The sequence below is a fragment of the Rana temporaria genome, chromosome 7, assembly GCF_905171775.1.
Source record: "Rana temporaria chromosome 7, aRanTem1.1, whole genome shotgun sequence".
NCBI classification, from domain to species: Eukaryota; Metazoa; Chordata; class Amphibia; order Anura; family Ranidae; genus Rana; species Rana temporaria.
The window spans coordinates 148,073,834-148,218,012 of record NC_053495.1 but is presented as its reverse complement, the minus strand read 5'-3'; the positions used below and the strand labels follow the sequence as shown (position 1 = coordinate 148,218,012).

The window sequence follows — 144,179 nt, the reverse complement described above, 5'->3', positions numbered from 1 at the left end:
GCTGCATTCACCAGGTGAGAATGGAAGAATGAAAGGTTCACACTGCTGCAAATTCTATTGCGAATTTGAGCCGTTGCGATTTCTCAAATTCGCAAGTCATTTAAATTACATAGTTTAACATTAGTGCCGTTCACATCAATGCGTTGCGAATATAAGCTGCAGGGAAAAAAGGTCCTGTGCGCTTTGATCCGTGTGCGATGCAAATTCAGCTCTATAGACCGGCATTCCTTGAAATCGCGGCCGCGAATCGTGGCAAAAACGCAGCCGTAAAGTCGCGATTTTTATCACGATTTTGAATTCGAACCACTGTGAACCTAGCCTAAAAGAAAATGAATGCAGCCATCACATCTAAGAAATGGTAAGCTGCAATATAATGTTTGGTTTATTACCACTTTAAAATTACAGAATATCTTATTGCTTTGGGTGTTTGCCCCTATTTACTAATTTTCATAAATCGGCCTCACCATGAGTCTGATTTGAAACTCCTAAACCATTTAAAGTGGATAATTAAATGTTAACATAAAGCTTTGTTAACAGTCTTGCCATGATGGATAAATTGAGAATTTCAGGACTGAAATGCCTGCACCAGGTTCCTTATTACTGGTCTCATGTCTAAAGGCCTAGGTTTTTGTCACATCATCCCTGTTAAAGCGGTTGTAAACCGCATATATAATTTTTTTTTTTTTTTTTTAAACCTGCAAGGCAAAAGGCATAATCAGCTAGTATGCACAGCATAATAGCTGATTATGAAATACTTACCTCGGAACGAGGTGAAGAGAACTTACCTGGTCCACGCCGAGTGAGATGTCATCTTGCTCTGGCGTGTCTTCCGGGTATCGCCGCTCCAGCGCTGTGATTGGCTGGAGCGGCGATGACGTCACTCCCGCGCGCGTGCAGGAGATTTAAAATCGGCAAGGTCCGGCGGCTGCCGGCCCTTTCGCCGTGGATTCCCTCCTGCGCATGCGCCGCTGCAATCAGCGGCGCTTTGCGAGGGGAATATCTCCTAAACCGTACAGGTTTAGGAGATATTCTTTATACCTACAGGTAAGCCTTATTATAGGCTTACCTGTAGGTTAAAGTGAAAAATAAGGGTTTACAACCACTTTAAATAGGAGGATCAACAAGTCTGTACCCTGGTCCGTCATTTCAGCATAGTTCACATGTGCAAGTGGCTCATCCTTAATAGCCTGCTATCATACAATATCTTTATGTTAACATTTGAGTTTTCAGAAAAAGTCCCTAATGATGGTAGAATAATTATTGAGAATAGTTGGTAGGATTTGGCATTTTAAGAATTTTTTGTCCGTACAGCATAGACTGCCATGTGACAACTTTTATCATTCATAACCACTGCTAATCATATGCTGCAGTAGTTGGGGATCATTTGTATACACTACATATGCTATCATAGCTGTTCAGATGAAGGAAACCCAAGGATTACTGTAGGAAACGATAGCGCTGCTAAGTAATAGAGCTTGTCTCAACGTCTGAGACAAATTCATCAGTTCTAAACCTCAGACAGTCAAACCCACCACACACCCACACACCACCTCCAATAACTATTATTTAGAAAGAATTCCTTCCAGTTTGCTAACCCAAACTTGCGTGCATAATCTTTAAGGAATATGATTACTTTAAATTATTTGCAATTTTGATGACCTACTAAAAAAAAAGAAATTATACTTGCCTACAGAGCAGCCCCTGATCCTCCTTCTCGGGTACCCCATTGGCGCTCCTTGCTTCTCATCCTTGCTGAGTGCCCCCATAGCAAACCGCTATGTGCACCCTTGCATGCTTGCTCCTGAGCCCCACTCTGCGCGTTCATAAGACAAACAGAATGGGGCTCTGCTCCCTCCTCACTGGCTGTGATTGACAGCAGCAGGAGCCAATGGCTCCCGCTGCTGTCTCTGAGGGAGTGAGCTGGGAGAGCAGCTGCTTTTGTGCACATTACTGGATCAAGATCAAGCTCAGGTAAGTATTAGGGGGGCGGGGGTAATGTATACTGAAGGTTTTTTACCTTTTTTATGCGTGGAATGCATGAAGGTGAAAAACCTTCAGCCTTTAGAATTACTTAAGTCTAAATATTTTGAGAACATATAAATTTACCAATTTCATGTAAAGATCTAGGGCCATATTCACATTTTTTGTGAGCATTTTCATGCATTTTGAGGCGTTCTGCATTTATGTTGTCATCAACAGGCCTTTTATTGCACATCAAAGCTTTAACATATGCTGAGCTGTAAGCCAGCACTATATAAAACAATGACCAACAATGGTCCTTGTGCATTAAAAGGCATGCATTAAAACACATAGGTGTGAATAGGTCCGCTTGAACAGTTAAGTATAAAACTTCAAGCTGAGTTCCACCCAAAAGTGGAACTTCCGCTTTAAGCACTCCTCGCCCCCTAACATGCCACATTTGGCATGTCATTTTTTTGGGGGGGTGAGTGGGTACCTTGTTTTGCGAGGGACTTACTGTCCCACTTCCTGCTTCCATCTCTTAGCCGCCTAGGCAGCAACTCCTCTCCTAGGTGGCCCCTCTTTCTCTGCCATCTTCTGGGACACGTCACAAGTCCCAGAAGATTGCCTGGCCAATAGCAGGGCGCAGTGCGACTGGCCGCGAAGCCGCAAGCTATCACAGCCGAGTGCTCACAGTTATGACGGCGCCACGGAGAGAAGGGGGAGAGGAGCAAGGCTCTGTGTGGCTGGATCATGTGGCAGGTGAGTGTATGTCTATTAAAAGTCAGCAGCTATACTTTTTGTAGCTGCTGACTTTTAATAAACTAAAAAACAATTGGAACTCTGCTTTAACCTAAACATTTTAAGTGCATCTTATTGCTATTTTGATTTGTCTGAGTATGGTTCATTCTACACTTTCAACCTACATTTTACAGGTATGTACTAGATATTTTCTGTATATGGTATTCTTTCCAGCTGCATTGGCAGCCAGTCCAGACTCAGGATTTTAGTTCTTTGGCTCTGTTGAACATACGTTATTGCCTTGTTGTTGTCTAGTTACTCTGCATATAATATGTTCAGCTATTTCCATATTCAATAATCTTTTAATTAAGGTACCTTGACTTCCACCAGTGGTCATTGTGTTCAGAGACTAAACTTAGCCAGGAAGACTCTGTTGCGGTCCATGAATCGTGTTGTAACAACTCGTCAACTATATTTAATGTTTACAAAACCTTTTTGGCAATACATTTGTCAAAGATGTTCCTGTTAACCAGTTACCTATATTAAACCATATAGTGCCATCAAGTTAATGGCTCTACCGGCAACTGCATGAGATTAAAAGACTTCACTAATCAATCCACCTCAACCTCCATCTAATTCACAAGTTTCATGTTACTGGCTTGCATCCCACTGACCTTTTTTAAAAACTGCACGAACCGATCAGAATACAAGTGAAGAGCATGTGCACAAAAGGTGAAGAAGACAGATCATTTGCACCTTTTTATAAAGTGTTGTGTAAATAAAATGTTTACTTTTGTCATCTATGCTTTTTTAGCATGTGTAAAGTGTAAAATATGTTAGCTTATAATAAATGTTATTGCTTTTTTAATAACTTTGCTTTTACATTTTTTGTAAATGTGTTTAAACTTACTCTTGGTGTTCCAAGAAATTGTGGCATTTATTATCTTGCAATTTATGCAAGTCCCTGATTTTGACTTTGGGATATTGGCATCATGCACTCACTCCCCTGTACAGCAGAGCACAGACTACAGTGCAACCAGAAAGTATTCACAGTGCTTCACTTTTTCCATTTTGTTATGTTGCAGCCTTATTCCACAATGGATTAAATTCTGCAAACAATACCCCATAATGACAATGTGAAAGAAGTACGTTTGAAATCTTTGCAAACTTATTAAAAATAAAAAATGAAAAAATCGCATGTACAGCTCCGGTGCATCCTGTTTCCACTGATTATCCTTGAGATGTTTCTACAACTTGATTGCAGTCCACCTGTGGTAAATTCAGTTGCTTGGACATGATTAGAAAAGGCACACAACTGTCTATATAAGGTCCCACAGTTAACAGTGCATGTCAGAGCACAAACCAAGCCATGAAGTCCAAGGAATTGTGTGTAGACCGGGGAGTCAGGGTTGTATCGAGGCACAGACTGGGGGATAGGTACAGAAATATGTCTGCAGCATTGAAGGTCCCAGTGAGCACAGTGATCTCCATCATCCGTAAATAAAAAGTTTGGAAGCAGGCCGCTCGGCTAAATTGAGCGATCGGGGGGAGAAGGGCCTTAGTCAGGGAGGTGACCAAGAACTTAATGGTCACTCTGATGGAGCTCCAGTGTTTCTCTGTGGCGAGAGAGAACCTCCCAGAAAATGACCATCTCTGCAGCACTCCACCAATCAGGCCTGTATGGTAGAGTGGCCAGACGGCAGCCATTTCTCAGTAAAAGGCACATGATGGCCTACCTGGAGTTTGCCAAAAGGCACCTGAGGGACTCTGACCATGCGCGGATGAGGGCACTTACATTTTATTTTTTGTTTTTACTTTATTTTTATTAAATTTTTTTTACACTTTACCTTTTAAATTCATTTTTTTTTATGAATGAATGAATGAAAAACTTATAAAGCGCGGCGCATGCGAACTGAATCGCTTCTGGGCGCTAGTTGTTCGTGTCTCATGACATCAAAAGAGCAGAGTTTTGATCTGTCTTCTGAAAGTCAGGTGGTTTTCCTCCAACCGAATGCTGGTTGGTAAAGCGTTCCATAGTCTAGGACCCTGAAAAGCAAACCACCTTTCTCCTTTGGACTTGGACTTGTATTTGGTTTTTGGTACCCTGACCAGATTTTGGTCGGTGGATCGCAGAACGCGATTCGAATTGTGAGGTTCTATCTTGTCGCAAAGATATTGCGGAGCCTTCCCATGGATGCACTTATGTGTCAGGCAGAGTGCTTTAAATGCAATTCTGTCTTTTACTGGCAGCCAGTGAAGGGTTCTCAACGAAGGTGAGATTGATTCCCATTTTTTTTTTCCCAGTCACCAGTCTAGCGGCCGTATTCTGAACGACTTGCAGACGGGAGATTTGGTACTTTGGGAGTCCGAGGTACAGGGCGTTAGCATAGTCCAGTCTGGAATTCACGATTGTTCCCACCACGACTGCTACGTCTTCTTTGGGGATAAATGGAATAAGTCTGCGTAGTAGGCGCAACAGATGGTGCGCTCCGCTGACTACTGACCCTATTTGTGCGTCCATTGTTATGAAGGTGTCAAAGATGACCCCGAGACTTTTGACTTTGGAGCTAGGGGTGATGATTTGGCCCAGAATGGGCGGGGGTGTCCAGGTTGTTGCCAGTTGACTCTTTCGGCTGGCGTGAAACATAAGGAGTTCTGTTTTTGAACTGTTGAGTTTAAGATAACTCTTAGTCATCCAGTTTTCTATCAAAGAGAGACATTTCTCTAAACTGAGATGATGATCCTTTTTGTTGCAGATGCGAAAATACAGTTGCGTATCGTCTGCATAAGAGTGATAGAGTAGTTCTTGGCTACTGATAATATCAAAGAGAGGGCGAAGATAGATGTTGAAAAGCACCGGTGACAGGGGGGATCCTTGGGGGACTCCACATGACACCGTGCGCTTTTCCGACGTTTATTCCTATATACAAGGAATATTAACATTGTTACATTGTAATAGGAATAGGGCATGACATGTCCTCTTTATGGACCTCTTATTGACCCCACATCACTTCTCCAGGCTGGAAAGCCTGAGTTTAAAAAACAAACAAACGATCTCGGCTTTCCAGACACTGCAGTATTTACAACTGCCAGGCCATAATGTCATAACGTCGCGCCTGGGCCTCCGAGAGTCAGAGACTGCTGGGGACCATCTGGTCTACAGTATTCTCTATGGTGAACTTCCCCCGGTGGCGGATTCTTACTCTGGCTTGTCAATCGCACGGGCGAGCTGGTAGAAGCATCGGAGGCGCTATGATTGTTCTTGCGGTGCTGGCTGTAAACATCAATACTGGGATAATTCCTGTAGGTGCAGGCATCATCCTGATATAACCACTGAAACGAGAGGACATCGATGTACGCCCTCCTAGCGGGAAGTGGGATAATATGCAAAAGTTAGACAGACTAAATAGTGTAGGTGTTGTCTAACCGAGATGTTTTTGTAATCTGAACAACTTTGAGAGGATTAGTCCTGTTCCAATATGTATGATCGGTTGGCTCCTCTTAAAGCTTAGCTCCTGCATCTAAGTGAGACAAAAATTAGACGTATTAACTTTAACCACCTTCTGCCCAGCTCCTGCATATAAACAGCTGGGTGGTGAACCGTACGTCGTCATGCTTGCGCGCCCCATGCCCGCTCACTGGGCTGCGTGTTCTTTGGACGTAACAGGTAAAAATTCAGGACCAATGTACCCTGTGATTATTGTGACCAATCACAATGAACCTATTTGTAAACCAAGGCAGCAAGATTGCAGCCTTTGAAAAGTTACCTCTCTCAGCAATCGTCTGTGAGAGGGAATGAACTTCTTACTACAGTTATCCCTGAGCAGTAAAGTACAGTGTCAATATGGTGACATTGTACTCTTCTGCCATCTGGTGATCAAAGATGCGGCTACATTGATGACATTGTATGCCAGTGCAGCAGCTAGTGTCTTTGATTAATAGCCATAGCAGTGCAATGTCACCATAGTGACAATTTTTTTTTTTTTTTTTTAGGGTAACATTGTACTGCTGTGGCAGTCGTTGTGTACAATGGCTGACTGCTCTGATATCTCTGTATATCAGTTCTTCCAGCCATTATCTTTGATCTTCATCACAACAGTACAGTGTCCCAATCACCACCACTATCAATCCCAGTGTCACCATAAGACCCTGTTCACATCTGCAGTGCTCTCTGAAGAGTGGTCCATGTTCGAATCGATCTGCAGGAAGCATTTGACAGGAATGATAAAGCGGTGTATTCCCTTCCCACTGCCTGTTTTTAGGCCCTTGGGCCCCACTGAAACTCAACTTGAATGGGTTGTGATTGGAAAGCGACAGGGGGCATAATTCCTGCAGGGCTTTGAAGCAGAGCAACCCATCCATGGCATGTGTACATCCCCAGCTGCTATCCCTGGACCTAAAGACGGTAGAGGTTTTGTGGGGTTGGGTAGTCGGTAAAACCAAAGTTCAACCACAAGGCTTTATCCCTCCCCCACCTCACGTGTGAACTAGCCCTAAAGGTACAGCCAATCACAGTGTCTTTGGTCACCAGCACACCCTTCAGTGTCACCAGACCAGTGCAGCAAGCAACAGTTTTCCTGATTAGTGTCACCAGAGTAAGCCAGCTACAATGTTCCTGATCACCGCCACACCAGTCCCAGTGTCACCAGATCAGTGTAAACCAGCTACAATGTTCATGACCACCACCAGACCAGTTTAAGTCGGCAATAGTGCTCCTGGTCACTAGCCTCACTGGTCCCAGTGTTATCCAGCAGCAGTGTTTGATCACCACCCCACCAGTGCCAGTGTTACCAGACCAGTGTATGCTAGCAACGGTGTTCCTGATCCAGGCCAGTGCAGCCAGCAACAGTATTTCTAAACACCACCACACCAGAGCCAGTGTTAGACAAGTGTAAGCCAGCTACAATGTTCCTGACCGACACCAGACCAGTGTATCTTAACAGTGTTCCTCATCACATCGACTTGAAAGAGGAGCTCCCCTGCCTCGTGGTCTCTCCCCCTTGCTCCCAGGGCATGCAGGGGTATGTAGCCTGCCCCCAGGGAATTTTCATGGGGCTATCTGTCTTCTGGACAACATGTCCCAGGATCCTGTTGTCCTCTGGTCCTTTTCTCCCTGCCAATGAGGAAACGGGTGGGGCCATTCGAGTGTCGCTCTCCTGTAGCAAGCAGCGTGCTCTCCTGCAGCTGTGACAGTCTTACTTTGTCAATGGCAGCCTCCCACATTGAGGGCATGTGGCCTGATATGTTGCGGGTGCCCCCCCCCCCTTTCCTGACCTGCCAGGCTGCATGCTTGGATAAGAGTTTTTGTGAACAAGCAAAAGTTGTCTGTGTGAAACCGGTCTACCAATGTTTCTGTGGGATTTTATAGGCACTACCACAAGAAAAAAAAAAGTAAGACATATATAATTGTAATTTGTTATGGAAAAATACATGAAATATTGAACATGGTCATGAATACTGAAGAATCAAGATATGCAAAATGAAGATACAGAATCCTATACCCAACACTTTTCGGAGATGAGTGTTGTCTCCTTCATCAGGGATTAACAGGATGTATACAATCCTATAAAATTCAAATACAAATGGTCAACAATAAGTTAGTATATTCATCCAATAATGAACAGCCATGGAAACATCTTGTTCAATTGCATATACGTGAGACGATCCACATTCATTTTAAAAGAAAGACACTGTCGCATGGAGTCTCCGACATCCTGCCCGCATTATAGCTGCTTGCAGTAAACTTCTTTAATAGAGGTATGTCCAGCCCAAGACATATAACAGTAGAAAAATATAAGGACTGAACCCCAGATCAATAAGAAGGGGTTTTGTCCCTAATTGAGGCAAAGCCACATGTACTGGGGCCTACAAAGCGGGAATCCTGAGAAGAAAGCACACATAATGTGATGACAATTTTAAAATAAAAAGTATGAACATACAACCATGATCACCAAAAGGCTGTACTATGGTCAGACATACCTAAAATGTAAGGTCACATCAAACACCGGCAGCCAGGCTCAGGAGGGCAACAAGGTCAGGAGATGCAGCAGAGTGATCCAATAATAATAATCACTGTTGTAATCCGGACTAGATAAAGTCCCAAATTAGAGGAAAGAAAAAAGGGAAAATACTGAGCATCAATAACCACCCCTAAAGAGATCAACAAGATCCCCATGGAACTCACTGTGAATATATTCAATCTCTCGTCAGAATCTGCGAATGATTGTCTGTTTGTGAGACCTGAGTATTTATAGATGTAATGAAGTCGGCTGGAAATCATCCAGGGCTCCAAAAGGCGCCCTGAGTCATACTTGCGCCGTGCCTCCCCACCGTGCATGGGCGACGTGGCGTCATACGCATTGCACTGCGGAGTAACGCTGCGCATATTTCTCCAGGAAGACACAGAACGGTCACCCTGGAGACAGGTGGGAGTGGCAAGTATAGATGACAAAGCCTGTCACTCCTAAAGGCCACTCTTTAGGGAGCATCCCTGCCGTGTCGGGCACACATGGTTATGCCATGTTGGATAATAAAAAAATAACTAAGGGCACATTTTACAAAAAATGAGGGCCTCTGTATCTGCAGTGGTACTGCGCCGCCTAATTTGGCTGAAATGCTGGTCCGCTGACCAAGTATCCAAAAAAGCTCTGGCAGATTTGCCCTTCAAAGGTGGGAGACTTTTTGGTACCTCGCTGGACGACATAATTAAGGATGTCACTGGAGGTAAGAGCACGCGTCTCCTGCAGTCCTCTAAGGGGAAGGAGCCGCGCCGTAAGCCGGGGGCCCTCCTATTCCGCGCAGAAGCGGTATTTTCGTCAGTCAGGTTCAGCTGGCAGATCTTCCCGGACTGACAATGCTCCAGTTGGGGGACAGAAGCGCCCCTGGGTGCGTAAGCCGAACAAGTCGGCTAATAAACTTGCTACCGCATGAAGTTCTGCCCCCGCCTGACTCAAGGGTGGGGGGATTGCTTCGCGAGTTTGCAGCTCGGTGGACCTCCCTGCTCCCCCCGACCAGTGGGTCTGCGAGGTGGTCACTTCGGCGTACAAGATCGAGTTTCTTTCTTGTCCGCCAAACCGATTCTTTCCCTGAAATCTTCCTCTCCTTATGGCTCGTCGGTCTGCTTTGATGGGAGCAGTACAAGACTTGCTCAGATGCGGAGTAATTTTACCTGTGCCCCTGGAGGAAAGGTTTCAGGGATTCTATTTGAATCTGTTTGTAGTCCCAAAGGACGGTGTCCATCCAATCTTGGACCTCAAGGCCCGCAATACCTTTATGAGGGTGCGGAAGTTCAGGATGAAATCCATTTGTTCAATGGTTGCAACGCTCCATCCGGGGGATTTTCTGGCGTCCCTGGACATCAAGGACGCATACTTGCATGTCCCCATCTGCACCAGCCATCAGAGGTTTCTGCGCTTTGCGATCGGTGAAGACCACTATCAATTTGTGGCTCTTTCCTTTTGGCCTAGCATCAGCAAGGGTTTTCACCAAGGTGCTCGCTCCGATTCTGGCTTTGCTGAGACAGCAAGGCATTGCCATCGTGGGCTACCTAGACGATCTTCTTCTGAGAGCTGCTTCTGTCTCAGGATTAAAGGAGGACGTGTCTATAGCTAGTCAGACCCTCCGGGAATTTGGTTGGGTACTGAACATTCAGAAGTCGGTCTTGGTACCGACTCAGCGTCTGGAGTACCTAGGATTAATTCTGGACTCCTCGGAAGCAAAGGTCTTCCTTCCTTTGGAGAAGTTGCAGACACTCCAGTCGGTGGTGGAATTGTTAGCATCCCGCAAATGGTCGTCTCTCCGTTTTTGCATGCGAGTTCTGGGCCTCATGGTGGCCTCCTTTGAGGCAGTACTGTATGCCCAATTCCACACTTGAGTCTTGCAGACGGAGATCTAGTTCAAATGGAACAAATCTCCGTTGTCTCTGGATTGTCAGATTCAGGTGAGTCAACTGGTCAGTGCTTCCCTGAGTCGGTGGCTGAGATCCCCTGGCTCTTCTGTCCGGGAGGTCGTTCCTTCCTTTCAATTGGACTGTGATCACGATGGACGGCAGCCTCACAGGTTGGGGGGGGAGTCTGGGGGGTCCAGTCGGCCCAGGGTCATTGGCTTCCGGATGAATCCCGCCTGCCGATCAATGTACTTGAACTTTGAGCGATCAGGCTATGCCTCTCCTCATGGTCGCAGAGGCTACAGGGTCATCCGATCAGGATCCAGTCGGATAACGCCACGGCGGTGGCTTATGTCAACCATCAGGGGGGAACAAGGAGCTCGGCTGCGGCATCGGTGGTCGCTCACATCCTGCGGTGGGCGGAAAGGAGCGTGCCGGCTCTGTCAGCCGTTTATATTCCGGGCGTAGAAAACTGGCAGGCAGACTACCCAAGTCGCCAGATGCTGGATCAGGGGGAATGGTCGTTACATCCGGAGGTGTTTCAACTCCTTTGCCGGAGGTGGGGCACTCCGGACGTGGATCTCTTGGCTTGACTCAATCGCAAGGTGTCGAGGTTCGTGGCCAGGTCCAGAGATCCCTGGGCAGACGCGTCAGATGCGTTGGTGGCCCCATGGGGTCAGTATCAGCTAATTTCTGCCTTTCCCCCACTAAAGTTGCATCCTCGTCTGCTCCGCAGAGTAGAGGCCGAGGGGATCTCAGTAATTCTAATCGCTTCAGATTGGCCCGACGTCCCTGGTACGCCAACCTCGTGCGCCTGGTGGCGGATGCACCCTGGCGGCTGCCAATGACAGAGGTTGTCTGTCTCAAGGTCCCATACTTCATCCTGCTTTACAATCGCTGGCTTTAACGGCTTGGCTATTGAAAGCTAGGTACTAAGGGACCAAGGTCTGTCAGATTCGGTCATTTCAACCATGCTGAGGGCATGGAAGTATTCTTCTACACTCACTACTTTACATTGTAGCAAAGTGTAATTTCTTCAGTGTTGTCACATGAAAAGATTAAATAAAATATTTACAAAAATGTGAGGGATATACTCACTTTTGTGAGATACTGCATATACCATAGTTTGTAGCCTCTATAACTTTCACACAGACTAAATAATAAACACCTATTTGTTTTATTGTGCTCAATGTGTTCAGCGGAAAAAGAGGTTAAGGGTTCCAATACTACTTTATTTATAATTCCCAGCATTCTGGGAATTGAAAAAAAAACTATCTAGGACATCTTTCCCAATATAGCATCTACTACAGCAAAATTTCTTGCTGGAAAAAACTGACTACTTGACCACCAGATTCAGAGATTCATTGCTGTCTTGAGCATTTAACAGAAGTGACTTTTACATGCGATAATGTGAGAATCAATTATATAGGAGAAGTAATCCCTTCATGAAAAACCTACAGCTAAACATGAATAAGCAACGAAATGAAAATTAGGAAATGAGGAGCGTCTGGCAAATAACAACTCCTAAACCTGTCTCTGAGACAGGCACACCCTGATTTACACAATACATCCATGAGACAGTATTATTTAAAGCAGAACAGTATGAAGGATTCCTGTGAAGATGGATGTAGGATTTTATCTTCTAAGTTTGTCTTTAATGCAATGCTTCTATTTCAACATGCAGGCAACAGTAAATGTCCAACTTAGAGATCATGGCTATGAAAACATACTTATAGCTATTAATGCACATGTTCCAGAGGATCCGCAGATCATCACTAATCTCAAGGTAAGACACATTGCTAATGGTATGCAAGGAGAAATCTGAATGTATCTACCAAATTATTATGTCTAACTAGTAAAGTGAAGTTAGGTGGTTTCTATAACCATGAGAGACAGACCAAGTTTAAGATATATTTATCCAACATTTTGGGGTTAATTTACTAAAAGCAAATGGGCTGTTCACTTTGAAACGGAAGTTGCTCCGTGCAAGGGAATTTGCTCCAAAAAATGCATCCCGTTAAAAGCTTTTCGCCATTCATGGTGCCCAGGAGTGCTTGTATGAAAAAATGGAGGTTCATGTACTACCTCTCTACCCCTATGGCAGACAAGTAGGCTGCAGCCCCATACCCTGTGTTTTGAAAAAAATGTCAGCAAAGTCTATACCAAATGACAATCTGTATTTGAAGCAAAAATATTTAAACTTGAACTGGATAGTGACAAAGGGTGAATTAGGCTTTCATTCTCATTGGCTATTGATCCACACAGACAGTTACTATCTTTGCTATTTTGATAAATAAAAACCAACATGATTGATAACCTGATCTGATTTCTGCCTTCCACTACTAATTGTAGACATTTATTTGGGTTATAGGACCTGTCACCCTAGGACTTCAATGGAAGTCCTTGAAAGCCAGGGGTAGATAAAGAACGTAAATTCAGCAATTCACCAGGCCAGTCAACCAAACAGTGGATAGTCAAGTGTTAGGACAAGTGTTGCAAATTGTTATGCTACTGCATGTTAAACTTTTACTGAGAATGACTTTTTTTATGGAAGAATGGCTTTACAGCTTTGCTGTGGTATGAACAGAATGTACATAGCGGATGACTTAGAAGAGGTACAACCCCCCTTCCCCTTTACTGTACATACTACCCTGGCTGGACTGTCAGCAGAGGCGTATCTAGTGAAAATAGCGCCTATGGCAAGCACTGAAACTGCGCCCCTGTAGAAACATTTTTAACCCATATTTCAGATAACCTTAACAAAAAAAACAGCTGACAAAAATAGTGATATTTATCATCCCTTGTGATACCTTGGGTAGTGACATATTCTCTTTATGGAGAAATCTGGGGTTTATTAGACCCATGATCCCTCCTCTGCCCTCCAAGGCCAGGTAAATGCAGAACCAATACTGGAAGTGATGAAATCTTCATCACTTAAGGCCTCAGTTTTCACAGAGGAGAGGGAGAAACTGATGTTCCTCCTTCTTCTTTGTGCGCTGCCAATCCGACCAGATGGAATGGGAGAGCTGGGAGAACAGGGGAGGGCTGTGGCTGAACGCAGCTGGGATAGCGCTGCCATTTTCCATTAGCAAAGGTGCTGAAAAGAAGATCCTGCCTATGCTCGGGAGGAAGGAAGAAGAGACCCTCAGACCCTGGTAAGTGCCTTGCTGCCCAGGCACTCAGCAGGGCCCCCTTTATATGGCGCCCATGGCACTTGCCATGGCTGCCATACCCTGGATACGCCACTGACTGTCAGTTATATTAAGATCATTAAAAAGCAAGCAGATCGTGCTGGGCACTCTCTTTGAAAAGCCCTAAATACTTGCTAAAATCAAATATATACTGTATATTCCCTCAATTATGGTGTGTAACAGAAATAATTTGTGCTAATGATTTGTTGCTGCTCTAATAAAGTGCTGTGCCTTTAAATCACAAAAAAAAATGATTTATAGAGCGCTACCTAAAGTGAAATGTCTTCCCCTAGTAAACCTCATGATACGACAATTCCTAATTATTTGCAATAACATAAAAAATACATAAATACATCAACATAATCTCCATTTAAAAGTCTGTGATCTTATATTTTCATGATTTTGGAACAAATCAACCTGTCATGGAAAGAAAGTGCCAAAGTGCTGTAGATTCAAATAAAGTGCAAATCATGCTCCACTTCCGTATGCCCAATCACTCAGCAGCTGATATGGACTCCCACTGATGGTAGTCATAAGCATATAATAGATATCCTGGGTTTGCTGGGCTTTGCTTTCATGCTCGTTGGTTCTGATCATCAGTGTTAGGGCAATATGGTATTCATGCACATGTTTAGAAAAGATGACGAGAAATCCACATAGTGTAATTCCATTTATTGGTAAAATAGGAGGTTTAAAACTTATACGCTCACTTTTACTTAGACGTGTAGAAGCATAGAACATGCTGAAACTGAAAGTCCACAATGGCATGCTTCTCACCGGCCCGAAAATACATCATCACCCATGGTCAGCTGACACATTTCGCCCCTCCCACAGGGCGTTATCAAAGGCTGCGTCGGATGACCGCGGGTGGTGACATCAATTGCGATTGGTGAGACGCATGCCATTGTGGACTTCTTGTTCTCTGTTTGTACACTTTGATGTACAAGTGAGTGTATATGTATATGTTTCTACCCTGAGCATATCCTCCCTATCTAAGCAACCCATGTGACTATAGAGTCACACGTGGGCATATACACAGTGGTAAATGACAGCTCACTCTCTCCCTCCTCCTCAATTTCTACTAACCGGTTAAAAACACAATGAAGTGATATATTATTACTCATTGATGGAGGTTTCACCTCCCTGTTATTCTAATACACAGACTGGAGAGTCATGATCACAGCCTGTGACTGACAGAAATTAACCCACACCATGTTATAAACAAAAAATAATAAAGATTTGATTTCAAATATAAATTTGTATATCGATTTAAAACAGTTTATTGATGTTAATTATTTATTTTTACTTTGTATTCCAAAGGCTATTTTTTTCCTATTTTGAACATGTGACCAGCAGCAGAGGACTAGAAGCTCCTCTTGCCACTGGTTTCCTGCAGACAGGCTGGAAAAGAGCTGGGTCATGTGACAGCTGTATATTGATGTGGAAAAGGTACTTCAGTGTGTTTTTTTTTTTTATTAAAATAATTACATTGCCATCATCCATACTGTATACGGAAAGACAATGGATACTGTAAATGAAAAGTGAAAAATGAAAAGTGTGTGTATCACTTTAAATATTTTTATGCAAAACAAACCTCCATCACAGCACCCCCACAATCACTATACAAATCCTCATGGCTATATGTAGATTCATGAGTAGCTTCCACATTGATACTTCTGCATAAGATCTGTATTGTTTTGTTAACCTTCCCTATGGTCTTTCATATATCGTGCCATGGTGGTTTGCATTTTTCCTCTCATTGTAAAATTTCATAAAATCTATTGTTTAAAAAATTGTAAAATAAATATTTTATAAACATAACAAACATTCAGACAATGACATCAGTAAAATTGACTAAAACCCATTATTGCGTCCCTTTCTCGAGTTCCAACATTTAAAATATATATTTTACCTATTCAATTTATTACTAAGATTGTTTTTATATCTCTTCTTTTAGAATATGGTAACAGAGGCATCATATCACCTATTTAATGCAACAAAAAGAAGATTCTTTTACAGAGAAGTGAAGATTCTTATACCAGCCAGCTGGAAATCATACAGCTTAAAAAAGCCAAGACATGAAGCATATCAGATGGTATTTATGTTCAGATTTTAGCTTTTTGAGACAATGCAAACTGTTTTGCTTGTTGCCTTCTAAGTTAGGAAATACAAAAAATAACACAAAAAAATACACACAGAAAATACTTTTATTGGAAAATCTAATAAAGGTCAAGTATTAACTCTGATGATGATTGGCATGCATAAGAATATTGTATGTCACACCCATTTCACCAAATAAATGAAACCCCAGGTATAGGGTGGGAATTGTATGTAAAGTAAAATCTAAAAGAAAATCAGTTTAAGTACTTTAAAACCCTGCTACAGGTTTAAGAAGAACAGCCAAAATTACATTCAGAGCCTACAGTGATAAATGCATGCCTAAATATACACTAAAGCCTCGTACACGCGATCAGTCCATCCTATGAGAAAGGTCTGATGGACCGTTGTCATAGGTTAACCGATGAAGCTGACTGATGGTCCGTCGTGCCTACACACCATCGGTTAAAAAAAACGATTGTGTCAGAACGTGGTGACGTAAAACACGACGTGCTGAAAAAAACGAAGTTCAATGCTTCCAAGCATGCGTCGACTTGATTCTGAGCATGCATGGATTTTTAACCGATGGTTGTGCCTACTAACGATCGTTTTTTTTACCATTTTTACCATTGGTTAGCAATCCATAGGTTAAATATAAAGCAAGTTGGCTTTTTTAACCTATGGTTAATCAACCTATGGGGCCCACACACGATCGGTTTGGACCGGTTAAAACGGTCCATCAGACCACTGTCCTCTGGTTAACCTATCGTGTGTACGAGGCCTAACAAGTTTCTTAGCACTGGAAATGAAGACGTGTTTGTTGAGGCATGTCATTTTTCCCTTATGCATAAACATAACGCTAATTTAGACCTGTGCTGCCAAAAGTGGAGTTTATTACACATACGTTGTTTCCCTGTAAGTCACATTTTATCTGTAGTGTCTCTACAAGGTAAACCAGTTATTGCAGTCTATGAATTTGACACTCTACAAATGGTATTATTTCTGGTAGTCTAGTTTCCTATAAAATCTGAATATGTTCAACATGTACCATGCAAATAATACACTTGGCGTACTTTTACTGAACACTACCATTGTTACCCAAGTATTCGGACATCTGGTATCTATGTCAGCCTTTCTTAACCAGGGTTCTGTAGAACCCTGATGACCTGTACACACGATCGGTCAATCCGATGAGAATGGCCTGATGGATTTTTCCATCAGTTAACCGATGAAGCTGACTGATGATCAGTCGTGCCTACACACCATCAGTTAAAAAAACGATCGTGTCAGAACACGGTGACGTAAAACACAACGACATGCTGAAAAAAATGAAGTTCAATACTTCCAAGCATGCGTCCACTGGATTCTGAGCAAACGTAGATTTTTAACCGATGGACGTGCCTACAAACTATCGTTGTTTTCTATCGGTTAGGTGTCAATCGCTTAATTTTAAAACAAGTTTCACATTTTTTAACTGATGGATAAATAACTGATGGGGTCTACACACGATCGGTTTGGTTTGATGAAAACGGTCCATCAGACCGTTCTCATCGGATTGACCGATCGTGTATACGCGGCATTAGGTTTCGTCAGTGGTTGCTAGGGCTTTCTTAAACAATTTCTACACCAACCATATTTTCAGCTTTCAGTAAGGGGTACACTCTTTCAACTCACCATCGATGTAAGGGATGTAAGGGACATGATTCCCACTGACCACATAGGATCATTTTCCCCACTGACCATAAATGCAAGGGTCAGTCTTCCCACTGTCCACTGTACCATTGAAATAGGATGAAATCTACACTGGCTTTCAATGTAAGATGGTCCCTTTCCAACTGACTGCCGAACTAAGTTCCTTCTTCCCTGACCACTAATGTAGGGAATCATTTTACCCACCATCAATGTAAGGGGGCACAACACAGAACAACAGGCCAATGCACCATGAGTTGTAGATATAATAATTATTAGCAGGGATTCCTTGAGACCATATTACTGTATTTCAAGGATTTTTCAATGTTAAAATTATTGAGAGGCTTGTCTAATGTGTCTAGACAATTTAAAAATGTTCATGGTGGGAATATGAAATATTTTAGTTCTATGCTTTTGAAATGGTTAGTTGTTTGTGGTCAGACTTAACATTCAGACTTCCTTGGGTTCCAAGCATAGATGGAACATTGGCTTGTACATATAGGCCCGAATTCACGTAACACTTACGCCAACGTATCTACATATACGCCGCGTAAGTGTCAATGTGTGCCGTTGTATCTATGCGCCGTGCCCATAGAACTAGATAAGCCTGAAAATAGGCTTCCTCCGACCGACGTAACTTTCCTACGCCGGCGTATCTTGGGTGCATATTTACGCTGGCCGCCTTATTAAAAATATGCAAATGAGGGAGATACAACGATTCACGAACGTAGTTGCGCCCGGTAAGGCTTACGTCCGGCGTGAAGTTATTCCACCTAAAGGAGGCGCATCCCATGCAAAGGTATGGACTACGGAACAGCCGTCGTATTTTACGTCATTTACGTAGGACTACGTGAATAGGGCTGGGCGTAGGTTACGTCACGTCGTAGGCAGTAATTTGACGTATCTTGTGGAGTATTTTAGACGTGATTCTGAGCATGCGCACTGGGATGCTTTCACGGTACGGTGCATGCGCCGTTCGTTCGGCCCATCATTTGCATGGGGTCACGGTTCATTTAAATGGATCACGCCCACCGTCCACCTTCTTTGAATTAGGCGGGCTTACGCTGAATAATTTACGTTACCCTGGCGCAATGTTGGGAGCGAGTGCTTTGTGAATACTGTGCTCGCCGCTCTGCTATACGTCGGCGTATCGTATATTCGATACGCTACGCCGGCATAACTATGCACCGCTCTATGTGAATCCAGGCCATAGTACTTTAAAGTACTCCTATTTTTCAGGTGTGTATTGCAGGCTGTCATTTTGATTTCATTGAGTGTGAGAATAAAAACACAGATACTTTATGATTCCTTATTATTTTTGGACTACTCATTAGTAGTATCTATATATGTATTTCATGTTTTTAATTGCTATTTTGTGTGTTTGATTCTTCTATCAGACTTTCTATTCTTTCCTTTGAATACCCCTGTCCATTTGAGTAAGGGAGGTTATTAAAAAGGCAGTTTATTCACCTATATTAGGTTATGATTAAGACCTGAATTGGCTGATACATATAAGTGTGGAGTACAGTTTTATTCTGTTATGTAACTATTGCATGGCTTCCATGGATTTAGACAGTGTACTGGTATTTAGACTTTATATTTCTTATATCCTGACTATATTTGAATTAGAAGTTTTAACAGCTCACTGATTTAGGTTTAAAGGATAACTAAATCCAAGAGCAAAAATGTAATATATGACAGCTTATTTGTCCTTACATATACCACTTGTTATGTGATAGACCAACATAAAGTGGCACATAATTGGGAAGTGGAAGAAAAATTATAAATGGTTTTCACAATATTATGCAAATAAACATCTGAAAAGTGTGGCATGCATTTGTATTCAGCCCCGAGTGAATACTTTGTAGAACCATCTTTTGCTGCAATTACAGCTGCAAGTCTTTTTGGGGATATCTCTACCAGCTTTACACATGTAGAGAGTGAAATTTTTGACCATTCTTCTTCGCAATATAGCTCAAGCTCTGTCAGATTGGATGGAGAGCGTCTGTGAACAGCAATTTTCAAGTCTTGCCACAGATTTTCAATTGGATTTAGGTCGGGACTTTGACTGGGTCATTCTAACACATGAATATGCTGTGATCTAAACCATTCCATTGTAGCTCTGGCTGTATTTTTAGGGTCGTTGTCCCGCTGGAAGATGAACTTCCGCCCCAGTCTCAAGTCTTTTGCAAACTCTAACAGGTTTTGTTCTAAGATTGCCCTGTATTTGGCTCCATCCATCTTCCCATCAACTCTGACCAGCTTCCCTGTCCCTGCTGAAGAAAAGCCTGTCAGTTTAGGTGGATGGCCATGTCTTGGTAGGTTTGCAGTTCTGTCATTCTCTTTCCATTTTCAGATGATGAATTGAACAGTGCTCCATAAGATGTTCAATGCTTGGAATATTTTTTTATAACCTAACCCTGCTTTAAACTTCTCCACAACTTTATCCCTGACCTGTCTGGTGTGGTGTGTTCCTTGTCCTTCATAATGCTGTTTGTTCTCTAAGGTACTCTAACAAACCTCTGATGGCTTCAGAGAACGGCTGTATTTATACTTATACAAAACCGTGGATTTTTTTCTGATGGAATGTTGGCTCAAACTTGTGTTGCATACACACGGTCAAACAAATGTTGTCCGAAATTCTGAACGTCAAGAATGCGGTCACGTACAACACTACGATGAGCCGAGAAAAATTAAGTTCAATGATTCTGAGTATGCATCGAATTGATTCTGAGTATATGTAGGATTTTTGTGTGTCGGAATTGCATATAGACGATCGGAAAATTCCGACAAAAACGTTTGTTGTCGGAAAAATTGAAAACCAGCTTTCAAACATTTGTTGTCGGAAATTCCGACAGCAAATATCCGATGGAGCATACACACGGTCGAATATCCGACCAAAAGCTCACATTGAACATTTGTTGGAAATTCCGACCGTGTGTACGTGGCAGTAGACTCTATTTACTAATAAGGTCACTTCTGAAGGCAATTGGTTCCGCTAAATTTTAGTTAGGGGTATCGGAGTAAAGGGGGCTAAATACAAATGCACGCCACACTTTTCACATATTTGTAAAACATTTGGAAAACCATTTAACATTTTCCTTCCACTTCACAATTATGTACCACTTTGTGTTGGTCTATCACATAAAATCCCCCCCCAAAAAATGTACGTTTTTGGTTGTAACATTTCATTAAGTATGATTACTTTTTCAAGACACTGTAGATGTAGGTAGCTGCATTGGTTTTAATTTTTCAGACGAAGGCCGCGTACACACGATCGGTTAAACCGATGAGAACGGTCTGATGGACCGTTTTCATCAGTACAAACCGATCGTGTGTGGGCGCCGTCGGTTATTTATCCAACGGTTAAAAAAAAGCCAACTTGTTTTAAATTTAAAAATACACGCATACTCAGAATCAAGTCGATGCATGCTTGGAAGCATTGAACTTCGTTTTTTTCAGAACGTCGTTGTGTTTTACGTCACCGCGTTCTGACACGATCGTTTTTTTTAACCAATGGTGTGTAGGCACGACTGACCATCAGTCAGCTTCGTTGGTTAACCGGAACGGTCCATCAGACTGTTCTCATCGGATAGACCGATCGTGTGTACAGGACTTAAGAATACTTTTAGCAAGTACAGAAAGTGTCTGTTGATTTTCCGAGAAATACAGTGTCCTTGTACATGTAATTTTGAGCTCAACTGCAAGCAAAAACAATATTATCTTTCCTCTGTAACCTACTAATCCCTCAACCTCCTATTTAATGAAAACAAAGGCAGACATATTTGAAGTCCAGGGTGGGTGGAAATTATGGCTCCCTCTATAGATTTGGGGTATAGATATACTTTAAGACAATGTAATGTAAATATTATTGTTCTTAGGTAAGTTATTCTTATTCTCTGTATTTTATTTATTTCAGGCAAGTGTGATAGTCAGCAACCCAAATACATATTATGGAAATGATCCATATACATTACATTATGAAGGATGTGAAAAAGAAGGAAGATACATACATTTTACTCCTGAATTCTTAAGTGATGATAATCTTATTTTGATTTATGGTCTGCGTGGTAAGAACCTGCAGATACTGTTAAAACTTGCAGGCTATCTTCATAATGTACAGTGTTAAGACCAAATGTCATGGGGCCACTTAGGTGCATTTTACATTCTACTGGTCATCTGTAATCTGCAGTCTTTTAAAACACTATAAAACAATATTGACCTAAATTAGATGTCCCTACATTAAATAAGTAATGTTACTTTTAGAAACACTTTTAGCAAGGTCTCTAACATCCACTATCTCCGTGATGTCACCATGGAGGAGTGGAAGAGGACTCCAGTGGCAACCAGTGAAGCTCTGGTGAACTCCATGCCCAAGAGGTTTAAGGCAGTGCTGGAAAATAATGATGGCCACACAACATATTGACACTTTGAGCCCACACTGGACATTTTCACTTAGGGGTGTACTCACTTTTGTTGCCAGCGGTTTAGACATTAATGGCTGTGTGTTGAGTTATTTTAAGGGGACAGCTAATTTTTCAAGCTGTATACTCACTACTTTACATTGTAGCAAAGTGTAAATTTCTTCAGTGTTGTCATATAAAAAGATATAATAAAATAAAAATGTGAGGGGTTACATAGTTGATGAGGTTAAAAAAGACACAAGTCTATCAAGTCCAACCTGTGTGTGTGCTTTTATGTCAATATTACATTGTATATCCATGTATGTTGTGGTCGTTTAGGTGCCTATCTAATAGTTTTTCTGAGATTACCTATGCTCCCTGCTGAAACCCCTGCTTGTGGAAGAGAATTCCACATCCGTTCCACTCTTACTGTAAAGAACCCTCTACGCAGAAAAGTTTTATCCCTATTGTGGGGTCACCAGTATGGTATTTGTACATTGAAATCATATCCCCTCTCAAGCGTCTCTTTTACAGAGAGAATAAGTTCAGTGCTAGTAATCTTTCCTTATAACTAAGTTCCTCCAGTCTCTTATTTGGCTTTGTTGCCCTTTTCTGGACGGCAAACTGTGCAGCCAGACCAGAGTCTTTTAAAGTGGGAGAATTATCGTTTTATCTCTGGAGTTAATCTCCTTTTTAATGCATGTCAATATTCTGTTGGCTTCGATTGGAGCAGCTTGGCATTGCATGCCATTGCTGAGCCTGTCATCTTCTAAAACCCCCAGGTCCTTTTCCATCCTAGATTCCTCCAGATTGTTTATGAATAAATTAAATAGGATTGGTCCTTGTACAGAACCCTTGGGGACCCCACTTTCCACACTGGACCATTTGGAGTACTCCCCATTTATCACCCTTTGGCCCATGCTGACAGACCTTAGTTTGTACAGTAAAGGTTTATGGGGACGTGTATCGAATGCCTTTGCAAAATCCAGATATGCTACGTCTACAGGCCTTCCTTTATCAAGATGGCATCTCACCTCCTCATTGAAGATTAATAGATTGGTTTGGCAAGAATGATTCTTCATGAATCCATGCTGATTACTGCTAATCATACTGTTTTCATTACTAAACTTCCCTTATCACCCCCTCCAAGAGCTTGCATACTATGGATGATAGGCTAACTGGTCTGTAGTAAATATTGGTGCCAAATTGGCTTTTCTCCAATCAGCTGGTACCATACCAGTCAGTAGACTGTTTGTAAAAATTAGGAACAATGGTCTGGCAATTACTTAATTGAGTTCCTTGAGGGACCCTCAGGTGCAAGCCATCTGGTCCCGGTGGCTTACTAATGTTAATTTTTTTAAGTCTATTCCTGATTCTATCCTCTGTTAGCCATGAGGGTGGCTCCTTTGATTTGTCCTGAGGAGAAACATTGCAGTTTTGTTTACTGAAGCCCCCCATTTCCCTCGTGAAGACTAAAGAAAAGAATACATTCAAAACCTTCACCATCTCCCCATCCTTTGTATTTAGATTCCCTTCATCATTCTTTATGGGGCCAATATGATCTGACCTCCCTCTCTTACTATTTATATACTTAAAGAATTTCTTGAGATTTTTTTGACTCTCTTTCCACTATGTGCCTTTTCGTGCTCTATCTTAACCGCTATGATTGCACCCTTACATTTCCTATAGCATACTTTGTAAAGTTAGAATGCTGATGATGACCCCTCAGCTTTATATTTTTTTAAAGGCCTTCTCCTTTGCTTTTATATGCATTTAACATAGGAGTTAAGCCACCTAGAAATTTTAGCTCTTTTAAATGTATTTCCCATTGGGATGAACTGGCTAATACCCTTATTTAATATGCTCTTAATGCATTCCCATTTTTTCTCAGTTTTCTTTGTTCCTAAGATTTTATCCCATTTAAAATCTTCAAGCAAGGAGCATAGTTTATGGAAGTTGGCTCTTTTGAAATTAAGAGTTTTCGGATTCCCCTTATGTTTCTTATTTGTGTGATTTATACTGAAACAAATTGACTTGTGATGGCTTTTTTCCTAAATTGCCCCTTATTTCCACATCTGTGATCAGGTCTGTATTTTTAGTTACTCGCTTTTGTGAAATACTGTATGTAAAGGCAAACAAAGGAAATGTTTCAGTGGCTAAAGGTTTGCTTACTAAAAATCTGAAATGCTTATTTGATAGATACCTTATCAGCTCAAAGATTTATTACGTTTACTCTAACACAGACCTCTTATTTACAGAAAATACTCCTGTTTGTAAAAAAAAAAACATACGTCTCAACACTAACCTAAAATCCAATTAATAAACAGTGTGGTTTGCCCTAATTCTGTAAAACTTCAACTGCTGTAAATCACCAAACTAAGTAGACTATATGCTTTACATTTACTAGGATACACAAAAAAAGATATGGGAACTAAACGTGTACTTTAACCACTTAAGACCCGGACCATTATGCAGGTAAAGGACCTGGCCCCTTTTTTGCGATCCGGCACTGCGTCGCTTTAACTGACAATTGCGTGATCGTGCGACGTGGCTCCCAAACAAAATTGGCGTCCTTTTTGTTCCCACAAATAGAGCTTTTTTTTGTGATATTTGATCACCTCTGCGGTTTTTATTTTTTGCGCTATATACAAAAATAAAGCTATAATAAATATCCCCAAAAAATAAAAAATAAATGTTTTCCTCAGTTTAGGCCAATACATATTCTTCTACTTATTTTTGGTAAAAAAAATCGCAATAAGCGTTTATTGATTGGTTTGCACAAAAGTTATAGCGTTTACAAAATAGGGGATAGTTTTATGACATTTTTATTAATATTTTTTTTTACTAGTAATGGCGGCGATCAGAGATTTTTTTCGTGACTGCGACACATCGGACACTTTTGACACAGCGAAAAGTGCTATAAAAATGCACTGATTACTGTGAAAATGACAATGGCAGTGAAGGGGTTAACCACTAGGGGGCGCAAAGGGGTTAAGTGTGCCCTAAGGGAGTAATTCTTACTGTAGGGGGGCGTGGGTGGACGTGTGACGTCACTGATCATCGTTCCCTATAATAGGGAACAGACGATCAGTGACACTGCCACAGAGAAGAACGGGGAAGGTGTGTTTACACTCACCTTTCCCCATTCTTTAGCTCCTGTGACCCAATCTCGGGACACCGGCGGCGATCAGGTCCGCGGGTCCCGTGGGCGCGGTCACGGAGCTTTGGACCGAGTCACTAAAGCCCCGCAACCAACGGCTGGACACTTACAGGGTAACGTACCTGTACATACCTGTGCCCAGCCATGCCATTCTGCCGATGTATATCAGTGGTATATTAAGTGGTTAAATAAAAATGACTCAAAACCTCTAGTTTTTACATAAATAATATAATCATTCCTAACCTTTCACTATAGACTGCCATAAATCTTGTAAACAAATGACTTGGGCGTGTGGGTTCACACTAAGCCCAATCCCCACCTAATGAACCATAATTAGTTATTCTCTGAATAATCTATATAAAATGGCTACACATATGTTGTATTTAAAATTATAGTGCACAGTTTCCAGTTTGTCCATTAGGTTAATCCTCAGGGTGGAATTTCTAATAAATATTTCTTGATTTTCTCAAGAAATAAATTACAGGGTTCATAAATTTACTGCACTGCCTTGAAACTCTTCAGACACTGGTTTTAAGGTTGCTCTGTTTTTTTACTATTAGTAGAATACAGGGCTAATTTATAATTGCACTGCCAGGTTGTTCATTCATTAATGTGATTACATAATGAATCTTCAATATGGACATTATAAGAGGGCTTCCATCAAAAAACGCATCATTTGCAGGTCCTGTTGTAAATCATTGATATTACATGAGCTCTGCTGACAATTTAGCCTTGCTTTCAAATGAAGTACAACAAAGCTCAATGCTATGATTAATACGGCTATTATATATTATATAACACTACACTTCTAATTATCTAGTGACACGGTCTGACCTGCTATGCTTATGACACTCCCAGACACTACACTGCATCTAACAAAGGGAGGTATTCAACAACACAGGTAGTGCTGTAAATCAAAAACAGTGGGCAGGACTAGATGTGGCTAGGTTCTGATTGGCAAGCTACAGGTTTGTAAGTTAGCAGTGACAACGCTGATAGCCACGCCACCTGCAACATTTTTTATCCCACTGTAGTGCAAGTGCCACAGCCTACATGAGATAGGCAACTCTGCTCTAAATTCAAGAGCAAAGTAGTATTGTTGTCACACAATTTGACAGGTAGCTGTAATAGGTGGACTTCATTTGCAGGATCAACAGGTATTTGCAGAAATATGCAGGGGGCTAAGGTCCAGATTTACAAAGGAGATACAACGGAGTATCTCAGATACTCCGTCGTATCTCTCAGAGTATCTATGCGACTGATTCATAGAATCAGTTACGCATAGATATCCCTAAGATCCAACAGGTGTAATTGTTTTACACTGTCGGATCTTAGGATGCAGTACCGCGGCTGCCGCTGGGGGGAGTTTGCGTCGTAAACCAGCGTCGGGTATGCAAATTAGGAGTTACGGCGATCCACGCCGGTTTTTCGCGTTCGCTACGTCGCCACTAGTCTAGTTTCCCGTCGCAAAGTTAGTCGTCGTTTTGGGTGCCTTAACTTTAGTCAGCAAACGTATTGCTGTCTAAAGTATGGGCGTCGTTCCCGCGTCGAAATTTAAAATTTTAAGTCGTTTGCGTAACACGTCCGGGAATATGCGCGTCGCTGTTCGAAAAAATTACGTCACTTTGTGCAAAGCACGGCGGGAGTTACGAAATGGAGCATGCGCAGTAGGTCCGGCGCGGGTGCGGGAGCGCGCCTAATTTAAATGTTACCCACCCATTCGATTTGGCCCGCCTTGCGCCTGACGTATTTACGATACACCGCCGCAAGTTTCCAGGTAAGTGCTTTGTGGATCGGGCACTAAAACTGAAAACTTGTGGCGGTGTAACGTAAACGGCTTACGTTACACCGGCGCTATTGTACCTGAATCTGGCCCTAAGAGAAAACTGTAATTTCACATGCACGTACAGTGTCTCACAAAAGTGAGTACACCTCTCACATTTTTGTAAATATTTTATTAAATCCTTTCACGTGACAACACTTTTTGTATCTTAGAATGGCTATTCATCAAAAAGAGATTATTAAGATTAGTTTGTTATCTTTAGAGCAATTAAGAGTCTTGCCCCCCCAGCTATTTGAAAGAAATTAGGGGTTCAAACAGTCCGGGGAACATCACTAAACAATAGGAACATATTAACAGTATCTACAATATAGTTTGAAGCCCAGTCCTATATTGTTTTTTTTTTTTATGTTTTTTTAAATATATACATTTTCCAGTTTTCTTTGTTTTTTTTTTCTAGAGAAAGTATTTGTCCATGAATGGGCTCACTTCCGATGGGGAGTATTTGATGAATACAGCTATGAAGAACCATTTTATGTTTCAGTTGATGGTAAAATGAAAGCTACAAGGTAATTAAAGGAACAGCCCTTTCTAGCCTTACTTGACAACATCATAAAGTGATCTAGTGGGAATAAACATCAGGTTGGCTGGTAAACTGTATTCCAATGAATTACTGTAGGTAATCTACAAAGAAGGGGAAGGGGAAATAAGGTCATCTAGAGGGCCATTAAAGGTAGTGCCAAATTGACAAGGCATACTGAATGATACGCACACTTGTGAATAGTTCAAATATTTAAAAATTTCAGTTGTTTGTGTTGAAACTGAGTTTTACATATACATCTACGTGATATGTTACTTGAGTTTCCTTTAGAGATGCTTAAGCTGACAATTGATGGTTCGAATCTCAGATGGTTCAGCAGGGAATCCGAGATCCAAACAATGTATGGGCAGGCTGATTGCACCCTAGTTGTTCGATCACTTTAGATACAACCAACATGTCAGGTTTTATCATGCTATTATTGCCAGCAATAATCACTGTGTGTTCTCCTGGCTGGGATGGCTCCCTCCCATCAAAACTGACTGAGTTGATGGGGGAGTTGAGCAATGTTCTTTTTTGTGGTTGCGGGAAAGTAAATCGCGCCATCCATGGTCGGCTTTAGTTTCAGCTTATGTTTTCACTATCAGTATGAAATATTACTTTGAGGTTTTCTATTGTAATAGTTAGATTTTGTATACATGCTAAGGGATTGTTTGTACAATCAGACAATTTGAACTTGAATGAACACAGCCAGTCATATTGTAATTTTGCCTATGTATAGAAACCAAATGTTCACAGTAGACAAAAACAGTTGGGATGGATGAATGATGGTTCCAAGTCACAGTTTTAGTGACATGCTGTATTTCATTCTAGATGTTCCTCAGATATAGATGGCATGTACATTTGTAAGAAAAAGTCCTGCTCAGATGGAGATTGCATAATTGACCGTCAGACTGGGAATTTAGACGAGGGATGCCTGTTTTTAGCTAACAGTACCCAGAATGCAAAATCATCCATAATGTATATGCAAGCACTGTCTTCGGTAAGTAAACTAAATGAGTTCATTATACAAACTGAACAATAAAAAAATATTTATTTTTGCTACTGAATTCATATTGTTAATTTCGGAGTACCATGTCAATGATCAGTTTTTAATGGTTCTCAGTTTTGTATTCAGAAACACAAGAAAATTAAAGTAAATCTCAGCTAAAGCAGGATAGCATAACAAAGAACAAAGTATTTTTTAAAAGCAATAGTGGCACATGGGTCTTAAAGAATTAAGTGAAAAAACAAGAGCATTGATAATGCTTTTTCGACCTGAGCTAAACAGGTTTTGAAAGTTGTATTGATCAGGTTGTATTTGGCTGTGTCTATACATACAATTCTAAGCAGTTTCTTTATTTGTAATGCCGTGTACACACGATCGGTAAACCGATGAGAATGGCCTGATGGACCGTTTTCATCGGTCAAAACCGATCGTGTGTGGGCCTCATCGGTTATTTATCCATAGGTTAAAAAAAGCAATCTTGTTTTAAATTTAACCGATGGATTCCTAACCGATGGGGAAAAAAACGATCGTTAGTAGGCACAACCATCGGTTAAAAATCCACGCATGCTCAGAATCAAGTCGACGCATGCTTGGAAGCATTGAACTTCATTTTTTTCAGCATGTCGTTGTGTTTTACGTCACCGCCTTCTAACACGATCGGTTTTTTAACCGATGGTGTGTAGGCGCGACGGACCATCAGTCAGCTTCATCGGTTAACCAATGAAAACGGTCCATCGGTCCGTTCTCATCGGATGGACCGATTGTGTGTACGCGGCATTACACTCTCAATAGTATATTATAACCCAATGGTCATCAATCCTGTCCCCACTAACAGGCCAGGTTTTATGTATTACCTTGGGGGGATAAGACTATAATTCTGCAATCACTGAGCAGAAAATTATATCACCTGTGATGTATTTCAGTTATCTTGCAAACCTGGCCTGTTAGTGGGACTAGGTTGATGACCACTGTTTTAACCTACACCATAGTCAAAATTAAAAATGACAACTTGGGATACATAAAAGGAGAACAGTCTACCTGCTCAGTTTAATCATTCATTCATTGATGTAGTACATTAGTCTTCCCCCGCTCCCTTTTGTTGGTAATCTAGTGATCTGAAAACTTGTCTTTGTAATGTAGGAAAGTCCTCTTCAACTCCATCAACAGCAGGCACTTTGTTGTCTCTCACGTAGAAAAGTTTAATTTTAAAAATGTCAGTGCTTAGAAGATGTGTTAGAGAGTACAGCCCAGTAAACCTTTGAGGCAATCTCTGAATTCCAATTAGATCACTTGGATTAACTTCTTTTAATACAGTTGCACAGTTTTTTGTTTAGTTACCACAAGTATATTATTAAGCTGTTGTCATATAAACGTTACCTTCCATCTACAAGAAGGGAACAAACAGGACCTTGTTTTTTTTAAATATTCAAAAGTGCCATGTTTCTCATTGCAACGTATAACATTTCACCTATTATGATATAGTATAGGTTAGAAAATGCAAGCTTGATAAATTGCTTGCTTCGTACACTGATGCCTCGTACACACAACTGTTTTTCTCGCAGGAAAAAAAACGTTGTTTTTCCCGATGGGATTCCTCTCAAGCCTGCCTTGCATACACAAGTTCAGGTCAAATAGCACCTGTCCAAAGCGTGGTGACGTACACCACGTACGACGGGACTATAAAGGGGAAGTTCCATTCAAACGGCGCCACCCTTTGGGCTACTTTTGCTGATCCTTGTGTTAGTAAAAGTTTGGTGAGGGACGATTTGCACTTTACAATCTTTGTGCTTTTCAGTCCGTTACAGCGTGTTGAATGTGCTATCTCCATTCTGAATGCTAGTTTTACCAGAACGCGTTTTTTCCCCTCGGGAAAGCATACACACGACGGGAAAAAGTCCGCCCGGAATCCTGGCGGGAAAAAAGAAAACATGTTCTCTTTTTTTTCCCTGCAGTTTTCCCGTCGAGAAAACTGCGTTGGAGCATACACATGGCCGGGATTCCCGGCCAAAAGCTCTCATGGCAGTTTTCCTGCCGGGAAAACCGGTTGTGTGTACGACTCGTTAGGAAGAAAAATTAACTGACTAACTAGCTCTACAGAGGTATGTAGATATTATTTAGAATGTAAGTCTACCGTTATTTATAATCCTATAAATAATATCTGTATACTTCTTAAAGTATATATTGTATATACTTCACTGTTTATATTCTAACACTGTTCAATTATTTTTCAAGGTTGCAGAATTTTGTTATGACCATGACCATGAAAAGGAAGCTCCAAATATGCAGAACAAAATGTGCAGTTATCGCAGCACTTGGGATGTTATTGGTAGTTCTTATGACTATAAATCCACCTTGCCAATGTCAGGAACTGAGCTCCCATCCCCACCATCCTTTTTACTCATGCAGATCAGGGAAAGGGTTGTGTGCCTAGTTTTGGATGTCTCTGAAAATATGGCAAAGGTAATTACCCAAATACTTTTCTTTAAAGTAAGGGGTCACATTCTACCCTTCTGCTCCTTCTACTATGCAGCTACTATATTTTTTGCTTTTTTTTTTTATACTGTTCCAATTGTTTTAGGCTTGTCATGAAATATGCAGGGTCCTCTTTCTCTTTGTATGTTCTCCTGACATTGCTGCACTTTCTATATATTCATTTGATTTGCACATGTATATGGGGATGTGGTCAGTGATAGCAGCTGGTCTTCCACTATCTGTCACATACATATATTTTTTACAGCTTGTATACCAAATGAGTTGTTGGTGTATTGAGTAGCTCGTAAGATTTTTCTATTTATTTTTGGAGATGTTATTTTACAGAATGACCATACATTCCCATAAAGAATTGATTATAGTTGATCCACTGTACAGTATATTAGAATTTTGTTTTGCAGACAAAGTAAAGGTGGAGAGGATACATTGGTGAAAACGACAGAGCATTTATACTACATTTACTACTGGCTGAAGTTGGAAAAGATAAAATCACACATAACACTGTTAGAAAAAATATTCTTACCTTGTCTCTCCTCTCACATAGTTTTTTTGTGAAAATTTTTTTTTTGGGAGTTTTGTTTTACAACACATAAAACATACAATGGCAACCGGCTCAGCATAACACTGAGTTGGGATAGGCCAACATGGCCAACATGTACAGGTACAAACATGTCCTGTCTATCTGACAATAATACTATCTAACTATCAGGTAACCTCCCTCCTCCCCTCAACACCCCCCATACTCAGTTCCCCCTCCCCCCATCACACATGAAGCTCCGGGATACAGCAATCGTGCCTCACCACTCACCTCTACCAATATTAAAGGCAGAGCCCCCACTTTTCCAGCAGGCTCAATCCATCTCAAGGAGAACCGACTTGGCTATCCAACATCTGCATGTGCTAACCTACAGTCAAATCAGAGTTGTACCATGCCTGCCACACCTTGTCAAATTTCTTCCTGTAGCCTCTAGATAAGTAAGTCGCTTTATAATATGGCATCATAGAATTAACCAGTCCCTTCCAGAAGTGCAGATCATGTGCCCCGGGTTTGCGCCTCTGCAACAAAATGGCCTTCCTCCCATAGAATAAAAGGATGCTGAGTAGAGTTCTATGAAACACACCCTAACTGTCACTGGGACAGGAATCATCAGAACCGCAGATATACAGGAGGTAACCTCAGACCAAAATTGCACAGTCTTAGGGCAATTTTAAAATATATGTTCAGCAGCCGCTGGAGCAAAAGAACATCTACAGCACTCTGCCTGCACGGTTGGATAGACAGTCGCCAGTCTAGCTGGAATGTAATAAATTCTATGCAAGAACTTAAAGCGGATGTGCGGGCAAAAAAAAATATTAAAAGCCAGCAGCTACAAATACTGCAGCTGCTGACTTTTAATATTAGGACACTTACCTGTCCTGGAGTCCAGCGCCGTCCGCAGCAGAGGACGAGCGATCGCTCGTCACTCTGCTGCCCCCCCGCCATCCACTGTGAGGAAACCAGAAAGTGAAGCGCTCCGGCTTCACTGCCTGGTTCCCTACGGCGCATTTGCGCGAGTCGCACTGCGCCCACCGATTGGCTCCCGCTGTGTGCTGGGAGCCGAGTGTTCCCAGCACACAACGGGGGGTGACGGGATGTGATGCAATCCCTGTCTTTTGCCCATGAATGCTGGGCCGGAAGTGGGTACAAATACCTGTCTTTAGACAGGTATCTGCACCCCCCTCCCCCCTGAAAGGTGTCAAATGTGACACCGGAGAGGGGGAGGGTTCCAATCAGCGCGAGTTCCACTTTAGGGTGGAGCTCCACTTTAAAGTGGATCAATCTGTCCATGGCTGCTACCAGATGTTGAAACGGGTGTGCCCACATGTCGTACCAGTCCCCTTCCCCTGAATGTCCGGGACTTCAGCCTCCCACCACTCTTTACACTTAAGCAACGCCATCGGCCTAGCTTTGAACAAGTCTTTATAGGTAACTGACAGCGTCTTAGGAAAGTCCTCCATCGTAAGTAAATTCTCCAAGTCCGAGGGAAAGGATTCTATGGTCTTATTTTTAAATTTCAATTGAAATGAATGTCGCAATTGAAGATATCTAAAGTATTGTGAATTAGGAAGGTCATGTCTGGCTTTAAGTTGATAAAACGTTGGCAATTCCCCATCTATAATGATATCTTTGAGCAATTTGATTCCCCTGATCACCCATCCCATGGGGTCTTCAAATGAATAACATTGGGTCAATTTAGGGTTCATCCATAAAGGAGTTGAAGGAGAGAAACCTTGATAACTGGGACAGGCCATCCCAACCACTTCCTCCCAAGCCCTGATCGTGGCCCTCATAGATGTAGTAAGAGGAAGATCCATCTTGACACCTCTATGAATGGCCAGGCTCAAAGGATTTGTACGAGCCCAAGTGTGCCGCTTCCAGGACTGTGGCCGAGTCCCCATCATCCGAGATCAGTCATCTGCGGGGAATAACATTTGACCCGCTAAGTAATATTTCCGCCAGTCAGGTAGGGCCAGCCCACCCTCCCCCTATGGTTCCTGCAGGACTTTCAATCCTATCCTGGGCTGTTTAGGAGACCACAAATATGAGCTGGTAATGCCATCCAATTTTTTGAAAAAGGACTTGGGAATCCATATGGGAGCATTCCGTAAAAATATAAAATGACCAGGAGAACTTTCATTTTCAATAGATTAACCCGTCCTATAAGCGATAAAGGGAGTCTTTGCCAGGCCTGGACTTTCTGCTTGAAAAAGGTCAGGAGGGGTGTTAGGTTAAGGGGCATGTAGTCAGCCACATGCACAGTAACTTTGACACCTAAATATGTGATCTGCGAGACCCACTTCAACGGCAGGGCCAGGTCAGCAATGTCCCTGGCCCCTGCATCCAGCGGCAGATTAGATGATTTATTCCAATTGACTTTCAACCCTGAATTCCTCTCACATAGTTCAATATTAATATTGAAATTAATTTGACAGTTTTGCTTAGCTATTCACATCATTGTCAACAGGCACCACTTTCTATCCCCCTGTCTAATGAAAGTGATCTCTATGGCCACTGATGTCACCGAATAATGCAACAGCATAACATTTTGTGATTAAATAGAAGTGGTTTTACTCAGCAACTGAAGCGCAAGTTCTGTAATAACATTTCAGTCAACAAATTTAGAAGCCATCACATGTACACGGTGTAATATCAATTGATTAATAGATTCAGAACATTGAGTATCCAAGGATGAATGTGTAGAAGAGGAATATAAAAATAATTTTTACTTGAATCCATCCTAACACAAATATATTTGTTCTCCTATAAGTAGAGTGAACGACTTCACAAATTGCGCCGTGCAGCAGCCATCTTCATACAGCGGATAGTCGATGAAGGCGCATACATTGGCATTGTTACATTCAATGAAACAGCAGAAGTGAAAAATCAACTGCTTCATATAGTCAGTGATGAGGCACGAGAAAATTTAACTTCAAATCTTCCAGTTACATCTGGTGGAGGAGTGTCCATTTGTAGCGGAATCACATCTGGCCTGCAGGTAAATGATGTACTAAAAAAGACATTCACAGTTGTTCTTCAAAACAAAATGTTATTACAAAGCTAATTACAACTGTAAGTATAAAACAAATAGAAATGTAAAACTTGTTTGCTGACAATCCTTCTCTTTGAATACTAAGGGACTGCTGCAATCAAAGCAATTTGACAAACACCATATTATCATAAATGCTCCTCCTTCCTTTTCTCTATTTACATTTAAAACACTTAAAGTGGAGTTTCCATCCCCACATTTTTCATTATTGTGCTCATTAGACCTAAAAAAGTTAAAAAAAAAAACTTTTTTTTTTTTTACTCATCTGGAAATGCCTGTTGCTATGCGGTCCCACGAAATCTGCCTTTGAAACCACCTAGGATTCTGACATCATCTCCCTCTAATGCTCCTGGGAAATGTGTGTCATAATTTCCCAGGATGCAGTGCGCTGTCCAATTATCACCCCCCATCCAAGACTTCCAGGAAGTAAGTGCCTGTTGGCTTCACAATGCCCACAAGCAAAATGACAACGGTGTAGACATAGTTTTATAAACTATCTTTTTTGAATATCTATGCGGATCGGCGGCGGATTGTAAAATAGTAAGTGACCGGATTTATATTATAAAAACGCAGGATGAAGGGACATACATTTAAAAAATGCTAATTGTGGTTGGAACTCTGCTTTAAAAACAATAGTTGAATAACATTCACCCCTTTCGTCAAGAAAACTGATGAAATCTATGGCAAAATGCATAGGAGAGGGTAAAGTCTTTAGCTCTGCACGAGATTGAACTGTGCATATTATTGCAAAAGTGAACAGTTAAGTAACAGGTAAGTGTTTTAAGCCACTGTTTTGAGCATTTTAAATAAATGGTCTTACGCAATGAAAATTCTCTACTTGCATGTCTCATTTATCCCTGGGAGCTAATATGAGGAACATTGGAAGTTCTGAGAAGTTGGAAAGATGCGTATTAAAGCCATTCTGTCCACTTCAAATGGGTGAACAGTTAATGATAAACTGGCCATAGATGATTCGATCCTTGGCTGGTTCAGCAGGAACCAGCTGAGATTTAAACCATCTATAGGCAGGCTGATTGTACCCAAGTCGATCCATGGATTCACTTGTGTACAACCAGCATGTCAGATTTTTATGTGGTTATTTTGCCAGTGTCTATAAACATTAGCAATAATTACTGTGTTCTTCCTGTAGGGAAGTCTCCCCACGCCTCCCATCCCGCCTGGAGAACACAATAGTTCCATGGGAGGGATTTCCTTATCAACACTGTGACGATAGGGGAATCAAGTGATTTTCCTTCCTGCAACCCGTGATTGAAGAAAACAAAATCACATAATTTATGGTCTGCCGTATTAAACTATTGTTTAATAAATTCAATAGACAGTCTTGTGAAATGAAGATTTTCTCATTGCCTGTCTTATTTATCCCTGGGAGCTTATGTGAGGAACAAAGGAAGTTCTGGGAAGTTGAAAAGATACCTATTATGCATATTGGACTCATTTTAGGTATAAGGGTTAGTGAAGGGGTGAGATCTCATCAGATCACAGGTGGAAGAAGTGGTGGAATCACCTGATGATTTGCTGATCGCTTTTTGGTTCAAAAGCAAAATGTTTTAGTCTGAGTTTAACTTTGTGGGTCTCACTTTACCTTTGTGTGGATTTATGTAAATATTAACACTGTATACATTTAGTACACTGTATGAGTTTGTTTTTATTCGTTTATGAGTGAAAGGATATAGTTAGGTCAGGTTTTGGGGGAAAGGTGGATGCAGCCTTTTTTGATAATATAGTAATTATAAAGCTTAGACAATGGGGTTAATTAACTAAAAGCAAATAGGCTGTTTACTTTTCATGTGAATTATTATTTGAGCTTAGTAAATGAGGTGCAGCTCCGCTGTCTTCCATCCTCTCACCATTTGCAAACAAAAACGCTTTTTTAAACATTTTTCTTGCATGTAATTGGCAAATATTTGCAAAATGAAACTTCACCACATTCACTAAGCCCCAGGAAAAATTTCCTTGTAAAGTGCAACTACCCTTGAAAAGTGAACCGACTATTTGTCTTTAGAAAATCAACTCAAAGTTTTCTTGTAATTAGTCAGTAATTAAGGAAAGCTATTCATTCCAAGCATGGATAAAACAGAAGCTTTCTGATATACCTTTACAATTCCTCATTGGCTTTGAGCCAAAATGAGGCATTCCTCATACAAGAATCATGTAGTTACGGAGAAGCAATTGTAATACATTTAAAGGAAAATCATCACAAAATAAATTTGTGGGGTGATGTCACTACGGCAGAGAGAGTTCCTCAGGCTGTAATATAAGGAGACTTCATTAGGGAGACTTCCTCAGGCTGTAATGTAAGGAGACTTCATTAAGGAAACTTCCTCAGGCTATAATGAATGGAGACTTTGTTAGGGAGAATTCATCAGGCTGTAATGTTAGGTGCTGCTAGTGTTTTTTTTAAATCAATTTTGTCTGACACTGGTCAGGCTATATAGAAAATTGTGGGAGTTTCTCAGAGTTGTGCATGCTTGGACTCGGTCTTGATGCTGCTGAACTGCGAGATAGTGGAGAAAACACAAGAATTGCTAATCTGTTCTGAAACTTGGGTTCAAGAAAGCCTTTGCAATTGAAGAACGTCTGTCCTTGCGCTGGAGTTTAACCAGTGAGAATGTAAACTTGGTAATAGAAAATAAATTGCTACCTGAAGTGCAATTGCAACTTTTTGGGGTATCCTGATTAGTACTCAACCACGTAACCTTCATTTTCTTTCTGTACTTAATACTTAAATACACAACAATATTGACATGCCAAGAATTCCTTGTGATATTGGATGAGACCACGTATGCATCTCAAGAAATTGACAAGAGAACATTTCTCATCTAATTTCCTTTAACCTTGGGAATAGACATTAAACATATAAGGATTTTTGGAGGGGTCTTTTGGGTGCTGAGATATTCAAAACACAAATTGTTGAAAAAGAAAATAATTTGCGTAATGCAAATAGAAAATAGATAAAAAGTTTGGGCCAAATCTTCAAAGGAGATACGCAGGCGGAACTGCTGTTCAGCCTGCGTATCCCTGTGGCTATCTTTGGACACGATCCTCAGAAGGATTTTTCCAAAGATAGGCATAAGATCCGACATCTGTAATAGACTTACACTGTCGGATCTTAGGATGCAGTACCGCATCCGCCGCTGGGGGCATTTTGAGTCGAAATGCCGCTTTGCGTATGCAAATGAGTACTTAGGCAGATCCACAAAGCTTTTTAGCTTTGTGTTTTCTGCGTAAGTTACGTTTTGCATGCGTAAAATTAGGGATGCTTTTACAAGGCCTAAACTGTTTAGACCTTGTAAAAACAAACCTTTTTTTCGATCGCCGCGTTTTTTTTTAAATTTCGAAAAAAAATTCCCGGCGCGTATTTTTTTTTTTACCCGACGCAACTTTATTGTCCCATCGCGATCCACAAAGCCTGGCGTAAAGTACGTTCGCGCGATGCCCGTTGGAAAAAATGACGTCACACGCATGCGCCGAACGTCCGGCGCGGGAGCGCGCCTCATTTAAATAGGAATCGCCCCCTCGATCAGACGACCGCCTTGCGACGGAGGCACTTAGGTTACACGGCGTGTAATTTCTAGGTAAGTGCTTTGTGGATCGGGCACTTAGGTAGAAATTTAACGCCTGTGTAACTTAACTGCTGAAAGTTAAGTTAGGCAGGTTTTTTGAGAATTTGGCCCTTTGTTCTTAATGGACACATTAAAATCAATACAGCTCATTTACGATATTCAATACAATATTGGGAGTGTCTTATCAATAATGGTGACAACAGTGTGATTATCCTGACATGTTTTGCCACCTTGGGCTTCCAAAGACCCCCAATACAGGCCGACGCCAATGCGGCAAGCCCCGAAGGGCACACAAAGAGCGCTCAGGAAAGGCCCAAATGGACCGAGTACACAAGCTGTTAATATTGAGATAGATCAAGGGTACCGTATAGTGTAAAAACCACTAGTTATCAGATATGCAGCAGTTGCAAAAACATGGGGGGAAAAAGAGGCTGGGATCAATCTCCAACATAGTATAAACACTGTCCAACCTTATAACCGCCATAGGTTATAGCACTCATTTTTCTTTGTCATTCTACTGTATTTAAAAAAATCTATTTCTGTATGTTTTTAAATAAATTGTCAATGCAAGTTATACATATATTTATATTATACTATGTTTTTGTAGGCATAGAAACTAGAAACTATAGTAAACATGTGATATTATGTATCACACAATAAAAAATGTTTGATAACAAAATAAAACAATAAAAATAATGTTTTCTTTTTATAGGTGATCAAAGGTCTGAAATTATCTTGGCTGTCAGTGGAAATGATAGGAATATACATAAATGTATATCTGAAGTGGCACTGAGTGGCTCAGTTATTCATACCATTGCTATTGGACTCGGCGCTGATCCGGAGTTGGAACGGTTTGCTGAAGTAACAGGTTCAAATGGGATATTGTGGAATAATGATAACACGACTAGTGTCTAACATCTGTGTAAAACCTTTGAAATATATTCTAAAGCTGTAGACATAAAGAGGGCTTTCACTATTCACATATTGCTAACAAGCAGTAAATGAGCTTGAAAACATACCATAACTGATCTGTTTAACTGCAGTTTCTCTGGTGCTGTGGACCAAATTATCCTCAAAGTTCACAGTAAAAGCAATGAAGTCTGTGAGGTAATTCTCTCAGCAGCTTATTTACTCCTTGTTAAGAATACGTAAATATTTAAATGTTCAGTGGCGATTCTTTACAGAGAGACAGTTATACTTGAGTAATTGAATACCCAGGCCTACATCAATATAATTGTGAAGTGTAGTATCCCCCTCTAGTTAGGCTGCTAGGTTCAATTTAGTTTCTGGCTTCACTGTATTTAGCAGAGCAGTGATTGATTGTTTTGTTCTGTTTAGGTTTTACTGATCTGAGAGTTTGATTCCACCCACTTATCTGTGAAAGAAGTTTCCAGAGTATAGGGTAGGCAGATTCAAATGATCAGTGTGAATATTTATCATGCTCCAGCCAATCCCTGGAAGGAGGCATCCAAAAGGTGGCCCGAGAGGTGATAAATGTATAGGAAGCCTTGCCAGAGTGCTGGGGGGAGAGGGTATCCTGGACACAGAAGTTTTTTTTTTACCTTAATACAGAGAATGATTTAAGGTTAAAAACCTTAAGGCTTTTGAACCACTTTAATTTTTGAGCAAATTGTTAATTTTAGGTGGTGTGATGTCAAGGGTCTTTATTAGGAATCACTTTGCATGGGCACCAGGGAGACGATATTTTTATATAGTGCACATCGCATTCAGCGTGTTTACAATGTTGCAAGCTAGACTACTTTTCAATGACATGTGGCCCAATTACAGGCTTTGAGCAGGTTGTGACCAAGTGCTCCAGCAGTCATACCTGCCTGTAGAAAGAAGTGTGATGTGATCACATCACTGCTCCGTTCAGTAAATCTTTTATGAATACGCTCTTACCCGAAGTTACGAATTATCTGAAATAAAGAATCCCGGATAAATTAATATTCACTAACAGCCACATTTGAAAGTAAATTCCAATACCTATAATTTAATAGTTTATAACTATTATTATTTTTATTAGTATTGTTATTTATTATCATTAATTCATTACGTTCCATTAGTTTAGATGCGGCATTCGTTATTTCGGATAATTCATAACTTGGATAAGTTCGTATTCGTTACATTCGTTACATTCAAAAAGAAATTCCAATACCTATAATTTAATAGTTTATAAATATTATTAGGGTTTTACTATTATTTATTATTAATAAATAATTATAAAAAAACGATAATAATGGTTAATCAATTTAATATTTTAATTATAGTAGAAATTATCCAAATGTTTTTTGTTTTTTTGGATTTTCGTTCTTACTTTCGTTCTTTCGATTTTTCTTATTTTCGGATTTTCGTCTTTCCGATTTTCGGATTTTTGAATTTTCAGATTTTCGTCCTTTCTAATTTTTGTATTTTTGTTCTTTGAAAATATTACGAATAATCAAAATAGCGAATGCCACATCTAAATGTATGGAATGTAACAAATTTGATTTTATCTAAAGTTATAATTTTATTTGAAATAACAAATATCGATCATAACAAATTTTCTGAAAAACAAAACAAAAACAAATGAAACAAAAATGAAACATTTTTTTTTCGGCAGGGCACATGTTTAATCGCCAGCAACATGCTTATTAGGTACTCCTTCTACTCTCTCTTCCCCTATCAGTAAGCTCTCTGAGTTCAATTGGCAGCATTCTGTGATGCAGTAGAGCCTGACTGGTTTAGTGTTGTCACCTGCTATCCTAAAGGCAGTCCTGCTGCACAGGTTATTAAATGAGACTAATATAAATATAGATTAACCACATATTGACCGTCGCACGACTATATACGTCGACAAAATGGCACGGCTGGGCACATGGACGTATATATACGTCCTCTTTAAGAGCCCAGCCGTGGGTCCGAAGCTCCGTGACCGCGCCCGTGGGCACAAACGCCGCGGGTGTCCCGCGATCGGGTCATAGGAGCCGAAGAACAAGGAGAGGTGAGTGTAAACAAACCTTCCCCGTTCTTCTCTGGGGCAGTGTCAGTGATCGCCTGTTCCCTAATATAGGGATTGACGATCACTGACGTCACACGTCCAGCCCCGCCCCGCCCCCCTACAGTAAGAAACACACATGAGGTCACACTTAAACCCTACAGCGCCCCTAATGGTTAACCCCTTCACTGCCATTGTCATTTTCACAGTAATCAGTGAATTTTTATAGCACTTTTCACTGTAAAAATGACAATGGTCCTAAAAATGTGTCAAAAGTGTCCGATGTGTCCGCCATAATGTCGCAGTCACGCTGATCGCCGCCATTAGTAGTAAAAAAAATAATAAAAATGCCATAAAACTATCCCCTATTTTGTAAACGCTATAAATTTTGCGCAAACCAATCGATAAACGCTTATTGCAATATTTTTTTACCAAAAATAGGTAGAAGAATACGTATCGGCCTAAACTGAGGAAAAAAAAAATGTTATATCTTTTTTGGGGGTATTTATTATAGCAAAAAGTAAAAAATATTGCATTTTGTTCGAAATTGACGCTTTATTTTTGTTTATAGCGCAAAAAATAAAAACCGCAGAGGTGATCAAATACCACCAAAAGAAAGCTCTATTTGTGGGGAAAAAGGGACGACAATTTTGTTTGGGAGCCACGTCGCACGACCGCGCAATTGTCAGTTAAAGCGACGCAGTGCCGAATCGCAAAAAGGGGCAAGGTCCTTAACCTGCATAATGGTCCGGGTTTTAACAGGTTAAGGTGCTATTTAAAATACATTTTAAGGATAATTTAATTAATACGTAGCGTATTTATCGGCATATAGCGCGCCCCGGCGTATAGCGTGCACCCCCAACCTGGAAGGGAAATTTCCTGAAAAATACTTACAGTTTGAATGCCCCTCGTCGGTGTCTTGTCCGGCGTCCATCGGCGGCCTTGTCCGGTCCGGCGTCCGTCTGCGGCCCTGGTGGTGTCCTCCCCGCTTCTCCTGCGCTGTTTCTGAGTCGATCCCCGCTTCCTGCGCTGCGTTTGAACGCCGCCGCCGCCATATACCGAGCGCAGTACACTCGGGCACGCTCGGCCACGCTCTGCTCCTCTCGAATAAAGGCTAGGAGGCGTTCCATTAGTTTAGATGCGGCATTCGTTATTTTGGATAATTCATAACTTTGGATAAGTTCGTATTCGTTACATTCAAAAAGAAATTCCAATGCCTATAATTTAATAGTTTATAAATATTATTATGGTTTTACTATTATTTATTATTAATACATAATTATAAAAAACGATAATAATTGTTAATCAATTTAATATTTTAATTAGAGTAGAAATGTTTTTTGGTTTTTCGGATTTTCGTTCTTATTTTCATCTTTCCGATTTTCGGATTTTTGAATTTTCAGTTTTTCGTCCTTTCTAATTTTTGTATTTTTGTTCTTTGAAAATATTACGAATAATCAAAATAACGAATGCCACATCTAAATGTATGGAATGTAACAAATTAGATTTTATCTAAAGTTATCATTTTATTTGAAATAACGAATATCGATCATAACAAATTTTCTGAAAAACAAAACAAAAACAAATGTGTTTGAACGCCGCCGACGACATATACCGAGCGCAGTACACATTTGGGCACGCACGGCCACGCTCGGCTCCTCTCGCATAAAGGCTAGGAGGCGGCACAGAGCGAAAAAAGTGTGCGGTATACACCGATAAATACGGTACTTAAATGTTACCTCAATATTTAAATGTAAGTATGTTATATCTGCCTTTTAGTTCTACTTTAAGTGGTATACTTAGTTTTTACCACACATTGAGGACTGATTTGTCTTTCTGTTTTTTTATTAGGGGGGTTAACTTTCTATGCTTCAGATGCAAAAGACTCAGACAGTTTAATTAGAGCTTTTATGGAAATATCTCCTAAATATGAAAATATTGAAGAGCAATTTGTGGTGGTGAGTCATCTTGGAGTCTTTCCATATTACATAAGTGTATACCTCCCTTCTATCCTAATTTGTGGGCCTGTGAATTTAGGAAGATCCGTTTATGTTGTATAAATATATGTAAATTTGGGTTAATCTGTTTTTGGATGTGATGTTGAAGCAAGCCTTAGGTAGTAGAATATTGGGAGAGCTATATATTCATACAGTTATCACTGCAGTAAAATTATATCAATTGCATTCTTATTGGGTACCAGAATGAAAGTCTTACTTACTCTGTTGTGTTTAACCTCCCTGGCGGTATGATTCTTTCAGATTTTTGGTGCTGAAAGAGGTACCATTATTTTGCATGAAAATTTGGCGTTTTATATTGTAGGCCTGTAATTCCTAGGAATAACTCACTTAAATCTATCCAAACAAGAGTCTAGTAGACATCCCGGGTATGATAAAGTTTGAAACACAAAATCATAAATTATAATATATTAAATAACTATAAATAATTATAACAAATAATAATGTAATTATAATAAAAATTACCATATATCCTCGAGTAGAAGCCAAGTTTTTTAGCCCTTTTTTTGGGTTGAAAATACCCTCCTTGGCTTATACTCCAGTCAGTACCTGAATTCTTGCCAGCCGTCCATTTTTTTTTTTAAAGTTGCGGCTTCCTCCTGGTGTTCCGTGATAAGCATTTGACACTGTGTTCCGCCTATCACGGAGGTCCTCTCATCCTCGGACAGTTTCCCAGCAGACACCGTGTTCAGTGTTCCACTAATTGCGGACGTCCTCTTGTTCGAGGATGAAAGAATGTCTGTGATTGGCGGAACACTGAACACAGTGTCTGCTGGGAAACTGAGTCCGAGGATGAGATGACCTCCGTGATAAGCGGAACACAGTGTCAAATGCCTATCACGGAACGGAACACCAAGAGGAAGCTGCGGCTTTAAAAAAATGGATGCCTGTCAAGATTGCAGGTTTTCGGGCACAGAGAGGTATGGCACAGTGAGACTGCAATAGGCACAGTGAGGTATGGCACAGTGAGACTGCAATGGGCACACTGAGGTATGGCACAGTGAGACTGCAATGGGCACAGTGAGGTAAGGCACAGTGATACTGCAATGGGCACAGAGAGGTATGGCACAGTGAAACTGCACTGTGCACAGTGGGGTATGGCACAGTGAGACTGCAATGGGCACAGTGAGGTATGGCACAGTGAGATTGCAATGGGTACAGTGAGACTGCAATGGGCACAGTAGTGAGACTGCAATGAGCACAGTGAGGTATGGCACAGTGAGACTGCAATGGGCACAGTAAAACTGCAATGGGCACAGTGAGACTGCAATGGGCAAAGTGAAGCATGGCACAGTGAGGTTGCAATGGGCACAGTGAGGTATGGAACAGTGAGGTTGCAATGGGCACAGTGAGGTGTGCAAATGAGCATTGTTGACCCTCTTTTCTGCTTACAGTAGCTGCTGCATTCTCACCCTTGGCTTATAGTTGAGTCAATAAATGTTCCCATTTTTTTGTGGTGAAATTAGGTCCTCGGCTTATACGGTATTCAATAATGTAATCAAATCAAAAACACTGAAATTTGCTCAGTTGCAGAATTGTCGCTATCATTACTTTCAGTGTTTGATGATGAATTTTCCCACAAATCACTATCGCTCAATTCTGCAAGTGATTCTAATTTATTATCGCTGTTTTCTAGCTGGTCTAAAACCACTTTTGACATAAAGGGACACTTTTTGGCTGCTATGGACAATCTCCAGTTTCCAGGCAGAAAGAACAGTTTTTTTATAATACAAAACTGCATGCAGGACACTGGACAGACCACTAGGGACAATGGGGATGTGTAACTATTTGATACAGTACTGTAATCTGTAAGATTACAGTATACTGTAGCTACACTGTGTTTTTACTTTTTTGAATTTGGTGATGAACTCCGCCCCCGTGCGTCGCGCCACTCGGGAACAGAGCTCCGCGGCACTCGGCAGTCACCAGTGTGTGAATCAAGCGAGAAAACAGCTCGCACACACAGCGGGGACACATCGCAGGATCCCGGGACAAGGTAAGTAACTTCCCCTGTATCCTGCAATGCAAAGTCTGGCTCTGGGTTACCGCTTTTGGTATGTAAAATTCACCCCGAGCCAGACTCGGGAATGACGCTAGGCAGGTTAAAAGGACAAATCTAAACTAATATAGCAGTTGAATATCATAAACATTAGGCATAATTGTAGTCTTAACACTCAGCCTAAGGTTACTTATTCTTCAATCCAATACTTTAAATTGCCATACAAAACAGTTTTCATAATGTGCCCCATACAAGTCCATGGGCAAACCACCATATTCTCTTTAGTTTATACAGTATAGTCACCTTCATGTATTATCACTGAATTAAATAGTTTGGAGTTGTCTTTTAGGTACCGTATCTATCATGTCTGTTTGCATCCCCTTAAAATGTATTCATAAATCATATTTGTGTGTTTTTTCTTACAGATAAAAAGCATTTGGAAGCTTATCAAGACCGGTAGTATTTTATTTGGGTCTGTGTTTATAGACAGCGGTGTGGGGAATGACACTACATTCATTATAACCTGGCAGGCCCCAGACCCACCTGATGTTGTCATTGAGAACTCCATTGGATACAAATATACAAATCTTGAGCATGATAATACCTCACAAGTCTCCTATTTAAAAATTCCAGGAACTGCTCAGGTACAACATTAAATCTACCTGTTCAAGATATAGCATTTAGTTATATTTTTGCAATACCACTATTTGACAACATTTTTGTATAAAGTCTAACACCAGCCAATATAACATTTTATTTCCTGACAATTTGTCAATTTGTGTGCAAAATTCAGCTTGAGCTATTAAGCTCTATAAACTAAACAACTTACTTTTTCAATAATGCAGATAAATGTTGTCTGTCAACATTTATCTGCTGTCTTGTGTACAGAGGCATTTACTTGCAAAATAACTGCTTTTCTATACATACAATATAATTGGATTGCAAAAGCAGCTCAAAGCAGATAAAAAAATAGTTGGAAGGAGATCAGGAGCGGGGTGGAAGCATCTCAGAAGTATATGAAAATAATCTTAAATTGTTTTTCAGGTAAAAAAAAAATAAAAAATAACATATGCAGTACGTCTGTGCAATGCATGGAGGTTCGGAAGCATTCGAACTTCCGAACAAAGCAATTACGAATAAAACTGAATCCAAAGTAAATTATATCGCAAATAGCGAATGCCCGAATGCCTTCGGCATAATTCATTGTTGCGTTAATGCGGCCTAATTTAACAGCAAGTTGACTTGTTGTGATCTCAACCACACATCCAACAATAACACTCTCTGCTCTGCTCCTCCCTCACCGTGCTGAACTCCCTCTTAAAATGGTGTACAGGGGCGGAGGCTATAGCCACATGTCAAAAACTAAATAAAAAAACGAGATTTCGAATCGTTACATATAACCGCAATGTATTTAGAAAAATACAAATCCATTCGAAACACATTAGACAGCGCCATTGTGAGAGAGTCATGGAAAATTACGAATCAACGAACCAAAAAAAAGTTACGAATCAATGAAAAACAATGTACTCTACCGAAAGTACGAATTATAAATCAATTAAAAATAAGGCTTACATTAATACAAATCATTCCAATTCAACGAAAAATGATGCTTGCGAAAATACGAATTGGTCCGAACACGAAAAATCCCATTTAGCAAAATTACGAATGGTTACGAATCAACAGGACGGAAAAGAAACTAAACTAAACTAAACAAATTTTTCCATTGTACACAAGTAAATTTTGTAGTCCAAAATAAAAACTCAGAGGGCTACTTATATTCCTTTAGGCCCCGTACAAATGAGGAGACATGTCTGATGAAAACGGTCCGCGGACTGTTTTCATCGGACATGTCTCCTGGGAGCTTTTGGTCTGATGTGTGTACACACCATCAGACCAAAATCCCTGCGGACAGAGAACGCTGTGACGTAGAAGACACCGACGTTCTCAAACACGGAAGTGCAATGCTTCCACGCATGCGTCGAATCAATTCGACACATGTGCGGGATTTCGGGACGCTGGTTACACGTCATAACTAACCATGTACTAACCACCGGACATGTCCGACGGACATGTTTCCAGCGGACAAGTTTCTTAGCTTGCTAAGAAACTTTTGTCCGCTGGAAACCTGTCCGCTAGGCCGTACACACGGTCAGACATGTCCGCGGAAACTGGTCCGCGGACCAGTTTCAGCGGACATGTTCGACCGTGTGTACGCGGCCTAAGATAACACAGGAAGTGTGCACAGGACACCTTATAGCTCTAAATTTCTGACTAGATGAAAAGTTTTTTTTTTTGCACTTATTGAACAGATATAACAAAATGCTTTCAATGGCATATTTACCAGACTTAAAGGGGTTGTAAAGGCAAACATTTTTTTCCCTAAATAGCTTCCTTTACCTTAGTGCAGTCCTCCTTCAATTACCTCATCCTTCCATTTTGCTTTTAAATGTCCTTATTTCTTCTGAGAAATGCTCACTTCCTGTTCTTCTGTCTGTAACTCAATACCGTAATGCGAGGCTTTCTTCCTGGTGTGGAGAAAGCCTCTTGAGGGGGGAGGGGCGAGCAGGCAAGTCAGGATACTCTCTACTTTGCAGATAGAGAAAGGAGCTGTGTGTTAGTGGGCGTCCTAACACTCCTGCTCGCCCCCTCCCCCCTCAAGAGGCTTTCTCCACACCAGGAAGAAAGCCTCGAATTACGGTGTTGAGTTACAGACAGAAGAACAGGAAGAAATTAGGACATTTAAAAGCAAAATGGAAGGATGAGGTAAGTGAAGGGGGACTGCACTAAGGTCAAGGAAGCTATTTAGGGAAAAAAATTGTTTTCTTTACAACCCCTTTAACCACTTCCCGCCCGCCCGGCGGGTTTTTACAGCCACAATGTGGCTCTTAATTGCCGGGAGGCCATCTATATACGGCCTCCAGCCACTGGCGGGCATGCAAGCGGCGCCGACAGCGTCACCGAAATGCCGATGCGCATGCCTGGCAGCTGCAATGTCTGCCAGGTACCCGTGATCGGCAGTGACAGAGCAGGGACGTGTAAACACAGAGCTCCACGTTCTGTCAGGGAGAGGAGACTGATGCTGTGTCCCTTGTACATAGGGACACAGCATCGGTCACCTCACCCAGTCAGTCCCCTCCCCCCACAGTAAGAATCACCCCCAGGATACACACTTAACCCATTCCTTCGCCCCCTAGTGTTAACCCCTTCCCTGCCAGTCACATTTATATATTAATCAGTGCATATTTATAGCACTGTTCGCTGTATTAATGTAAATGGTCCCAAAAATGTGTCAAAAGTGTCCGATGTGTCCACCATAATATCGCAGTCCTGACAAAATTCGCAGATCGCCGTATTACTAGTAGGGAAGAGCCGAACACCCCCCCCCCCGATTTTCTAATCAATGATGGGAGAGTCGTGCGAGAAATGTAATCGAAAAATAAATGCGCAAGAAAAGAAAATTTACAGAAAGAAAAGAAGATTTCCAGCCACGAAAGTTATTTTCTGTAGCAACAGGAGGCTTAGTTGTTCAAATTTCAAAATCATTGGTGGCACCATCGGATCACAAAATGCACACATTTTCTGATTTTCAAAAAAATATATATTTTGAAATTCGACCATGTATGGCCAGCCTAAGCCTTAGGCCCCGTACACACGAGAGGATTTATCCGCAGATACGGTCCAGCGGACCGTTTCCACGGATAAATCCTCTCAAAGATTTCCGCAGATTTCTATGCGATGGAGTGTACACACCATCGCATTGAAATCCGCGCGGAAATCCTCTGCCGATGACGTGTCGCGCCGTCGCCGCGATTATGACGCGGCGACGGGCGCGACGCTGTCATATAAGGAATTCCACGCATGCGTCAAATCATTACGACGCGTGCGGGGAATCCCTTTGGACGGATGGATCCGGTAAGTCTGTACAGACGAGCGGATCCATCCGTTGGAATGGATTCCAGCAGATGGATTTGTTGTGCAGCACAGCAAATATTCGATCTGCTGAAATCCATCCCAGAGGAGATTTCTCAGCAGAAACAGATCCGCTGGCGTGTACACACCATAGGATCTATCCGCAGAAACCCATTTGATGGGATTTATCTGCGGATGGATTCTATCGTGTGTATGGGGCCTTAAAAAAGGAAATCACTGACAGTTTCTCATGTACTGTACTTAGCTAATTGTTCCTCCTTGATCTAGAATGTTGAAAATTAAGATTTTAAAGTCTCTTATGTTTTAATTGTATAGAGCGGCACTTGGCTATATAAAATAAAAAACACCTTAAATGACAGTCAAGCGCTTGGTGTTCTAGTTACCTCAAGGCCATCATCTGAAGTCATACCTTTTGTACATGTTACTGCTGGAAAAATCAACAATACAACCACTTCGCCACATCCAGTTACATTATTTGCAGAGGTTAAACACGGATTTGCAGCTGTGCTGGGATCGAATGTTACTGCTGTCATTGAGCCGGAAACTGGAGATCCTCTGAGTTTAACACTCATTGATGATGGAGCAGGTACACCAGACTGATTCTTTATAGGTTAATTTAGTCAGTACAGTATATTAACAAAATGTATTCCATGCTTACCTGAGAACAAACTGCACATATTTTTTATCCTTTAAGTTTTGATTAAATTCCAGATAGTAGCAACCATACTGTTTTGATTTAAATTCCAGCTAGTAAAGACTGGGCCAATAGTGTGTGTCCTTGCTGGGAAGTTTCACTTCCGTATTTGTCCTACTGACCATTGTTACCAGAGCAACATGTGAGGGAAATCATCCATTGAAGGCAAATGCTCCAGTGGCAGCTGTTTAAGATGGGTCTTTCTGCTACGTCTCCAAGACAGGAAGTAAAGGGAAAACAAATGCGGGACTGTCCCAGGAAATCCGGGACACGTGGTCACCCTACTCATGCCTGGAAGACTACTTAATTACCCTGTGCATTTATTTATTTCCCTTAATGAATTGACTTTAACCCTGTTTTATGAGTTATTTTCCTCATGTTTTCGGTTTGTGAGGTAAATAAGGTGATAGTGAATTGGCATTTTCAGCATCTCATGATAGAGGTGTCCTTTTATGAAGCAGTGAAATCTATTCACTGCTTTGTTTTCCGGCATTCACGGTGGAGATTTTTCTCCTCTGGGTGCCTGTTTATGAAGCGGAGTAGATCACTTCACCCTTGGAGGAGTGAAGTGATCTACCAACGCTTTAAACAGTGGAGAACGGCCCCTGATACTGGAATCTCGTGAGACTTTACGAGATTACAGTACCAGAAAGTCACTGAAACACCGAGATGTCAGTTTATTGAGCAGTGATAAATTATATATATATATATGTATATATATATACACACACACACATATATTATATATACATGTATATACACACACATTATATATATATATATATATATATATATATATATATATATATATATACACACATGTACACATTATATATATATATATGTATGTATACACATACATATTACAGGGGGACATAGTTACAGTGTTGGGGGGGGGGGGTCTGAACGAGGTAGAAGGAAGTTAAAAATCTTCCTCCTCAGATCCCCCAGGGATTCTATCTTCACCACTTCTGAGATGGTGAATTGGGGAGTGTGAATTCTGACTCAGATCGCCAGTGAAGCGCTCAGATCACAGCTTAATATACTGGCCGTTACTGTGTCAGTCTATGAGACTTCTCTCTGTGTGGAGATAATTGGCGGAAGAACATGTTCAAACACTTCTCCCCCCGATTATCTCTGTTTCATAAACTGTTTATGGGCTGTGATCAGTGGTGATCCTTGGGATCACCGCTGTTCACTGCTTCATAAACAGACACCATAATTGGAAAAAATTTAATGTGATTCAATTATCTCATGAGATAGTCTTTAGTGAATATGAGCCCACAATGTGTACCCTTCCCTCACACAAAGGGTGCTCCTCATGTAGGCCCCAAGGCCATCCTAAACCAAGCCACAGGACCTGCTAAATGAGAGAGTCAAATTTCAAAAGTTTTCCCTTTCTGTCCCCAGTATGTGCTCTTTGGTGGTTCAGCCCTGCAGAGGGCTCTCTCATTCTCTAGTACCCAGGGCTACATCATGCTGGGCAGGGGTGTCCTGTTTTTATACCCCGTCTACTCTGGGCCCAACTCAGAGCTGGCGTTTAAAGGAGCACTAACTCCACCCACTAAATCAACAAATGCAGGGCAACAACTAAAGGGCAATGACATCTGACTGTTTTGTTACCTAGACTTTAACGCTTATATGAAAATCATAATATGCAATTGCAAGTTGTAATTTTTCTCATTCATTGCAGATCAACAATTCACCCTGCTGTCTGAATTCCAACTAGTTTTCATTCTCTATAAAGATACAGGCAGTAATGATGACATTGACATATATTTATTTATTTTTATCTACAAATTCTGTAGGTGCTGATGTTATTAAGGGTGATGGTGTCTACTCTGTCTATTTATTTCGCTTCACTAATAACGGTAGACATACAATGAAATTTTTTGCTGAGTGGACAAACACTACCTCTCTGAAACCTCCTCAGAGCAACCCAGCACTATATGTTCCTGGTTACATCAAAAATGGTGAGCTTATAAATCAGAATAATGCTAAGTTGCTAAATTACATCATATAAACATCATCTTTTAGTATTTAGATTGCACTTTAAATATGTATTGCAGGCACCATCAATATGAATCCTCCTCGACCAGTTTATAAAGATAAAAGCACAAATGAAATGTTCAGCAGAGTCCTCTTTCTGGGTAGTTTCAAAGTTACAAATCTCTCTCACAACTCATTGGATGAGGATGGTTTCCCTCCATGTAAAATAAATGACCTAGAAGCAAAAATGGAAAATGAACATGTAGTATTGTTTTGGACAGCACCGGGTGATGACTATGACCAGGGAGCTGGTGAGTTTTCTTTGATATAATTGCACAGCTTGTTTTATTTCTACATTTTTTACTGTATTTTAATCCAAAACTTTAAAACAAAGTTTTCATAGAGAGGGTAGCTAAAACTCCTTTATTTTGTATGGTATTTTTGCTATCTGTGTCCAATAAGAGGGATTTTGCCTTCCTGTCCCAGAGACATTACAGAAAATGAGGAGAAACACCATTTAGACCATTGTCACCGACCATCTGTCACTGAAAAATTTCTCCTCTACTTCCATGGGATTGCAGGCCGCAAAACTCCTCCTCCCCCCTGCTTATACCAAACAAAACACAGAGAACAAACACATGGCTTGAATAATGGCTGCAACACTTTTATTGGTAATAATATACAAACATTTTAATCATCAATTATCTTAACCACACAATGAATAATGAGTACATTTACATGGACTCAAGCAAATATCATAACTTCAACTGTAGTCCAAGGGTGACACAGAACAAAAAGTGCCTGCGACAGGGAGTGTGGGGATGGTGGATCAGTTGTTATTCTGGAGACAACTGTAAAAAAAAAAGGTTGGTGGGTTTCTGTCCCAGTGACAATGTACTTTGGGCCAAAAAAGGGAAGGAGAAATACAATTACACATACAGCAATACAAACCTGACAGGGGTTTTAACACTTGTACACACTATACAAAAGTAAAAACAAAAACATTTAGGTTTTAGATTTACTTTGGGCTTTAGATTTTATTTGACAGATTGTTCTACATTAGATGCAATGTGGGCCCATGTACTAATACAGAAGGATTAGACGCTGTAATTTCAAATTTTTGAATACATTGTTAAAAAAAAAGTTTTATTGACCAGGCAGCAGACAGAACTGGACTGGGACAAAAATTTGACCCTGGACTTCATCCAGACCAACTCACTTTAATTTTGCAAACACGTACAAAAACAGTATAAAAACTATACACAATTTTGCAAAAAAAGCCTCCCCCTTACATCAGAGTCACTAGAGAGCCCCCCTTACATCAGGGTCCCCAGGGAGCCCCCCTTACATCAGGGTCCCCAGGGAGCCCCTCCTTACATCAGGATCCACAGAGAGCCCTCCCTTACATCGGAGTCCCCAGAGAGCCTCAGTCTTGCATCAGGGTCCCCAGAGAGCCCCCCTTACATCAGAGTCCCCAGAGAGCCCCCTTTACATCAGAGTCCCCAGAGAGCCTCAGTCTTGTATCAGGTTTCCCAGAGAGCCTCAGCCTTGCATCAAGGTCCTCAGAGAACCCTCACTTACATCAGGGTCCCCAGAGAGACCCCCTTTACATCAGGGTCTCCAGAGAGTGTCCCCCTTACATCAGATTCATGCTTCCACAACATTGTAGCCCTTTCCCCATCTTTACACATCTATTTTATTACCAACCCCTTCCTCCGATGTGTCAGTAGAATCAAACCAATGGAACCATACCTTTCAAATTTTGTTGGGACATCCCCGGGCCTCATATGCCATTCAGTAAAGCGCAATATCCACATTAACAACCCTCTTCCACATCCCTAATGATAGAGTTTCGCCATATATCCACCTCCTCGTTATAAGCTTACGGACATAGAAAAAAAGGAGCCCCAGAAACTGTTTAGTAGCCACATCCACTCCGTGTCTTCAAAAACTCAGAGGAGACATAATAAGGGGTTACATACAGTTGGAAAATTAACCACTTCCACTCCGGAAGGTTTTACCCCCTTAATGACCAGTACGATTTTTGAGATACGGCACTGCATTGCTTTAACTGACAATTGCACGTTCGTACCACACTGTACCCAAATAATTTTTTTTCCCCACAAATAGAGCTTTCTTTTGGTGTTTGATCACCTCTGCGATTTTATTTTTTTGCGCTATAAACAACAATTTTCTAGAGAAAAAAACATATTTGTGCTATAAAACATTCCCAATACATTTAAAAAAAAAATCCAATTTCTTCATCAATTTAGGCCAATATGTATTCTGCCACATATTTTTGCTAAAAAAAAATTTGTATATTGATTAGTTTGAGAAAGGTATATTGTCTACAAACTACATATGATAGATTCATGGACTTTTAATTTTTTTCATTGTTTTTAGTAGTAATGGTGGCGATCAACAATGTTTAACGGGACTGCGACATTGTGTCAGACAAATCTAACACTAATGCCTTGTACACACGATCGGAATTTCCGATGGAAAAAGTCAGACTGACTTTTCCCATCGGATATTTCAATCGTGTGTAGCCCCATCAGAGTTTTTTCATCGGATATTCCAATGAATATGACAGAACTCCCTGACAGAACAGTGGTCTGTCTTGTTTACATAGGCAGACCGCCATTCTGGCTTTCCTCCTAACGATTGTCGGGTTGGCTCCCGCTGTGCCCAATGACAGCATGAGAGGCGCTCTGGCGGCGTGTGTGTGTGCCCCCTGAACGAGTGCACAAAATCACGTACAGGTATGTGATTTTGCGCAGCTGGGCTGCCCTGCGGCAGTATATATGTGGTTGGTGGTCGGGAAGTGGTTAAAGGTGTCGGCAATAAACTCTGTAACCTGGGACCACAAGGGTTGCATTTTCAGGCATTCCCACACCATATGAATAAAAGTGCCCTCACTCCGCTGGCACTTATGATATATCACAGAATCTCTTTTATGCATGCAAAACAGCTGTACAGGGGTGTAGTAAACCTAATGCAAGTACCGCAAATGGATCATCCGATCCCTTGAGGCAATAACTGTGGGTAAATACGTATCAAGTACCTCACTCCACATCTCATCTGACAACTCTGATGCAACAGCAGTTCAACAAGCCCTAGCTCGATCTACCAGATGTGAATCCCAGAGCAGAATAATATTTGAAAACCAGATCAGCCAAGTCTGGCTCCACTAGATTCCAATTTAGTATTTGGAAACTCCATTACCCCCCTTCAAACTGGGCTAGTGTGGCATGGCAAAGTGTAATGTAAATACTTGAAATGCCAAGTCTCAGAAACCCCATATTGGCTAGTTAACTACGCAAAGGAGAAACATTTCCATTCTACAAACAGCTGATATTTATTCCCATATGGAGCCCACCGAGTACCTACCTCCAGCTTAAATAATTCCCCCAAAGATGTATTACACCACAGAGGGCTGTTAGGGGAGCCAGTCAAAGAATTATAACCCATGTCCAGGGAGCAGATACGGAAAATCCTCCTCAGAACCCCTCCTCGATAGAGCATATTAAGTAGGGCTTCATACAACGTGGCGACCGTGGCTTCAACTGTAGTTGTCACATTTGGAGTTTGGGCAAAAAACGCCAATGGATAAAGACTAATTGAGAGGCTAAATAATAGACACGCAAAATCTGGCAATACCACCCCTCCCAGATTCAGGGGTAATTTCAAAGTGCCCAATGATATTTTGGGAGTACGAGAGCCCCATAAAAAATTCACTAAAACAAAAGCTATACCTGGAAAAACCTGCTTCGGAAAGTTAGAAAATTTGCCATCTCTGCACCTTACCTCGAAAGGTCTGCACCACTGGATGTCAGATTGTTTTCCAAAAATGTTGATACTGGTAACTGAAGCTGGACCCCCAGATAACGAAAGGATGCAGACAATGGGATAGGACAGTTCCCCAGGACATCCAAAATGTCACCAATGGAGAACAGGGACGATTTGGCCCAATTAATGCAAAACCAGGAATAGTCCCCAAACTCCTGAATTATTAAGAAAGGGGTGGACAGAGAGGGCTCTGAATCCTACAAATACAAGAACATATCATCAGCATAGAATGACCCACACTCCTCCATCTGGCCAAAACACAGGCCAGAAAATAAGCTATCCTCTCTTGGTTTAGCAGCTAACGGTTCAATGGCCAAGGCAAACAGAATAGGGGATAGGGGGCATCCCTGTCTTGTTCCCTCGAAAAATTGAAAAAGGATCTGAGATAATACCATTAATGTGAATACGCACCACAGGATCCGTATATAACAACCGTACCCATGATACATATGTAGGCCCAAAGCTGTAATGTTCAAGTGGAAGAATTTACCCCCTTCCTGACAAGGCCATTTTTTGCAAAACGGGACTGCGTCGCTTTACCTGACAATTGCGTGGTCATGTGATGTTATACCCAAACAAAATTTACGTCCATTTTCCCCCCTAAAATAGAGCTTCCTTTTGATGGTATTTGATCACCTCCGCGGTTTTTATTTTTTTATGCTATAAACAAAAAAAGAGCGACAATTTTGATTTTCTTTTTGCTATAATAAATATCCCAATTAAAAAAAAAAAAAATCATCATCAGTTTAGGCCAATATGTATTCTTCTAATTATTTTTGGTAAAAAATTGCAATAAGCGTATATTGAGTGGTTTGCGCCTGCTGGCCAAACGCATTGGGTCCTCCATCGTGCAGCGGGCGTGCGCCTGCTATGGCTCTTAAAGGAACCGCTTTTATATATACAGAGATTTGTGCAGGAGAGCCATTCTGCCGCCGCATATATACAGGAGCCGGTCGATTAAAGAGTAACTCCACTTTTGTTGAGAAAAAAAAACATTCCCCTCTGGGTGATCTTTGTACATTGCAAGGATTTAAACAAACGTTGTTGCAGATTCCTACCTTTTGTTATTCTGAAGAAACCACTGTGTGTTTGTCTGTGTCCATGTGGTAAGGTAATCTAATAGGAGTGGTTTATTAATTATTAAACAGCTGCTGAACCTGCAGGGCTCTGAAAATTGCAGGGTCTGTATCCCTTTAGATGTGATTTTCTATTGGGAGTATCTCACCAATAATTAACTTTTTGTTGCAGGAGATGCCTGATATCTGACTTGTATCTTAGTGGAGACTTCTGGGAAAATTAGTAAGCCAATCACACAAGCAGGAATTGATGTTTCTGGGGAGTGTTCTGTACAAATGCTGTACACAGGACACCTCCAGGTAGCCATATTGCATTGCATTTTACAGAAAATGACAGCTGCAGATTGAAAAGGAATGGTAACCTTTAGTAACATTCAATTACAATATACTTAAGTCGCAATTGTATATATTTTATATATTTTTTCCCCCACAAAAGTGGAGTTACCCTTTAAACTTTTAAAATACCGTATTTATCTGGGTATTGCGTGCTCCGGCGTATAGCACGCACCCCTAAAGTGGACCCGACATTCCTGTAAAAAAAAGATTTTAGTACTTACAGTTTTGGTGTCTTGCGCGGCATCCATCGGCGGCCTCGTCGGGTCCGGCGTCCGTCTGCGGCTTCGGGTGTCCTCTTTGTCGGGTCCGGCGTCCTTCTGCGGCGTCCTCCTTGCTCGATCCCCGCTTTCCCGCGCCGAGTTTGAATACTGCGCCGGCTTACACCGAGTGCAGTACACTTGTGTATAGTCGGGCAGGCTCGGCTACTCTCGCGCTCACGTCCTGTACGTCCAGGACGTGAGCGCGAGAGGAGCCGAGCCTGCCCGACTATACACGAGTGTACTGCGCTCGGTATATGCCGGCGCAGTATTCAAACTCGGCGCAGGAAAGCGGGTATCGGTGTATATCGCGCACCTACAATTTTGCCGTGATTTTCAGGGCAAAAAAGTGCACGGTATACGCCAATAAATACGGTAAATAGGCCTACCTAACAACAGATACTGAAGTATCTCTATTACCAAAAGTAGACAATCAACCTTTATTTGTGCCTTTTCTGATTTAGTTTTACTTTGTTACTTTGGCTTAATTTTCTGACTTCATAGCTATACCATACCAACTGCACTCCTATTGTTGTAGCTACTTTTATTGGACAGTGGAAAGACACTTTTGGGCACTTATGCCCCGTACACACGTACGGGTTTCCCGGCGGACTTTTTACTGCCAGGAAACCCGAGGGGAAATCGGAGAACCAGCTTGGCAGCTTTTTCCGACTACACACAGGAAAACTGCCATGGGAGACCTGGCCATGTGTATGCTCCACCGTAGTGTTTCCCATAGGAAAACTGCCGGGAAAAAGACTGCCGGGAATCGCAGCAGGAAAAAAGAGAACATGTTCTCTTTTTTCCCACCGTGATTCCTGGCAGTTTTCCTGTCGTGGCCATGGAGCATACACACGGCCAGTTTTCCCAGCCAAAAGCTCTCATGGCAGTTTTCCCGACAGGAAAACTGGTCGTGTGTACGAGGCATCAGCCGTGCACAGGTATCTTGTACTGTCTTCTTGTTTCCTTTTAAAGTTTAAAATAGAGTACAGGTTCAACATAGGAAAGGCATCAGTTAAGTCATATTTTTGTTTTTCTTTCAGTTTCAGATTATGACATTCGAATAAACTTCAATCCATTCATTTTAAGGCAACACTTTTCCAGAGCTCCGGCCATCAATGCTTCCTACATCAAACCAAAGAATGCAGGCAGCAGGGAGACCTTCATATTTCGGTTGGAAAACAGCACTGCAGGCCAGGGCATCATCACCTATATTGCAATCTGCTCTATTGATAAAAAAGGACAAAAGTCACAGATTTCTAATTTGGTTCATGTGACCAGTCCCAGGGTTCAGGAGGAAGACTCTAGCCATGCTTACACCACAACTGTTGAACAGGGCAGTGCCACCACTGTACTGATAGCTGCTGTATTTGTGTGCCTGTGTTTTGCCATAGCAGCTGGTGTCTATGGCTGGAGGAAATTTCCATTTTATAAAATAACTAATCAGACAACTGATAATGGGTCGTTGTTAAAAAACAGAACTAGACAAAAAGCCCAAAATAACAGAAAGTGCCAAAGTGAAGAAATTTGTCTACAGGTGATGTCGAATGATGATGTGGATCTACTTGGAGAACATATAGCTGTATTGGATGAAATTAAAATAGTTTAAAATAAAAAGATGGGTCTTCTGTTCTTTACCACAACCTTAGGGCCCTAACCCTACTGACACACCAGGTTGCGATGAGAGAGAAAAGTGAGAGCTGACTAGATAAATGTTTTCAACAAAAAATAACAGAAATACTTTGATTTGTTTCGTAAAAAACAGCATGGTATATATATATATATATATATATATATATATATATATATATATATATATATATTGTGAGATTGGGGGATCAGACTCCAAGGGTAGATGCGTTTTTTCAGTGAGACGCCAATCCAAAATACTGAGTTTTTTAAGGGCTGGTAGCCCACTTTTATTTAAAAGTAAAGTTCAAAGAAAACGAAAGTAGCCCTCGCAGGGGATTTTCATCATTCCTGTATCTTGGACATACATCAATAATTCAGCCTCCTGGCTTTCACATTTGCCATCTGGCTGTTCAGGCCTTTAACTTAGGCCCCACGTTCTGGTCCTCAGAACTACCAGCTTCTTAGCCATAAGCCCACGTCTAGGTTACGTCCTGCTGCAGCTAAGCACACACCTAGCTTATCTCTTGCTGCTCCAACAGTAATCACCTCTGCCTCCTGCAGAGATGCATCCACTCTGTCTTCTCTCACAGAGCTTTTGGGAGTCACCTGACTCCTTAGCACAGACCTCCTGTCTGTGGGGTGGGACCCTGAATGCTGTTCAGATCAGCCTTTAAAAACCCAAAACACAGCTGACCAATTAACATGTGTTTCTTTACAGAATCTGGCGTAAAATAGCCATTTCTCACCCAGCACAGGGTCCTATCCTCACAATATATATATATACTGTATATATACATACACTATATTACCAAAGGTATTGGGACATCTGTCTTTACACGCACATGAACTTTAATGGCATCCTAGTCCTTGGGGGTTCAATATTGAGTTGGCCCACCCTTTGCAGCTATAACAGCTTTAACTATTCTGGGAAGGCTATCCACAAGGTTTAGGAATGTGTCTTTGGGAATGTTTGACCATTCTCCCAGAAGCGCATTTGTGAGGTCAGGCTGATGTTGGACGAGAAGACCTGGCTCGCAGTCTCCGCTCTAATTTATCCCAAAGGTGTTCTATCGGGTTGAGGTCAGGACTCTGTGCAGGTCAGTCAAGTTCCTCCACAACAAACTCGCTCGTCCATGTCTTTATGGACCTTGCTTAGTGCATTGGTGCGCAGTCATGTGGGAACAGGAAGGGGCCATCCCCAAACTGTTCCCACAAAGTTAGTGGCATGAAGTTCCCTTCGCTGTAACTAAGGGACCAAGCCCAACCCCTCAAAAACAACCCCACACCATACCCCCCCCCCCCCTCCACCAAATTTTTTGGACCAGTGCACAAAGCAAGGTCCATAAAGACATGGGTGATCGAGTTTGGAGTGGAGCAGATCACTCAGCTATCCAGTTGAGAGCAGATAGCCTGGATAGTGTTTCGCTCTCTAAGTAGCACTACAGTAAAGTGAGCCTCATGGGCATCTTCAGTATGGGCAGCTCTGGTTTGCCCGTTGGCCCCTATAAGGTAGCTGAGCTTCCACCACTCTCTCTTTAACAGGTCTGACTGCTTGAATTCCCTCAGTGCCTTTTCCAGGCATCAGAATAGATCTCATTTCAGACTCCTACTGCACATAGTTGGGATATGTAGTTCGGGAACTCAGTTGCTGCAGTGTATAGAAAGGATATCTCCCATGATCCCCAAAGTCCAGCATGGAAGTCTATCGGCGGTTTTGCAGTTTGGCGCCCCCCTGGTAGCTGGAGGAGGACTGTGCAACAAAATTAGCACTCAGTAAAGAGGTAGAAAAATGAACGCATTACAATATCTTGGCTTCATGCTGTCCTAGTCCACGACCTGGCTACATATAAATACATTTATGGTGTTTAATGGAACATGTGACTACATTCTTGATAGTAACTACACAGGATATTTGCAGAATTCTACTTGTAAAAGGTACATATTTTTAACGGTTATTTACGGTAACTCCTTATACATTAAAAAGTAATAATAATTTAAATACAGCTAAAACATTTTAAGTTTTTTAACCACTTGCCGACCAGCCGCTGCACATATACTGCGGCAGGTCAGCTCTCCTGCACAAACCAACGTACCCTGATGATTCTTCATTGTTGCTTTAAAAGAGCTCACTCTTGACACGATGTATGTGTACTCCGACTGAACATGTACAGCCGTACCTAGAATGTATTTTTTGCTAAGTTATCTTTTTATTGTAATTGGTATACAAATACTTATGCGCTACTATATATGAAGGAAAGAAGTGAAGATTGCAAAATGCAACGCTTAGAACACTATAATTAGAACAGCTCAACCATGTAAAGTAGTGAACTCAAACACTAAAGTGAAAAATTAAATAGGATGTGAATGGTGCGCTTATTCTAAACACCTTAAATGTCAAAACATGCCATAAACCAATAACACAACATAAGTGAAAAAAATAAAAAATATGAGTAAAAAATAAAAATCGCAAGAAAATATAAAAAAATACAAATATATATAGATGTGCCACATATCTATATATATATGGATTTTTTTATATATTTTTTTGTGATTTTTATTTTTTACTCATATTTTTTCACAGTTAATGTAAAGTCCAACAGTATGTACACCAGTGGCGGTGCTTCCATAGAGGGCGCAGAAGCACTGCCCCCTCTCGCTCCTGCACCGCCACTAAATACAATACACAGATTCATGCATTGCTGCCACCCACTATTCAGATGGCCGGCCTCCTGGTGAGTGCCAGCCATCTGAATAACAGCAGCTGGTTGGCTTTGGAAGTGCCTATCAGAGCCAGAGGTTCATCGGTTCTGGTTACCGGTAACCTGATTGGCTGAAGCATCATCGAGAGCGGGAGAAGACAACGAGGGACCATGGAAGGAGGATGGCTGACCCCAGAAAGTTAAGTGCCGGGAAGGGAAGGGAAGGGGGCAGCATTTTACAGGGCACAGTGGCGACAATTAAAGTGCACAGTTGCGACAATTAAAGGGCACAGTGGCGACAATTAAAGGGCACAGTGGCAACAATTGATGTGTCACAGTGGTAACAATTGATGTGGGCACAGTGGTAACAATTGATGTGGGCACAGTGGTAACAATTGATGGCACGGCAGAGTGGCTGAGTTTGATGGCACAGTGGTGACAATTGATGGGCACAGTGGTGACAATTGATGGCACAGTGGCTGTGTTTGATGGCATGGCAAAGTGGCTGCGTTTGATGGCACAGTGGCAACAATTGATGGCAGAGTGTCTGCGTTTGATGGTATGGCACAGTGGTGACAATGGGCACAGTGGCGACAATTGATGGCACAGTGGCTGCGTTTGATGGCATGGCACAGTGGTGACAATTAATGGGCACAGTGGCGATAAATGATGGCACAGTGGCTGCGATTCATGGCACAGTGGCTGAATTTGAAGGCATGGCACAGTGGCAACAATTGATGGCACAGTGGCGACAATTGATGGCATGGCACAGTGGCTGCATTTGATGGGCACAGTGGCTGCATTTGATGGGTACAGTAAGGCTGCAATTGTTTTTTTTTTTCGTTTGTTTGCGCCCCCCCAAAAATTTGGAGCACCAGCCGCCACTGATGTACACCTTGCTGGAAATAGTCAAATGAATAATCCTTCCAAAGTAGGGCTGTAAATGCTAGCAAGATTGAAACAATTTTCTGCAGTTCAAATAGCTTAAAAAACAATATGTACGCCGTGCTTGGAATAATCAGATGGATAATCCCTTCAAATAGGGCTGTAAATGTTAGAAAAAACAAAACAGTTTTCTGAAGTTCAAATAGCTGAAAATAACAAGAATAAGAAGAAGGGGGCTCCACACTTTCAGAAAAAAATGTCCGCTCACCTCAAAGTTTTGACCAAACTGGTCAAACAGCGCTTGTACATTGACATAAGATGGCCAAGTATAAACCTTCTCCAATACCTGTAATGCTCCTCCCCAGCATATTTTATATGTACTTTTATCAACCTACCTGTATTAATCGGTGTATAACACGCACAGGCGTATAACACGCACCCTAACTTTAAGAGGGAAGTTTCAGGGGAAATTTTTTTCCACAGCCCCCTCCGTATAACACGCAGGCACAATTTGCCCTCTTATTTTCAGGGTAAAAAAGTGAGTGTTATACGCCAATAAATACAGTATATGCTGTTAGAAAATGTAATGTTGTTATTAGTCCATCTGTGGTTATGTTTATATTTAGCCACTTGGTGGTGTTGCAGTGGTATGCTCTCATTTAGGCTGTTGAATTACCTGTCTACATAAACCGATTATTCCCGCATCACAATGTGGGGCTTTAAAAGCCCGAAGCTCATCACTAGGCTCCTTTTCCTGAAGAAGTCACATGACCAATGTCAGACCACATCGAGTGGAGTAATTTCTGATGATTCTCAGAAGTGCGGTGAGGAGGCGATTGCTTTCGTTCCTATTGTTCTATTTCACTTAAAGGGGTTGTAAAGGTTTGTTTTTTTATTTTCTAAATAGGTTCCTTTAAGCTAGTGCATTGTTGGTTCACTTACCTTTTCCTTCCATTTCCCTTCTAAATGTTTTTTTTCTTTGTCTGAATTTCTCACTTCCTGTATCTCCTCAGTAAACTTCACACCATCATCCATGGGGGTTAGTCAGCCAGAACAGCTTACAGAACATCTTACTGAGGAGGAACAGGAAGTGAGAAATTCAGACAAAGAAAACAAAGAAAAAAAAAACAATTCAAAGGGAAATCGAAGGAAAAGGTAAGTTACGCTTAACAATGCCTTACCTTAAATGAACCCATTTAGAAAATAAAAAATTAACCTTTACAACCCCTTTAAGTTGTATTATTGGTTAATGGCATGTTTTGACATTTAAGGTGTTTAGAATAAGCACACAATTCACACCCTAGTTAATCTTTTTATTGTATCTGCTGCATACCACTAAATATAAATAAAAAAAATGTTTTCTTACCCTTCTCCTACATAACCTGCTTATACTGTTTAAAAAAATATGTCTATACTTATCTATTTTTAAACCGGTCCAGTCACTTGATCCTGCAGCCCTAGCTCCCCTGTGTTAGTGAGTGACTGCTGCAGGGGAGAAGGGGGAGCTCCAACAATGGTTGGGCTATGGGAGCCTGTAGGTGACCTCACAGCTCCTGGAATTCCCAGATGTTTTGTAGTGCTCCCTAAGCTGGAGTTGCAGGATCACATGACTGGACCAGAGCAAATTTTAAATGGGTAAGTAAACACATCTGTTTTTAATACAGGTAAGGCAGAATAGGTAGGAGGAGGGAACATTTTTAAGAATAGTTAGACTTTGCTTTTTCTTCCACTTTAAATTTTCAACCACTAGGACTAACCCTTATGCCGCGTACACACGGTCGTTTTTCGGCATGAAAAAAAAAAAAACGTTTTTCAGCATGTCCAAAAAAGTTTTTCCAACTCCATCATTAAAAACGACGTTGCCCACACACCATCGTTTTTGAAAAATGATGAACAAAGCGCGGTGACGTACAACACGTACAACGGCACTCTGAAGGGGAAGTTCTATTCGCCTTTGGGCTGCTTTTAGCTGATTCCTTGTTAGTAAAAGACGATTCGCGCTTTTCTGTCTGTTACAGCGTGATGAATGTGCTTACTCCATTATGAATGGTAGTTTTACCAGAACTAGCGCTCCCGTCTTATAACTCGCTTCTGGGCATGCGTGGGTTTAAAACTTCGTTTTAGCCCACACAATTTTTTACAACCCGAAAAAAGACATTTTAAAAAACGACGTTAAAAAATGCAGCATGTTCAAAATTTTTTTGTGACCGTACCCCTCCCAGGACGTCTTAGGACCAGGTTTGTGAGGAAATCTCTTGTGGAATTCTCTTGTTAATCTAGGGGCATAAATGTTCTTCTCAGGCTCTCAAGAATTTTCCCCTGAATCTCCTCCATTGTAGGTGATCTATTGGTAACATAAGGAATTGGTGTTGAGATGGAGAAAGTAAAATGGACTTTGAGAAGTCTGCAAAAAAAACATTTAGAAGGGAAATTGAAGGAAAAGGTTAGTGAACCAACAATGCATTAGCTTAACCACTTCCAGACCTGCGCACGACGATGTACGTCCTATTTTTAAAGATTGATATCTCGGTAACGGCAGCAGCTGCTGCCACAACCGAGGTATCGATCTTTAATGTGCGCGGTCTGGTACACGATAACGGCAGTCTCCGCGGCGGATTCGCCATGAGATCGTCGTTATCGGTGGCGGGAGATTGCCCCCCCCTCCCTCCGCTCTCCCGCGCGCTCCGCCGCTTACCGGAGCCGTCGGTATCGGCGAAGGCGATCGGGACCGTTCGGCAGCTGAGCGGGGACGAGACTGAAGGAAAAATCTCCTTCGCCCGTCCCCATAGCTCTGCTGGGCGGAAGTGACGTCAAAACGTCAGTCCCGCCCAGCCTCTTAAAGAGACAATTTTTTTTTTTGTCATTTGATAAAATGACAGTTTCAAATATTTTTTTTTTTTTTTTGCATTTTAGTCTAATTATGAGATCTGAGGTCTTTTTGACCCCAGATCTCCTATTTAAGAGGACCTGTCATGCTTTTTTCTATTACAAGAGATGTTTACATTCCTTATAATAGGAATAAAAGTGATCAATTTTTTTTTTCAGTGTAAAAAGTAATAAAATAAATAAAAATAAATAAGAAAACCCAAAAACATTTTTTTTAAAGCGCCCCGTCCCGACGAGCTCGCGCGCAGAAGCGAACGCATACGCGAGTAGCGCCCGCATATGAAAACGGTGTTAAAATCACACAAGTGAGGTATCACCGCGATAGTTAGAGCGAGAGCAATAATTCTAGCCCTAGGCCTACTCTGTAGCTCAAAAAATGCAATCTCTAGAATTTTTTAAACATCGCCTATCGAGATTTTTAAGGGTAAAAGTTTGACGCCATGCCACGAGCGGGTGCAATTTTTAAGCGTGACATGTTGGGTATCATTTTACTCGGCGTAACATTATCTTTCACAATATATAAAAAAATTGGGCCAAATTTATTGTTGTCTTATTTTTTAATTAAAAAAAGTGAATTTTTTCCAAAAAAAGTGCGCTTGTAAGACCGCTGCGCAAATACGGTGTGACAAAAAGTATTGGAATGACCACTATTTTATTCTCTAGGGTGTTAGAAAAAAATATATAATGTTTGGGGGTTTTAAGTAATTTTCTAGCAGAAAAAAATGTTTTAGTCTTGCAAACACCAAATCTGAAAAACACCTAAGGTCTGGAAGTGGTTAAAGGAACCTATTTAGAAAATAAAAAACAAACCTTTACAACCCCTTCAAAGTGATGCTAAAGTCTTGTTTTTTTCTTTAAAAATAACAAACATGTTATACATACCTGCTCTGTGCAGTGGTTTTGCACAGAGCAGCCCAGATCCTCCTTTTCTTGGGTTCCTCGCTGGCACTTCTGGCCCCTCTGTCCTGTCGGGTGCCCCCATAGCAAGCAGCTTTTTACGGGGGCACCCGAGCCGAGGCTCTGCATGTCCATTTAGACATGGAACCTTGGTTTAGCCCTGCCCTCTCTCTCTCCTCATTGGCTAACTGACTTTGATTGACAGCAGTGGGAGCCAATGGCACTGCTGCTGTGTCTCAGCCAATCCCAGATGGCTGAGGCACTTGTGCACATCGCTGGATCGATATAATGCATTAAGATAAAAAAAAAACTCCTGAATTTGCAACCACTTTGGCCCGGATTCAGAAACAATTTACGTCGGCGTATCTATTGATACGCCACGTAAATTCTAGCATGCACCGGCGTATCTTTTTTCTGTATTCAGAAAGAAAGATACGCTGAAATTTGGCTAAGATACGACTGACGTAAGTCTCTTACGCTGTCGTATCTTAGTTGCATATTTACGCTGGCCGCTAGGTGGCGCTTCCAGAGATTTACGCGTAGAATATGCAAATTAGGTAGATACGCCGATTCAGAAACGTACGTCTGCCCGGCGCATTTTTTTACGTCGTTTACGTAAGGCTTTTTCCGGCGTAAAGTTACCCCTGCTATATGAGGCATAGCCAATGTTAAGTATGGACGTCGGGCCAGCGTCTAATTTTGCGTTGTTTACGTCGTTTGCGTAAGTCGTTCGCGAATAGGGCTTTGCGTAAGTTACGTTCACGTCGAAACCAATGAGGCTTTGCGGCGTAATTGGGAGCATGCATACTGGGATACGTCCACGGACGGCGCATGCGCCGTTTGTAAAAAACGTCATTTACGTGGGGTCACACTGAATTACCATAAAACACGCCCACATCTTTTTATTTTGAATTAGGCGGGCTTACGCCGGCCCTCATACCCGACACCGCCGTAACTTAGGGCGCAGGCTCTTTCTGAATACAGAACCTGCCTCACTAGGTTACGGCGGCGTAGCGTATCTGAGATACGCTACACCCGCACAAAGTAACGCCGGGCTTTCTGAATCAGGGCCTTTAAGTCTACTTTAATCCCTTACTGCCACCGGCCATCAGCTCTTTAATCTAAATGCCCGGAGGTGGAGACATACAATCCAATCATGCGACTGCTGTGATTGGCTGTAACAGCGATCACATGATCAAAAGCTTGCTATCACAAGTATGTATTGGAAGTTTTCCATCACACTTTAGTAACTGTGCTGGGAGCGTGCAGTGAGCATGCTCTCAGCACAGTAAACAGTTTCCCTATGCATATATATATGCAGTGGTTAAAAGACCAATGACTACAAGCCATATACCAATTTATCCCTAGGCACTTTGGGCCAGATCCACAAACAGCGGCGCAAATTAAGTTACTCCAAACCTATCTCATTTAGGTTACGGCGCCTTAATTTTTTGTCGTAAGTGCCGTATCCACAGCGCATTTGCGCCCAACTTAGCGCCGGCGTAACTTAAATCCCGAGGCGTAAGGCGGGGTTATTGCAAGTGGGAAGGAAGTGGGCGTGCTCCATTGTAATGAGCCGTGACCCCATGCAAATGAAGGGCCGGCCGTACTGCGCATGCGCGCACGAATCTGCACCTCACAGGGCATGTGCAGAACTTGGCTTGGCGCATTCAGTGAGATAGGAAAAAGGCCAAGCATACTTAGTTTGAGAATCACCCTGTGTATAAATAGCCCCAGACAAACACACTTCCCTTGCAAAAGTACATCCCTGTGTTCCCCTTCCTAGAGCAAGTTGCTTCTGCTCTGTCGCCTGTTGGTGTGTGTTGGTGAGTTTAGTGTTAGTTAAAAGATTTGGAGGAGTAGTAGAGTGTAGTAGCTGTGTGTTTTTTCTGATTGTATTTTCTGTTTGTTTTTTCTGATTGTTTTTTTTCTGAGTGTATTTTCTGTTCGTTTTTTCGGAGTTTGTTTTTGAATTTGTATTTTTGAATTTGTATTAGCTATCTGCTTGTGTGGTTTGATTTTTGTGTTTGTTTGTTGTGTGAGTATTTGTGTTTGTTTGTTGTGTTTGTTTTTTGTTGTTGCTGAGTGTTGGCTGTTATGGCACCGAAGCGCAGGAAGTTACATTTTTCTGTCACAGAAAAGCAGATTCTTGCTAGGGCCATCACCTGATATGGGCGTTATTTGCATGGCCCTGAGAGCCGGAACACCCCCCCGGCCAGGAGGAAGGAGATCATTCAGAAAATTACTGATCAGATCAATGCGGCGGCGGGGGAGATGAGGACCCCCAGTGGGATACAAAAGAAGATCAACGATCTTAAGAGCCTGGTCCGTGACAAGATGGCCAAGATCAATGCCACGGGCACTGGAGGAGGCCCACCCTGCCCCGTCAGGCTGAGTGAGGAGGAATGGGCAGTGGCCCGGTGTTTCCACCCACAGCAGGTGGTGGGCCTGCCTGGCTATCAATCTAATTCTCCTGTGAGGACAGGTAATTTTGGGGTTTTTCTATCTGGTGATTAGCATGTGTGGGTGGGGGAAGGGAAGATGTGCCAAGTGTGTGGATCCTCCAACCTGTGAATGTTTTGTGTCCTCCACAGATGGCCAGGAGATTGCTGGGCCATCAGGCCAGGAGGTTGCTGGGCCATCAGGCCAGGCTGCTGCACCATCCCCTGGACAACAGGCTGCAGAAGAGTCCCAAGAATGGCAGGAGTCCCCAGGGGAGGGGAGTGGCCACACTTCCCCTCATGAGGAGGTTGAGGGGGAGGAGGATGAGGGGGTGGAGGCTGAGGATGAAGATATGGACATTGCCAGGGAAGTCCTTTTGGCCTCGGATTTGTTTACCCCTGAGGCTACCCCTGAGGCTGGCAGCAGTCAGGCCACCATCAGGGGTAGCCCCTCCCGCTCCTCCCCCAACAGGCCTCCCCCCACAAGGGTCTCTCTCTCCCCTCCTCCCAGGCCACAAGCCTCAGCTGCAGGCAGGATGGCGACCTATGAGACCAGGGAGGTGGCCGAGCGTCTGAAGGCCAGTCTGCAGAGGGACAATGCCCGGCAGACCCGCCATCTGGGTCAGATCAAACAGACTCTGACCCAGATGGAGGACAGCCTGGGCTCAATTAAGGAGTCACTCACTGATGTGGCCACAAACTCCTTGGCGGTCATCACATGCATTTGTGACCTGCAGACCGCCACAACAGGTGTGGCCCAGGAGGTGAGTGCCCTGACCCAGGCTGTCCAGGACAATACCCGGGCTGTCCAGGCCAATACAGCTGCCCTCACAATCAGTCTGAACAGAATTGCAGTGGCCTTGGAGGGCAGGGCAGCAGGAGGACAGTCACCAGGGGAGGCTCCTCCTTCCCCTGCTCACCCCCCCCATGAGTCTCCTCCTTCCCCTGCTCACCCCCCCCAGGAGTCTCCCCTGGTTGGCCGTGGCCGTGCCTGTGGACGGCCCAGGCGTAGCTCTCGCCGCCGCCGTTAACTTTTGGGGTACTTTTTTTTTTTTTTTTATTATACTGTACTTATGATTTGTTTTATTTGTGTGAATGATGTGTGAATGTGGGGGTGGCATTCCTGATTAAATAAGGGGTGTCACCCTCAGTTTTGGTGGAGTAGGGATCCCCAGGACCAGGGAGAAGTGATCCCAGGTCCATGTGAATGGTGTATGAATGCACAGTGACATAATTGGAGCCGTGGCGGGGCGTTACTGCTCCCAAGTACCATTGGGGGTACTTGGATCTAATCCAATTAGATGTGCATGTGATGTGTCTGTGCTAGGGACCACAGTGGGTGTGCATGCATGCATTCTCGATGTGACATGATTAATGTGTGTGTTTACTGTGCAAAGATGCATTCTGCGAGGCTTCTCCTGACTGCTGTTCCCTCAGAAGAGGGGGTACCCTCGGTTAATAAAGTCACTAGTATAGTTATGAGCATGGATGCCCCTGGCATGTTGGCATACAGATTGTTGTCCTGCAAGTGTGTGTGCTCAGCTCTTCCTTAATGGTGTTGCTTTAGCTGACCTTTACACGGCTTGTGTAAAATTAGGGCACCTTTTATAAAGTGTAATTTTACACCATGAAACTAACAGAAGCGCACAGGGCGTAATCTACGCCGCACACACTTAATTTTGTGGATCGCCTTATCTCCCCCATTTGCATCTTTGCCTAGCAAAACAGTGGTGTGTCTAGCGTATTTTGCGTGCGAAGAAGCGCCGGTGTAATTATTTAAGGTAGGACGGAAAAACCTGGATTTCAGGCGTATCTCGTTTTGAGGATCAGGCGCAAAGATACGCGCGGCGCATTTTTCAATTACGCCGCGCATCTCGAGTTAAGTCGGCGCATCTGCTTTGTGAATCTGGCCCTTTATTAGTAGCACTTAATTTGCTTAGCCTATTACTACTAACTAACAGCTAACTACTGTACATTGTCAATATGGCTGCTGGGAACCCATCCTTTTATAGTTTAGGGGTTGGCTTATCTAGGTGCCCCCATATTGCTCGGGGATGAAATCGCACATTACAAACTACAAATGGGCTAGGATTGCCTTGAGCTCATGCTCAACCTAAATCTGATACAATTCCTAGTTATTATACAGGATATGCACAGTACTCAGATTAATGTAAATTTAGTAAACCACCTGTTGTTTTTTTATAGGATGACATTAGTAGATGAAGGAATGCATTCACTTGTTACCTGGAATTTCCCAAATGGGTTTGTTGGACTGAATCAGCAGCTCTCCACTTGCGTCCACAGTTGACCTGTTGCTAAAATGTGGATTTAAATAGCAGACACTGTAGTTCCTCTTCTCCTTTATGGTTAACCTTTAACATCTAAGCATTTATAGTTGTAGGAAAACATTGTAAAACATCTACAGTTAATGAACACATAAGTAAGGATGTGTGTCTTTAGCTCAGTTTCCTTGTGAGTCACAGTAGGCAGTGTAAGGCATAACTCATTATAATTTTATATTTTTATGACCACTGTGTTTTATGTAATCAAGTTCCTTACAGCTAAACTTTGGCCTGGAACAAAAATAACCATTGCAGTGGGTAAAATACTAAATATTTCTTGGTTTCTAGGTGGTAGATAAAGGGGCTGCATTATTTACTCTATTTACCGTATAACGCTCACTCCCAAAAGATCAGCTGGATGTATAAGGTGTTCTTCTTCACCACCGATTACCTGCCCCAGTGGAATTAAAGAATATGTAAACCCAACAATTTAGTATCCTGTTCTCCTTGTATTGCTTCCTTTGTGTGAAATCCCTAGTGTTCCTGCTAGTCCCTCTGCTTTCCTTTTTTTTTTACTGACCACACTAGGCATGAGAACATAGCATGGTCAGTTCTCTAGCTGGGCTGCTCTCCTACAATGATCAGACTTGTCCTGACATGCCCCCTCCCCCCCTGTACAGACATTCACTGGGAAGACCAGTGTGCTGGAACAACATCTCAGGAACAAGCTGATATTTCACCTGGTATTTCACTCTGGAACAAGTTGGTAAGGCTGTCTGTAGCAGCAGTCTCTTGATCAGCAGCAGTCGCCTTGTAGGCAGGTGCAGTCTTTTTTCTCCACTGCAGGTGACGCTCACCTGCAGTGGCAATGCAGGTGGAGGAGAAAGTCGAGATGAGGCCCAGCTGAATTTATTTAGGAACCTGGCTCGTGTGTGGATACAGTAGGGATAGACCACCCATCTGTCAGGGACAGGCCCCAGATGAGGAGGGAAAGCACAGGGACACGCCATTCTTCCTAGAAGTCTCCCCACTTGGGTACGGACCAGCCAAGACGCATTCCACTCCTTGAGACAGATGCTGTTGGCACACCCAAGACCTACTGCTACTACTCATCTCTGTTACATGCTGTGAGGGCTCCCATTTGGGTTTCTTTCCTGTCAGGCTTGTTGTGTATAGCTGAACTTCAATTTCAATACAGTTGCTTTTTACATTGGCGGGATATGTCTCTTCTAGCAGAAGGAAAATCAGGAACCATCGTGGGACCTCTAGGATCGGCCTTGGTCCTGGTGCCTAATTTTAACAGAACCAACATTCCTCTTGCTGAGTGGGATGACAGACTAGAGAGGGCTGCGTGCTTATATCAAGTTCCAACCCAGCTGATCGTGGAGCTGGCTATCAACTCCTTCCAGGATGACACCAACCGAGCGGTGGGCATTTGGCGCCTAATTAAGCTCAAAAATCAATCAATCAATCAATGACACTACCGGAAGAGGAGTGGGCCAGCCTGGAATGGTTTATACCATGCCTGTAGGGCCTGTTTGTAGAGAATGTGATGGTTCAAGAGTTAAAGTGGAGGTTCTTTGTCTGGAGACAACAGGAGGACGAAAGCCCCAACCACTTCATGCTAGCACTCCGGAATCTCTGGAAACACTTGGAGAAGATGGATGTGCAAACCTGTGCCGATATATATCTGCCTCAGGCCTTGGCTCCTTCACCTCTGTTGACCATTCATACGGCTTTAAGGAAATTTGCTCAGGACCTGGCCTCCCTAAAACAGGATTCAGCCCACTCCTCTAAGGGTGGGAATCTATTGTAGAAGGACCTGGAGGAGGACCAGAAGTGCTGACGGTATTGTCGCTTGGGACAAGAATCCAAAAGTACCTGCAGGCCGCTGTTAAATTAGTGGCTCCCAGGGCAGAGAGACGAATCCTGGGGACAATCAGCACAAGGTCACATCAAACCAAAGTCCACGGTCACACAAAGCCCAGTAGTAAATGCCCTCTTAATGGACAAGAGGTCCTATACCTGAATGACACAGGATCTGAGGTCACTATCATGGAATATGACTTCTAAATTCAGTGGTTCGGGATGCAAGACCAGCTTGACCTCTCTTGGTTGTCTCATAAGACGGCCGATAATCTGCCCAACCTGGTTGAAGGTGTCACCTGGGTGAAGATTCAGATAGACGACCAGGCGGTGGAACATTTAGGGGCCAGTAAGTTCTGCAGTACCTATTGTTCTGGGGAAGGACTTGGACTTACCCCACTTACTGTCCAAGTTTGAGCACTTAGGCCAACATGCGTGGGGCTTCAGCCTGGGAGCTGTCTGGCTCAACGTGATCTGGGCCTATGAGGCCTATCAGAGGGCAGCGAGGAAACAGCCTGAACAAGTGGGGGTTGTTTGCATGCCACCCAACCAAAATTACTCCTGGCACCCCTCCAAGAGGGGGTCTGGTCTCTGTCCATCGGGCTCAGAAAAAGCTGTAAGCGGCCACAGTAATAGTGGCACCCCGCAAAGACTCCGGGGGGAGTGGCTGGTTGCTCACACCTTATCCAAGGTCCACAAAAGGAAGGTACTGGTGTAGCTTATCAACCTGGGGACTTCCCTGATTTCCCTCCCTAACCATGTCACCATAGCAGACTTATACATAGTATCCAGTCACTGTATCTCAGAGGCCCAACCAGGGTTGAAAGCTTTTTGCACCCACTACAGGCAGCCATGGCCTTGTTAGAAGATTCACAATATAAACTACTGTTGGAACAGCTGGCCATCCCCTTCTGTGACTGTCCTCTACCTCAGCAGCAGCTGCTTCATCAACTGCTAGAGAAACACCTATTGGTCTTTGCCACCAGCCCAAAAGACTATGGTTGCACAGAGACCACCAACCACCTGACTCATACGGGGATGCTCCACCCATCCAGGAGCGGTACCACCGCATTCCCCCAGCCCTGTGGCAGGAAGTCAACATGCTACAAAGTAAGGTAATTTGGGAAAGCCAATGGCTCTGGAGTGAAAGAAGTCTGTGATTTTGGGTGGACTACCGCAAACTAAGTGCCTGTAACCACCAGGATGCCCATCCGTTACTCCAGCTGAAGAAGACGCCCATGTTACTGGTACAAGTATTTCTCCACCCTTGACTTGGCAAGCGGCTATTGGCAGGTCGGGACTGTTGAGTTTAATTGCATGCCCCCAGTGCGTAATGGAGAGATGTCTGGGCGATTTCTACTTTGAGACTGTGTTAGTTTACTTGGATTATATCATAATTTTCTCCAAGACCTTCTCAGATAATGTCCAACACCTAGACTGGGTCATCACCTGTCTAGCACAGTATGGCTTGAAGCTCCAGCCCAGTAAGTGCCGTTTAATGCGACAGTGGATGACAGTGGATGACAGTGGAAAACCCCAGAAACTTTATACACACAATTAAACACATACTGGCACATAGATATACACCAAAACACACATATACATAGATAGAGTAAATAAAATAAACACAGAATAGTTTTAATTTCACATAAGTCAAACATTAATGAAACCTATTTTCCCCCTCTTCTCTCTCCCCCACCCGCTCTATATAGAACAACAGGGGAATATTTTTATAGATTAAGTTATTAGTTATGATAAGAAATTGCACGCTTTCTTTATTATTAATATTTTTTTCCCTTACTCTTATTGTTTAATTTACTGTCTATAGATATGGTTTATTTGCTGTCATAGTGATTGTCTTGTATATATGTATGTGGTGTTAAAAAGGAAGAGAAAATGTATATAAAAATAAAAAAATATTTAAAATAATGGCATTGAAAGCCAGTATAGGAGTCGTATATAGGCACACAATGCAGCTACAGCACAGTAGTGGCCCAGATTCAGGTAGCCTTGCGCTTTTTTTACGTAGGCGCAGGGCATGCATGCCCTGCGCCCCCGCAAATTTTCTGCGCTACCCGCGATTCACGGAACAGTAGCTCCGTAAATTGCGTGGGCGCTCCGGCAAAGTAAGCGCGCGCAATTTAAATGATCTCGTAGGGGGCGGGAATCATTTAAATTAGGCGCGTTCCCGCGCCGAGCGTAGGGCGCATGCTCCTTCGGGAAACTTTCCCAACGTGCATTGCGGTAAATGACGTCGCAAGGACGTCATTTGCTTCAAAGTGAACGTGAATGGCGTCCAGCGCCATTCACGATTCACTTACGCAAATGACGTAAATTTCAAATTTCGCGACGCGGGAATGACGGGTATACTTTAGCATTGGCTGCCCCTGCTATTAGAAGGGGCAGCCTTACGCAAAAACCGACGTACGCAAACGACGTAAACTGCGTACGCAGGGCTTGCGTAGGGTAGTGAATCGGCGTTAGTATGCAATTTGCATACTATACGCTGACCACTACCGGAACGCCACCTAGCGGCCTGCGTAAGAATGCAGCCTAAGATATGAGGGCATAAGAGCCTTATGCCACGCATATCTTAGGCTGCAGTCGGCGTAACGAGCTCTCTGAATCAGGAGAAGTCGTTACGCCTGCGCAAGTAAGCAATTGCGCTGGATAACTATGGTTACGCAGACGCAAGTTCTCTCTGAATCTGGGCCAGTGTCTTTATAGTTGCCTCTCCTGCCAGCTAAGCACCTGGCTACATTAGTACATATGGATCACTTTACCAGGACATCTGCAGGAATAGATGGTGGTGTTTTTGTGTTTTAACTAAACAACAGAAGTGTCTTATCCATCAGATTGCTCCATCAGAATAGGCAGATCTGATAAAACGTACTTATCAGTAAACAAAACAAAACTGAAATTCCACCAATTACATAAACTGCATAGTTTCATAAAATTGGCATTTTATCTTATTTTACTGCATACATAACAATAAGCTATCTGAATAAACAGCAGTAAAAGTGACAGTATAAATATATCACAAACTGCCATTTCTGTGAATGTATAAAATAACCAGAGCAAATAAAACTTCAGTGACCAGTTAAAAAATGGACTGGCGGTGGTTGGTTGCTGTGATCATCATACTTCAAATGCTTTCCTCTTCAAAAAGTTCCATGGTTACACTTAAAGATGGTGGCTATGACAATATCATAATTGCAATTCACCCAGGACTGCCTGAAAATGCACAACTCATACAGCAAATCAAGGTAAACTTCTACTGGAAAATTCTACATTGAGATTGTCGCGTGTGCTTTGTCGTAGCAAAGTTGCCAACTCATTCTATATGAAACATACTAAATACATAGGTTCAGCGACATACTCAACGTAGTGTTTCATTTTAATTATAATGTCAGGAGCTTTAGGCAATGGTATAGACTTGAGTGCTTTGTGAGTTACTTAGGCCTTGCTCAGTTTTTGAGTATATAATTTCAGCTAGATATCTCAAGATCTACTTACTACTTTTGACTTGCAGATTTTACTAAAGTATGCTTTTGCTTATTATAATTTTTTAGTCATATATTTAGTTTGTGCCTAATCAGTTACAATTTATATTTAAAGATTCAGGCCCAGATCCACGAAGAATATACGGCGGCGTATTTATTGATACGCCGCGTAAGTTCTACGATGCGCCGGCGTATCTTTGTTTTGTATTCACAAAACAAGATACGCCTGAATGTGGGCTAGATCCGACTGACGTACGTCTTAGTACGCCGTCGGATCTTATGTGCATATCTAGGTGGCGCTTCCATTGATTTCCGCGTAGAGTATGCAAATTAGCTAGATACGTAGATTCTCAGAACGTACGTCCGCCCGGCGCATTTTTTTCCGTTGTTTGCGTAAGGCTTTTTCTGGCGTATAGTTACCCCTGCTCTATGAGGCGTACGCAATGTTAAGTATGGACGTCGGGCCAGCGTCAAATTTTCTGTCGTTTACGTCGTTTGCGTACAACGTTCGCGAATAGGGCTTTGCGTAAATTACGTTCACGTCGAAAGCATTGACTATTTGCGACGTGATTTCGAGCATGCGCACTGGGATACCCCCACGGACGGCGCATGCGCCGTAAAAAAACCCCGTAATTTACGTGGGGTCAAGTTGAAATAACAAAAACACGCCCACATCTTAGTCATTTGAGGTACGTGGATCTGGCCCTCAGTCTACCCAGCACTGATAATTGTTTTTTTTTTTTTTTTTAAAGCTGAAGTAACAAGCCACTTGACAATTTATGTTTCTTCTGTTGGGAAAGAGACAATTGAGTACTGTCCGTGATACTTTTTTTAGTTACAGTAACATACAATTTTTGGTTATGTCCCCTTCTTCAAGGTCCCAGCAGTGCTGCTGGGACCTTAAAGAGGAAGTAAACCCTGATGAGTTTTACTTCCTCTTTTGCTGTCTGCAAAGCCTGCAAATGAAAAGCATACTAGCCCATTATGTGACACTTACCTTCAAAAGAATCCAGCAATGTCACCTGTGTAGGCAGAGTCCATCTTCTGGCCCCTCTTCCTTCCTGGCCGCACACTCTGGCTCTGTGATTCGCCAGAGCCGCGTGACGTCACTCCCGCGCATGCGCATGGGAGCGCCTATTAACGGCACAGGCTAGGGAAGAAAATGCACTTTGTTTTGTTTCTTCCCAGCGCATGTGCAGTTAAGATTTTCTGCAAGTGAAATATCTCCTAAACAGCGCACGTTTAGGAGATATTTCCACTACCTATAAGTAAGCCTTAGGCCCCGTACACACGAGGAGACATGTCCGATGAAAACGGTCCTGTCTCCTGGGAGCTTTTGGTCTGATGTGTGTACACACCATCAGACCAAAATCCCCGCGGACAGAGAACGCGGTGACGTAGAAGACACCGACGTTCTCAAACACGGAAGTGCAATGCTTCCACGCATGCGTCGAATCAATTCGACGCATGCGCGGGATTTCGGGATGCTGGTTACACGTCATAATCAGCGGACATGTCCAATTAGGTGTACTAACCATTGGACATGTCCGATGGACATGTTTCCAGCGGACAAGTTTCTTAGCTTGCTAAGAAACTTTTGTCCGCTGGAAACCTGTCCGCTAGGCCGTACACACAGTCGGACATGTCCGTGGAAACTGGTCCGCGGACCAGTTTCAGCGGACATGTTCGACCGTGTGTATGGGGCCTTAGTCTATGCTTACCTATAAGTAGAAGTTAACAAAAATGCCTCGTACACACGACCAGTTTTCCCATTGGGAAAACTGCCATGACAGCTTTTGGCCGGGAAAACCGGCCGTGTGTATGCTCCATAGCAGTTTTCCCGTCAGGAAAACCGCCGGGAATGAGAACATGTTTTCTTTTTTCCTGCTGGGATTCTCGGCATTTTTGAAGCCGGCAGTTTTTCTATGGGGAAAGCCTGCGGTGAAGCATACACACGTCCAGGTTTCCCGACCAAAGCTCTCATGGCAGTTTTCCTGCCAGGAAAACCGGCCGTGTGTAGGGGTAAAAGGCTACTAAACAGGTTCTCGGTTTTACCCTCGGTTTTTACCGCCGGGAAAACCGATCGCATGTATAAGGCAAAAGGTTTTACAACCACTTTAAAGAAGGCTTAAAAGTTTGTCCTGAAAAATTGTATGTTAGTGCAAATAAAAAAAGGATCACGGACAGTACTTACCGTAATTGTTTCTGTCGCAAGTGCACTAATACGGCTTCAATCACCTCAAGCTTCTGTTGGGAAGACCATTGTCTTTGGGTTTGGACACCTGCTTTGACCATTATGGATTTTTTATTTATTTTCAAACAGGGAATGTACTTGGAGGACCTGAGATACTCAAAGGTGGTTTAAACACCCTAAACCTCCAGTTGGCCAGGAGCACATTAAGAACTAATAACATGAAGTTCCCCTCCTGGAATATTCAAAACTTTTACTGACAAGTTGCACCTATTACTAAAATATCACTTTTGGGCAAACCAACCCTTTAACAAGAAAAGTGTTTTACAGAAAGTGAATTATTCCTTCATTATAAAAGACCAAGAGGAGTTAGAAGTAGGGCAGAATGAGTTTTTAGAAGACAAATTAATAACTTGGAGAAGGAATGGCCATGTACAGTATATGTTAACAGAAGAGCAGCAGATAGCAAAAGAGGCAGGACGAGTCTATACAAAAATGAGATTGGGTGAATTTGTAAAGAAATGTATATTGTAATATAATCTAAGCTGTGTAGCATTACCTTACTTTTCCTAACCCTAGGACATGGTGAATGAAGCCACCCAATATTTATTTAATGCCACACAGAAGAGACTTTTCATCAGGAGCGCCAAAATACTAATTCCAATGACCTGGTCTAATGGGAACTATACCAAGCGAAAGACAGAGACATATGACAAGGTAAGAAAGAACACCATGCCTGTTGTAAAGCATCAGTGCAGATAAATATTATTGATGGGCAGCAGTTCTAATTGTTTCTTTAAACTCTTCAGCCCCAGGAGGTTTCACCCCCTTAATGACCAGGCCATTTTTTGCGATACGGCACTGCGTTGCTTTAACTGACGATTGGGTGGTCGTGTGGTGCTGTACCCAAACAAATGTATTTTTTTGCGCATAAATAGAGCTTTCTTTTGGTGGTATTTGATCACCTCTGCGGTTTTTATTTTTTGCTCTATGAACAAAAAGAGGCCGACGATTAAAAAAAAAAAAAAAAAAAAAATATATATATATATATATATATATATATATATATTATTTGCTTTCAACAGCGTTCAACAGCGCCCTGGTAGCTCATTGAGAACTGCAAGATGACATTGAATGAATGAATTCTTTAGATTGTAGCAGCAAGCTGGATGTGTTCCAGTGCAATTTTGATGCGTTTTTGGTGCAGTCCAGTGCATTTTTCTCCCTCTTTATTCTTAATTCTAAATAATAACATGTGCATTCCAGTGCATTTTTGGTGCATTTTGATGCATTCCAGTGCATTTTTATGCAGTTTAAAGCGTTCCAGTGTAGGAAAAATACAGCATGTTCTAATTTTTTTTCTTTGTTTTCTGTTGAGAAAGATTTTTAAACAGGAGTATATACTTAATAACTATTTTTCAAACCCCAGCAGTTGTAATTTTTTTGCTCACACGGTGGATTTTTTTGTATACATAGTGGATTTATTTTTACAATTTTGGTGGCATGGGGGTAACATTCTTATTAATATTACAGCAAAGTATGCTTACATTTTTTGTGCGTAAGACCCTAATCATAGCATCAGCCTGGGCAGCATTTTTTCACAGCTTCCGTTGATTTTTTTTAATTTTATTTTATACAACATATTCCTGTCTGGAGACTGCCCTTCTCTTATCTTACTCTTATACTATACTCACTGTCCATTGCTCTGGAATGTGGGTGCACCCTTGGTGTCCTCCAGAACAATGCAGGGCTGCTGGTTCAGCATTGTACAGGGCGATGTTAGGCTGTGGAAGTGAGCAATAAGTATACAACCTTAAAGTGGAATTCTGCAGTAACCCTAACTACTCTTAAAGCTGTCCCCTGCCACTCCTAACACCTATGCTTACTAACCTGTGTAAGAATGATGTGCATGCTGACCTATTTCCAGGTTGCTCCAGTCTGATCACTTGATCTCCCTTGTGCAGGGGCTGCATGGGAGAGGAGACAGAGTACTCCAAAAAACAGGTAATGGCTGGGAGAGTGACATCACCCACAGGCTTCAATGGCCCGTAGGTTGTCAACATGCCCTCCTCTCCCCTGTAGCAGCGCTAGCTGACACAGAGGAGCAGGATCACGTGGATTGCAAAATGTGTAAGTATACACATCTTTCTTCCATAGATTAGTAAGCATAGGAAAAGTTAGGGTTAGCCCATAATTCTACTTAAATTATCATCCCCTAGGCCAGATCATGGCAAATTGTGGCCCCAGGACTGCATCCAACTCTTTGGCTGTCCCTGCGGCCCACAATGCCTCCACTGTCAGTATGCCTGTGTGGAAAGCAGCAAGAACTGGCAGGAGAGAGCCTAAGAAGCTGATCAGTACAGTGGGGAGGCTCTGCCCTGGTAGGAGAGTGTTGCCTAGGATCAGTGGCGGCTGGTGTTTAAAATTTTTGGGGGGGCGTAAACACACAGATCCATGTCCTGTCAGCGGTGAGGAGACTGATGTGTGTTCCCAGTACAGAGGAACACACATCGATCTCCTCCTCTTGTGAGTCCCCCTCCCCCTACAGTTAGAACACACTTTAGGGAGCATATTTAACCCCTTCAGCCTAGTGTTAACCCCTTCCCTGCCAGTCACATTTACACAGTAATCAGTGCAGTTTTATAGCACTTATCACTGTGTAAATGTGAATGGTCCCAAAAATGTGTCAAAAGTGTCCGATATGTCCGCCGCAATGGCACGGTCACAATAAAAATTGCAGATCGCCGCCATTACTAGTAAAAAAATAAAAATGCCATAATTCTACTCCCTATTTTGTAGACGCTAGAACTTTTGCGCAAACCGATCAAATACGCTTATTGCGATTTTTTTTTTTACCAAAAATATGTAGAAGAATACGTATCGGTCTAAACTGAGGGAAAAAAATGTTTTAAAAAAAAAAAAAATTATGATATTTATTAAATCAATATTTATTAAATCAAAAAGCAAAAAATATTTGCCCGGATTCACAAAGCACCTGCGCCAACGTATCTCGAGATATGCCGCATAAGTGCAAATATGCGCCTTCGTATCTATGCGCCAGACTCAGAAACTAAGATACGCCTGAAAATAGGCTTCATCGGACTGATGTATCTTGCCTACGCCGGCGTAGAGTGGGTGCATATTTGGCGCTCCCATTGATTTTCTATTCACATATGCAAATGAGGGAGATACGCCGATTCACGCCGTAGGCAGTGATCCGACGTATCGTAGGCAGTTGTTACGACGTGATTGTGAGCATGCGTACTGAAATGCGCCCACGGGACGGCGCATGCGCAGTTGGCGATTCGTATCTGTCTGGCGCTCGGCCCATCATTTGCATGGGGTCACACCTCATTAACATGGCTCACGCCCACTTCCACTTACGCCGACCTACGCCTGAGAAACCCAGCGCAGATTTGGGAGGAAGTGCTTTGTGAATTCAGTGCTTGCCTCTCTGCGCTGCGTCGGCGTAGCGTAAAGGAGATACGCTACGGCGGCACAAATATGTGCCAGTGTCTGTAAATCGGGGCCATTGTATTTTTTTCGAAATTGTTGCTCATCTTTTGTTTATAGCGCAAAAAATAAAAACCGCAGAGGTGATCAAATACAACCAAAAGAAAGCTCTATTTGTGGGAAAAAAAGGGCGTCAATTTTGTTTGGGAGTCACGTCGCGCGACCGCGCAATTCTCATTCAAAGTGCGACAGTGCTGAAAACTAAAAATTGGTCTGGGCAAGAAGGGGGTGAAAATGCTCTGTATTAAAGTGGTTAAAGGATTGGTTTGGTGCTTCTCTCTCCTCCTTTTGCTTTCCTTTTGTTTACAGTGATCGGGTTCCCCAGTCCGCGCCTGAAGCAGCCTCCCTCCCTTTACAGCATCCATTTAGAGACTTTTTTAGAAACTAATTTTTAGGGGTTCATCCCCCAGAACTTTCAATCCCCTCACCATTCACATGGTTGCACCTTCATATATCAGCATGCAGATGCATGCATTTTTATTTAAATGTTAAACTTTAATATTTTTCATAAGATGGTTTAGTGCTGAACATTATACCAATATTTAAGGTAATTGTTGTAACACTTGTACAGGAGCTCTAGTCACTGTGTGTATGCCAATGCTATCCTCCTGTTGCATAATATGTTATAAATATTGTGTTAAAATTACTAAAGCGCTGAAGTGAATAAATAAATATGAACCAAAAATGATTAAGATAATCAAATGATGATTGCTGATATTATTGTGCTGTGTACTGACAGGGCTGCTGTTAGAAATCACAGGGCCCCATACAGCCTACCGGGTAGGGCCCCCCCTCAAATATATATAAAAAAAACATTTTCACAATAAATATACTAAAATCATTCTTAGCGGACACACAGATAACAGAGAAGCTGTGTGAATTTTTAAACAAAACATTTTATCTTTTTTTTTTTTAAATAAATAAATTATTTTATTTTGCAATTTTTACACATTATTTTTATACAATTTTCTATTTTTTTTTCAAGGGATTAAAACAATACAGGGTTAATTTTTTCTTTTTTAACAGGACAAGGAAGTCGGCAGTTGTGTCTCTGTCTCTCCCCGCAACAGCTAAAAGTTGGCGGGAGGGTTTTCAGCTGCTGCCGAGAGCCGCACAGGGCATCCTGTAATTGCCCCTCCTTCCCTCTGGTGTTAGGGCCCCCTGTGTGCCCGGGCCTCCTACAGGAGGACTGGTGGCCCCCCCCCTATCAGCAGCCCTGTGTACTGATATCACAAAAAGGTAAATGAAATAAGGGTTAATAAAGCCCTATCATCAGCCTTAATTATTGCACAGTGATCCAATAAATAATGCATAAGCAATTAATACCCAGTGAACCTACAATAAATGATAAGTAAAGTAAACTTTTGGTGAGAGACGATTCGCGCTTTTCAGTCTGTTACAGCATGACGAATGTGCTATCTCCATTACGAACGCTACTTTTACCGAAGGTGCCATCCCGTCTCATACTGTATTCTGAGCATGCACGGGTTTCTAAGCATACACACGAACGTGTTTCTTGTCGTAAACCAGCCTGACGAGAAACACGACGAGGAAATTGAGACTCCCGACGAGATAAAAGAGAGCATGTTCCCTTTTTTTCCTCGTCGAGATCAACAACAATTTTCTCGACGAAAAACATACACACGACCGTTTTTCTCTGCAAAAATACTCTGACGGCAATTTTCTTGATGTATTTTGCCAAGGAAAACGGTCATGTGTACAAGGCCTAAGGTCGATGGCTCCTCCTTTCGCCTTACGTTGCAGGACACGTGACTTTTTATTATTAGTAATCTGCACTAGCACTTTATTTATTTTTTGGAAGCACTTTACTTATCAGTTATTGTAAGTTCACTGGGTATTAACTGCTTATGCATTATTTATTGGATCACTGTGCAATAATTAAGGTTGATGACAGCGCTTTATTAACCCTTATTTATGTTATAAATAGTGAACATTTTTCTTCTAGGCAGACATTATTATTGCCAACCCTTACCTGAAATATGAAAATGATCCATATACTTTACAATATGGAGGCTGCGGAGAGCCAGGAAAATATATACATTTTACACCTAATTTTTTGCTGGATGAGAAACTGCTTTCAGTATATGGACCCCGAGGTAAATACAGTTTTAATTTTTTTGTCATTTTTTATCTGTACCGTAACCAAGAAAATAATGATGTTATTGGCTTTATGAAATCTATTTGATATGGGTAAGATCAGGGGCGTAACTAGAAATCACAGGGCCCCATAGCAAAATGTTGTATGGCCCCCCCCCCAGAAAAAAAAAATCACGCCCACCAAAATGCCCCACATCCTTTATTTGATATCATTATAACTAAAGAGGACCTGTCATGGCTCTATACATGTATAGAAGTATAAAGAGGACCTGTCATGGCATTATACGTGTATATAGAAGTATAATGAGGACCTGTCATGGCTCTATACATGTATGTAGGAGTATAAAGAGGACCTGTCATGGCTCTATCCTAGTGATTAGGAACAGAGATCTCTCTCCTCCTCCAGTCAGTCCCACCCCCCCCAGTTAGAAACACCTCCCAGGAAACACATGTAATCCCTTCCCTGACAGTGACATTTACACATTAATCAGTGCATTTTAATCACAGATCGCTGTATAAATGTGAATGGTCCCAAAAATGTGTCAAAAGTTTCTGACCTGTCCACCGCAATGTCGCAGTCTCACGAAAAAAAAAAAAACAGATCACTGCCATTACTAGTAAAAAAAAATAATAATAATAAAAATGCTTGAAGTGCATAATTTCTATTATTACATTGTTATATAAAATAGTTCAACTCACCATATTGCAGAATCAGTAGGAGCCCCGAGCGTGTCACTTGCCAACGTCACCTGCCTTCAGATGCTGATTGTCACTTGCCGCGTCACCAGATGCGGGGTGTCACCTGCCACACATTGCAGATTGTTACTTGCCACGATGTCACACATTGAGGATTGTCACTTGCCACACAATGCAGATTATCACTTGCCACGACGCCACCTGCCACATGTAGCAGATTGTCACTTGCCACATCACCTGCCACGCATTGCGGATTGCCACTTGCTGTGTCCCAGAGTAAAGGCAGGCAGCAGAGAGATAATGTAATCTCTCTGCTGCCCGCACAGTGGGGACAGAACTACAATGATGCAGATGATGTCATCTCTCTGCTCCCCCGCCCGCTGATTGGCAAGCAAGCCCGCTCACCCGCTGACTGTTCTCCTGTTCTGCCCGCAACGCCCAGGTGAATGGAGCGTGCTGGCAGAACAGGTGGAGCGGGCTGGCTGGCGGGTGGGCGTCAATTTGCCTCACAGTGGAGCGCGGAGCGGGCAGAACGGGCTGGCAACAATTTGTCTCAGTGCAGCGGGGAGTGGAGCGGGCTGGCGGAAATTTGCCCCTCAGTGCAGGCAGGGCCGGTGCTAGGCAATTTGGCGCCCTAGGCAAGACCAGCTACGTGCGCCCCCCCCCCAAAGAAAATGTCCCTGCATCCATCATATGTAATGTGCACCAGTAAATTTAAGGGGGTGGGGTGGTATGAAGATTACAGGGGGTGGTAGGAAGATAGGAAGATGACAGGGGTGGGTGGTAGGGAGGATGGAGATGACAGGGGTGGGTGGTAGGGAGGTGACGGGGAGGATGGAGATGACAGGGGTGGGTGGTAGGGAGGTGACGGGGAGGATGGAGAGGACAGGGGTGGGTGGTAGGGAGGTGACGGGGAGGATGGAGATGACAGGGGTGGGTGGTAGGGAGGTGACGGGGAGGATGGAGATGACAGGGGTGGGTGGTAGGGAGGTGACCGAGAGGATGGAGATGACAGGGGTGGGTGGTAGGGAGGTGACGGAGAGGATGGAAATGACAGGGGTGGGTGGTAGGGAGGTGACGGAGAGGATGGAGATGACAGGGGTGGGTGGTAGGGAGGTGACGGGGAGGATGGAGATGACAGGGGTGGGTGGCAGGGAGGTGACTGGGAGGATGGAGATGACAGGTGTGGGTGGCAGGGAGGTGACTGGGAGGATGGAGATGACAGGGGTGATAAAATGTATTACAGGCCTCAGAGGTAGGATCATCGTGCTCCTCGTCATCCCCCTGTTCCTGGCATCCCACTGGGATGCCAGGAACAGGGGGATGACGAGAAGCATGATGATGACAGGAGACAGTAGGTGGCATCACCATTGCAAGCCAAGCCACCCCCCCCCCCCCCCATTATCATCAAAAAAACATCAGGTCCCCCTCACTTAGCCTGTGCTGTGACTCACGTCGGTCATCTCTCACGATGCTCCCCCACTGGGTTCTGGCGCGCTGATACATGTCCCGCCCTCCTCCTCCTCTAGACCAGCTTGTGTGACAGACAGCACACTGGCTCTATCACACGAGCTAGTCTTCTCTAGGAGGAGGAGGGCGGGACATTTATCACAGCGCGGCGCGCTCTTTTTTAAATCCTCTGCAGTCCGCACTCAGCAAAGCCGTACAAAAGAGCCGCATGCGGCTCCGGAGCTGCACTAGACACTCGGCGGCGGAGCGGCGCGGCGGTGAGAAAAAAAATAAAAACTCGGTCATTTCCTTGCCCTGCTCACCGGGCCCCACTCGGCTGCGGGCCCCATAGCGCCCGCGTGGGTTGCTATGGCGGTAGTTCCGCCACTGGGTAAGATCCATATCCCATATTAAGTAATTGATAGCAACTACTTGGAAATCTCATTTCCCTGGCCTGGCTACAGTAAAAAAGTATATTAATGGCGGCTAAAGGTCACTGCACTTTAAACCAGGGGTATTAAATTAAAATTCATAGAGGTCTGATCAGTAAAATTTTCTACCAACATCACATCACAGTCCCCCACTTCACATCACAGTTTCCCATTTACAGCAGTGTCCCCCTTCATACCTTCATATCACACCCCCCACCTTCATTCAAAGCAGTGTCCTCAACCCCCCTTTACAATAACACCCTCCCCCACAGCAGTGTCCTCTGCAATTTGCAGCAGTGACCATGATGAAAATTGTGTCTGACATGTTTGTTATATAACTGTAATTACTAAATTTCAATACAATGCACATAAAGAATATAATATAATAAAAATGTATTCCATATATGAAGTGTACAACCAAAACATCATAATAAAATAACATATCAGTCCATATTAATAATAATAATGTCAGACACATAGCCCATGTATCACACAATACATCTTTATGTGTATTGTATTGAAATTTTGTAATTATAATTATGTAGCGCTACCCCCTCAGGAGCCGCTGGTTAGATTTGGGATCGGCATAATTATGTTACCTCTATACTGTGTCTAGGGGTGATGAGATTGATGCGAAGCAGTAACGGAATGTCCAGATAGCAGGGTGACGTTTTCAATGCTTTATTAATGGCCCAACACGACCAACAGTCAACTTGAGGTAGATAGAATAGGTTGGTGAAGAAGAAATAAACTTAGCAGATTCAGGCTATGGATAGAAGAAGCAGTCCTGCCTCCAATAATTATGCTTACTTCATCGCCACTCTAGCTGGAGTGGGTATAGTGCCCCTGGACAGGTCCCTCTCACAGGCCTTGCAGCCTGAGGCGGCAGTGGAAGCGACCCGATGCATTTTGTATAAAAATATGAAGTATGAAGTATTTTTATACGAAATGCATCGGGTCGCTTCCACTGCCGCCTCATTTGTGTATATACGCTTGAATTACCAGCCTACATGTGAGTGTAATTGCTGTTTTTACAAATAAATGCTTTTCTTGTTACAATTTTACGCTATGTGGCCATCCTTCTCTTTTTCCTCTTAAACAAACATCTTCGATACCACTTTGAGTGGTTGGGCCTAGGAACCTTCCCTTTTCACCAAAAAGTTCCCATTGAAGCTGTGTCCTATTAGAAGCATTGGATGATCATCACATCTAGCTGCCTGCTTCCATGACCCTGGATACACACTTTAAAGCCCTTTCTGACTTCAGGCGACATACGTCCCCTTTAGTCCACCATTTCCGGTAAGCAGATTACTACACTGTTGGTGGTGGTCTGCTCACTACAAGGACGTTATTGCATTTCTTGGATTGTATCCCTTCTCACATCCAGATATTAAACTACATCTTTGGAGCACAGAATGACCCACAGGACAGTCCAGAACCGACAGAAACCCAATTTAGTAAATAACACGGATGAGAGCAAGGTAACTCTCTCATCCCCCACTAAATTTAACATGGCACCTGTACTGAAAAGTACACAGGGGCTACAGTTATATAACAAATTGGTCGGACACAATTTGCATCATGGTCACCCCCCAGCTGTATGCTTCATACAAAGTCCCAAACCTCTTTCTTCAATGAGCTTTCATGTTTTCAAGCTGGTGATTGGTTGCTTGGACTGCTCTGTGTCCTAGAAACCAATCAACAGCTCCCAGTCCCGCTTCCAGTGCTGCTGTGCCTTCTGCTCTCCGTCCAGAACTGTCTTGCCTCCCGCTCTCTGCTCTGCTGTGAGAATGACAGTGGTAAAGACTGGGGGAAAGAACTGGCCCCTAAATGGTGCAATTGCAGCAGTCTGAATGGGACAGTGAGTTGTTCTGGACCCAGATACAGTATCTCAACAAAAGTGAGTACACCCCTCAAATTTTTGTAACTATTTTATTATATATTTGACAAGACTTAAGAAATTACACTTTGCTACAATATAAAGTAGCGAGTGTACAATCCATTACCTTTACCATCAGGTTCTTTAGCAAAGCAGTAGTCATCTTGGAGGTGTGTTTAGGGTCTTTATCATGTCGGAATAGTGCCCTGCGACCCAGTCTCCAAATGGAGGGGATCATGCTCTGCTTCAGTATGTCATAGTACATGTTGTAATGAATGTTTCCATCAATGAACTGTAGCTGTAGCTGCACTCATGCAGCCCCAGACTATGACACTTCCACCACATGCTTAACTGTAGGCAAGATAAACTTGTCTTTGTACTCCTCACCTGGTTGCCGCCTCACACACTTGACACCATCTGAACCAAATAAGTTTATCTTGGTCTCATCAGTTCCAGTAATCCATGTCCTTAGTCTGCTTGTCTTCAGCAAACTGTTTGCAGGCTTTCTTGTGCATCATCTTTAGAAGAGGCTTCCTTCTGGGACGATATCCATGCAGACCAATTTGATACATAGTGTGCAGCGATGTCAGGGCTGGGCTCTCAGCCCTTCCTTCTCTGTGCTCAGGTTGCTCAGCTGTCGGTTAATTGCCAGAACTTATCGTTCCACAGCGGCTCACCTGCTTATCATCTGCTGTTCATCAGTCAAGCCCACAGCCAGCCCCTCCTGGCTATTTTAACTGCCTGGTTCATTACATCAATTGCCTTTGCCTTGGTCAAACATATTTGGAGACTCTCTGCTGTGTTCCTGTTGAATACTTGCCTGGCTGAAGCCCCTTCTGGTTCCTGATCCCGTCTGCTGCCTCTGACTACGCTGATCTCTGCCCCCCCCCCCCCCGATTTCCTGGCTTGTTCTGACTACCCAATTAGGCTACTGAACCCTGGCTATGTTTTGATTACATTTACCAGTTGTGCCATTTTTAAAATTGTATTAAAAGGTGTGATTTTTACTGCATTTTCTGTCTCCGTCTGTTTTATGGTTCCTGACAAGCATATGGTCTGAGCACTGACAGGCTGACCCCCCACCCTTTCAACCTCTGCAGCACTGCTATATTCTAAATCCCTAGAGAGCCACCACACAGATGTCTCACAGAGGTTGAGAGATAATAACCTGTATTGTAAGTTGGAGAAGAGGTTATGACATTTCTACTGTCGGTTTTTCGATGAACCAAGAGAAATTATCTGCAGTTCTACAGTGGCCTTGACCCATAGGTCTATGTTCGTTACAACGTTTTCTTTGCTTTGCCAATTATTATCGGAAATGGATTCTGACTGCGCTGATCTCTGGCTCCCCGAACCCTGGCTATGTTTTGAATACATTTACCAGTTGTACCATTTTTACCATTTTACTAAAAGGTGTGATTTTTACTGCATTTCTTGTCTCCACCTGTTTCATGGTTCCTGACAGGCGTATGGTCTGAGCACTGACAGGCTGACCCACCACCCCTTTAACCTCTGCAACAATGCTGGCAGCACAAATACGTCTATTTTCCAAACACAACCTCTGGATATGACGCTGGGCACGTGCACTCAACTTCTTTGGTTAACCATGGCGAGGCCTGTTCTGAGTGGAACCTGTCCTGTTAAACCGCTGTATGGCAGTGGCATCACTAGGGTTGGTGTCACCTTGTGTGGTAAAACATGGTATCACCCCGACCCACCAACTATAGTCACTCCTCAGTACAGACCCCCCTCAAGGTAAACCACCTCCCTCCATCAGTACAGACCCCCCTCAGGATAAACCACCCCCATACATCAGTGCAGACCCCCTCAGGATAATCCCCCCAATAAGTGCAGACCCACCCCAGGATAAACTGCCACCCCTTCAATAGTGCAGACCCCCCTCAGAATAACCCCCTCTCAATAACTAAAGATCCCCTCAGAGTAACACCCCCAATAAGTGCAGACCCACCCCAGGATAAACCACCACCCCTTCAATAGTGCAGACCCTCCTCAGGTTAACCCCCTCTTAATAAGTGCAGACCCCCCTCATGCACCTGGGCAGTGGGCAGAGCAGGCTTCCTGGAGAGTTGCTTGCTCAGACTGTCACTCTCCGGGCGGTGCACCTGCAGCGGCAGTGAGAGTGAGGAGTCTCACTCAGGCAGAGACAGCGTGGCACCGGCACGTTGCAGCTGAAGAGCCCAGCCTCCAGGACCCTCTGCCGCACTCGGGATGATGTCACCCCTCTGAGAGTGTCACCCAGGTGTGGGCCGCACCCCTCACCCCCCACCAGCAACACCACTGCTGTATGGTCTTGGCCATCATGCTGCAACTCAGTTTTAGGGTCTTGACAGTCTTCTTATAGCCTAGGCCATCTTTATGTAGAGCAACAATTCTTTTGTTTAGATCCTCAGAGAGTTATTTGCCATGAGGTGCTATGTGTGGCACCATTAGAGAAATTTCCTCTTTCTTACTGTCTCGTTGTGAACTTTCTTCCCAGACAAGAAAACATCTCGACCAGAGAAAAATAAAAATGCTAGGTAAAAAGTAGATAAAGGTTAGAGCCTCCATCCTTTGTGGTGAAACTGGGTTGTAACTTACAGAGACCTAGACAGTGGTAAACCTTATTCTTCTGAACTTTATGCAAAATTTGCCTGAACTTACTGATTAAACTTAAATGAAAAAGCTTCTCCATGTTTCTGTAATAAAAAGGGCAAACAGTGTTTGATGTAAACCATACATATTTGCTCATAAAATACATTAAGCCCTGGTTCACATTGGTACGATTTGACATGTCAAATCACATGTCGAATTGGCGGCATTTGCCAGCAATAGCAGCGTCCTAATTGGTGCAACGTAGCCGAAATCGGGACTGACCAGCGGGAGTGAAATTGTGCTAGTTCAGCTGAACTTGCACGGCTTCATTCCCGCAGCTCAGTGTAAACCTGGGCTTAATGTATAAAGTAGGCTTTGATGTATTTTTTTTCTTAATTTTTCCAGTTATTTTTAATTGAAATTTAAGATATAATCCCTCAATTGACTGATGGTGTTGATGTATGTTATATATTCTCATTTTTACAGGAAGAGTGTTTGTTCATGAATGGGCTCATCTACGGTGGGGGGTCTTTGATGAATATAACTTTGAAAAACCTTTTTATGTTTCAACTGACAATAAAGTTGAAGCAACAAGGTAAACACTTTTATTGATTTGTTTCTGAAATGCATAAATTAAGCATTGTAATAAGGACTATACACACTTGAATAATGTCACCCTTTTGTACAATCTCCATCAGTTCCCCATAAACGCTTAATTCACAATTCAGGCCTGTTGGCTTAGACTATATGGTAGATGCCTGGTTACAGGGGCGCGACCAAAGGGTGGTGATACATAGTGTGTACTCAGAATTGTGTGGCATGGTAAGTAGGGTACCCTAAGACTCTGTCCTGGGACCAATTATTTTTAATTTATTCATAAATTATATAAAGGTTGGTATAGATAGCTCAGTATCAGTGTTTGCTAATGATACAAAACTAAGCAGGGCAATTGCTTCACAGCAAGATATATAAACCTTACAAGAAGACCTCAATAAAATAAAGGGGCCGACAACTACTTGGAAAATTAAGTTTATTGTTAAGAAATTAAAAGAAATGCTCTTGGGGGGCAAAAACATGCATGCAAGGAGGGCAGCCCTGGGCGCAACATTTCAGATATTAGTCCTGCGCCGTCCCGAGTCCTGCACTGTCACTGTCTGTCGTCCCATGTCCGATCATGGTGTCGGCTGCCTGGTGGTGTGCTGCTGCCCTCTCCACCCCAGGCCCGGACCCCCACACATCGCTTTCAGCGCTGATCCCAGTTCTGGCTTATTTGCAGCTCCATTCGGCTCATGTGTAGGGAAGGGAGCCTGCTTCGTGTAGCAGAGGGGGGGGGGGGGAGACACACAGCTCACACCAGACACACCACCAGTCCGACCTCCTTCCGGTCCTTGGAGAAAATAAGGTGGTGTGCGTGGCATGTGATCAGAGCACTGCCACTGTCCTGGAGGGATTATCAGGTGGTATGCAGCAGCACGGATCCGGTAGTGGATGGAGCCCCCAGGGTGTAGAGCTGCGAGCACTGGACACCACCCAACACCTAGAGTAGTCTCCATTACCGACCAACTGTGAAACTATGAAACAAATTGTGTAATGTGAATATTGTAGCAACTTTTCTACTTTACTATTTCTACTCTCTCTACTATAAAGATCCTACTGGCTCATCTGAACACCCACCTCAGTTATCAATATTCACTGCAAAACCTTCCGCCTAGTATTCTCTTGCTGAATTCAGCCACGAATGTCCAAAATTGGCCAGAAGAAGGAAACAATATGTATCACTAATTGTACATTTTGAGGTTTGGCACTGCAGTCAGTGACAAACGAGAAGCATTATAAAGCAATCTTCCCCTATGATCTTCCAGTACCTTCTTCCATTGTTGCTCTGACTTGTCATGTGACCTAATGCAGAGAGCTGCAAAGAAAGTTGCTGGAAGCATGCAGAACTGTGAAATGTGTTGTGCTTGGCTGACAAAGAAAGCAGAATGATGAAGAGGATTTGTGATGATGTACAAATATAAAACAAATACAGTATATCACGATGATGGCATAGTAGTTCATATTTTATTTCAGGGGGTCCATATAATTTTTAAAGAGCAGCAGTCATTTTTATCTCATAATAAGTTCCTTCTTTACTATTCATTTACCATGTTCCCCTTTTTTAGCATTTGTATGTGAAAAGGAGTATTACAATAATCAATTAGGTAGATTCACACACATTGGCCTAACTTTAGGGCGGCCTAGCCTAGCCTTTTTAGGCTACACCGCCGTAAATTAGTTAGGCTAGTAGTGATTCACAATCTACTTACCTGCTAATCTACGGCGGCGTAGCCTAAAACGAGCGGGCGTAAGGGCGCCTAATTCAAATTGCTTGGAGGGGGGCGTGTTGTATGGAAATGAGGCTTGACCTCACGTTTTTTTACGTTTTTTGACACTGCGCATGTGCCCGGGCGACTACATTTCCCAGTGCGCATTGCGGCTAAGTAGGCCGTACGGGCCTATTGATTTCGACGCGGACGTAAATGACGTAACTCCCGATTCGCGGACGACTTACGCAAAAAATTACGTAAAAAATTCGAACCTTGCGGCGGGAACGGCGGCCATACTTTAACATTGTTATTCCACCTCATAGGTGGAATAACTTTACGCCGCCTAAGGCCTTACGGAAACGACGTAATTCGATGGCGTAGGCCTGGCGTACGTTCGGGAATCGGCGTATCCCCTCATTTACATAATCTACGCTGGCCGCAATGGAAGCGCCATCTAGCGGCCATCAGAAACATTGCAAGCTAAGATAGAACGGCGCAAGCCGGCCTATCTTAGCTTTGTTTAAGTGTATCTCTGTTAGAGAATACACTTAAACAAACGCCGGCGTAGATTCAGAGTTAGGTCGGCTTATCTACTGATAAGCCGGCCTAACTCTTTGTGAATCTACCTAATAGTTCTTTAAAGCCATCCGAAAGAATGAAAAAAACTGAGCTGATTTCCACATATTGGAGGTGGATGGGGAAATCCTCCCTGTGGTGTCATTGTATTCTAATATTAGGACTCCCCCACCATTAAAATACAATAATCATTGCTTTAGCTTATGGGCTGCATGTGCTGATTGAGTGGAAATTTTACAAGCCTGTTCATGAAAAGTTGATAGATAAATCTACTTGTCATGAATGGGAATGGCCATACATGGATCAAAATTCAGCCAGTTCCTGCTGAAACAGCTGTAATTCAATCCATGTATGGCCAACTTAAGACAACAGGAACATTTCAGGGTGGCTACCACTTCTTACAGCACCATGGTAAACTTTGTGTGGTTCACTTTTAGCCCACAGGAAACTGTCCCTACCAAGACAGGACCCATTGGTTGTGTTTGCCTTCTTAACCAAAAAGTTCCTCTCTGTCTGTTGCCCAAGCTACTGGCCAATGGGTGTCATTTTAACAAATACAGCCCTGGTATTGCAAATTACTACTGTCAGTTGTTCAGGATAATACATTTTTTGACCTACTATATTTTCCTTTCAATAGATGTTCCCGTAATATTTTTGGAGTATATATTAAAAAATCAGACCAGTGTCAAGGAGGTTCCTGTGACACACGTCCATGCTATTATGACTCTAACACTGGTCTCTATGAGGAGGGATGCATGTTTGTGCCTGATAAGTACCAGCAGGTCAAACAATCCATAATGTATCTGCAGGCATTACCATCAGTAAGTATTTTACTGTGCGTCTATTTAGATATTCATAAAATACAAAACTACTGTCTCATAGGCTCTGATTACTACATATGGAATGTATAACAAGGCAAATTAGTCCTGGTTAATTCATGTATTATAATGTCTCTGATGTTAAAAGATGTCAGGAATCTCATTCAGCAGGTGCTAATTCCAGTGCAGCAGGTGCTCATTTTCGTGTGTATGTGAAGGGTTGTGACCATAGAAGCTTAGGAAGCACATACCTCAGTGCATGGTTGTGCCCACAGATCCTGGTGCCTGGTGGCCTATTTAAACCTGAGGCCTGCCTAGCCTCATTGCTGGGTCATCTCAGCTCTGGTTCCTGCATTCTGAGTGGCTATAAAGCTGCTAACCTTGCTACTGACCTGCCACTTATCGCTGGATCATCACTGTCTGTTATGACAACATACAGCAACTGGGAGGATCCTTGTGTACCCAAGCTTAAAGGGGTTGCAAAAGGTTTAGTTTTTATTTTCTAAATAGGTTACTTTAAGCTAGTGCATTGTTGGTTCACTTATCTTTTCCTTCCATTTCCCTTCTAAATGTTTTTTTTCCTTTGTTTTCTTTGTCTAAATTTCTCATTTCCTGTTCCTCCTCAGTAAGGTGTTCAGTAAGCTGTTCTAAATGACTTTCCACCGCTCGGATGATGGTGGAAAGCTTACTGAGGAGAAACAGGAAGTGAGAAATTCAAACAAAGAAAATAAACATTTAGAAGGAAAATTAAAGGAAAAGGTAAGTGAACCAACAATGTACTAGCTTAAAGGAACCTATTTAGAAAATAAAAGACGAACCTTTACAACCCCTTTAAGTTCACTGATCCAGAATCCAGCCACCTGCACCCTTCCACTGCCCTAGCGGTTCCTGTCTTCATTACCAGGGATCAAAAAAGAAAGGGGTAGTCCTTGATGCCGCACATCTGAGGAATCCTATGGAAGTGGATAGAGTGACAAATTCAACCTGGACACGCCCCCATAGAATTAGGTGTCAAGGAAGGACATTATGCCATGCCAATCTCAAATCAACAACTGACCTAATTGACTAAAAATAGGTCTGTGAGATTAAATAAATCAGAAAGTATTGACACTGAAAAACGGCAAAATAAGAATGGAACTGAGTGTTTCGGTCATGGAAAATATGTATATAATGTAATAGCCAAGGCTACAATCAGTGATTTTCAAGGAGAAAATGGAGGCCGTCTCTCAGAGTTTTTAAATTTAAATCCAAGGTGATGATATATATCAACATAAACGGTATGTATAATAATGATAGTAGTAGAAAATTAAAAATTAGGATTGGAATCAAAAATTGAGGTTGAGATGTCCACGTGAGTGTCTCATAGAGTGGGACTAAAAAATGTGTCTGCAGAACTCCAATGAATCGGCACTCCTGGCTGTATGGAAAGTAAAACATGGAAACATTGACTGTTTTAGTCTAGAATGTTGGCTGGGTGCAGCTATTATTCCAGAATATTAAAGAGATGACTGGGCTGGAGAGTCTGCTGTGTAGAAAAAAGGTTGTCTAGACTAATAATTCTGATGTCTGTCAAAAATGTTTTTGTTTTTTGAGCCCTGGTTCACACTGGGTACGATTTGGAACGATTTGAGATGCGATTTGACATGTCAAATCGCATCTCAAATCGGCGGCAATTGTCGGCAATAGCACTGTCCTAATCAGTGCGACGCCGCATCTGCGATTTCAAAAAGTAGTTCCTGTACTACTTTTTGTGATTTCGGCCCACGATTTACATTAAATTGCGGCCGAAATCGCGGCAAAATCGCGGCCGCGAAATCGCGGTAAAATCGCGCATTTTACCGCGATTTTGAATTCGCAGCAGTGTGAACCTAGGCTAAAAGTGTGAAACAGCGTTAGGGAAATTTTGCACTTGATACCACAATGTAATGCATTAGTAATTCAATTACAGCGTTTATGATAAAGAAAAAAAAAAAATATATATATATACATGAATACCAGGTGCGAAGACACCTGAGATTACTAAGTTTAAGTGAAAGATGACAGTGTATCCAAAAATAAAAATAAAATATGCACGATAAATGCAAATAATAATTCAAAGATACGTGACAAAGGGTTAATAGCTGTGAATCAGTAATATGAAAATAAAGTGAGAGTAAAGGGCAAATCAACCAACTATATATAGCTATGAATTAAATGAATCAGTCAAGAGTATATGGAGACATTGATTTTTTTTAATAAGAAACATCGGCCCGGATTCACAGACATCGGCGCATATTTATGCCGCCGTAGCGTATCTTCTTTACGCTACGCCAGCGCAGCACAGAGAGGCAAGCACCAAATTCACAAAGCACTTTCCACCAAATCTGCGCTGTGTTTCTTAGGCGTAAGTCGTCGTAAGTGGAAGTGGGCGTGAGCCATGCAAAAGAGGCGTGACCCCATGCAAATGATGGCCCGAGCGCCATAAAGCTACGAAAAACGAACGGCGCATGCGCCGTCCTGTGGACGCATCCAGTGCGCATGCTCAGAATCACGTCGGAACTACTCCCTAAGATACGCCTGATCACTGCCTACGACGTGAATGTAACCTACGCCTAGTCATATTCACGTACAACGTAAACGACAAAAGATACGACGGCTTGTGTTCCCTGGTCCATACCTTTGCATGGGATGCGCCTCATATATGGGGAATAACTTTACAACTGACGTACGACTTACGCAAACCGCGTATATTATGCGCCGGGCGCAAGTACGTTCGTGAATCGACATATCTCCCTCATTTCCATATTTGAATAGGAAATCAATGGGAGCGCCACATGTGTCCAGCGTAAATATGCGCCCACAATACGCCGGCGTAGGCAAGTTACGTTGGTCGGATGAAGCCTGTTTTATGCGTATCTTAGTTTGTGGGCACGGCGCATAGATACGATGGCGCATATTTGCACTTACGCGGCGTATCTCGAGATACGTCGGCGCAAGTGCTTTGTGAATCCGGGGCAATGTTTGTGACAAATAGGAATCATACAATTGGACAGGGATCTTACAGCTGAAATAATTCTGCCTCCCAAAGCTTAAAGCGGAGGTCCCGCGAAAAAAATTTTTTTTTTTTAAAAGCCAGCAGCTACAAATACGGCAGCTGCTGACTTTTAATAAATGGACACTTACCTGTCCAGCGCGCCCGTCATGTCGGCAGCAGAAGACGAGCAATCGCCCATCTCTCTGCTGCCCCGCTGCCATCCTCGGTGAGGGAATCATGAAGTGAAGCCTTGTGGTTCCCTACTGTGCATGCCACAAGGCTTGCTATTGGGATACTAGTTAAAGGAAAGGGGGCATGGAGCACTAGCGGTGTACAGGAGAAGAACTGGATTGGGGCTGCTCTGTGCAAAACCATTGATTGCACAGAGCAGGTAAGTATGGCATATTTTTTTTTTTTTTTAAACAAACCTTTAGAATCATTTTAAACCAAAGAACCCCTTGGTGTTGCAGGCAGACTTTGCTGCGGGCACCGCTGCAGCTCCTGAAGAACAAAGAAAAAATATATATATATATATTTTTATGTCACGTACACACGACCGTTATTCATGTCATGCAAAAAAACAAAGGGCCAAATTCTCAAAAACTCTGCGTAACTTAAATTTCAGCAGTTAAGTTACACTGACTTAAAATTTCTACCTAAGTGCCTGATCGTCAAAGCACTTAGGTAGAAATTACACGCTGTGTAACTTAAGTGCCGCCGTCGTAAGGCGGTCCTCCTCTCCTGGGGGCGTTTAAAATTTAAATGAGGCGCGCTCCCGCGCCGGCCGCACTGCGCATGCGTGTGACGCCATTTTCCCGACGTGCAGCGCGCGAACGTAATTAACGCCGGTCGGCTTTGAGAATTTCGACGGGACACTAAAGTTGCGACGGGTGAAAAAAAAAGACGCGCCGGGAAAACAAATTCTAAAAAAAAATGTCAGCGTCGCTCAGTATGCATTCCTGAGAGGGAGAACTCCATGCCAATTTTCAAAGAAAAAACGGCATGGGCTCCCCCCCCAGGAGCATACCAGGCCCTTAGGTCTGGTATGGGTTGTAAGGAGACCCCCCCACGCCGAAAAATTGACGTAGGGGGTCCCCCTACAATCCATACCAGACCCGTATCCAAAGCACGCTACCCGGCCGGCCAGGAATGGGAGTGGGGACGAGCGAGCGTCCCCCCCCCCTCCTGAGCCGTGCCAGGCCGCATGCCCTCAACATGGGGGGGTTGGGTGCTCTGGGGCAGGGGGGGCGCACTGCGGGCCCCCCCACCCCAGAGCACCCTGTCCCCATGTTGATGAGGACAGGACCTCTTCCCGACAACCCTTGCCATTGGTTGTCGGGGTATGCGGGCGGAGGCTTATCGGAATCTGGGAGTCCCCTTTAATAAGGGGGCCCCCAGATACCGGCCCCCCACCCTAAGTGAATGGATATGGGGTACATCGTACCCCTATCCATTCACCTGGAGGCAAAAAGTAAAATGTAGTAAACACACAACACAAGGCTTTTTAAAATATTTTATTATTCTGCTCCGGATGCCCCCCCTGTCTTCGTTATTAGCTCAATTACCAGGGGGGGCTTCTTCTTCCGCTCTCCGGGGGTCTTCTCCGCTTTCCGGGGGGTTCTTCTCCGCTTTCCAGGGGGGGCTTCTCCGGACTCCGGGGGGCTTCTTCCATCTTCTCCCCTCTTCCGCTGTTGACTCGGCGAACCCCGGTTCTTCTGCAGCTCTCCGGTGCCTTCTTCTTCAGCGCTGGCTGCCTGCTATGTTTGTGTGTTAGCTCGATTTCAAACAGGCAGCCAGCGCGGTCTTCTGTGGCGTCAGGGTCTTCTCTTCCTTTCTTCCGATCTTGCCTCGTCGCCTGTTGTCACTGTAATGATGGAAGCGCGCCTTGCATCACATTTATATAGGCATCACCGTCCCATCATGCTCCGGTAGGTACCCACGTGGTGGGTGCACGTGGGTAGGCACCCACCACGTGGGTACCTGCCGGAGCATGATGGGACGGTGATGCCTATATAAATGGGATGCAAGGCGCGCTTCCATCATTACAGCGACAACAGGCGACGAGGCAACATCGGAAGAAAGGAAGAGAAGACCAGAAGACCCTGACGTCACAGAAGACCGCGCTGGCTGCCTGTTTGAAATTGAGCTAACACACAAACATAGCAGGCAGCCAGCGCTGAAGAAGAAGGCACCGGAGAGCTGCAGAAGAACCGGGGTTCGCCGAGTCAACAGCGGAAGAGGGGAGAAGATGGAAGAAGCCCCCCGGAGTCCGGAGAAGCCCCCCCCGGAGAGCGGAGAAGACCCCCGGAGAGCGGAAGACCCCCGGAGAGCGGAAGAAGAAGCCCCCCCTGGTAATTGAGCTAATAACGAAGACAGGGGGGGCATCCGGAGCAGAATAATAAAATATTTTAAAAAGCCTTGTGTTGTGTGTTTACTAAATTTTACTTTTTGCCTCCAGGTGAATGGATAGGGGTACGATGTACCCCATATCCATTCACTTAGGGTGGGGGGGCCGGTATCTGGGGGCCCCCTTATTTGAGGGGACTCCCAGATTCCGATAAGCCTCCGCCCGCAGACCCCGACAACCAATGGCAAGGGTTGTCGGGAAGAGGTCCTGTCCTCATCAACATGGGGACAGGGTGCTCTGAGGTGGGGGGGCCCGCAGTGCGCCCCCCTGCCCCAGAGCACCCAACCCCCCCATGTTGAGGGCATGCGGCCTGGCACGGCTCAGGAGGGGGGGGACGCTCGCTCGTCCCCACTCCCATTCCTGGCCGGCCGGGTAGCGTGCTTTGGATACGGGTCTGGTATGGATTGTAGGGGGACCCCCTACGTCAATTTTTCGGCGTGGGGGGGTCTCCTTACAACCCATACCAGACCTAAGGGCCTGGTATGCTCCTGGGGGGGAACCCATGCCGGTTTTGAATTTAAAAATTGCCGTGGAGTTCTCCCTCAGGAATGCATAGCAAATGCCGTCGCTGGAATGGGCCTTTACAAGGTTTGGCTAACTTTCCACATTGTAAAACCAGCCCTAGTTTTGCGCCGGCAAATTCGGAACTTAGGCAGAAATCAAAGTGCTGAAATGCTTTGAAAATCTGCTTAAGTCCTCATTTGCATACGCAAAGCTGGATTTCAATGAGAAATGCCCCCAGTGGCGGATGCGGTACTGCATCCTAAAATCTGACCGTGTAAGTGTCTTACACATGTCAGATTTTCTGCCTAACTTTGGAAAAAGCCTTTTGAGAATCGTTTCCAAAGTTAGGCACAGGGATACGCAGGCTGAACAGCAGTTAAGTCTGCGTATCTCTTTTGAGAATTTGGCCCAAAGTTTTTCTCGACGTGATTTGTCGTGATTCCTCTCAAGCCTGCCTTGCATACAGACGTTCGTGAAAAAAAATGCTCGAGCAAAGCGCACAACATGTACAACAGCACTATAAAGGGGAAGTTCCATTCGAATGACACCACCCTTTGGGCTGCTTTTGCTAATTTCCCCGTCTCATAACTTGTTTCTGAGCATGAGTGTTTTTTCCCCCTTGTAAAAGTGTACACACGACCGTTTTTCAGAGCAGGTTCTATATTTTTTTAGCCCATTTTTCTCATCGAGAAAAATGCTCTGGAGCATACACACAACTGTTTCTCACGACCAATTAAAAAAATTGCATTTTTCTCGTCATGAAAAACGGTCGTGTGTATGCGGCATTAGGGCTCATGCACACCAAATATGGCTAAAAACACATGCTGTATCACTTGTGCTTGAACTTATATTTCCATTGTCTCTATTCAATTGATTTCAGTTGGTAACTACAGTCACGTTGACAACTATTATGCATTAAAGGAGTTGTAAAGGAAAAAAATGTTTTGCCTAAAATTAATGGGCCAGATTCACATACATTTGCGGCGGCGTAACGTATGTCATTTACGTTACACCGCCGCAAGTTTTCAGCGCAAGTGCTTGATTCACAAAGCACTTGCCTGTAAACTTGCGGCGGCATAGCGTAAAGCCGTCCGGCGCAAGCCCGCCCAATTCAAATGGGGCGTGTATCATTTAAATCAGGGGCGTTCCTGCGCAGTACGTACTGCGCATGCTCCGTTTTGAAATTTCCCGCCGTGCTTTGCGCAAAATGACATAATTTTTTGAACGGCGACGTGCGTTACGTCCTTTCCTATTCCCGGACGTCTTACTCAAAAAAAATAAAAAATGTAATTTGACGCTGGAACGACGGCCATACTTTAACATGGGCTGTCTATTTTTACACCACCTAAATAGCAATCACAACTTTACGACGGGAAAAGCCGACTAGCGACGAAGTAAGAGAATGCAACGAACGCGCGTACCTTCGTGGATCGCCGTAAACAGCTAATTAGCATAACCGACGCGGAAAACGACGCAAACGCCACCCAGCGGGCGCCAAAGTATTGCATCCTAAGATCCGAAGGCGTACGAAGCCGTACGCCTGTCGGATCTTAGCCAAATGCCAAATGCCGTCGTATCTTTGTTTGAGAATTCAAAATAAAGATACGACGCGGCAAATTTGAAAGTACGCCGGAGTATCAGCAGATACTCCGGCGTACTTTTTCTGTGATTCTGCAAGGTAGACAGACAGAATAGTGTAATGATTCTGTTAAAAAACAAGTAAATACCTATTAAATTCCTTCATCTATATCACCTCCGGTGTTCTAGTTTCTGTTCTCTCATTCACTTCCTGGTTTGCATCGCTCGTTCATGTAAGAACTACATTTCCCAGTATGAATTGCGGCACGCCCAGTAATTCAAACCTCCTTGAAGTCTCTAACACGTAGAGAGCGTCCTGCCACACAGATGTAGTTCCCAGGAGGGGGTGAGCACGTTACTGACCACCGCAGTGAAGCCTCCCTTCACAGGGGCGAGTAACAATCAGACAAGCAGGAAGTGAACAGAACAGAGAAGAAATAGAGCAACTTCTGAGCAAAAATGAACAATGAGGAAGTGAAAAGAGGAATGTCTGCAGGTAAAGGATGCATATTATTAAAAACAATGTTTTCCTTTAAGGGTATTTTCCAAATGTACTGCAGTACTTAGAATGGGACCAACAGTTGTCAGTAGATTCTGTAAAAGTGAAACTCCAGCATTTGTTGTAAGCTTTGGATAAAGTAGGGAAAGAATTTAACTACTTTTGCTGTCCACACTTATGCCGCATACACACCATCACTTTATGTGATGAAAAAAAACGACACTTTCTGTGAAGTAAAAAATGACGTTTTTGAAACTTCAATTTTCAAAGACGAAGTTGCCTACACACCATCGTTTTCTCACAATGATCTTGCAAAGTGAGGTTACGTTCCACCACGTTTTACCATTGAAGCTTGCTTCATAAGTAGCTTCTGGGCATGCGTGGATGAAAAAACGTCTTAGAAAACGACGTTTTTTGCTACACACGGTCAATTTCTGTGAAGTAAAAAGTGCACTTTTGAAAAACGACACATAAAATTGAAGCATGCTTCAATTTTTTTTGGTCGTTTTTTACAAGACATAAAACGACGTTTTCCCCCACACACAGTCAATTAAAGTGACGTTTTTAAAAACGTCATTTTTTTTCATCACATAAAGTGATGGTGTGTACGCGGCATTAGATTTCCCTTTGCTCTCTGTTCTATCTGATACCCCTCACCTGGAGAGAAAATTAGGCAAAAGCTCTCTCGTGAGGGGACATCAGCAATAAAAATTGAATTCTAACTATAAACCATTCTACTTTTATTGCTCGTATAATTTTCTCCCCTTTTTTTTCCAGGTGTTTGATTTTTGTAATGCTGATAATCATAACATTGAGGCTCCTACGCTACAAAACAGAATGTGTAATTTGCGCAGTACATGGGACGTCATTATTAACTCCACTGATTTTAATTCCACTTTACCTATGGATAATTTCAATATTCCTGTTCCCTCAATCTCATTGATACAGTATAGAAACAGGGTGGTTACTCTGGTGCTTGATGTTTCTGGAAGTATGGGAAATTATGTAAGTTATTATTCGTAGTTGGTGGTGTTGTATTGCACACATGGCTTTGTTTGATGGACTTTATTTAATGTTTTATGTATATATTGCAGGCATTACTGGTGGAACTACATCTGTAGCAGCCCATGTGGCTGCTATTGGGCAATAGCTAGAGTGTGGCCCAGTGTCGGTCCCAATGACGAGGAGTGGTGGGTGAATTTGAAGTTAAACTAAGGCCCCATACACACCATAGAATCTATCCGCAGATAAATCCCATCAAATGGTGTGTACACGCCAACGGATATTTATCCGCAGATAAATCTCCCCTGGGATGGATTTCCAGCAGATGGATATTTGCTGACATGCACAACAAATCCATCTGCTGGAATCCATTCCAACGGATGGATCCGCTCGTCTGTACAGACTTACCGGATCCATCCGTCTAAAGGGATTCCCCGCACGCGTCGTAATGATTTGACGCATGCGTGGAATTCCTTATATGACAGCGTCGCGCCCGTCGCCGCGTCATAATAGCGGCGACGGCGCGACACGTCATCGGCAGAGGATTTCAGCGCGGATTTCAATGCGATGGTGTGTACACGCCATCGCATAGAAATCCTCTGAAATCCTCGAGAGGATTTATCCGCGGATACGGTCCGCTGGACCGTATCCGCGGATAAATCCTCTCGTGTGTATGGGGCCTTAGTCCCATTCACACTTCCTTCAGACTGCTGTAATTAAAAGAGCTGGCAAAGGAAAATGTCCACTACTCTTCCATTGCGTCTGACTGTTGACATCATATAATGCAGAGCATGGCAGAGGAGGAGTAGTGGAAGATTTCCTCTGACAACTCTTGGTTATCAAGTGACAACAATTGTGTGAGCTGTCACTGCATCTGTGGATCCATGCTAAAAGAGGTCTGAATGGGTCGAAAACTAACTACAGAGGCACCCACCAGTCCTTGGGCTCAATTATCACTGCATCTTTTTAATTTGTAGGGGTGGACAGACTAATTCCGCGTACACACGATCATTTTTCAGCATGAAAAAAAATGTTGTTTTTCAGCATGTCGAAAAAACGGCGTTTTCCCAACTTCATCATTAAAACGATGTTGCCTACACACCATTGTTTTTAAAAAATGATCTAGCAAAGCGCGGTGACGTACAACACGTACAACGGCACTATAAAGGGGAAGTTCTGTTTGCCTTTGGGCTGCTTTAGCTGATTCCGTGTTAGTAAAAGACGATTCACGCTTTTTTGTCTGTTACCGTGTGATGAATGTGCTTACTCCATTATGAACGGTAGTTTTACCAGAACGAGTGCTCCCGTCTCATAACTTGCTTCTGAGCATGCAGGGGTTTTTTACGTTGTTTTAGCCTACACACGATCATTTTTTACAACCCGAAAAACGACATCGTTTAATACAACGTTAATTTTTTTGTCGTTTTTCAGAACCTGAAAAATGATGTGAAGCCCACACACTATCATTTTACATGACATTTTTGAAAAACTATGTTTTTTTCATGTTGAAAAATGATCGTGTGTACGCGGCATAAGACTGAGCAGTAGCTGGAAGTTACTTTTTTAACTCTACTATACACTTTACTAATAACTGTACTAGTACACTACATGCTGTATATTGACCATTCTGTATTGGTTTGTTCTATATGCAGTGTTGTATGTTCCCCATTTCAAACTGGCTCGTTCCATGTACCATGCTATACATTCACTATTCTGTATTAGTACCTTCTGTGTGCCATGCTGTACATTCACCATTAAACATTACTTCTATCTGGACACCATTACCTAATCTGCACCATTTTATTCTGCATGCCAGGCTGTACATTCACCATTCTTCACTGGCTCATTCCACATGCCAAGCTGCACATATCCTATTCCAGACAGGCTCCTTCTGTATGCCATGCTGTCCATTGACTATTCTGCACCAAGACATAGAATGTTGTATGTTTATCATTCCATAATATCTCAATCCAGACACCATGCTGTACTTTCAATAATTTGCACAGACTTTTTCTGAATGCCAGGCTGTATGTTTATTATTCCACGCTGACTTTACTCTGCATGTCATGCTGCACATTCCATATTTTGCACTAGCTCATAATGTATGTCATGCTGTATGTTCACTATATGCACTGGCTCATTACAGGAGCTTTGATATACAGTATCTCACAAAAGTGAGTACACCCCTCACATTTTTGTAAATATATTATTATACCTTTTCACGTGACAACACTGAAGAAATTACACTTTGCTACAATGTAAAGTAGTGAGTGTACAGCTTGTATAACAGTGAAAATCCCCTGAAAATAACTCAACACACAGCCATTAATGTCTAGACTGCTGGCAACAAAAGTGAATACACCTCTAAGTGAAAATGTCCAAATTGGGCCCAAAGTGTCAATATATTGTGTGGCCACCATTATTTTTCAGCACTGCCTTAACCCTCCCCAGAGCTTCACAGGTTGCCAATGGAGTCCTCTTCCACTCCTCCATGACGTTTGATGATGTTAGAGACCTTGTGCTCCTCCACCTTCTGTTTGAGGATGCCCCACAGATGCTTAATAGGGTTTAGGTCTGGAGACATACTTGGCCAGTCCACCAACTTCCCCCTCAGATTCTTTAGCAAGGCAGTGGTCGTCTTGAAGGTGTGTTTGGGGTCATTATCATGTTGGAATACTGCCCTGCGGCCCAGTCTCCGAAGGGAAGGAATCATGCTCTGCTTCAGTATGTCACAGTACATGTTGGCATTCATGGTTCCCTCAATGAACTGTAGCTCCCCAGTGCCGGCAGCACTCATGCAGTCCCAGACCATGACACTCCCACCACCATGCTTGACTGTAGGCAAGACACACTCGTCTTTGTACTCCTCACCTGGTTGCCGCCACGCATGCTTGACACCATCTGAACCAAATAAGTTTATCTTGGTCTCATCAGACCACAGGACATGGTTCCAGTAATCCAGTATGAGAGAGTGAGAGCGATAACACCAAATTTAACACACCTGCTCCCCATTCACACATGAGACATTGTAACACTAATGAGTCACATGACACCAGGAAGAGAAAATGGTTAATTGGGTCCAATTTGGCCATTTTCACTTAGTGGTGTACTCACTTTTGTTGCCAGCAGTTTAGACATTAATGGCTGTGTTTTGAGTTATTTTGAGGGGACAGCAAATGTACCCTGTTATACAAGCTGTGCACTCACTACTTTACATTGTAGCAAAGTGTAATTTCTTCAGTGTTACAGTAAAAATATTTTCCAGCACACCATGGAACGACGTAAATGGCATCCAAACGGATGTTTTATTGCATGATCACAACACAAAGAAAGTGCAGAGTTTCAGAGCCACGTAGGGCCCCTTTGTCAGGCATGACAAAGGCACTTTCTTTGTGTTGTGATCATGCAATAAAACATCCGTTTGGACGCTATTTACATCGTTCCATGGTGTGCTGGCAAATATTTCTACTGTAACCTGTAATGTGTACCAGTTTCCATCTGGTTGTTGCTACAAGCACCCAAACCCAAGAGCGGATCCAGGAAAGTGTGCGATGGGAATATGAAGTATGAATTTCTTCAGTGTTGTCACATGAAAAGATATAATAAAATATTTACAAAAATGTGAGGGTGTACTCACTTTTGTGAGATACTGTATATATTAGGGATGCTGAATATAATCGTTGCATCGATGCATCTCGATTCGGGGGTCCCTGATGCGGCATCGATGCATGTGACCCCAATAATCGATGTCGGGTGACGTCATCTTGACTTGCCCAGCCCCTCCCGGGAGAGCGATCCGAACGTGTCTATTAAAATCCCCGTTTTGTAACACATGCCGTTATAATCCATTAAGTGGCCACCGCTTTTTATGTGCTTTTTAAAATATACAGTGTTTCATACCTATATTTCTGTCTGTATACTCTGAATATTCCGCTCATGTGACAGTTTGCTCCAGCCCGCCTCTCACCTCCCACGTCTCTCCTGACGTCAGCCCTGCCCGCCTCTCTTCTCATCTGATAGCTAAAGTCGGTGGGCGGGGCTGAGAACTCCCACTGACGTCAGGAAACAGGAGAACGAGAGACGAGAAGTGAGAGGCGGGCCGGACAGGACAGAGTCATATGTGCGGAATATACAGAGTATACACAGACAGAAATGCAGGTATGAGAAGCTGCATATATTTTAAAAAGCACATACAGCAGTGGCCACTTAATGGATTATAACGGCATGTATTACAAAATGGGTATTCTAACAGCAGTATGCTTTCTCCTACAAGTGCTCTGTGTTGACATTTCCCTAGGCTCCCAAGTTTGCACATTCCATTGCGTTAACTCCTAGTGTGCTGGAATGTGCAAACTTGGGAGCCCAATGAAATTTCAACACAGAGACAGTACAGGGAACTTGCTGTGTATTCTAATCCCTCCTGACCTGACCTCCCACCAGCCACATGTGTGAATTCCTGTACCCTGTAGTGCACCGAATTAGTGCACTTTGTATAGTGGAGTGCCACTGTTCTTTAGTTTAGTAAAAGTCAGCAGCTACAAAAAGTGTAGCTGGTGACTTTTATTAAACCGACACTTACCTGTCCCACAGTCCAGCGATGCGCCCGCACGGAGTCCCGTACCTTTCCCCGCCATAATAGCTTACGGCTTCATGGCCAGGCACGCACTGTGATCTGCCATTGGCCAGCCAATCTTCTGGGACCTGTGTTGTGTCCCAGAAGATCGCTGGCAGGGCGGGGCCACCTAGGGCAAGAGAAGGTGTCACCTAGGTGGCCGGGACAGGAAGTCCCACTAAAAAGAGGACACCCCCCTAAAGAAAATGACATGTCAAATGTGGCATATCAGGGGGTGAGGAGTGCTTAAAGCGGAAGTTCCACTTTTATGTGGAACTCCACTTTAAGGGAGTGAGGTTATTTTTATTTAAAAGCAGAGTTCAGTAAAAAATGTTTTTATTAAAAGTCAGCAGCTACAAAAAAAGTGTATCTTCTGACTTTTAATAAATAGACACTCACCTGTCCCACATTCCAGCGACGTGGCCACCCGAACCCTCCATTCTGTCCACGGCGCTGGCAATACTATTGTGGGCATGCGGCTGTAACAGCTTGCAGCTTCACATCCAGGTGCGCATGTCTCACTGCGCTGTCCTGCATAGCCGGGCAATCTTGAGTGAGTGAGTGAGTGAGTAAGAAACTTTTATAGCGCAACAAATGCGAACTTAATCGCCTCAAGGCGCTGGCATTTGATGTGTCTCAGAAGATTGCAGGGAGGAAAGGCCACCTAGGCGGCCCAAGCGGAAGTGAGAGCTCGTCGGTAATCGTGATGCATCGCAGAATCGAATCGTTGACCAGATAATCGCATCGAATCGTGAGACCAGTGAAGATACGCACCCCTAGTATATATACAGTTGTGCACATAGGCGTGCGCACAGGGTGTGCCAGGTGTGCCCAGGCACACCCTAATCACCCTGTGCTGCACAGATTCCCCCTCCCGCTTGGCTGCAGAGAAAGGGACTTGGGAATATCTGTCCTCAGCCCCTTTCTATGTCTTGAATGTGAGATATCAGGGGTCTGTTTAGGCCCCTGATATCTCACCAAAGCCCCCCAATTGTAAAAGAAAAGAATAAAAAATTATTGTAAAAAAATATTGTAAAAAATAATAAAATAAAAAATGTTTTAAAAAGTAATAATACAATTAAATAAAAATAAACTACTGACAGCAGTCCCTGCCCACTGACACCATCAACTGTTCTACTGACATTGTCCATTGCCCTACTGCCCTATATGTATACACATGTGTGTTTGAGCTTTGGGGTGCACACCCTAATGTAATAGGCTGCGCACACCTATGGTTGTGCTCATAAGTTTACATACCCGGGCAGAATTTATGATTTCTTGACCATTTTTCAGAGAATATGAATGTGAATATGAATGTGTTTACTCTTTTCAAATCATAACAACAGAGAAACTGAATGGCTTCAGCCAAACACTAACCATGAGTGAAAGAAATGTTTTTGTGTTATCATTCATATTCTCTGAAAAATGGGTAAGAATCATAAATTCTGCTAGAGTATGTAAACTTATGAGCACAACTATGTATATATATATATATATATATATATATATATATATATATATATATATATATATATATATCTATATATATATATATATATGTTAATTTACTTTGCTGAAGTGTTTAAATAACTTTTAATATTTTTCAGAACCGTATTCAACGATTATACCAGGCAGCAGAAATCTTTGTTATACAGATCATTGAAGTTGGATGTTACGTGGGAATTGTCAAATTTTCAACATCTTATGAAATTGCAACTTCACTGATGCAAATTAATAATGATCAGGATCGAAAGACTCTGAAATCCTTTCTTCCAACAAAAGCAGATGGAGGAACAGATATATGTTTAGGAGTTCTGACTGGCATTGAGGTAATATTCTGAATTATTGTGGATATACTGTACTGTAGCTGCCCTCGGATTTTTAGTGGAACCTCACGCCAAACTTTAAAAACAAATCCCCCCCCCTCCAATGCTTGCCAGGCCCTTATCCAAGCATGCAAACCTGGGCTGTGGTTATGGGGGGGGGGGCTTATCGGAATCTGGAAGCCCCCTTTACATAGTACTCCTACCCATTCACCAAAAAAGTGTCATAAATTTATAAAAACACAGAGACAATTCCTTTATTAAAAAATAAAAAACAGTGTCCCCCGATGTAGATCCATTGTCAAATACGACGCCTGCCGCACCACCGGACCCGAAAATGTCATGTCAGGAATATAAAATATTGGGGTAATATACACTCTAAGGCCACCTACTTCAGAGAGTGGACTCATTGCTGGGACCCCCCTGATGCTGGGAAACATGGAAGGAAAAAAGAGAAGAGGACGACAGAAAACAAGATGGATAGATAGCATCATCAAAACACTGAACATAAAAATAAGCAGGCACCAGGAGGCAGTGGAAAAGCCTGGCGCTCTATGGTCCATGAGGTCACGACTAAACAACTGAACAACAACAACAACAATACACTTTAAGTATTGCCTTGCTGTGCAACAGAATTAATAAATGTGGGCCAAATCCACAGCCAGCGGCGCAAATTAAGTTATGTCATTTAAGTTACGGCACTCTAAGTTGGTGTCGTAAGTGCCGTATCCACAGCGCATTTGCGCACAAAATTGCGCTTACGTAACTTAAATTCCGAGGCGTAAGGCGGGGTTATTGCAAGTGGGAAGGAAGTGGGCGTGCTTCATTGTAATGAGCCGTGACCCCATGCAAATGAAGGGCCGGCCGTACTGCGCATGCGCGCACAAATCTGCTGCTCACTGCGCATGTGCAGAACTTTGCTCGGCGCAATCAGTGATATAGGTAAAAGGCCAAGCGTGCTTAGTTTGAGGATCGCCCTGTGTATAAAAAGCCCCAGTCAAACACACTTCCCTTGCAAAAGTATTTCCCTGTGTTCCCTTCCATGAGCAATTTGCTTCTGCTCTTAACGTTTGTTGGTGTGTTGTTAAGTTGTGTTTGTGAGAAAAGTGTTTGAGGAGTTGAAGAGTCTAGTTGGTGTTTGTTTTTGATAAGTGAATTGTGTTAATTTGTTTGTTATTGTTTTTGCTGTTTTTTTTTTGTGCTTGTATTTTGTTTGTTTTTTGTTCGTGTTTTATTTTGAATTTATAGTAGCTGTCTGCTTGTGTGTTTAGATTTTTGTCTGTGTTTTGGGTGTATATTTTTGTCTGTTTGTTGGGTGTATATTTTTGTCAGTTTTTTTGGGTGTGTATTTTTGTCTGTTTGTTGGGTGTTTATTTTTGTCTATTTTTTGGGTGTGTATTTTTGTCTGTTTGTTGGGTGTGTATTGGTGATTGTTTTTTGGGTGAGTTTCTTGGTGCTGGGTGGTGTCTGTGATGGCCCCCAAGCGCAGGAAGCTTAATATCACCCTGGGAGATATCTGCATGGCCCTGAGAGCCGGAACACCCCCCGGGCAGGAGGAAGGAGCTCCTTAAACGGATAACGGATCAGGTCAATGCGGCAGGGGGGGAGACCAGGACCCCGCTGGCATACAGAAAAAAATTAACGACCTTAGGAGCGTCGTCCGCAATAAGATGGCAAAGATGGACGCCCATACCAGGGGCACTGGAGGAGGGGGACCCTGCCCAGTCAGACTGACGGAGGAGGAATGGGCAGTGGCCCAGTGTTTCCACAAACAGCAGGTGGTGGGCCTGCCTGGCTATCAGTCAGATGTTCCTGTGAGGACAGGTAAGTTTTTGATTTTTCTCTCTGGTGATTAGCATGTGTGGGTGGGGGAAGGGAAGATGTGCCAAGTGTGTGGATCCTCAAACCTGTGATTGTTTTGTGTCCTCCACAGATGGCCAGGAGGTTGCAGGCCCATCAGGCCAGGAGGTTGCTGGCCCATCAGGCCAGGCTGCTGCACCACCCCCAAGACAGGCTGCTGATGACTCCCAAGTAGGGCAGGATTCCCCAGGGGAGGGGAGTGGCCAAACCTCCCCTCATGAGGAGGTTGAGGGGGAGGAGGATGAGGGGGAGGAGGAAGAAAATATTCAGATTGGCCGGGAAGTCCTGTTGGCGTCTGATATGATGACCTTTGAGTTTTCCCCTGAGGCTACCCCAGAGGCTGGCACCAGTCAGGCCACCATCAGGGGTAGCCCCTCCCACTTCTCCCCCAACAGGCCTCCACCCACAAGGGTCACTCTATCCCCTCCTCCCAGGCCACAAGCCTCAGGGGCAGGCAGGATGGCGACCCAGGACACCATGGAGGTGGCCGAGCGTCTGCCGGTCAGTCTGCTGAGGGACAATGCCCGGCAGACCCGCACTCTGGATAAAATGCTCCAAAAAATTACCCAGATGGAGCACAGCCTGGGTGTAATGATGGAGGCAGTCGGTGATGTGGCCACCAATTCAGTGGCGGTCATTACATGCATGAACGACCTACAGACCGCCACAACAGGCGTGGCCCGGGAGGTGACTGCCCTGACCCAGGCTGTGCAGGACAATACTAGGTCTGGCCAGGCCAATGCGGCTGCCCTCACTGCCTGTCTCAGTAGAATTGCAGTGGCCTTGGAGGGCAGGCCAGCAGGGGAGGCTCCTCCTTCCCCTGCTCACCCCCCCAGGAGGCTCCTCCTTCCCCTGCTCACCCCCCCCAGGAGGCTCCTCCTTCCCCTGCTTTACCCCCCCCAGGAGGCTCCTCCTTCCCCTGCTCACCCCCCCAGGAGGCTCCTCCTTCCCCTCCCCCCCAGGAGGCTCCTTCTTCCCCAGCTCACACCCCCCCAATGGACATCCTCCGCGAGGGCGTGGCCGTGCCCAGCCAAGGCGTAGCAATCGCCGCCGATAAGTAATTAGCAGGGATACTTTTTTTTTTTTTTTTTTATGTTTTTTTTTTTTTTTTTATTATTTCATTTGGTATTCTGTACTTATGATTTGATTTATGTGTGTGAATGATGTGTGAATGTGGGGGGGTGGCATTCCTGATAAAATAAGGGTGTCACCCTTAGTTTTGGTGGAGAAGGGATCCCCAGGACCAGGGAGAAGTGATCCCAGGTTCCTGAATGGTGTATGAATGCACAGTGACATAATTGGAGCCGTGGCGTGGCATTGCTGCTCCCAAGTACCAAAGGGGGGGGTACTTGGATCTAATCCAATTCGATGTGCATGTGATGTGTCTGTGCTAGGGACCACAGTGGCGTGCATTCATGCATTCTCATTGTGACATCATTAATGTGCGTTTACTCTGCAAATATGCATTCTGCGAGGCGTCTCCTGACTGCTGTTCCCTCAGAAGAGGGGGTACCCTGGGTTACTAAAGTCACTATTATAGATAGGGGCATGGATGCCCCTGGCATGGTGGCATACAGATTGTAGTCCAGCAAGTGTGTGTGGTCAGCTCTTCCTTCATGGTATTGCTTTAGCTGACCTTTACACGGCATGTGTAAAATTAGGGCTGCTTTTATAAAGAGTAAAATTGCTCCGGGAAACTAACAGAAGCGCACAGGTCGTAATCTACGCCGCACACACTTAATTTTGTGGATCGCCCTATCTCCCTCATTTGCATCTTTGCCTATCAAATACAGCGGCGTGTCTTGCGTAATTTGCGCACAAAGAAGCGCCGGTGTAATTATTTTAGGTAGGACGGAAATACCGGAATTTCATGCGTATCTCGTTTTGAGGATCAGGCGCAAAGATAAGCGCCGTGTAAAATTAGAAATCTCGAGTTAAGTTGGCGCATCTGCTTTGTGGATTTGGCCCTGTGCTCCTATGTGTTTCCTGTACTGGGTATAAGGAGCAAATGGTGGAGTATCATTGTCCCAGCAACCAGCAGCTTCTCCTACTATAAAGGATGTGAGCAGAAGCTGTTGACTTGATGTCCTTTGTTTGATGTAGGTGCACTATTTCCCTGGAAAATTACCCCAGTTGTGGTTAAGACCAAAATAAATAAAAAGCGTTTTATACTTACATCCTCTGTGCTGTTGGTATTTCACAGAGCAGCCCGGATCCTTCCCTTCTCGGGTCCCTCTTCGCTGCTCCTGGCCCCTCCAGCTCCTGTCGAGTGCCCCCACAGCAAGCAGCTTGCTGGGGGCCCCCATAATCTCCTATTGCCCGGGGGCCCCATGAGTTGTCAGTCCTCCCCTGGATCTTGGGGTTGTGTTTGTTGATCTCAACCATTGGAGACATTAAAACGTAATAGATGATGGTTTGACTCTATTAAAGGGGTTGTAAAGGTTTGTTTTTTTATTTTGTAAATAGGTTCCTTTAAGCTAGTGCATTGCTTGTTCGTCTGAATTTCTCACTTCCTGTTCCTCCTGAGTAAGCTGTTCTGACTGACTAACCCCCAGCCAGAACGGCTTGGATGATGGGGACAAGTTTACTGAGGAGAAACAGGAAGTGAGAAATTCAGACAAAGAAAAAAACATTTAGAAGGGGAAATCGAAGGAAAAGGTAAGTGAACCAACAATGCACTAGCTTAAAGAAACCTATTTAGAAAATAAAAAACAAACCTTTACAACCCTTTAAGTACAATGTTTACTGCTCATACACATTTTATCACCACCATACTGTAGCAACTTTCTATTTTCTCATTTTAAATTTAGGTTAATAAAAAGTTTGATGGATCTTCACATGGCACTGAAATAATCCTGTTATCAGACGGGGAAGACAATAAAGACACCTCACTATGTTTCAATGATATATATAAAAGTGGTGCTACCATAAATTTTATAACTCTGGGACCAGATTATACCAAATCACTATTTGACATAGTTAAAAACACAGGTAAAGCAATCTAATATTCTAATAATACTTCTACTCCAAAACATAGCATTTCGCAGTTATGTTCAATATATTAGCGAAGTAAAAAATATGGCCTCTTCTTGTGATATCCCCCAACCCCAGCCCCTTTATCCTGGTATAAATATATTTGGAGTGTTACTTGCAGGCGAATTCGAGATTATTATACAAATATTGCCAATGTGCAACATATATTCCATAACGACCTTCACAAATGATTAAAAGGTACTGTATGTAAAGATTACATTTTATTTTTAGATAACCTGGACAAGTTGAGATGACTGTCTGTATTCCCCAGTGGCGGCTGGTGCTCAAATTTTTTTGGGGGGTGCAAACAAACGAAAAAAACAATTGCAGCCTCACTGTGCCCATCAAACGCAGCTACTGTGCCCATCAATCGCAGCCACTGTGCTCATAAAACGCAGCCACTGTGTCCATCAAACGCAGCCACTGTGCCATGCCATCAATTGTAGCCACTGTGCCATCAATTGTCGCCACTGTGCCATGCCATCAATTGGCGCCACTGTGCCATCAATTGTCGCCACTGTGCAATGCCATCAAACGCAGCCACTGTGCCATCATTTATCGCCACTGTGCCTATCAATTGTCACCACTGTGCCATGCCATCAAACTCAGCCACTGTGCCATCAATTGTCACCACTGTGCCCATTAATTGTCACCACTGTGCCATGCCAAACGCAGCCACTGTGCCATCAAACACAGCCACTGTGCCATCAAACGCAGCCACTGTGCCATCAATTGTTACCACTGTGCCATCAATTGTTACCACTGTGCCATCAATTGTCGCCACTGTGCCCATCAATTGTCACCACTGTGCCATGCCAAAAACGCAGCCACTGTGCCATGCCATCAAACACAGCCACTGTGCCAACAATTGTTACCACTGTGCCCATCAAATGTCACCACTGTGCCCATCAATTGTCACCACTGTGCCCATCAATTGTAGCCACTGTGCCCTGTAAAATGCTGCCAGATTGCCCCCCCCCCCGCCCGGCACTTACCTTTCTGGGGTCAGCCAACCTCCTTCCACGGTCCCTCAATGTCTTCTCCCACCATCGATGACTCTTCAGCCAATCAGGTTACCGGTAACCGGTGAACCTGATTGGCTGAGACGCCTGTCAGTGTTAGCCAGGAAACGCACCCCTGTGCGTCCCCTGGTTAACTATTTGGAAGTTGATTACAGCCCTCAGGCTGTAATCGGAAACCCTTTCAGAGCCGCTGGCTCTGATAGGCACTTCCATAGCCAACCAGCTGCCGTTATTCAGATGGCCGGCGCTCACCAGGGGGCCAGCCATCTGAATAGTGGGCGGCATCAACAATACATAGATTCATGCAATGCATGAATCTGTGTATTATATTCAGTGGCAGTGCAGGAGCTAGAGGGGACGGCGCTCTTGCACCCTCTATGCACGCACCGCCACTGGTATTCCCACTAGGAAGATTCACCACTTAACTTGCCCTAGGGACACTGAGGTAGAAAGTGAAGCTTTACTGTGTTACACACTGATTCGTGTGAAGGCTTTTGGATTGCTTTAGTCCCTTCTCACTATAAGGGCTCTTTTGAATGAATGGTAGTGTTAACTACCCTCTGAAAAGTAATCTGCTGTGAATCGCTTTTCAGAGCAGTAGCTGCCAGGATGTGATCATGCTACCGCCAGACAGTTTACTTTAAAAAAAAAATCTCAAGGAGGATTTTGTATAAAAATAATGCACTTCAACCCAAGTTTTTGGCTCACCATTATAGCATGTTCCCACTGACCTTAATGGGTGTAAAATCAGTACAATCAACCTGCCCATACATAGATTTAGTGATTGGCTTTCATAGAATCATAGCCTATGACTAAGTGAGAAGGTATCTCAAAACGTAAAAAAAATAAGACCTGGTTGTTTGCGAAATCCCTGCAAATTTTAGTACAATAAATTCTAATAAATAAAAAAACATACATTTTAACAACATTTTTTTTTTTTTTTTTTTTTTCAGGAGGACGACAGTTCTTAGCTAATGATAATGTTGACACTACATTACTGATTGATGCATTTACAGGGCTTTCATTTGAAAATGGGGATATTACACAACAGTCTATTCAGGTGATTAAATTTAAGATAAGGTACCTTTAATTGTTTGTATGAATGTGAATGTTATTATCAATTGAACATTTCATCTCCAACAAAAACATTTTAAGTTAATTTTGGATGAATCAGGGAAGGGTCATAGGCTCTTATAGGCCAGGTTTTATTACTAATGCCTCGTACACACCATTGGCTTTCCCGGCGGACTTTTCTTGGCGGAAACCCGAGGGGAAAGCCGAGAACCGGCTCGGCAGCTTTTTCCCCCTACACACGGCCAATTTTCCTGGCAGGAAAACTGCTATGAGAGCTTTGGTCGGGAATCTCGGTCGTGTGTATGCTCCCCCGCAGGCTTTCCCCATAGGAAAACTGCCGGGTTAAAAACCGGCGGGGAAAAAAGGAAACATGTTCTTATTTTTCCCGCCGCGATTTCCTGTCTGGAAAGCTGCCATGGAGCATACACACGGCCAGTTTTCCTGGCCAAAAGCTGTCACGGTTGTGTGTACGAGGCATAAGATGTAGAGAATGACCAGTGCACCAGAATTAAATAGAAATAGAAAAAATATACTGCGCTTACTCTAACTTAACTACTAAAAAAGCTGCAACTAAAAAAGGTTATACAATATTAAAACACAATATACAAAAAAGAAAGCTGCGCTAATGTATGATGCACTGAAACCAGCAATATTGCAATTTTATGTCATGCTGTTTCCAATACGGATGTAGCACCCTCCTAGATAGGCCACTAGGATGGTTAGATACATTTTGGCTCCTCTGTAAACAGTGGAGTCGTATGTGATTGCTTTGGGCTGTTCTGGACTTCCCTGGCTTCAAGTTTGATTGTTTCCCCCTGCCATCTGGAGGATTCTAGAATGTAGTAAGACGGAAAAGGCAAATTAGCAGCCTGAAATTTGTGTCGTCTCCGCCTGATCCCTGGAAAGGTGCCCAGTAGGAGGCTGTGGGGTACATAAACTGTCTAGGGACAGTCCTGTTCTTGTTCAGTGGGAGAAGCTCCCAGCTCAGCTGAAATTCTACATGTGGTCACCAAGGTCCCAGCCGAGTTGGGGGGGCCAAATTCTGAGAATCTTTGAAGCTAATCAAGGGATTTTACTGAGCATCTGGTCTAGAGAGCTTGCTGGTGAATGTCTGGCTGATATTGGAAGGAGGTATCCAGGGACATTGTGAGTACAGACCTGAGTTTAGGATTCTAGTAACTGTTTTCCGCTTCCCTTGTGCACATGTGCCAGTGGTTGTTTGGACTGGGACAATTCTAGCAGAGTCTTAATGCTGGCAATTCTCTTAGCTCCTGCTGTAAAGACTGTCCTAAGAAGCATAGAAATAGTGTCATCTTGTTACTGCAGTGTTGCTAGAGTTTCTCATAGCTACCTGCGCTCCACTCAAGTTTATTCAGCAGTAAAACTACAAAAAGACAACCCCCATGACTGATCTTTGAGCCAGAGTGAGTGAATGTTCCTGTGTGCCTGGCTGCCTCTGCACTAGTCTGGGAGAAGAACCTGTGGCAATCAGCAGCCCCTTCCAGGATTAGCACTACACCACATTGTTTGGTTTTAATTTGCTAGTAATCACACTAAGGCCCCTTTCAGACTGGGGCGGGAGCCGCGGTGGCGGTATAACGCCTCTAAAAAGCCCGCCGGGCACACGCACGGGAGTCGGCGGCGCACACGCGCCCCTAGTGGCCGCTCAAAGAGCCGACGTAGAGCTACGGGCTCTCGCCCAGGAGAGCCGACCTGCCGCCGTAGAATGATGGTGGCTGGTCGGCAAGTAGTTAAAGCAGCGGGGTCTAAGCATACAAAAAGGGGTAAAGTTCATATAAAAATAAAACATTATTTAAACCCGCCATGAACATCATGAAATCTAAATACAGTAGAGTCGGTTCACATTAGGGCGACACGACTTCCAGCGCGACTTTCAGAGGCGACTCCGACACGACTTGAGCATGAACCACAGGGCGATCTGGGGCGATTTACAACACGACTTGAAGTCGTCTCCAGGACAGGAGAATTTCCAGTGGCCAATCAAACAACAATCAGCTCTGGGAGAGGGAGGGGAGGGAGAGGTTTGCCTGAGAAATGTATGTTATCTTCCTGGAAAGTCGCTCCAGTTAAGACAGTGATCAGACTTGGAGGCGACTTCCATTGAAATCAATGGGTACAAATCGCCTACAAGTTGGATTGAAGTAGTACAGGAACTTCTTTTGAAGTCGGAGCGACTCGAGTTGTGTGTATTAACACCGCTCCCATTCACTTGCATTGTTTTTCTCGACAGCGCGACTTGGGACGACTTGAGGCGACTTCAAGTCGGATCCCAAGTCGCCCCAGTGTGAACCGGCTCTGAGCATATGACATGACTATTAGCTGCTTCCTTTTATTTGCTTCAAAGCACAGCATTTTATGTATATATGTTAACTTACAATCCATTTTAGATATATTTACCACTAATTATTTATTTCAGCTAGAAAGCAAGGCATCAATCCTTAAACCAGGAGACTATTTGAATGGCAGCATATTTATTGACAACACAATAGGAAATTATACTTTCTTTGTAGTAACTTGGGAAAGTGCATTACTAAATATTAGTTTACAAGATCCCACAGGACGTATATATACAGCAGTAAATTTCACCAATGATACAGTCTCCAAATCATCAAGGCTTGAAATTCCAGGAACAGCAGAGGTAAACTATAAGTGTAAAGTATGTCTTTATATCTAAGCCCCTATTCATACCGGCAAGACTTTTCATGCGATTTGACAGTTCCAAATCGCATTAAAATTTGCACCATATTGTTGGCAATGAAACTGTTTAAATCGATGCGACTCCGACTTTGCGGTGCCCTACTGATTTGAAAAAAAAATTCCTGCACAATTTTTTGGCGATTTCAGGTGCGACTTGACTCTCTTTTCCACTCCTTCTCCACTCGACGGTGCAGGCTGTGCTCTCTCTCCCCCTCCTCCTTTGTGCTAGTGCAGCTCCTGTGTGTCTGTGAACACCGCTGCCCACTTAATACAGAAGTGCTGCACTGTTAGGAAGGTGGAGGAGGAGAGAGGACACAGCCAGCACCACGCCCCGGCTCTCTCCTCCTCTCCTTGCTGCTCCCAGCGCTGAGTTGACAGAAGTAGTGATGCCACTGTCCTTGTAACAGAAGGAAAGTGCCCCCATCCCTACAGTAAACTGTTGCACCCAGGGCAGCTGCCTCTTGTCCCGTTCCTCCTTGACACCATGGTATGGCTTAAAAATACAGTATATCATACAATCAGGGGCATACACAGGGATTACATTAATTGCATTTTATTCCTATATGGAGCAAGAGGTGTCTTTTGCACATGTAGCTGGAATAAAACAAAGTCTTTATTTTGATGAAAAACGATGTTCAAATAAGATAGGGAAACAGTCGTCTGGTTGGATGACTTTTCATCTAGTGTAAATGTAGTAGTAGACTGAGATCAGCATCATCAGGTGAGAAGTAATTTCCCACTACACATGTAACAGTACATATATATGTCCTCTGACTTTGTGAGTGATATAATTGTCTCTATTAGGCTTTGTTTCCACTAGTGCAATTTATCATGCGACTTTGGACACATTAGGTCGCATGACAAGTCACAGTCCATTGATTTCAATGGTACCCATTCCAGTCTATGCGACTTTGAAAATCAAAAACATTGAAAAGGTTACTGCACTACTTTAATGAGACTTTGATCCAGGGAGTGTAAAGTTGGATCAAAGCTGCACTCAAAGTCGCACTCCAAAGTCACACTCTAAATCACGCGATTTTGGGGTCGCAATAGTGTAAACATAGACTTAGGGTTGTTGTTAAGGTACGGAAAGACATCCAGGGCACCCACAGACACCTCATCTATAGTGAAAGGTTGTGAAATGCCACATTGACCAAGGCTCCTTTTCTGTTTTCTCTATCTCTTCTCTTTTCCCGCTATTTGTACTCTCTCCTGTTTTTTTTTTTAACCTTATAGTGTAAGTTTTCATAGATAGTGTGACGAGAGTCACTTTGGGCGGGGGGCTGGTGGAACCCGGAATCCCTTGAAGAGGTTGGGAAACCCTGGCTTCAGCTCCCAATGCACCTCCTATGTCTAAGTTACCCTGTGTCTGTTAGGGTCACAGGGTGACCAAGAAAATAATGGACATTAAGAACGTGGTTTGGCTTACTTATAATGAAACAGTAATATTTATCCACAATATCTCCCAGGAAATATACCAGGATTTACCGGGATTATGTCTAAAGATATTGGCCATAAACCCGGCAGTGCTTTTTTTCAGCTGGCGGCTGGCCTTCTCATAAAACCATTTAGAGCGGCTCATGAGTGCTTTTAGAAGCAAGAGGAGGGGACTCCCCCTCCCCCCGTCCGGTGTCTCTCGAGCTTACTGTTTCCCCTGGCTTGCCCAAGAAATGGTCCGGTGCGTGGCCTTGGAGGACTGGAGTAACGTCATGACGTCACTTCCGGTCCAGGCTGGAAGTAAATGTTTTTTGTTTGTTTTTTAAAGCAAAATATTAAACTTATTTTTTGATCTTTTCTATTTTAAAGGGTATTTTTCCCCAAAACTGCTCCGCAAATACCATGTAACATAAAAAAATTGAAAGATCACCAATTTATTCCCTAGGGTCTCTTATAAAAAAAATATACTGTTTCAGGGTTACAATTAATTTTCTAGAAAAAAATACAAATTTAAACTTTGTAAACAAAAAAGTGCCAGAAAAAGCCTGGTCCTAATGTGGCTACACCCAAAGCAATTAACACCCTAAGCCCTGGTTCACACTGGGCTGTGGGAGTGAAGCCATGCGAGTTCAGCTGAATTCAAACGGCTTCACTCCCGCGATTTAAGAGACATCTGTGCAGGTTTCTGCACGGATGTCAATGTAAATGGCGGCCCAAAATCGCAAAAAGTAGTACAGGAACTACTTTTTGAAATCGGTGCGGCGTCGCACCGATTAGGGCGGTGTCATTGCCGACAATTGCCGGCAAATGCCGCCGATTTGAGATGCGATTTCACATCTGAAATCTTATCTCAAATCGAAGCAAATCGTACCCAGTGTGAACGTGGGCTAAAGCTCATTTGAATGGTAGTAACTGCATACCTGGAGCCCAGGGCACTTGGCTGAAGGCCAGGAGCCAGTGTCCCCTGATTTTCCACCTGCAAAGTGAGGCTGCAGTCATGCTCTACTCTTTTAGGGTTTTACTACACTATGAAGAGAAAAGAAAAGCAAAAAGCGCCTCTGAGTGTAGACCATAAACAATTGTTTAATTAAGCAAGGAATGTAGGATCAATTCACATTTTGTAGGTTAAAAACAGACATCAGTGAAAATGTAAAAACGTAAGCGCTAATACGAATATAAAAAAACAGGTGATAATAAAAGAAAAACAAATGATTCCAGCTGCAATCATTCAGTGGTGTTCTGATAACCAAATAAATCTATTATACAAAATAATGTTGCGCTAAAACCAACCCTCTATTAATGCACAACAAAAATGTAGCAAAGGTGGGAAAAATCGTGCTCTGTGCTAAAATGAAAACATATATATATAGCAGCCTGTGATTGATAAATAGTCTGTGCAACAATATGTATAGCAACCTGCGATGGTAAAAAGTGCAATAGTGCAAAAGAATATTTCAGAAAACAAACACACTGAAAGAAACACCTAAGATTATGAGGAGTGTCCACCTCATTCCTAGGCTACACTGGTTGTTCGTAATAATGAGCTACAGACCTGAATACAATCAATCAGTCCAGCAATATATCAGCTTTAGCTTGTTTTCTCTGTTATTTTATTTGCAGTGTTGGATATTGCCTAGTATTCATATACATTAGTTGTGCAATTCTCACATGTAAGAAGAAAGAAAAAATATCATTGCACAATGCTGAATCCACAAGACAATAATCAGGTTTTAATACTTCAGGTGGTTCCACTCACATTTGGCCGTAAGCCCACAGCGCATATAGACACTCAGACAAGTGAAGCGAATAGCTCCTTACTCGGCATCTGGTGTATTCAGAACACCGTCGATGTAGTCACTTGGCTCCTCCCCCTATGCGTTACGTCACATGACTTATTCATGGGTTATGGGTTCATGGATGATGACTATAACATTATTGATTTATAAAAAAAAAAGAAAGATTTTCTTAACTCATTATTTATGAACCACATAACCTAGCGTGATATTCATATGCAATGTCTTTCTTGCGTTTTTTTTATAAATCAATAATGTTATGAACCTTATAAATCAATCATTTTATATTCATCATCTATGATAGCCTATAAGTCATGATCATGGAAAAAAACAAATACTTACACAATGGGCCATATCCTCAAAAGAGATACGACGGCGTATCTACTGATACGCCGTCGTATCCCTGTTTCTATCTTTGGAACTGATCCACAGAATCAGTTTCCAAGAGATAGACAGAAGATCCGGCATGTGTAAGAGACTTACACTGCCGGATCTTAGGATGCAGTACCGCATCCGCCGCTGGGGGCATTTTGCGTCAAAATGCCGCCTCGGGTATGCAAATTAGCACTTACGGAGATCCACGAGGCTTTTCAGCTTCGTTTTTTCTCCATAAGTTTTAAGTTGCATGTGTAAAATTAGGGCTGCTTTTACAAAGTGTAAACTGTTTACACCTTGTAAAAGCAGACCCTTCTGTCCAGCGACGCGTTTTTTTTTGTTTTAAATTTTTTTTTTTCACCGTATCTTTTTTTTTCCCGACGCAACTTTATTGACCCGTCGCGATCCACAAAGCTCCGCGTAATTTCGCGCTATGCACGTCGGGAAAATGACGTCACGAGCATGCGTAGTACGGCCGGCGCGGGAGCGCGCCGAATTTAAATGGGAATCGTCCCCATTTGAAGAGGAAGGCCTTGCGCTGGCGGAATTTAAGTTACACAGCCGAAAATTTCTAGGTAAGTGCTTTGTGGATCGGGCACTTAGGTAGAAATTTTAAGGCAGTGTAACTTAAATGGGAATTTCTACGTTATGCCGGCTCTTTGTGGATCTGGCCCTATATTCCCTTTGGCCCAACCCATTAGTTCTTGCTTAATTGAGTTGTTAATGGGCCTCTGCTTTAATATACTTTACAATTCCAGAAATATTAAATAACACTAGTCTTTCTTTCTCTGTAGAGGGGACAATGGGATTACAGTCTGTGCAACACTTGGACATATAATCAATCCATAAGTTTAATTGTGAATTCAAAAGCAGCTGATGAAAATGCACCTCCAATTACCGTCAAAGCCCATATGAATACAGATAAAAATGTTTTCCCTTATCCAATGGTGGTTTATGTGTCAGTGAGTCAAGGTATGTTACCAGTGAAGGGCGCAAACGTCACAGCGATTATTGAACCCGAGTCTGGAGCACCCACTACCCTGGAACTTCTGGATAATGGAGCAGGTAGCTGAAAAAATATTATTTTATATGACATGAATCAAAGTAGGGGTATTGCAGAAAATAAATAGAGCAAATATACAGTTCATGAATTGTTTCCGACAACAAATGTTCGATGTGAGCTTTTTGTCGGATATTCCGACCGTGTATAGGCTCCATCGGACATTTTCTGTCGGAATTTCCGACAACAAATGTTTGAGAGCTGGTTCTCAATTTTTCCGACAAAGGTAAATTCCGATTGTCTATATGCAATTCCGACGCACAAAAATCCTACGCATGCTTGGAATCAATACGACGCATGCTCAGAAACATTGAACTTAATTTTTCTCAGCTCGTCGTAGTGTTGTACGTCACCGCGTTCTTGACGTTCTGAATTTCCGACAACATTTGTGTGAGCGTGTGTATGCAAGACAAGTTTGAACGAACAAACCGTTGGAAAAAAATCCATGGTTTTGTTGTCGGAATGTCGGATCGTGTGTACGCGGCATAACAGTTCCATAACAGAGTTCAGATGCAAGTGTTAATTATTATAAAACTTAGGTGTACGTTTAATAAACCGTGATAAGCCGAGATCATGATGATCACGGCTGATCACTGCTTATCACAGAGCATTGCCGGTTTATACGTTTGATTGCTGGTGTTCCCACTTGTGTGACTCATTGGTATATCTTAATGTGGTGCTGGATTTGACAAGGGTTGGAAGGCATGCATTTTTATATACATTTCTACCACTGCTTATGCTGAACAGACACTACCATAATGATACTAAAGTGTAATTTGATATTACTGATCATATGTTTATATATTCAAATTCTAATATTAAGATTAACTCTAGACAAGCAACTTATTACACTGTTGAAACGTGAACAGTAACTATTTTATCTCCCGCACAGTAATAGAAAAATTACAATACTCATTCGAAAATTGCACTTCTGTTCAACTGCTCCACCTCTTGACAACTTTTTGGATTGCAAGCAAATATTGTCAAACTGGGAATGGCCCCTGTCTATCTTAGGCTGAAAGTGCACCTATGACCATCTGTCCATACAAAATGTGTATTTCATGTATAACTGGATAGCCATCAGAGAAAGCAAGATCCTTTGGCAAAGGCTGTGGCAGGTGACTCAATCTGTACACATCCTGTAGCCAATTTTCTTTAGACATGAGTGCAAAATAGCCAAAAAAGCAATGGAACAAGAACTTATGGCTACTATTTCAGCCTTTAATGAGTACCGATTAACAGAAAGTTAGAAGTTAGAAATCAATAGCTGTGTTTGGCTGAAGTTAATTAGAATACCCAAGTCAATGCATTTAGGCTAGTCTGACAAACTTCCTTGGTAAATAACACTATTAATGCTTCAAAGCCCTCTAAAATTGTGGTATTGAACCACAGCTTAAGTATCAGTTTTCTGTGAAGTACCCCTAAAAGTCTTATATTTTACCCTTTTTTTTGTCTTAGGTGCTGATATCGTGAAGAATGATGGAGTGTATTCAAAATACTTTACTGCTTTTAGGGTTGATGGGAGACATAGCCTAAAAGTGCGAGTTAAAGGTGTAGAGGGTAAAAGCCGCTTGACATTGCGCCAAAGTCACGCACTGTATGTTCCTGGTTATATAGAAAATGGTAAGATTACCTTTAATTCATTTGTGTGGTCTAATTGCATCCTATTCATTGGTGCCAGAGTATTGTTTGGTTACCTGTTCAACTGCTATTCAAGCACAAACATTTAGTCAATGTGGTGAGCTAGACAGACACATGCAGATGTCTTTGCGATATCCTTAAAGTGGATGTAAACCCACTCTCATCCTTTCTAAACTACTACCACAGTGCTGATCTATAAGGATATGCATGCCTCCTGCATGTATCCTTACCTGTCAAATATCTCCACTCTGTTTGTTATAAGAACTGAAAAACTTCAGATTCTGTGGGTGGGTCTGTTGTCTGGAGCTCGGTGGGTGGAGTCGTGATGTCAGTAGAATCCCCGCCCAATTCTGCTATGATCACTAACATCCAGTCAAAATCCAGAAAAGTAACCACATGATGGGAATTAAAAAATAAGGCCTGTCTCAGGCTAGTGCATGAAATATGTAAATAACCTGTCATTCACAGCAAGGGGGAAGAATGGACAAAAGTTTTCTCCTGTTTGACCGTTTACCTCACGAAAAGAGGATTGCTCAGAGCTGGATTAACTCTTTGTGGCAAGACTGGGCACAGATGATAGCAAATCTTATACTCTACATTGTGACAGGCCAGAAAAAAAAAAAAAAAAAAAAAATTCGGGTTTACATCCACTTTAACTCCCTTATGGTCCATAATATGTGCTTGGGCTTAGATAGCAAACATCTCCTTTAGTTTCAGTCCAGTGTCAATTTAAAATCAGAGAAGTGTTTTGTATGTATCTGTGCCAGTAAAGCAGGGAGTGAAGGGAATTCTCTCTGCCCAACACCACTTTGGTATAAACCAAGTGAAGAGTTAGGGCATTATGGAGAATTCATGCTGCCCTGCATAAGAAAAGTAAGCAACGTCCAGATCTACATGACAGTGGAAAAAAGTTCTGAAACCTTCCCAGAACACATCTAGTATAATGCCCTGTACACACGATCGGAATTTCCAACAGCAAAAATTTGAGAGTCGGTTCTCAAATTTTCCGACGGGAAAAGTTCTTACCGGAAATTCCAATCGTCTGTATGCAATTCTAACGCTCAAAAATCCTACGCATGCTCGAAATCAATTTGACGCATGCTCGCAATCATTGAACTTCAAGTGCAAAGGTCACTGCAAGTGCTCTTTCAAGTGCAGTCACTGTAGATTTGAGGGGGACATGCAAGGAAAAGAAAAAACAGCATTTTAGCTTGCACACGATTGGATGATAACATCATAAGAGATTACCCTCATTTCAGATCTACCCATCAGATGTACAACGACTGCACTTCCAAGTGCAATTTCAAGTGCACTTTGCACTTATAGTGCAAAGTGGAGTTGCCTTTCATAAATAACCTCCTTTGTCTCACTATCTTTTTGTGGTTTGCAAATCTTGCTCTTACAGTATGAAAAAGGGATTTGCATTTTCATCCCTCCACCAGTGGCGGTGCGTCAATACGGGGCCACCCCTCTATCCCCATATATAGATTCATGCATTGCATGAATCTATCTATGGTCGTCACTGCCACTCCCTATTCAGGTGCCCAGACCCTTTTTGGGTGCCGGGAGCCTGAATTACAGTGGAAAGGTATTTTTTGGAAGCACCTCATTAGAGCCATAGGGTCTAATAGGTGTCCAAAAAGGTAAACAGCTGGCACCATGCTGGGCGCTTGCAGTTTACTCAGCTTTAGGAAAGCGAATGAATATTCAGTTTCCTGACACTGAACCGCCTCTCAGCCAATCAGGTGCTCATGTCTGTTACCTGTCACCTGATTATCTGAAACGATAGGCGCCCAATCATAGCAGAGGATGGGAAGAGAGGACGGGAGACATCGAGGCGCGTGGAGGACACCATCGCCGTGAACCGCTGCCCCACCCAGACAGGTAAGTGCCGGATGGGCGGAGGATGCACACTGGCAGAATTTGATGGACACAGTAGGGGCAATTGATGGGCACACTGGCAGCAATTGATGGGCACAGCTGCGGCAATTGATGGGCACACTGGCAGCAATTGATGGGCACAGTAGCGGCAATTGATGAGCACACTGGCAGCAATTGGTGGGCACAGTAGCGACATTTGATGGGCACACTGACAGCAATTGATGGGCACAGTAGTGGCAATTGATGGGCACACTGGCAACAATTGATGATCACAGTAGCAGCAATTAATGAGCACACTGGCAGCAATTGATAGGCACAGTAGCGGCAATTGATGGGCACACTGACAGCAATTGATGGGCACAGTAGCGGCAATTGATGGGCACACTGGCAACAATTGATGAGCACAGTAGCTGCGTTTGATGGCACAGTGGTGACAATTTGTGGGTACAGTGGCTGCGTTTGATGGGCTCAGTGGCAGCAATTGATGGCACAGTGGCTGCGTTTGATGGCCCAGTGTTGACAATTTGTGGGTACAGTGGCTGCGTTTGATGGGCACAGTGGCTTCTGGGTGTTAAAGTCTGGGAAAAGGTATAGTGATGTCGAAGGTATTGACCTGGGGCTGCTGGTTTTTGCCACCCACTGCTCTGGTATTGCACAGATTGCAGTACACAAATGGTCACATGAACACTATTTTAAAAGAAAAAACAATCCACCTGATAGCAGCAGCACAGATGATGGTGACCAGGCTGCCAGCACACACAGAGCACAGTCCAGGCACACTGACACAGAAATCAGCCTAGCGGATGTCTTTTTGTGATTTAATTGTTGAATAACTTGGGGGGAGTGTAGGGTAGTACGGCATACCCCAAGACCACTAACAGAAACAAAAATACACACTTCTCTATAGAGCAGACTTCAGGGACAGATCTTCTGCCCAGCTCAGAATATAATCCTCCCATGAGAGACTAGTAGAGACCAGAGGTATGTACTCCTCAGGAGGGGAACTACTTGACTCCAGTTCAGTGGACTCTTCTCCCAAGAGAGAGAGACTAACTGTATGAGCCTCTCAAGAGAGGAAGTACTAAGCCCAAACCTGGAGTAAAGTCTTTCCATGAAACTAATGGGGAATAGTCAGTATTTACCTCTGAGGAGAGGACTTACATGTCTCAGCGATCCCAATAGTACACGATCAGCAGAATCTTGCAGTAAAGCAGTACCCACAAGGCCAGGGGAGCAGCCGTGTCCTTCAGCTTCCTCCAGGTGCCTTCCGCTGAGGCTCTGCAGACTGGATCCTTAGGTGAAGTCTCAGGGTGTCGGAAGAACTTTCTGGTGTAGGCCCTCCGAGGCCCTGTACACACGAGAGGATCCATCCGCTGGAATTGATCCGCGGACCGGCTCCAGCGGATAGATCCCCTGGTGTGTACAATCCAGCGGATCTGTTTCCGCGGATTTTTATCCCCTGGGATGGATTTCAAGTGGATACAAATTTGAAGACATGCTTTAAAATCTATCCGCTTGAATCCATCCCAACGGATTGATCCGCTGGTCTGTACAGACTCACCGGATCAATCCGTCCGAATGGATCCCCCGCATGCGTCGTAATGATTCGACGCATGCGTGGAATTCCTTATATGACAGCGTTGTGCACGTCGCCGCGTCATCATCGCGGCGACGGCGCGACACGTCATCGCGATGGGATTTCGGCGATGGTGAGTACACTCCATCGGATCCAAATCCGCGGATAAATCCTCTCGTGTGTACTAGGCCCCAGTGCTTCTATAACTAGAACCTCAATGCACAGCAGCTTGAAACAGCAGAACAGCTTGGGGTAGGGGTGGAATTCCTTTAACACTGCTGTTCTAAAACTCGGACTGTTTACATGCTCCTCAGCCACCTTCTGCTCACACCTCCCCAGGGATTGGCTGCAGCACAATAAATATTTATGCTGCCCACTTACCTTACTCTACTCCTATGTTCCACAACTTTCTAGAAGGCAGGGAAGAGCAATCACTTCCAAAACAGCCAAAATAAATCAACAACTGCTCCAAAGATTACAGAGGAGCTAAAAAGAACAAAATGTACCTAACATTCTAGTAACCTAACTAGGAGGGGGCTACATCCACATATGAACTGATCAAATCTGAAAAAAAAAAAAAAACATAATTTTTTTCTCATTTCTACTTTTAAAGTAGTGTTATTTAGACTAAACAAAATTAGTAACTGAAAATAATTTTCAGTAACATTAATTATGATGTTGAATGCCTATAAGTATCACAATATAGCATTATTTCAATTTTCTAACATATATTAAAATTGCAGGTACAATCACTTTGAATCCATCAAGGGTAACAGCTGATGATGATGGTCTCAATCTGGGGGCATTCATTAGAACAGCTTCAGGTGGAGCTTTTGAGGTGACTAATGCCTCATTATATCAGCAAAATATCTTTAAACCTGAAAAGATATCAGATTTAGAGGCTAAAATAGAAAACAAGCGTATCTACCTCTTCTGGACAGCCACTGGTAACGTTTTGGATGAAGGAACAGGTAAGTTATGTGCTTTAAAGTTTTATTTTGCATTTAAAATATAACACACAAATTCACATTTTTACAATTTCTTCAATCCTTGATAAAGAGTCTTTTTTTAGGATTTTATCTACTATAATTAGGTATTTTGTCAAATACTTCTGCCACAGTTTAAAAACAACTTTGAGTTATCCAACAGATTCTATTTCCAAGGCTATCATATTATTCTAAAACCATAAAAATAGACATCTGACTTTTTATATCTCAGACATCAGGTATGTGCCTATTCAGCAATCTACTTAATATTTCTTTTAACGCTGTTAAAATAGCAATTATAACTAAATCTCTATCTATCTTTGGGAACTGTCCAATCAATCACTGTCTTAAAAGACTGAAGCTAACATGGATGAATCCCCACTGTCTGGCCACTGTGTTCCAACCGCCCCTGGCACAAATGTGTTAATCCTATACAAACAAATATTAATGAAAGTACCGGTATAGCTCTGCCCAGACTATCCGACATTATGTATGAGTTCTAAACAAGTAGCAATGCAGATCTTATATCTCTGATGTCTCTAGCTGATTGTAGAAAGAATCAATCCTCAAAGATCCCCACAGATTACAACAGATTACAACAAAGGCCCTAAGGTTTAAATGTATTTGTTTTCTAACAGCTTAGGTGCACCCTCTTTATATTAGCATTATAGGATTGGTGCAATAAAAAGTAATGGAGTAATAGATAAGACTTCATTACCTCTGTTGTGAACTTTGAAGGTGAATTTCACCACAATTCCTATAGCTAGAGGTAAATGAGAGCTTATTTTAAGGTGTTTTTACTGCTTGCTCAGAATATATAAATACTTTAGTGTGCATAGTTTGGACATACAGTAGGTTCACTTTAAATCACACCTTGCATGGAAATAAAAGGTCCACCTATCTTTTAAACCCCCCACCCTATGTAAAATTAATTGCGTCAACAGACAAAATAAATTAAACATTAAAAGAAATAGAAAAAAATATGTTTACTTTACACCTCATTTTTCACCCGTGGCGCATAAGTGAGGGTAACGTCTCTGGGCCTTCTTGTGGGATCTTAAGAAAGAAGAATTGGTTTCGGGACTGTGCTGGGGCTAAACTCCAACCACAACATTTTAGCTTTGTGTAGAGTAAAGAAGACTTCTACCGTGTTTTATTCCTGTGCCCTGCTTAATGAGGTTTCCCCCCACCTATTCCACTGACTCTTGCCATACTCTGGCACACAGAACGTCACCCATGAAAATAGTTGAAATCTCTGACAGAAGGCATAATTCTTTTCCACTGCAAAAAAATTGGAGGGCAAAAATGAATGAGGAATCTCTGTAGTAAAGACTAGACATGTGCACACTGAAATATTTTGTTTCCAAATTTTGTTTTCGTCAGAAAAATGTATTTATTTAGTTACTCCCGAAATAGTTTTTTATTTATTTTGTTTAGTTAAAAAATGCATTCGTCTGAAAATTTGAATTAATTAAGGTTGAATCTGTCATTAAAGACTTATGGTGTCTGTCGAATGTTCTAAGAAGATTCGACGGAGCTGCTAAACTGTACGACGCCGCAATTGTAAATTTTCGGTCGAATGTTCCATCTACAAGCTATAGAAGAATTCTAATGTTGTATGACACTAGTAATAATTATATTTATAAATTATTATTACTAGTCAACCAATCATTCAAATTCTTCTATAGCCTATGGGTGGAGCATTTGACCGGAAATGTATGATTGGGGCGTCGTACAGTTTAGCTGCTTGTTGAATCTTCTTAGGATGTTCGACAGACACCATAAACCTTCAATGACAGATTCGACTTTTGTATGTTTTTCTCTGCTTCGTTGAATCTTCGTCATTCATGTCGAATGGTCTACCCCAACACTGTCTCTATAATGTCAAATCTTTTCTCTCTATGTTGAATCTTTCCTCCCTATGTAGAATATTCTTGGACTAATAGAGTTAAGGTTAGGCACATTCGACCACAGATTCGATAGACACAGATTGCTATTGTTGGCGTCTTGTCGAATCTCCTATCTTAATCGAACTGTTGTAGCAACGAAAACGAAAATAAAGCATTTTTTATGTTGGATCTTTTGGATTTCAGAATTTTGCGCGGTTGTTTTAGTTTTTTAAAACGATAACCTGATGTTCGGACAAAAATGCATTCGGACGAAAATGAATGCACATGTCTAGAAAGACACAAACAACAGAAAAACCCTGTCAGAGATTATAACCTTCCCCCACTCTGTCCAAAAAAATAATAACATTTGGCCATGATTTGGGTTTAAATGTATACATTTGAAATAATATTTTTGGTGAATTGATTTCAGAACCTAACCTGGCTATCTTTTCTTTTTCAGCTTCAGAGTATGATTTAAGAATGAGCCAAAGCCCTAAAGATTTTAGAGACAACTTTTATGAATCATATAAGGTTAACATGACCAGTGTCAACCCACAGTTAGCTGGATCAAGGGAATCATTTTCATTTGTACCACAAAATGTACCTATTTCAAATGGAACAATTCTATTTTTTGCATTAGTTGCTATTGATAATGTCTCTAAGAAGTCAGACATATCAAATATTGCCCAGGCAGCTCTCTTCATTCCTCCAACACCAGAGGCAGCTACAACACCGAAGAAAGCAACCACACCAAAGGGAGCAACCACACCAAAGGGAGAAAACCATGCTGAAGAACCAAATGAACATGAAAATGAAGAGGGACTTAATTCTTCTGCAATACTCGCTATAGTGTGTTCAACGGCCATTCTAATATGGATAATTATATATATTATTCTTTGCTTTGTGAAAGTTTGTAGAAAATAGCTGAATGAGTGGACAGTAGTGAACAATACATTTAAAGTGCACTTAAAGCGGAGTTCCACCCCATTTTTAGTTTATTAAAAGTCAGCAGCTACAAAAAACATAGCTGCTGACTTTTAACCTCTTCCATACAGGGCTTTTATACACACCTCCATACCGGGCCTATTCTGGCACTTCTCTCCTACATGTACAAATCATAATTTTTTTGCTAGAAAATTACGCAGAACCCCCAAACATTATATATGTTTTTTTAGCAGACACCCTAGGGAATAAAACGACGGTCATTGAAACCTTTTATTTTGCCTCGGTATTTGCGCAATAATTTTTCAAACGCCTTTTTTTTGGAAAAAAATGGTTTCATGAATTAAAAAAATAACAAAACAGTAAAGTTAGCCCAATTTTTTTGTAAAATATGAAAGATTATGTTACACCGAGTAAATAGATACCTAACATGTCACGCTTTAAAATTGCGCACACTCATGGAATGGCGCCAAACTTCGGTACTTAAAAATCTCCATAGGCAACGCTTTGAAATTTTTTACAGGTTACCAGTTTAGATTTACAGAGGAGATCTAGTGCGAGAATTGTTGCTGGCACTCTAGCGCATGCGGCGATACCTCACATATGTGGTTTAAACAGCGTTTACATATGTCGGCGGGACTTGCGTGTGCGTTCGCTTCTGTGCGCAAGCTACTGGGGACAGGGGCGTTAAAAAATTTTTTTTTTTCTTTATTTTTTTTTTACATATTTATTTATTTTTTTACACTTTTTTTTTAATTTTTTTTTTTTTATTATAACTTTTATTCCTATTACAAGGAATGTAAACATCCCTTGTAATAGGAATGTGTGTGACAGGTACTCTTTATGGAGAGATGCGGGGTCAATAAGACCCCACATCTCTCCTCCAGGCTGGAAAGCATGAAATCGGTGAAAAAAAATTCACCGATCTCATGTTTACTGTTGCTTAGCAGCCGCAATCGCGGCTTTGTTTACTTACGGGGACCCGGACGTGACGTCATCACATCGCGCCCGGGTCCTCCGACGGTCATAGAGATGACTGGTGAACATCTGGTCACCAGTCATCTCTATGCTTCCTGCGAGCGCCGGACGATTCGTTCTCCGGGCCCCCGATGGCACGGCAGAGCCCGGAGAAGCACCGGATGGCGGTGGGAGGGGGGGATGTCCCCTCCCGCCGCCTGTAAGAACGATCTAGCAGCGGAACCGCCGCTATGATCGTTCTTACGTTGTGCAGAATCGCCGGCACAAGAGAAGGATATCTGAATGATGCCTCTAGCTGCAGGAATCATTCAGATATCCCCCCCACAAAGCCCAGGACGTCATATGACGTCCACTCTGAACGGCAGAGGTTCTTTGTGGACGTCATTTTACTATGGGCCGGTAGGGAAGTGGTTAATAAACAGACACTCACCTGTCCCACGATCCAGCGATGCGGCCACCCGGAGCCTCACTCCTTCTCCCTCCTCTCTTCAGCGCCGTCATAGCAACTGACAGCTTATGGCTTCACGGCCGGATGCGCACTGCGCATGCGCTCTGCTATTGGCCAGCCAATCTTCTGGGACCCGTGTTGAGTCCCAGAAGATCGCTGACAGGGAGGGGCCACCTAGGGCGAGAGGAGGAGTCGCCTAGACAGCCAAAAAGAGGAAGGAGGAAGTGGGACAGAAAGTCCCACTAAAAATAAGGTACTCCCTCCCCCCCAAAAAATTACATGCCAAATGTGGCATGTCAGGGGGCGAGGAGTGCTTAAAGCGCAAGTTCCACTTTGCGTGGAACTCCCCTTTAATTACTTACACTGTGATTAAATACAGTCAATAATTTATATCTGATAAAGTTAACCCACAAATTTATCAGATTCAATGCTGTGGTTCTTTCTCATATATTATGTGCAGGGTGGTCAGGCAGATGGAATGGAAAACTAATGCCGTGCATGCACTGTTCAATGCTGATTTAATAAATATATTCATTGTATCAAATTGCTTTTTGCCTAACCACTTCAGCTCCAGAAGGTTTTACCCCCTTCCCGACCAGGCCATTTTTGCGATACGGCACTGTGTTACTTTGACAATTGCGCAGTTGTGCGACACTGTACCCAAATCAAATTTATGTAATTTTTTCCCACAGATACAGCTTTCTTTTGGTGGTATTTGATCACCTCTGTGGTTTTAATTTTTTTGTGCTATAAACAAAAAAAAAACAATATTTTTAACTTTTTGCTATAAAACATTTCCAAAACAAATATATAAAAAAGCTAATTTCTTTATAAATTTAGGCCAATATGTATTTTGCTACATATTTTTAGTAAAAAAAAACCCAATAGGCGTAAATTGATTGGTTTACGCAAAAGTTATAGCATCTACAAACTATGGGAGCAATCAGCGAGTAATGGCAGCAATCAGCGAGTTTTAGCAGGATTGCGGCATACAAATTTGACATTAAATGACACTTTTTGGGGACCAGTGACACCAATAAATGACACTGTATAAATGACACTGGCAGGGAAGGGGTTAACATCAGGGGTAATCAAAGGGTTAAATGTGTTTCCTATGTGTGCTTTCTAACTGTAAGGGAGTGCTTTGACTAAAGGAAAGCAGAGATCCATGTTTCTTAGCAGAAACATGAAATCTCAATTTTCCTTTCTGGCAGAACAGCGGTCTGTCTTGTTTACATAGGCAGAGCGTAGTTCTGCCTCTCTACGAACATTCGCCGGGTATCCAGCGGCCATCGCAGCCACCGGACCCGTTGATTGGGTCCGGCTATGTCCAATCACAGCAGGAGCTAGGTTTCGGCGGTGCGCATGAGAGCCGATCATGAGAATTAAGTACAGGTAAAAGGACCGCCCTGCCGCAGTATATGTACGTGGGGCGGTCCTTAAGCGGCTAATGAAAGCGTCATACCCACTTATTCTAGAGAGAAGTCACCAGGAAGTGATAGCTGGCTCTTGTATGGAAAAGCAGAAACCTTGCAAAAAAATTTGGTGCAAGGAAGACGGGACTGGTGTTCTGTTTCAAATGTCGTTTTAGGCTGGGTTCACACGACTGCGAATTGGATACGGGTTTTCCTGAATCCAATTTGCATAGCAGGAGATGGTAACATCTCTCTATGGAGCTGGTTCACACATCTCCACAGCTGCTCCGGTGTGAATTGCTGCTCATGTGCTTCTTTTAGTCCATTTTAACATACCTCCTTAGATTCAGTATGTCCGGAAAGAATGATCATCCGTCGACTTTGCACCATCCACTGGCAGCTTAACTCTTCAATAATGCAGCGTACACACGATCGGTCCATCCGATGAGAACGGTCCAAAGGACCGTTGTCGTCGGTTAACTGATGAAGCTGACTGATGGTCTGATGTGCCTACACACCATCGGTTAATAACCGATCGTGTCAGAATGCAGTGACATAAAACGAAACGACGTGCTGAAAAAAGTTCAATGCTTCCAAGCATGCGTCGACTTGATTGGATCGGTTAAATTTGAAAGCAAGTTCTACATTTTTTGACCGAAGGTTAACTGACCGATGGGGCCCACACGATCGGTTTGGACCGATGAAAAGGTCCTTCAGTCCGTTTTCATCGGTTTTGACCGATCGTGTGTACGCGGCCTAAGACACAGAAAGTGAATCCAACCCAATTTTAGAGCGCCAATATTTGTACAAAATGACTTTCAAGACACCCTGCTCTGTACACAATATGTAGAAGTAAAACAATATACATTTTTTACAAAAGCAATGCAAATACAATGCCATAAATGGGTGTATACGTGTAGCACTTAAACAATACAAAATGTGATACCAAGTATTGTGTATAATAAGTGGATGTACCACAAAGTAGTGATGATTCACTGTGACAAAAACAATAAAATGTTACAAATGAGAATTAAATATAACATGAAAATGGCAAAAACTTAAAGTTCATAAAGGAATAAGTAGTCCACCAGGCGTCAAAAGAATAACTAAAGGAGAAGAACAACAGCAACTTCCAAGTGATTCTTGTGAGCAAAAAGTTGTGACTTCTTGTATAGGATGTGATGACCCGCCACCGGTAAAATTGCAAGCTTACCAAAAAAGATGGACTCAGGGAAACTTACACCTCCATGAGTCGAACAGGCATGAGTTATGATAAACAATATGTCGATGACTGGAAAAATCCTTAATGGATGTACATCATGACCTCCGATCATCCATAGTAACAGGTTCAACAGCATGCATGGTGAAAAATGATAATGGGTACGTGAACTTGCCCCCAGTAGGTGTCAGTGATATGAGGAGTTAAGAAAGGAGAATGGCCACATTGCGTAATCTTGTTTAAAGATTAAATGAACTTATTACAGGTAGTGCACTTACATTTAGCTGAGATGAATAGCGCTTGTATGTACAGATAAGGCGGCAGTGGAGTCTTCCAGACGCGTTTCGTGTTAGTACACTTTGTCTGGGGTGATACAAATACAATGCCATACAATGACAGATTACATCCGTCATTGTATGGCTCAAATATTAAAATCACTCCAAATTCTGAACATTCTCTGGTAGTCATAGGCGAGATAGCCCAGCATGTTTCAATATTATATCTTCGTCAGAAGTAGAAGTGATCATATGTCTGTAATACAATGTGCAAGCTTTCAGATAAATCATACACAAATATGAATGATTACTTTAAACTATGTAGTGAAAATGCTCAGAAGGTTAGTCTGCCATAATGTTAAAAAGAAGGTTGACCCTTGGATCAAGGAATGCCCTGGCTTGCCGCCACATGAAAGATAAAGGAATACACAAAAACATCACAGGAGAATTAGCCCAGATAATAGTTGGTAATCGTCCCAGTAACTGAAAGAAAAAAGTTATAAAATAAAAATTAGTTATCAAAAGTAAACTCTTATAAAAAGAATAATTGTTTGCAAGGGAAGTGCAAAAAAAAAAAAATATGTATCTTTTATCACAAAATTGTGTTTTTTTGTGTAAATCTATAAACTGAGCTTTTAGAGCATACAAGAAAATCTCGGAGTGCATTCAGCACAAAAAAATATAAATATAAGCAGCACAATTACCTGTATGATCCATGTGTGTGTATTGCCAAAGATGACCAGATACCAAGGGTAGAGAGGAAGAGACCTTGAGCTCTAATCTTAAATATAGGCAAACCAGGATACCGCGTTAATAGTAAGCAAAAAGCTGCAACTAGACAGTAACATATACACCAAAATACATATGCAAAAATTTATAGCTGCGCTAAAGAAGATCCCACTATATAAATGGGAAAATAAGACCGATGATGTATTAGACCAGTGTCTAAAAAATATATTGATAAAGTGATTTGAATGTTGTCTCAGGCTCACATGGAGTCCGTGCTTTCTGCATAGGACATATGAGCGATTTTATTGTAGAAAAAGTCAAGGTACAAAAAAGAATAATGCCGCGTACACACTTCACAGAAATTGACCGTGTGTAGCAAAAAACGTCGTTTTCTAAGACGTTTTTTCATCCAAGCATGCCCAGAAGCTACTTATGAAGCAAGCTTCAATGGAAAAACGTGGTGGAACGTAACCTCACTTTGCAAGAACATTGTGAGAAAAACGATGGTGTGTAGGCAACTTCGTCTTTGAAAATTGAAGTTTCAAAAACGCAATTTTTTACTTCACAGAAAGTGTCGTTTTTTTTCATCACATAAAGTGATGGTGTGTATGCAGCATAACAGTGATGGTACAGGAATGTATACAAGTATCATTGATAATAAACATTGAATAGGGAGAAAGGGTTATGGTTAGTAACAATTAAACCTGAACCAGAAGCGTGGCGTCCCAGAGAGACCATTTTTTTTGATATTGGGGCATAGAATCATATAGCGTATGGTGAATTCTCTCTGAGAGTTTGATGTTTGTCATACGGCTGAGAATCTGTGGCCAGGGTACAGAAGCGGAGCGCCAATTAAAGGCTATGGCCCAATGAATGGAGGTGAGAAATGTGTGGATAAGCCTTGTGCTTGATATTGGAATATCCTGAATAGGGCAGAATAAGAGGCAGATTAGGGGTGTAAGAGGGATACTACGGCCGGCAATTTTGTCAATCACGATGCTGGCCTTGTGCCAAGTGTCCTTTAAATGGGGACAGTCCCAAAATATATGCAATAGCGTACCCTGGGCGGGACAACCCCTGAAGCAGAGTGGAGACAGTGAAGAGTAAAATGAGTTAAGTTTAGCTGGAGTAAGATACCATCTATAGAGCAATTTGATGGCTGATTCTCTGATAGATGTTGTTTTGGTACATCTATGGAGGTTAGTGAAAATGGTATCCCATTGCTCCAGAGTAAATGAAGTGTTTAAATCCGATTCCCATCATAACATGGGATGTGACTTCTCAGGCATGTTTGTTTTATTCAAGCTTTTGTATATTCTGGAGATCAAGCCCCTATCCCGAGGGGAGGAGATACAGATTTGTTCAAATTGAGTATAAGGGGGGTGAAGTGTAAGTGAGTAGTATTTCTGATAAAACTCTCTAATCTTAGTGTAATTTTCAAATTCCCCAAGAGACAGGTCATATTTTATTTGTAGATTGGAGAAGGTGAGAAATGAGTTAAGGTGAGAGAGTGATTTTAAGTGGGTTAGGTTATGCGACTTCCAAACCGTTAATAAGCTTAGACTTTGAGTTCTGTCTAGGGGGGGAAAAAGCGGGTCACCATAGGACATATGTAGGAAGGGTGTTTCACTGACCTGCCTGAGTCTTCAACATATTCGGGAATACCCCTCAGACGGCGTGCTGTGGTCTATCCTTCTGGATCATCCGTTGTGTTGCAGTTACTTCCTGGTACAGGATCTGGGCTATAGCCGCGGGCTTCAATTAGCTTGCTTCTGGTATGCTTAAAGTGGAGGTTCACCCGAAAAGTAAATTTTTAACCTTAGATTGATGCTCATTTTGTCAAGTACTTACCTTCTTAGAGAGCGATCTTCTCCGCCGCTTCCGGGTATGGGCTGCGGGACTGGGCATTCCTATTTGATTGACAGGCTTCCGACGGTCGCATCTATCACGTCACTATTTTCCGAAAGTAGCCGAACGTCGGTGCGCAGGCGCTGTATAGAGCCGCACCAACGTTCGGCTTCTTTCGGCTACTCGTGACGCGATGTATGCGACCGTCGGAAGCCTGTCGGAAGCCTGTCAATCAAATAGGAACGCCCAGTCCTGAAGATCATACCCGGAAGCGGCGGAGAAGATCGCTCTCTAAAACGGTAAGTACGGCTTCGATTTTAAAAAAACTAACTGATTCCCCTTGACAAAATGAGCATCAATCTAAGGTTAAAAAAAAATTTCCGGGTGAACTCCCGCTTTAAAATACGGTGGTGGTGCACAAGATTATTTTTGGTGGATATTCTATCACTTCGATTACATCCAGTGATTTGGGGACTGTTCATTCTCCATTTATTTCATCATTTACGGACTGAATTTTATTTACATCGCTTATCACAGTTATTGTCATCCAAGGACTTCTTTATCCATATTGTCACTTTATTTTTGCTTACATGTCACTATATGTTTGATAATTTATGGTGATTGGTTAACCAGTTTTTTTTTTTTCAATATTCAAATCACTTTATCAATATATTCTTTAGACACTGGTCTAATACATCATCAGTCTCATTTTCCCGTCTAATCTTAAATACCCTGGGGGTGCCACGTGATGTAAGGGAGGGTGGGAGACTCGACTTCTGATAGTGGGGGGGGGGGGTACTCTGGAAATCTGCTTATAATTATTGTGAGAATAATACAACTCTATGCCAGTTAAACAGGTGGCAGACTTTATTAGAGAATTCTCAGACAAAACACCATGACAGAACCATGTTCTCTCTGAGCAATCTCCAGTGTCGTCGTCAGGTGTCATCATGTCAGGAGCTGCACAGAGTCTCCGCTCACCATGATGGCATCATGATGCCACAGTGATGGACCTGTATGGGGGCCAGGAAGAGGAGAGTCATGGAGATACTGTACTGTATATCTTCTCCTTCCATTACAGCAGGGATATGCAATTAGCGGGCCTCCAGCTGTTGCAAAACTACAAGTCCCATCATGTCTTTGCCTCTGGGTGTAATGCTTTGCCTCATGGGACTTGTTCTGCAACAGCTGGAGGTCCACTAATTGTATATCCCTGCTTTACTGGATCTTTGGGGCCTGCTACACCAAAAGGGGAACATGGAGCTCCACCAAAAAAATATGCCATAGTTAAGCCTGCCCGTTTCAGATGTGACTCCACCCACCACCCACATACTCTCAACCAGCAGAGACACCCAAAGATACTGAGATTGGCATAACAAAACAAAAGCTGCAAGTGAAATTATAATCAATGTCGCAGTATAGTTAAATCATTACAGTGTCAACATTAAAACATCACCATCTGCTTCCATAAAATATAGACAAATATGTTTAGCATATGATTCACCTCATATTACATTCCAACGGGCACCATCTCTGAGAGACAAATTGGTACGTACTACCTACAGTTCTGTGCAAATGTTCAAGGTAACTGTGAAGAAGGTATGCTTTCAAAAATATATATTTGAATTGTTTATTTTGATCAATTTACAAAATGCAAAACGAGCAAACAGAAGAAAAATCTAAATCAAATCAATGTTTGGTGTGACTACCCTTTGGCTTCAAAACAGTATCAATTCTTACACTTGCACACTTTGTACAGCTGCACAAAGTCAGGGATTTTGTAGGATTAAAACAAAGAGAGAAAAGAGAGTGCCATCTAGCAACAGTAATACAAACTTACAAAAAGCAAATGAGAATCGCACTCATCATAAACAAGAAGGAGCCACCATCTCCCCAAGAACCAAGAATGCTGGATAGGATCCCAGGAACTGTCCCTGGCCAGCTTGGAACGCATACGTGGGACAGATATAACGTAAGCTGCAGGTAAGGATCAGTGCTAGTGAGGCTATGTGCTCAGAGCCTGTTGCGCTTTCCAAAAGTCTAACAGAGTATTGTCTGAACCATATTGCTGATATGGAAACAAGGCTAAGCGACTCGACTATGCACTGCGGTGCAGAGAAATGGCAGCAGATGCTCTGGACTGATGAGTCAAAGTTTGAATTTGGCTGTAGCACCAGGCAGTATCTACAGGTAACTGGGAAGCATGGCTGAAGTTCCTTGCAACTTTGGGGCTGCATTTCTGCAAATGTTGTTGGAGATTTGGTCAAGGGTGTCCTCAATGCTGAGAAATACCGCCAGATATTTATCCATCATGCCATACCATCAAGGGGGTGTGTGATTGGCCCCAAATGTATTCTGTAGCAGGACAACAACCCCAAACATACAGCCAATGTCATTAAGTACTATCTTCAGTGTAAAGAAGAACAAGGAGTCCCGGAAGAGATGGTTTGGCCCCCACAGGGCCTTGAGGTCAACATAATTGGGTCTATCTGGGATTACAGAAACAGAAGGATTTGAGGCAGCCTACATCCCAAGAAGATCTGTGGTTAGTTCTCCAAGATATCTGGAACAACCTACCTGCTGAGTTCCATCAAAAACTGTGTGCAATTGTACCTAGAAGATGTTTTAAATGCAAAGGGTAACCAGACCTCTCCTCTGTAAATTTAAACTGGTAACCTGTAAAGACTTTTAAAGCATCGCTTGTTGCCATTCTATGAGCGTGTTTAATTTAAAGCATTTTAGGTATCTAATTGTAACACCATTTTTTATATTTTACAAAAACGTGGGTATTATACTGTGTTTGTATGCATACTGTGTGACATAAAAAATGCAAAACCCACTGTTTTATTCTCTAGGGCCTCTGCAAATAAAACAAAAACAAAAAACTACACACCAAAATGAGTAAACTAATAATTTATTGAGCAACGGGCTCAGGATCAACTGCATAAATACCCTAACATTTCTCATAATTCTCAACAACCACCTGAGCCCCCTTATTAACCCCTCCCAGAGTGGAACAATGGACCACACTTGAAAAAGGGAAGGATGCAGTCCCAAAGCGGAACTGAGTCCACCCTCCTAAACAAAAAACCTTCCCCACACCAAGGGACCCCAAACCACCCCACCAAAATACAGTTGGCGAATGAGCACCTGCACTAAGTGGGACAGAGACGTGTGTTTGGAGTCGGTATCATGTCGGAATACTGCCCTGCGGCCCAGTCTCCGAAGGGAGGGGATCATGCTATGCTTCAGTATGTCACAGTACATGTTGGCATTTATAGTTCCCTCAATGAACTGTAGCTCCCCACTCATGCAGCCCCAGATCATGACACTCCCACCACCATGCTTGACTGTAAGCAAGACACACTTGTCTTTGTACTCCTCACCTGGTTGCCGCCACACACGTTTCACACCATCTGACATGGTTCCAGTAATGGAGAAAAGACGCTTGAGAGGGGATATGATTTCAATTAAAAAATACCATACTGGTGACCCCACAATAGGGATAAAACTTTTTGCGGAAGAGAGTTTAATAAGACATGTGGCAACTCACTAAAATTGGAAGAAAAGAGGTTTAACCTTTAAAACTGCATAGAGGGTTCTTTACT

The 144,179-nt window shown here is 42.8% G+C and overlaps 2 protein-coding genes across 2 annotated transcripts; both read left to right on the top strand.

Annotated features, from left to right (window-relative positions):
• Positions 1-11,816: 11,816 nt before the first annotated feature.
• Positions 11,817-58,891, top strand: LOC120946220 (calcium-activated chloride channel regulator 1-like). The gene is made up of 15 exons (XM_040361043.1): positions 11,817-12,371; positions 15,734-15,871; positions 21,482-21,632; positions 27,366-27,474; positions 28,317-28,485; positions 30,724-30,951; positions 34,293-34,517; positions 37,143-37,191; positions 38,865-39,020; positions 42,981-43,087; positions 45,569-45,787; positions 49,389-49,659; positions 51,576-51,740; positions 51,837-52,067; positions 58,318-58,891. The coding sequence occupies exons 1-15, from the start codon at positions 12,207-12,209 to the stop codon at positions 58,881-58,883; spliced, it is 2,949 nt and encodes a 982-aa protein (XP_040216977.1). The 5' UTR covers positions 11,817-12,206; the 3' UTR covers positions 58,884-58,891.
• Positions 58,892-75,567: 16,676 nt separating this feature from the next.
• On the top strand, positions 75,568-133,752 carry LOC120945739 (calcium-activated chloride channel regulator 1-like). The gene is made up of 14 exons (XM_040360104.1): positions 75,568-76,128; positions 79,136-79,273; positions 84,036-84,186; positions 91,721-91,829; positions 94,754-94,937; positions 103,713-103,940; positions 110,157-110,378; positions 115,043-115,223; positions 117,241-117,347; positions 119,799-120,020; positions 124,479-124,749; positions 126,203-126,367; positions 130,586-130,813; positions 133,178-133,752. The coding sequence occupies exons 1-14, from the start codon at positions 75,970-75,972 to the stop codon at positions 133,639-133,641; spliced, it is 2,829 nt and encodes a 942-aa protein (XP_040216038.1). The 5' UTR covers positions 75,568-75,969; the 3' UTR covers positions 133,642-133,752.
• The last annotated feature ends 10,427 nt before the right edge of the window (positions 133,753-144,179 follow it).

Bases quoted from the DNA above. Each gene is read 5' to 3' on its own strand.
- LOC120946220 (XM_040361043.1), top strand. From the start codon at position 12,207: ATGGATGTAGGATTTTATCTTCTAAGTTTGTCTTTAATGCAATGCTTC. The intron at 37,192-38,864 runs GTGAGAATGTAA...TTCTTTTTATAG, and splicing joins CTTGCGCTGGAGTTTAACCA to GTGATCAAAGGTCTGAAATT. The intron at 39,021-42,980 runs GTTCAAATGGGA...TTTTTTTATTAG, and splicing joins ACGGTTTGCTGAAGTAACAG to GGGGGTTAACTTTCTATGCT.
- LOC120945739 (XM_040360104.1), top strand. From the start codon at position 75,970: ATGGACTGGCGGTGGTTGGTTGCTGTGATCATCATACTTCAAATGCTT. The intron at 115,224-117,240 runs GTAAAGCAATCT...TTTTTTTTTCAG, and splicing joins TGACATAGTTAAAAACACAG to GAGGACGACAGTTCTTAGCT. The intron at 117,348-119,798 runs GTGATTAAATTT...TATTTATTTCAG, and splicing joins TTACACAACAGTCTATTCAG to CTAGAAAGCAAGGCATCAAT.